Raw genomic sequence first — 144,179 nt, 5'->3', positions numbered from 1 at the left:
GTGACATGATTGAAGTGCTTAAAATTCTGAATGGAATTAGTACAGTGGATCAAGACTTGTATTTTAAAATGAGTTCATCAAGAACACGGGGACACAGTTGGAAACTTGTTAAGGGTAAATTTCACACAAATATTTTTAAAGTTTTTCTTTACACAAAGAACGATAGACACTTGTAATAAGCTACCAAGTAGTGTGGTGGACAGTAAGATGTGAGGGACTTTCAAAACTCGACTTGATGTTTTCTTGGAGGAAACAAGTGGATAGGACTGGCGAGCTTTGTTGGGCTGAATGGCCTGTTCTCGTCTAGATTGTTCTAATGTTCATGTCTGCCCAACATCACAGTACGATAAGGGCAAAAGGAACACATTATTTGAAAATTGGGTCTCTTTGAAATCACGTGTTTATTTATTTTTCCATGGTCATGATATACAGTACATGACACCTTTGTATGTATGTATGCATATGTACTGTATATATTTTACTTTTTTAATTTCCTTTCAGATTGATCCAGTAACTGGAATGATAATGAACATAACAGATCTCAAGAAGTGCATTGAGGTAAACTGCTTTAATTGAGTTCTGAACAATAATGTATTCAGTAGCACTAAGAGAACACGGCAGCAGAACCGAAAAAAAATCGATCCTTACAGATACTTTCGGCCAGTGTAAAATGACGCCTCTTTACTTAAGTGGAGTCTCTCAATCACTTTATTGCATGTTTCAGGTTAGCGAAGTGTAAGAATGCAGCAGTCCTCTTTATAAATGAACACCTTTCCGTTTTTTTTTTTCTCGTGTAATGGTACACTCCCATTAAGTGTCTTGTTGCTGTGTTTTTGGTTTTTTTTTTTGTGTTAAATATTACATCTGAGTGAGAAAAATCTAAGTTCATATTCACATTAATGAAAACCTGGAAAGTTTGAGCCGTACTTGACGAAAAAAAAAAAAAAGGAGCCAACAGTGCATGGCAGGGTAATAAGTACTAATATTATCACCTCACAGAGCTTGGGGGGGCATATCCAGTTCTAGGGTTTAGAGCTTGTAATGCGGAGTTTTCTAGTTCCTCTTAGTTCATAAGCATTTTACTTTCCCTCATCTGTCCAAAAACATATATTGACTTCAGTTGTGTGTTATGTTTTTTGTGTTTGTGTTTTATGTGCACCCTGCAATGGTCAGGTACATTTCTGGGGTGCTAATGCTTATGGGGTCATTTGTAGTAAATTATGTCATAGTATGAGAGCCAAAGCTCATTCTAGTAATTAATGTGTCACCATGATTTTACTCAAGTCAGCGTTAAAAAGATGTTTTCCACAATATCTGGTGCACAATGGCCACTGGGAAGGTCTACAGGATGACATTACTTACTGTCTTTGTTCACTCCTATTGTAAGGAATTAAGCTGATGTTTTAAACAAAATGGATAACAGCCTGTGTTACATTATATGACGTGTGTGTAGGTATATATATATTTATATTATGACGGTCGAAACGCCCATTGGGGGAGAGGACATGTCAACAGCAGTACCTCCCCTGGGACACGTCCCCCCCCGGGTTGCATCAGGGCTTGGAGGTTAGAAGCTCAACTCTGCTGCGGCCAATAGCCGCTGACCAGAGGCTCCTGGACAGCTTCGGACCCTTGGCATGCAGCATTTCCGCCACACCCGGAAGTGCTGCCGGAAGTTGATCGGGGAGTACCTGGAGCTCTTCCGGGTGCAGTATAAAAGAGGCCGCCTCACTCCTGTCGGGAGGCAGAGGACAGAGCCTGCAGGAGAGGAGTGGGGGCAGCAGGAAAAGACAAAAGAAAAGCAGGGTGAAGGACTCGGCTTTGTTGGGGATTTGGGCACCATGTGTGCTGTGCAGGAAAAATTAATAATAAACGTGTGTGTTCTTGGACTTGTGTGCCTGTCTGGGTCAGGCTGATCTTCATACATACATACATACATATATACTGTATATAAAATGTGTGTGTGCAGGGATTATAGACTAATGTCTATAAAAAACTACAAATCTTGTAGGTTTAAATCCTATCCAAGCCTTAGTGTGCTGTGGAAAATATCGACTTAAAAATGGGTGTTGCTGCAAATTCTACTGTAGGGATTGTACCAAGCCTACCTTTGAACTTGCTGATTTACTGTTATTTTTTTGTTTTTATTTTTTTGTAAGATGGCTGTAATGAAACCACTAGATCATAAAAACCTTGATAAGGATGTCCCGTATTTTGCAAATGTTGTAAGGTATGTGCACTTTTTGTACTTTAAAAGTAAGTTTAGCAAATTAGGGATTAAACAAAATGGAAGCCAGAAACCATCTTTGAACAGAAACCATGCTACCTGAGATAATAAAACTGTGATACAAGCGTATACAATGCTTTATGAGTTCACCAGTGCTGTATAATGGGAAAGGATGTGAAAAATGTAGCATTGCCTATTCCTCTCGTTAGTTATCCAGTTGTATGCTCAAAGCATGAAAAACACCTGCTTTTTTTTTTTCTAAACTATTGTTAAGTAGTTACTTCTGGAACACTCCTCACGAAACGTGAACTAAAGCCTCATGGGACTGACTTTGAACTGAAGATCTCCCTGCCTCTCCCTCTCATTCGTTTGTGGAGAGTCCTGTCCTCACTTTAATAAAAAGTGTTCCCGTTGGGCTTTTAGTTTACTATTTGGGATGTGTGCAGACTGTGCTGGAAGTAACTGTTTGACAATATTTTAGTAAAAAAACGCTTGTGTTTGGCAGTTTGCGAGTATAGAACTGGATATCTCACCTCCCAGTGTTCCACTCCATCTGAACTTGTGTGGTGCTGAGGTGTCAACCTGTTGCATGGCTACACTCGGGTCCTAATCTGGATCCTGAGTTGGTTTGTCGTGTGGTGAGTGCGGTATTCATTTTTTTCTGACTGTAATGAATTTATTTTGCTTTTTTAACAGCACAGCTGAAAATATAGCCGTGTTCATCTGGGATAGCTTACAGAAGTTGATGGAACCAAATCTGCTGTATGAAGTGAAGGTCTTTGAAACTGATAAAAACATTGCCTTTTACAGAGGAGAGTGAGGCAACATGGTAAACATAACTTGTACGCTCACGCAATTCCTGTCATGTCAACTGTAGATGTAGGCATGGAGCTGAAATTGGCCTTTTTTTAAACCTCCTCATTCTTTATTTTCTCAGGATCTGTTCTTTCTTGAATGGGATATTGGGTAGCGTTTATTCTGAACAAATAAAATAATAAAATGTTGACAGAGAAATAAGACACTAAACCAAGCCAAAGCTAGATGGTAAATGTTTAGTAGATGCTCAATTGTTTGTCAGATTAAGACCCTGAAACCACTGCATTTGTCTAATTGGTATTTGCATTCTCTTTAGGCTTATATACTATAAGTGAATGGGTGTTTTAAATATATTAATCATTTTTTTCCTTTAAAAACTACAATATGTGTATTGTTGCAAAGAATGTTTTGGCTTGGAGTTGATGGCCAGTTTTAAGATGGCAGTTACAGAGCTCTGTGATCATACACACATTCAGCAAGTCTCACGGGTTTCTCCAAAGTGAAACGGGGCAATGGTAAAAAATCTATTTAATTTAAAAATAAAATGGCAAGAAAAAGCAAATTGGCTGCATAAGTGACAGCTCACCTTAATGAAATAAACCAGTCAGTTGCGGAGCAGTGGTTGAGATTTTTTAACTTCAAGAGACGCGTGTGCAATGTGCTGGAATTCTGACTTGTGTGTTTCTGTCACATCGGTGGGCTATTTAAAAAGTAAACAGTGATTACAGATCAAATCGTTAATTCAACAACTTGCATGAACAGACGTTCAAGTGTACTTTGAAACACGGTGTGTAAGTAATAGCCTATAGGGGATAAGGTGGAAATTGCAGATGAAAAATGCTGCTCTGTCATGAATATAATCAAAACACCATCCAACGCACAATTGGTACAACCAGCGATAATCGCATGCTAGTGGGGAAGTTGTTTGTGACCAAGTGAGAGAACTGGGGGGTGAACAGTACAAGACCACCCGGGGTCCGACAACCCATCCAAAGCAGCAGGTGTTTTCATTCTGCCACTCACTTTCTGTTCAGCCTTTTCTTTGTGTGTCCTGACCAATACACCTCTGTATGTATTTTGACCTCCTTGGTGTCATTTGAGTGCAGGGGGAAATTCAGAAGGGTCCATTCCTTCCCATTTTAAATTAATGGAACCAGTTATAACCGAACTGGAATTGACATGATGGCGCTGTGACTAGCACTGCCATCTGGGTTTGAATTCTGCAGCTGGTTTGTACCTGCATTAGTGTTTGTGTCTCCTCCTTGTGGCTGTGTGAGGTGATTCCAAATTTGTCTTGTGTGTGTCTGTGAGTGAGTTGGCCCTGACACCTCATTTAGGGCTGATTCCTGCCTCTGCTCCATGACTCCTAATTTTAAGCGGTGATATTAAAAAAAGGTATTGTTTGCTAAAGTGGCATTGGTATGATTAGTGGACCATGTGGTTGAATTTTAAATGGCTGTATAAAGGTTTACCTACAGTATATTTATTGATTAAAAAAAAAGTATTTCCAAATTATGAGCAATTCTCTTCATTTTGGTACTTCCGTATTTAAAAAGTGTCGGGTGATTTAGGTTTGGCATTATTTATGCTCAGTTTTTCTGAAAGCTTTTGCAGACAGGAAAAAAATAATTATACGTATTTAAAAAAATAAATGTGTGGGATGAGACACCAAAAAAAAATGACCGTTTAGCACGTAGTTAGCCGTATGATGCAAGTGGCTCTGGATTTGCACGGCAGCACCTGAAGTGTATTTACATACTGTAAGTCGGTCAGTCATTGTCTAACCCGCTTAGTCCTGGACAGGGTCATGGGGGGTGGCAGAGCCTATCCCAGCTAGCACAGGGCACAAGGCCATCGCAGGGTTTACACAAGTTATACACCAGTGTATTAACGTGAAGAGTAAGAAGCGCGGTGTAGGAGGTTCAATTGGTGTGACACCATTTCTGCCGCTTAACCATCAGCAATGTGAGTGCCGATTTCCAAGACCGATACATTTGTCCCTTCATCCAAGTGGTGGAGAGGTGCATCGCTCGGTGTGAGGTACCACCATGAACTCTGTCATGGCCGGGTGCTCTCGTATTCCTCCCACATCCCTTAAGATGTGACCGTTAGGTGGTCTGGTGCCTTGTTGTTAGGGTGCCGTCTAGCACTGGGTAGCTGCTTTGTGCACAGTGCTGTCTGAATACGCACTACTATGTAATGTTTTCATAATACTGGAGTAACAGTTTTATGTTTAGTTTTTATTATTTTATTTTGTTGTAACAATTCTGTTATTGATTGGGGAAAAAGTGGACAACCAAATGTGTAAAGAACAAACATTAAAAAGTGCAAATATCTAAATGATGGCAAAGAATTTTAAAAACAGATGAATCATAACAGAAACAAGCTTTCCTAAAAATGATTTAGTAAATGCTTGATACATCTGTTAAAATATTCACCCATCCACTTGCTGAATATTGTAACCCACTCTTAGATATGCCCCAATGCACCCAGGTCTCCACCTCTCACCCACACGCGAGACCCACAGCCGTAGATGCAGGCAGACATTAATTTCAGAGGGGATGAGAAAGTACGTCAATTATAATTTTGTTTCTGATTAGTCAGTTGGCACTGTCATAAAATGTAAACGGAGAGGACTGAAACACAAAAGTCCTGCGCTACACCAGTGCCTGCTGGCACACTGCAAGGAGGTAAAAGAACACAAGACCTGCCGAAGCGAGGAAAAGAACAGGGGGATTTTCAACAAACCACCATGTTGAAATGCATGTTTGACAATACTCCTGTGCTACTCTGCTCACCAAGAGAATCCAGTAATCCACAGCTGTCCTATATGCCACAAATCTGGACATCACACAAAGATTAGACTGAAAGATTAAACTTTTTGTTGTTAAATATGATCGGGCGTGTTGTGCCTTAAGTGAGTCATTTCATCTGGCTTGTAAATTCTGCATTAAAGCAGGCAGAGATTAGCCATTCAGATTCTGCTCTTGTCACCCAACATTTAAAGTGACGTGTGCTGCCAGTCGTCAGACACGGTCCAGGATACAAGATGAGCTAATTAAAGTGTTAGCTTAAGCTGAGCTGCACAATATTATCAGTGTCGCTTCTTGGCACTCGGCATACAACTGCAGATTACAATGGGTATCTTGCGGTGGTCAAGCTGCCGATCCTCTTAACAACATTCTTAATTATCCCACCGTTTTACGCACCATTGTTTTGGCGGAAAACATTTTCAGTTCTTTGCAGTTTCCTGAACACCAGGAAACATTTGTGCTGAAGGGCTGTGGAAGTACACCAGCAGACGAGGACAAGCAGCATAATAGAGCGGTGGTAAAGTGTGTCCTGTCAAGACAATCAGGGTGACCGAGTGTGATGATCTGCGCCAGTCTGTAGAGGTGTATCCAGTCTCTGTCCTAGGGGACCCCCAGTAGCTGCAGGCCACTCCTATTTCTCTCTAATTCATTTCATTGTGTAATTAGCTGCTTTTTTTTTTCTTATTCTGCGTTTAAGAAAGAGCAGTACTGTGTGCTTCATAATCTTAAGAAACTTTCAAATATTGTGCCATCGTTTTAAGTCCTTCTCTCTATTTTGTTGTTTTACACAACTTACTATGTGACGTCTACTGTCCACTTTCAGGGTGATGATTGACCTCCAAGGTTATTCCTCTTTTTATTTAATTTTATTGTAGAATCAACACTTGGCAGTGGCCAGCAGGGCGGCCATGCGGCGCATGCGTATGGGCACCATTTTCATTCCCTTCCCTCTTCTGTCACTTCCCCTACCTCTTCATTTCTTAAATCATTCTTGAGGCAGATTGAAGGGCACGTAGTGAGTTTTCTTTTATTTTTCACTTAAGTAATTGCAACACAAACGACTTAATCAGTTTTAACGCAAAAAGATGCCGACGAAAGAAGAGAAGAAGCGGGCCACTAGGGTGGAGAAAAGAGATGCTGCTCAGAAATCAGCAAGCGCCTCAACCTATGAGCAAACAAATGGTAAACGTACAGAGACAGAAAGACGAGGAAAACTATGAATGCTCAAGTCAAGTGTTTGCGCCATTACTGGTATGCGAATATTGCAGTTTTGCTTAAAGTTCTGCAATATCCATTTTTTTATATTAGAATGGGGTTAAGGTTGACTTAATTTTTCAATAGGCAAAATGTGTCAGTCCATTAAACCCAGTAAGAAACATAAATCCATCCTACTTAAAAATTAGTATTTATTAAAATGAAGTATCTGCACGGTTTGCTCAGTAAAGGAAGGGGTCTTCAGGCCTAGTCCTAGCCCAGTTGTGGCTACAGGTTTTCATCCAAACCAATCTCTTCTTTTTACCGGGCCCCACCATTAATTAATCAAGCTGCCCTTTCCAGTTTCTATGTCGTCACTCCATTAATTACGAAATTCCTAAGCTAAGTCATTACTGGATGAAGAAATCCTTTATGCGTGTTAGACAGGGATGAATTTAGCCGTTTAATTTTTTTCTTCTTTGTTGTTCATGTTGTGCAAGTCGTAATTGTCTAATAATGCCAAATTTTCCTCTGGGGATAAATAAAGTTCTGTCTGTCTATTATATAGTGCCTTACATATCTGTCTATAAGTAAACAAGAAGGTAACACTGAAGTAGCTTCCATCCTTTAGCATTCCGTGATATTTGCTCCTGTGTCCGCTCCACTGATCATGAACTGGCAGTATTTGGCTACAGTTAGGAGAGCAAACACCACAGAAAAAGGCAAATTGAAAGAAAATAAAGCAGAGTTAAACATTTAAAGTTATGGCTGAGAATGTATTAATAAAAGTAAACCTCACACTGCTGCCTTTTTCTGGATGCAAAATGAGAAAAGGAAAAAACGGCCAGGTAATTAAACAATAGGATTCATTAAAGGTAAAAAAAAAAAAAAAGTCACTGGTTTTGATATCAGTTGGGATGACAACCTGCAACCAGTGGAGGACCCCAGCACTAGACATGAAAGCCCCTGAGTTAAGGTACACAATGCGCACTTCAGCACGGCACGTCATAATTCGTCATATTCTCTGAAATAAGCCATATATTAATTACTAGCTGTCCCCCGCGGCTCTGTCCATGTAGTAGTGAAACAGAACAGTGAGAAGGGTACCACCCGACTCCCCACTCCTGATGTCATGCTTCACCCTCCCCTCGCTCCGTGGATTAGTGTGACTATGTCGCTCCCGCAAGCGAACTATGATTCTTAGCAAGATGAGAAAAGTCGCAAAATCAACAGGAATGTTCAAGCAAATTTTAGAGAAAAACACAATCTGAAGTCAGTGGTGCCCACACTTTTTTGGCTTGCAAGCTACTTTTAAAATGACCAGGTCGAAATGATCTACCTACATTAAAAATGCTATATATATATATATATATATATATATATATATATATATATATATATACACACACACACACACATAACATTCGAAGTCTGAATCACAATCTGATTGTATGGGTGGCGAGAAGCAGATCATAGAATGTTACATAGTTAACTGTCAAATAATGTAAAGAGTACACTACACGTGTTTTGCCCTATTTTGGGCTCATCAGGCGTACACACTCCATTGCACCCCTCATCGGGGATTGAACCTCGGACGTCAGATAAAAGCATTTCGATTGTGACATTGTGAGAAAAAAAATCCTCTTCCAGTTCCACATCCAGCCCATACCCTCCCCAAACCATTTTTTTTTTTATAATCCTTTCTTTAGTCGATATAAATTGGAAGGCTAACTAGATCACAGCCGGAGTTTTGCAGTAGCTCGCGTGTTTGATCGTGCATGCGGGATGACCAGTGTATCAGAAGAAAAGAGATCTCAGACTGGCCTCCTGTATGTTAATCAAGTGGCAAATGCCACAGGGAGGATATATGATAGACTAACATTTAAATTATTTTGTTTTGAATGCAACACGCGATGTACCTGCACTCCCTTTGCTATCTACCGGTCGATCGCGATCGACGCATTGGGCACCCCTGCGTTAAGTGGTTCTTTCATGAAAAGTGGACAGACAGATATTATATATATATATATATATAGATATATATATAGATCTAGATATATATATATAGATATAGATATATATATATAGATATAGATATAGATAATGCTTCACATTAAAACTCATTTGAATATATTAATTGATGTTTAGTATTTTTATGGTTACATATAAGTCACTAGAGAATTAATGTGCTGTTTTCACAATAAACTGTTTATTCCCCTTCTATACACCAGATAAAGCTTACTACTCAATATTGATAGAAGATTTGCGTTTTTTTAATCTTTTTTTTTTTTTAATTAATCCGTTTTCTTTTTCTTTCATTTGTGGAGCTTTGGCCAATCAGGAAAGGGGAGCAAGGAAAGCTCTTGCAGAAAGTGGGTGAACATGGCAGCCAGGGGGTTAGTAAACTGTAGCTGCGTCTCTGCAGAAGTACCATCTACTGTAAGGGAATGCATAACAACAGAAAATCCTCCCGATACATGTTGTTAGTTTATCCTGACTGTAAGTAGTGCAGCTTTCTCTTTTCTTTGTCTCCCTCCTCAACTTCATACCTCATGAGGGCCATGTGCACTATCTGCTGCAGCAGCATATCACCATGAGCTACGGCCATTTTATTCACATGCATTATTCACTGGCCTAGAGCACTGCACACATTTACAAATTTCTTATGATTGAAATACAAAGTAAATCTCTGTGCAGTGTGGGGTGGTATGCCGTGTTCAAACCCTGGCGAGGCCACTGGACTTTGCATGTTTTCCCTGTGAGATGTTAGGCTGATTGGTAATGTCAGTTTAGAGAGGCTGAAGGCAAATTTTCGGCGCCCATCTTGTGTCCCATTCATACAGAACAGAATTTAAATAAGTGGGTTTGGAAAAGGAATTAAAGGACAAATTGTTGTTTTGTATTTTGGAAAATTGTAAACAGTAAAGAAAAATTGACAGAATGATAATGAAATGATGTCCATCTATTTTCAAATCTGCTTAATTTAGTGTGGGGTAGAAGGAGCCAAAGACTCTGCATTGTAGTGCCGGTATATTTCTGGATATTTTCTCTCATCTCTGTGGTTTCATCTGGGAGTCCCCCGAGACAAACCAGTTAGACACAGAGAGAATATATAAACTACACTCGGACACAACTAGGGTGGGATTTTAGGCCAGTGTTTGGGGGCCATTAGACTGCAGTGCTTACCACTGCATCAGCAATTCCACTTTAGCTCAGTTAATTTATGTACATGAACACTAATGTGTGTAGCTGAAAAGGGTAAAAAGCACCTTTGTGGTCTTTTAGATTCAGGACTGTAATTTAGATGCTGGAGGTCTTGCCATAAAAAAAAAATACCACAAAATGAGCCAAAACTATTACACAAAAAATAAAGAAGAGAGGGGCTTGTGAGAGGAAACCTGAATTAGCCTGCAATAAAACAGCAGAGCAGTCACTCGGGGGTATTGAGTAACGAGTGGTGACTTCTGGCTGTCTGAAAGCCCCTCCTGGCCAACGGTCTCCTCCAAGTCACGCTGAAGGGCTCCTCTGGACTCTTTCAGACGTTGCCCTTTGCCGTCTCCTGTCTTATTAAAGCCCCATTGTTTGACGACCTCTTTTATTTTGTGGCATTGTTTCTTCGGATAATTGATTTGGCATTTTCACGTCAACTTTAGTGCTTTATAATTAAGGCTGATTATGCTAAGGGAACAGCTAAGCGCACGGTCACAGGGCTACATGAATATGGGCAATTTGGATGGCGCCACTCCAGAGCAATTCAGCAGGCACTGTTTGGAAGTTCCAGGACCCCCACTTGTGTGCCACTTTAGCCTTGAGGCTAAATGCCTTCCTTTGTCACTCAGCCTTTTAAATTCAACTGTTGGCTTTTTGATTGTATTCAGTTCAAAGGGAACATTTTGTGTGCTTTGCTTAAATGAAAGCAATTATGAGCGACATCCATTCACTCGTTTACTGAACTTGCTTAAGTCTCGTTCAAGGCCGTGGGAAACAAAAGCCTATCCAGGCAGCATGAGGCACATGGCAGGAACCTGAATGGGACAGCACATCCATTACAAGGCAATTATTAAGTGCACGTTGGGAAGAGCTGTTCTGTGACGGCTGTTGTTGTGTACCGCTGTTATTAATTATGATATTAGTGAGAAATGTAATTATACACAATATGTAGATGTTCACTTGTACAGTTACACACTCCTCAGACTGTCATGAATGACTAGTAAGCAATAATTGAAATGAAATATGTAATGAAATTGAATATAACTTTACTCAAAATTCTAAGTCATCAGTTCCATCTAAATTGCATTTTCCTTTGTCTCCCCCAATTCAAAACTATTTTGAAATTCTCTCCACTGATATTGTTATGAGGTAATTCACATAATGAAGTCGGAAGTTTTAAAATAAAAGTTCATTCGGGTAAGGAGCACCAAACAGAATGCTAATCTTATATATAAATGTCTACGTGTGTGTGTGTGTGTGTGTGTGTCCGTCTGTCTCTCTGGGCCTGCAAGTGAGAGGTGAAGTCGGGATAAGGGCTCCGCCTCCGAGGAAACAAATGTGCTTAGCTGCTAATACAGAAGTGAGGCGAACACATCGACAAAACGGTATCCCTTTTATTTTTCCTCCCGCCCCATTACACAAGCAAGGGGAGCACGTCAGCAAAACGAATCCTTAGAAGAAAGACAAAGTCGCTTAGCAGCAAAGATTTACACAATGGTATTCCTTTTACTTTTCCTCCCACCACTAATACACAAACGATGTCAGCACATTGGCAAAACGAAACCTTCGAAGAAAGTCACTCGCTTAGCTGCTGATACAGAAGTGAGGCGAGCACATCGGCAAAACTAATCCTCCTAGGAGAGAGACACCCAGAGTTGTTCCTTTCAGTTACGTGACATCTCTACATTTCAATTTTTTTTCTGACGATTTCAAGTTTCTAGGTCCCGGGCATTTTATAGCAAGAGCTTACACAGCTAGTCTTAAATATAAATGTCTACGCGTGGAAGTGTGTGTGTGTGTGTGTGTCTGTCTGTCCGGCCTGGAAGTGCAAAAGCTACAGCATGACGCTCAAAGAAAGCAACTCTGTCTCCAAAGTGAAACTGCCGAGAAAAGAAAAATTGGCTTAGCCGCTGATACACAACCGATGCGATTGATTGATTGAAGTGCCGGTATCCTGTGCTTACATAGCTTGCCATAGTAATAATAATACATTTTATTTATGAAGAGCATTTCCCATGAGAAATTTGACAAACGAGAGGATACCATTCGGTCCGTCGAGCCACCTTTGTTTAGCTAACAGCTGATGTTTCAAGGTCAGGTTGTTCTGTTCACTCATTGTGACACGAGAGGGGTGACATATTGTGTGTGGTTTAGCAGAGGCAAATAAGAATTTCACTGTAGCCTGTACATGGGACAGTACTTATCCATATAAGTTGTACGGAGATAAAAAGACAAAGGAGAAGGTTTGGGGGTGGGAGGATCCACCCTGTATATTGTCACAATCACAAAAATAAAGTGAGTGTTCATCGAAGACTGACTTGGTATGAAGTATGAAGCTCTGGCTTCATAGAAGAGGCGGGATTTGGCGGAAGTGAGGTCTACAGGGGGTGTGGTCTGGCAAAGGAAGTGGGTGGAGCTTCAGTTGGCATTCCCTTCTGGAGAAAAGGCGTTCGTGCAGTTCATTGACACCCTCGACTCTGCATCTTACCCCCAGTTAAGGCCTTAGACTGTGTGTGTGTGTGTGACACAGTTTATACTTTGTAATTTATCATTCTACTTTATTCACGTTTACTTTACTCCATGCATTTTGATGATACTCTTCTAGAGAGGTGCTAAAAGAGTCCATGGTAATGACCAGGCACCTCATCCAGACATCGTTCCTGCCTTATCCCCCATACTATCAGGACAGGCCCTGACCCCCACACCCGTGAGCTGGTTTCTGTAGAACGTCATGATAAGAACGGAGTTTACTGTTCATGTTTAGTTCCCGGCTTACACCTGATAAAATAGGTTGATGGGACGCCATTTAAGAATGCTGTGCCTGGAGGATTGGCTCTTTAGCATTTGGAATTTGGTTTGATCACCGCGGCTCCTTGATCTGCTATGCATCTGTGTAATGGGAGAGCACGACGAGTGCTGATGTGACCAGACTGTGCTGGGTGGGCTACGAGTATCCAACAGTGCACTTCATATTGTATGTTTTGTCAAGTTTATGTCTCTTAAGCGGTGATTAGAGTCTCGGGCACACACTCTGCTGTTTTGCCTCGTTTCACAAACAGTTTACACTTTATGGCATTAGAGAGAATTACGGTGATTAAAAACCGTCAGTCTGTGAATGAATTAATAGACCCAAGGCTCAGCCCTTGTTGTTAATATTATTATTCGAAGCATAACTATAATCAACATTTGTTTATGTGCAAGTATTTATAGCTGGTTATGTTTCTGTTCATTTATTACCTTAGTTATCTGTCTTTTGTGCTTTATATACTGTACTGCCTTTATTTGCTATTAATCTCTTACAGGATTTAGTGCTGTTCCCTATCTCTGTCTGTCTGCCTACTGCATAGCTTCTGTTCTATCTCTCATATAGTGCCTTTCATATCTAGCAATCAATTATATAGTGCCTACTCTATCTATCCTTTCGATTGCTTCTAGGATAAAGTTATGATTAACCTTTTAAAATATCATATTAATAATTATGATTATAAATAATTATAAATATAAGATTGTGGGTTCGCTTCCTGGTTCCTCCCTGTGTGGATAGCGCTTTGAGTACTGAGAAAAGCACTATATAAATGTAATAAATTATTATTATTATTTATTCTTTATTATATGCTGTATATTGTCATACATAGATTACACAGGTAGGCTTGCGTCCGCACTGGGATATATGGTTCCTTACTTTGCCTGTAAGACTTTTTATAATGGAAGGAGACTGCCTCCCAGGGCCAGGTGTTACCCCATCACAACAGGTGGCATGGTCCCTCTGTTGAATCTCCCATGTGCAAACCTGCAGGGCAGCATGGGAGTTGTAGTCCTGATTGGCAGCCCTGGTGAATTTCCCAAGAGCCACCAGGTTGAGCAACAGGGGAGGATTGTTCTGTCTGACAAAGAAGTGCTTCCTGGGTGCAGTGTAGTGTCACCAGAAGTACTCCCGGGTCCAGGAAATGAAGCACCCTCATCTGTCTCTCCCAGACAAGTTGGAACTTAGGAAAAGGAGAAGGATAATGCTCGTCTGGGAAGGAGTGGAGGAAAAACCAACAGCACCATTACAAGGTATTAAAACATGAAATTCTGTCTGGGGTTTTGAGGTCTGAGAAGCCCACTACTTGCCACAGCTAAATCATTGTACATTTGTATTTTATGATGTTATAAGTTGTTATGCTTTTTGACTAAATACAAGTTGAATGTTGACATCCATTTGTCACTTCATAAACAGACAGTGCACCTCTTTATATTAGGGTGTCAGGGTCGCTTCTCGCCGTCATCGCCCCAGACCATCATCTGCTTGGTGCTTCTCCCAGTGGAGATTTAGGGTTGATTCTTAGCCCAACCTTACTGGCCCATGTATCCTGTTCAGGCTGCCATTGTCCCGTGTGAACAGTATGTGCTGTCTGTCTGTCTATCTATCTGTTTAATCCTGCCAACTATGCTAAAATCTTACTCTCTCTGTGTCTCTGTCAGATTCAAGTAGTGAACCAGTGCTTGTGGACAGTTCAGTATCGGGTATTCTGGCTTTGATTCTCACTCCTTTGCCTCAACTCAGTTTTCGTTTTTGTGTTTTGGCAGTTTAACAGGTCAAAGTAGTTTTTCTGCAGTTGAAGGCAGTTAAGCTGATGCTTCTGCTCTTAGATGCTATCTGAATAGTCCACCATTTATCACACACATACATATTCATAGTCACATGCGTGCGCATGGGAGGCAGCTTAAGGGATTCAGATGACGGTATTTAACTACACCTGTCAGTCTCAGCATTAAAAGCACTGACAGATGAAGTAAATAGCGCCATTTGTCTCATTCCAATGGCTCTTGTCGAAGGGTGCCATTATTTAAGCAACAAGTGGACAATCAGTTCTTGAAGGTGTTGTTTCAGTAGCATGAAAAATGAGAAAGCCTAAGGATGAGTGTGACGTTGACCAGGGCAAGATTGTGATGGCGTGATGATTGGGTCAGAGCTTCTCCAAAGAAGATTGTCAGATTTTATGCAGTGATTAGTACTTAACCAAAATTGGTCCAAGGAAGGACAGCCAGTGAACTGGTGACAGGGTCATGGGTGTCCAAAGGGGGGTGAAAGTTAGCCGTCTGGTCCGATCCCACAACTTAATGCTGACCCTGAGGGAAAGGTGTCAGAACTCGCAGTCCATCGCAGACCGGTCAGAGTGCTCATGCTGACACCTGGCCACTGCCAAAAGCATCTGCAATGGGCACAAGAGCGTCAGAGCTGGACCATGGACCAGTAGAAGAAGGTGGCCTGGTCTGATGAATCACATTTTCTGTTAGATTATGTGGCTGGCCGGGTGCTTGTGAGATTGAGATTGGCAGTAGGATGGGGAGAAGGCAAGATGGTGGAGGTCACGTGGTGCTCTGGACAGTGTGCTGCTGGGCAGCCGTGGGCATTCATGCATCACCTACCGGAAGATTCCTGCGGACCACCTACATCTCTTCATGACAACCGTGGTGTTCCCGGATGGCAGTGGCCTTCTACGGCCAGAATGGTTTGAGGAATGTGACCAGGAGTTCAAGGTGTTGGATTGAGATCTGGGAAATTTTGATGTCAAATGGATTCGCTTCCCGGGTCCTCCCTGCGTGGAGTTTGCATGTTCTCCCCGTGTCTGCGTGGGTTTCCTCCCACAGTCCAAAGACATGCAGGTTAGGTGCATTGGTGGTCCTAAATTGTCTCTAGTGTGTGCTTGGTGTGTGGGTGTGCCCTGCGGTGGGCTGACGCCCTGCCTGGGGTTTGTTTCCTGCCTTGCACCCTGTGCTGGCTGGGATTGACTCCAGCAGACCCCTGTGACCCTGCAGTTAGGATATAGCGGGTTGGATGATGGATGTGCTGGTAAAAACAACAAGTCTGATCCATGGAGGCCTCACCTCGCAACTTACAGCACTTCAAGGATGAAGGTACCGCAGGACACCTCGAGAGCAGTCCATGCCTTGACACCTTTAGACGGGTAGTTTTAATGCTTTGGCTGGTAGGTGACACACACACACATATCCATTAAAGGGCACACTGGGTCACTCCACTGCCTGGCATGTTTGCCCACATGCCCACTCTTTGCCATACTGAGTACATTTAGAGTCGCTATTAAGTCTGACTTTGGGGTGACAGTGGTAAATGGGGCTCAAAGCTGCTCTGCCTTATTGTCAGGACTTGTGTGTGTTTGGGGGTACATGTACACACAGGCCCCCCTTCCCCCGCCGGGGTCTGCACTTACAATTGTGAAGTGAGCGGTGGTGGCTTGACCTCCATTGTGCTTCATTCCACTTCAGCTCGGTGGCCCCCATGTGCTGTGCTGTCCTTTCCTGTTCTTCAATGACAAGCTCCCAAGTGTCCCCTTTATTTAACAAACCACCTTCCTGTCACTTATCAAGCTGATCTGCCACCGCCTTGGCCTTTTTGATAATGTGGCTGTGTTCTGTGCCGATGTGCCCACCCTTCACATCCTGAACACCCCCCCCCCATATGAATAGGTGTGCTCTTTAAATGCACAGGCTCAAAACAGGTGTCGTCCTTGGCAGAGAGGTGTTAATTTATTGCTGGGATCTTCTGACGCACAATCTAACACGAGCATAAATCTTAGAAAGGATCAAATTCCAGCAGGAGCCGTCACTGGGCTGAAATGAATGAAATGTTTAGGGAAGTCGACACGGGGTGACGGTGCAGCCAAACATCTTTGAGCAAAACATCTGATGCCGTCTCCCCGCTAGCGTGATTTCCTGGCGCCCCTCTGACTTGGGAGTCTCCTGCTGTGGACGGTGGTGCCATATGTGTGGCCTGTGCCGCTTGGTTTATCAATACGGCGAGTTGCTTGAGGTTTAATAACGCACGTGTGAGATGAATGTGAGGAATACGGGACACTGCAGGTTTGCCCCTTCTCCGAGTTCACACCATGATGCCCACAGAGATGTGGCCAAGTAGTTCAGTTGGTGTTTGGACCAAAGCTTAGAAGGGGCAAGAAAGTTCTAGAAGGATGGAGCTTTTTCGTCGCTATGCAAGGGTTAACAAGTCCTGTTGCTTATCATTTCACGGCGCTAATTGTAATGCCATCCCCCTGGCAGGGTGTTGGAAACATGGTGCCTGTCATTACCCACAGACGCGCACACACAAAGGAACCATTCACACCGAAATATGGCCGGATGCCAGAAACCCACCCTGACAAACCTGCCGCCGTGCGTGGAAGCTGTCATGGGTAGTCATCAAGGCGCCAGCCGAGCCGCTGCTGCTTTGCTCCTCTGTCTTCTCTGCGTCAATTTGTTTTTTTGTGTTGCATCAGTTAGCAATCACTTGCCTAATGTTTTACGTGCCAGGTGGCACCTGCTGCCCCGCTGGATTGTCCTCCTCTGAGTCACCCCCTTTGTGCTTCCTGGAGTACGTTGGGCATATGACAGGTGCTACATAAATGAGAAGACTTATTGAGGTACTAGCTGGCCGTTGTTTCGTAGCCCGCAGGTCACGAGTGTGCGGTGCAGAGCAGCTCTTGGGGCCAATCCATGGAGACTCGCAAGGCCAAACTAATTTTGGTGGTGTGGGGCACAAGGCAGGGACCCCCTGGATGAGGTGCCAATACACCATGGTACCTACACACCCACACCCACCCATACAGGACACATGTGGACCTGCATGTCTTTAAGAGATGTGAGAGGATATGGAAAGAACATGCAAGTGTATCAAATGCTCTGGTTTACTGTGCTAGATCAACACGGTTCAGAGAAGAGATCGAGGGACAGGGGCTTGAGGGAGATGAGAAATAATCGTCATCGTCCGGGGTCAGCCAACGAGAACAGGACAAACTCCTAGACTAGAATGTCTGCCCATGGAGTCGACTTTGGGTTAATTGACCTCAAAATGTTAATCATAGGTGGTGCCAGCCTGTTGCTAAGTTCTATGCCCTGTGGAAATTCTGCCATCTGTTGAAATGACAAATGCAATGCATATGTCTCTGTTTTATGGCATTTGGTATGAAATTGGTAAAAGCAGCGCTAATATTTGTGATGTGTCCTCTGTTGAAATAACAAATGCAATGCATATTAGAAATATTTGAGATGCGCCGTCTTTTGGAGTTTCACACACGCCCCGTCCATTTTGCAATGCACGATGGGATTTGTAGTTTCGTTTTTCCAGGTAAAAGATGATTTTCTACTCCAGACTGTGCGATATCTTCTTCTTCTTTCTTACTATATAAAAGCGGTCGGGATTGTCCTTCCGTCCCGGGAGTGGAGAGCGTAGCGGTATTCCGCTTATCACAGACTTACTACTTGCAGCTTGCGGTACGAAGCGACATGATGTGAGCAGAGTTCTGGTGCTCCCGTCGTTACCTTGCTTTTGTGCGCGATGCGCTGGAAAAATAGACAAAATGATGTCTCTGGAAATAATTCATGTTGATGGAGTACAAATGCCTCACCGCGTAGTAAATATCAGGGGGGTTCAAAAGGGCGACCTCAATATAGAAAAAAAGTTGAAATTTCATCCCAAAAATAACAAACTACGAGTATTAAAGTAATACCGCTCAAATGCAATATAACCAAATTTAATGAGTTTGTATAAAATATCAAATTGATGTACATATTGAATTGCCTTAAGAAGTGGCCAACTTAAAAGTCGGTTGCCTTAAAAGGCGGGTCAGCCTAGTTTGGTATAAGATTGGCAAAAGAAGTGGTAATATTTGTGATGTGCCATCTGTTGGAATGATAAACACAAGGCATGTTATTACTACAAATGTTTGTGATATGCATTGCACATGTCATTCCAACAGATGGCGCATGTCTCAGTTATATGGCATTTGGTATAAAATTGGCTAAAGCAGTGCTAATATTTGTGATATGCCATCTGTTGGAGTGACAAACACAATGCATTTTATTATTACAGATGTTTGTGATGTGCCATTTGTTGGAATGACATGCAATGCATAGGTCTCTGTTGTATGGCATTTGATATAAGATTTGTAATATTTGTGATGTGCCATCTGTTGGAATTGTATGTAATACACCTGTTTCTGTTAATATCCTTTTTGGAATGGTATTTTTAAAAGCAGTCCTAATATTTGTGATATGCATATCTGGGATGTACCATCTGTTGGAATGACAAATGCAGTGCACACATCTCTGTTATATGCCATTTGATTTAAGAGTTGTAACAGCAGCGCTAGTGTTTGTTATGCGCCTGCTGTTGGAATGACAGAGACATCATGGGTACTGGGCAGACAAACAGACACTTCACCTTTTATTAAGGTGGATTATGTCTTTTGTTAATATGGTATTTGTGTGTTCATTGTTCTGTTCCCTTTTTGTATTGTTTTCTTAGTATACATATTAGTGTTATTTAAAAAGAGAACTTGAAGGGGCGGGGCCACTGTGCTCACATCAGGACTATCTAAGAATCGACGGCCATTACAATGGCTGCTACAGCATTGCATTTTGCCTCTTGTTATGTTTGCCATAAATCTTTGAGTGACGGTGGTGAGCAATAGAAGAAGCATCCATAGATACTAAAAGATTGTAATTGAGGGTCCATTCTGTCTGATGTCAAATCCGCAATCAAAACCGGGGGTCTGTTAATACCAACAAAGAGCACAAACCACAACCTGGCAGAGATTTAGCTTGAATCGCCCACAGAGGTGCTTCATTGTGTGGGTCAGGCCACCATCCTGACTGCCCAGCAGGTGGAGCTTCCCGATAGGGGGTGTCTGGGGAACTTCCCAAATCAGTTGGCTGCACCAGAGGCGTCCCGTTAACTTTGTCTTTTCTGTTTGTGATGTATGTTCTCTCTTCACTGTTTTGACGTTTGCAAGTCTTTTTCTGTTGATCATCGTCAGGAAAGCCAAGCGAGCTTCACAGTGGAGATGGAGTGTCATGTGATACTCAAACATGAAAACCTTCGAGGGGGTGACGCCTCTTCATTGGCGCTGTAGGTATGAGCTTGGAGCTTTGTGTCTGACAAAGGAGTGGCGTGCCATCCTGGACTGCATCTTGATTTGCGTCCGGTGCTGCCAGGGTGGGCTCCAGCCTTGAACTTGGCATTTCGAGGGTTTGTAAAATGGATTCTGGGTGGTCTATGTCAGCCCAGAGGTCCACAGAGGTGACCAGCCTGTCATTGTATCGTCACACTGGCAAAGTGAGGCCGGCTGACCAGAGGTGGGCTCCTCACTTCTTATTGCCACCATCCTTGGCCATTTTGTGTTCTTTCTCTATCTAAATGCGTTTTTCGCTCTTTTGTCAAATCCGTCCTGCTCTCCAGACCAACTGTGACAGCAAGTGGATTTGTTGGCATTATCCCCGTCTCATCCGTAGAGTAAAGGCTTCACTCGTCACCTCTTGTTTTTATAATGTAATGCTTCCCTAAAAGCCATGAATGGAGTCTTTAAGTCCGGGCCCCCACCTCGGCCCCCCATTTAAATTCCTGCGTGTCAGCGGATGATGAATAACCTCACCTTTTTAAGGACCTGTCAGCTCTGCCAGCAGCGGTCGTACAGGAGGTTAGCAGTGCTCTATATAGCGCCTTTCCTTATTCTAAGGTCAGCACTTTAGACAGATAGATAGATAGACAGATACTTTATTAATCCCAAGGGGAAATTCAAACACTCCAGCAGCAGTATACTGATACAAAAAACAATATTAAATTAAAGAGTGATAACAATGCATGTAAAAGCAGACAATAACTTGGAGTCATGTTAGCATTTACTCCCCCGGGTGGAATTGAAGAGTCACATAGTGTGGGGGAGGAACGATCTCCTCAGTCTGTCAGTGGAGCAGGACGGTGACAAAAGTCTGTCACTGAAGCTACTCCTCTGCCTGGAGATGACACTGTTAAGTGGATGCAGTTGATTCTTCATGATTGACAGGAGTTTGCTTAGTGCCCGTCGCTCTGCCACAGATGTTAAACTGTCCAACTTTACTCCTACAATGGAGCCTGCCTTCTTAACAAGTTTGTCCAGGCGTGAGGCGTCTTTCATCTTTATGCTGCCTCCCCAGCACACCACCGCGTAGAAGAGGGCACTCGCCACAACCGTCTGGTAGAACATCTGCAGCATCTTACTGCCGATGTTGAAGGACGCCAACCTTCTAAGAAAGTATAGGCCCAAAATGATTGTTTTCTGTATTTCCATAATGAAACCACTTCCGGGTGGAGTGAGCCACTCAGGATGACACAAGGACTTGATGATGTGTAGTAAATCTTGGTCATGTTATATAGTGCCTTTACACAGTCAATATTAATAACAATGATAATACATTTTAACTATATTATAGTGCCTCTCCCAAGCTGAAGGCACTTATCCAGTGGCATGTTACACGTATTTGTGTACTGGAGGTATTTCTGAGTAAAGTGATCGACTGGATGTCTCACTAGGGGGTTAAGTGGTGAGTTTATAGGGCCTTTCCTTAGTGAACAGTAGCCTAAGGCACTTTGCAGACACAATACTATTGATTTTTGTATTTCTGTAATCTAACTACTGTCAGGTGGAGCAGCCCACTCGGGGTCACACTAGGAGTTCATGCCATGTCTTGTCAATTTATATAGTGCTGGACATCCGGAACATTCCAAAGCTGACCTCGACTCCAATTGGTTAAAGCGGTCACGATACACCTGGATGCAAGCAGCAGGCCAGGCCCATCTCTGAACTATGGGGTAGGTAGATATGGTAGACAGGAAAGGCACTATATAACAGACAGACAGATGCGAAATGGTCCTGTGCTGTTTACACGCTCTAGCGTTGATTTTGTGTTTTTGTATTGCACTTAGTGCAGGGTGAAGTGACCAACCAGAGGTCATACAGGGAGGGGGTTAGTGTTGGCTTTTTATAGTGCCTTTCCTTAGTGAAGGCTCATTGTTGTTTCTGTATTTCCAGAACAGACATGCTGCCAGATGGAGCGACCCACACAGGGTGACACAAGGACATGGTGATGTTTTAGTAAATCTTGTCATGTTTTATATAGCGCCTTTACACCGTCAACATTAATAACAATGATAATACATTTTAATTATATAGCACCTTTCCCATTCTCAAGGTGCTTATCCTATAACATGTTAAACGCACAGAGAGACCTCGCCTCTGTATTTCTGGGTAAAGTGACCGATCAAAGGTCATACAAATGGGTTAGTGTTGGTTGGGAATAAACTGGCGACTTTGAGATTTTTTTTTTTCTTTGCATATAGCGCCTTCCCGTAATGAAACCCATCCCAAGAAAGGTCTATGGTGGTGGCTTTCATAAACCCTGCAATTTAACTTTCCCAGTTACTCGCAGGGAGTCGATGCTGGAGACTCAATATGGGACACTCCATTTGCAGTTCCACGCGGTGGCCACCTGGGGGAGCAGCACTGCATGAAAGGTTTGGGTTTTTATACCGTGAAGAGCGGCCCTTCCGGTGCGTGACAGGCGCCCTGTGAAGGCCTCCATTTGTTAGTCAGGAGTACCGGCAGGTCGGGTGGCTCGTTCGGGGTCACACCTGGCATCAATGGAAAGACATTCTAAAGATGAGCGCATTAGGGTCCCAGGGTGAAGCTAAAGTGGCCCCCACATCAGTGTGTGTGTGTGTGAATGGGGCTTGAGGGACTGAATGGTTTTGTCTTGTTGGTCAGACTGTTTGAAGTTGTGATGGGCTGGCTCCTGCCTGGCACCTGATGCTGTCGGTGTAGCCTCCTGCCCCAGAACTCAATTAAAGAAGGTTGAGAATGGAATAGGATGTTATGTTAGTTCAGTGCCTCAGCCACAAGGGGCAGCACTCTGTGAATTTGTATGGAGTTTTACCTAAATGGGCAGAGCTTCTCGGTAGCTGGGGATGTGCAGTGACTTGGGCTCACATTTTGCCAATTTCTTGACTGTGTGAAGTTTGCATGTTCTCCCAGTGCCTGTGTGGTTCAAGCAAACTGTGTAAGGCAAACAAACAGACGAACGTGTGAGTTGAGGAGAGGACTGACAGATTGAGGCGGCCGGTCAGCTGCTTCCTTGTCATTTCCAATGACTCTGTGTCATGATGCCTCTAAACTGGCTTGGCACCAGTTGGTGTGTGTGACCTGAGGCAGACTGGTGAACCTTTCTGCCTAGCACCAACTGTTATCAGCATAGATCTCCTGTCCATGCCAACACAGAAAACAAGTGTGGCTCAGTGGGAGAGTGATGGGAAAGATGTGGAGAGACGCGAGTGTGTTATTGGGGCAGTTTATCCCATCCCAGTGAGGTTAAGGGGCAACTCTGCATTAGTCTGGTGCACCTTGTGGTGCCCACAGTTGCCAGTGTAGATGTTAGCTGGCAGTGTCTCCAGCCAACACAGAAAATGGAGGAAGACTCGCAGAATAAATAGGTAGAGTGGCACGGTGGTTAATGATACTGCCTCCCAGCCCAAGAGACATGGGTTCAAATTCTGCCCATTCTTTGTCCTGTGTGGGGGTTTATACTTGGGTACTCTCCCGATGACTTCACATCAGCATGGTCTGAGGGGTTGTGCCCTGTAATGAGCTGGCAACCTTTTCTAGTTATGATGTGCCCCAAATTGTGAGGACATATTTCTGCCTAAAGAGGAGGACTGCACAGGAAAATGAAATGGCAGAAAAAAAGGCACAGTAATACCATTGGTGGTCTGTAGGGGGAGTCTCAGACCCCCGCCTCCTCCCCCAAATTCCAGTTGTAACCGCACAGTTTACATAAATCTTTTGTATTCTTCTGCTCCCTTTAAACAGGCTTTGTTACCCCAATATTGTTAAGTTCAGTACAGTTCACTAACCCCTTCTGTCTTTGTTTTTCCAGGTGAGCTTCATCTTCCTCCACCCGACCGAGGATGCTGATGGTCTTCTTTTAGAGCCCGTGAGCAGGTCCGGTCAGTCAGCAGTGTATCCTGGAAGCATCTTCAGCTTGGATGATTGAGCTCCCTCTAGTGGTCCCCGACAGGGCTGCACACTTTGACTACAATTCCAAATTTTGGTCACACTGCTACCCGGAGCACAGGAGGAACAGCAGCAGGCAGTCCACCAATGCCCCTCCATTACGTCAGCGTGCTGCCAACTGCCCCAGCTGGGTCACCAGTCCATCCATGGCTTCCTCCCCACATTTCATCCCACAAAGGATCACAACTCCCAGGCAGGTCAGTGTTTGTGTGGACTTTGCATGTTCTCCCTGTGCTTGTGTGGGTTTACCTGGGTGCCACCATTGCAGCAGGCATCTGGCAGTATAACTGGTAGAATGTGAGTGCCAGTGGGTGATGTCTCGGCATCCCTTCCAGGGTTGGTTACCACATTGTTCTGCTCCAGCAACCCCAAGTGAGAAACTGAATGGATGGATGGGCAGGTGACGTATGTGTAGAAGTTTTGCAGGAGAAAGCTGAAGGGAAATGTCGGGAGACGCTCGACCTCCACTCCTCGATAAGCTGAGTTCTTATCTGGGACTTTAAAGGTGGAATGCAGCACATCTGTAAACGGACAGTGATTTATGTTTACTGGCAAAGGCTTGAAAGTGCAGCAGCTTTACTGTACTCTGATCCTCAATTCTCTTGGCTCTCAGGTTTTGTCAAAATGAAGAAAGCATTTGCTCTGAGTGTGGGCGAGATGAGGCGACGAGGAACTCGCAGGACCCCGCAACACACAGCCCATGTTCAAGAAGATCAGCAAGAAACGCGAATCTCAGGTTAGATGGACCCTTTAATATACTGAGAGCAGAATCAGGGTAACATGCGTGACAGCGCCCTCCAGTGGGTACTGTGTGAGTGGGCAATAGCAGTACCCTGACTCTCTGGTCCAAAGTCCTCAAAGTGAAATTATTGACAAATAAAGTACTGACACACTGATGGATCCTAACAGTGGCACAGATGTCGTAGGGGAGATTCATGCCACGTGTGCCTCTTGTTTTCTGATAGGGTGCCATTTTTGAAATATTAAGAATAGGAAAAGCTAACCTAAAACGTTGAATTCTGATACACAGTGTAACAGTGTCAGCTGGGCCGACACTCGTGGACACCATGTGAGGACGTATCAAAAATAAATTAACGGCAAGTCCACATGCACAGTGGCTCCTGCTTCCAGCCCACGTGTCACTGAAGGGGAGTTCTGGACCCCTGCCACCCTGAATTGCATTGTGCAGCTTTGAGAATGTTTGGTTATGCTATGTTATGTTATATTACTACTTACTGCGCTATTTATGTGTCTATCTATCTATTATATAGTGCCTTTCATATCTATCTATAGTATATAGTACCTATCACATTTATATATATATATTATATAGTGCCTTTCATATCTATCTATATTTTATAGTGCCTATTACATCTATATTATATAGTGCCTTTCACATCTGTAGTATATAGTGCCTTTCACATCTTTCTATACACTCACCTAAAGGATTATTAGGAACACCTGTTCAATTTCTCATTAATGCAATTATCTGATCAACCAATCACATGGCAGTTGCTTCAATGCATTTAGGGGTGTGGTCCTGGTCAAGACAATCTCCTGAACTCCAAGCTGAATGTCAGAATGGCAAAGAAAGGGGATTTAAGCAATTTGGAGCGTGGCATGGTTGTTGGTGCCAGACGGGCCGGTCTGAGTATTTCACAATCTGCTCAGTTACTGGGATTTTCACGCACAACCATTTCTAGGGTTTACAAAGAATGGTGTGAAAAGGGAAAAACATCCAGTATGCCACAGTCCTGTGGGCGAAAATGCCTTGTTGATGCTAGAGGTCAGAGGAGAATGAATGGGCCGACTGATTCAAGCTGATAGAAGAGCAACTTTGACTGAAATAACCACTCGTTACAACTGAGGTATGCAGCAAAGCATTTGTGAAGCCACAACACGCACAACCTTGAGGCGGATGGGCTACAACAGCAGAAGACCCCACCGGGTACCACTCATCTCCACTACAAATAGGAAAAAGAGGCTACAATTTGCACGAGCTCACCAAAATTGGACAGTTGAAGACTGGAAAAATGCCTGGTCTGATGAGTCTCGATTTCTCTTGAGACATTCAAATGGTAGAGTCAGAATTTGGCGTAAACAGAATGAGAACATGGATCCATCATGCCTTGTTACCACTGTGCAGGCTGGTGGTGGTGGTGGTGTAATGGTGTGGGGGATGTTTTCTTGGCACACTTTAGGCCCCTTAGTGCCAATTGGGCATCGGCTACCTGAGCATTGTTTCTGACCATGTCCATCCCTTCATGACCACCATGTACCCATCCTCTGATGGCTACTTCCAGCAGGATAATGCACCATGTCACAAAGCTCGAATCATTTCAAATTGGTTTCTTGAACATGACAATGAGTTCACTGTACTAAAATGGCCCCCACAGTCACCAGATCTCAACCCAATAGATCATCTTTGGGATGTGGTGGAACGGGAGCTTCGTGCCCTGGATGTGCATCCCACAAATCTCCATCAACTGCAAGATGCTATCCTATCAATATGGGCCAACATTTGTAAAGAATGCTTTCAGCACCTTGTTGAATCAATGCCACGTAGAATTAAGGCAGTTCTGAAGGCGAAATAGGGTCAAACACCGTATTAGTATGGTGGTCCTAATAATCCTTTAGGTGAGTGTATTATATAGTGCCTTTCACATCTATCTAGAGTATATAATGCCGTTCATATCTATGTTAGATAGTGCCTTTCACATCTATCTATATTATATAGTGCCTATCATATCTGTCTATTATATAGTGCCTTTCACATCTATCTTACATTTACTTACTTGACTCACGCCTTTATCGAAGGTTTGCGGTGCACTTGTCTTTTGTTTTTCCAATTGAAGCACAGGCAGGTGAAGTGACCTGCTCGGGGTCGCACGGTTTCAGGATTTGAACCCAAAGCCTTAGCCACGACAAGGAGTTGTAGTCATCTTAGGCTAAGGTGCGAGACGCAGAACTGAAGTGTGTAAAGTAGAAGGAGGAGTTGCTGCCTCCTGCTGGTAAAGCACAAGCGATTGTGGGTGTTCAGTCAAACTGTCTGATTTTCCCTTACCCACGTAAATCATACAGAGAATCAAACCAGCGTGTCTGTGTAAGAGGGGAGTGTGGCCCCCTGGTAGTGAAGGAGTTCAACAACAAAGAGGTCATGCGGACATTGGCTGCTGGTTCAATGCCTTCAGTTGACTGGAGCGTGTCACGTAACGTGACGACTGTCCTTCACGCTTGACATCTGCAGGTCCCTTTGGATGAGGTCCATGGGCTCTATTTAAGAAGCGAGTGCCTTATGATGCAGTGACGTATTTCTGACCATCACAGTCCGCCGTTTTCTTCGTTTTAGTACTTTGGACGTTTTGAAGTTGAGGTGTGGTCGTTTAATGAGGCACATTTTTCCTGAAAGCATCCTTCTTAAGCTCTCTGTGTCAATAAAGGTGGTGCCCATAGACTGGCGATGTCCAAAGATTAAAGAGTGTGGAAGTGGATGTTGCACAATACATAAGTGTGTTTGCATGCTTTCAGAGTGGGAGTAAGCACAGGGGGCACTAAAATCGAGAGAACCCATGGGGAGCGTGAAGTAAAGCCCTAAGCCTGAATGGAGTAAAAACAGAGTGGCATTTTACATGGCGCTATATATATTGTAGGACCAACACCACCAATGGTCTACCTAAGCATCACGTCACGTCCATTTTCTGTTGAGGACCCCAGAGTATTGGGTTGGTCTGCAAGTAAAGATAAAAAAATGGATGAGCTAGAAGGAAGGAACTGAGGGTGGGCAGTTTGAAGACAGTAGGTTGCAGGTTCATATGCTAGACCTCCATAATTTAATTCAGGGCAAATCATCTGGCGGTCCTTCACATGTAAGAAAGTGTGCCATTAGTGCCATTTAATCAGACTTTTCTGATATGCTGTTACTATAATTAAACACCCTCGGACCTGCTAATCTGTTCCCAGTCATAGGAGGTGGGCCTATGTTAGGGTAGGACGTGATGCCAGCCCTTCGCAGATGAACATAACACATTTTATTTACAGGGCACCTCTTCTGTGCAGATCCAGAGTAGAACTGTTGACATACTGTGACAATGGGCATTGCTATGTGCCACCCAACGGGCATCAAAATCTAATACTTATATGAAATGCAAAGGGGTGGGATGACCACACAGATGTAACACAGTCACCAACCCCAGTGGGGTCTGCTTCCTTACTATAAGGTGGCGTGCCTCATCCACTTGCCCACCATCCCCAAAAGCTCCAAAGGGGTCTTCTCCTTCCCACTTCCTAGTCTCTGGCCAACTCCCCCCAACTCCAAGCTCAATGGACCACTGACACACAGCAGCTTTTGAAGCCCACTTCAGGGTGACTTCCATGTGACAGTCCCGTTTTTTCCCAGATGGCTGTAATTGAAGGGTTAGACACCTTGGTGGATCTGACACTACAGGGCAGCACCCCGCAGACTGAAATAACTCAGACATGTGCCCAATACCCCAAAACACAATGGCACTCCTCATTAGAACCCAAGGGCCTCATCCAAAGAGACCTGCGGATGTCAAATGTGAAGGACAGTCGTCACATGTTAAGTGACACGCTCCCGTCAACTGAAGGTGTTGAACCAGCAGCCAATGTCCGCATAACCTCTTTGTTGTTGAACTCCTTCACCACCAGGGGGAACCCTTGACTGCCATTTCACTTTTCCGGTACCTCTCTGTGCCCATGCAATATGGCATCCTCTAGTAGTCTTCTCCCTCACACTGGCACTCGGACTCAGATTTTTAAATGCAGATGCTGCCCTATTATAAGCACAAGGACACGCAGTCAGAGGTGAGAATCAAACCAAGGTTGGCCCCCACACCACTAACCTGCACCATGCTGCTGTTCAGATCCATCACATGATGACGTCTAGAGGGCCAATGTCCACACCTCAAAGATGGCGGAGGACTCCATAGCACCAGGAGCATGTCGATGTCGTCCGAGAGAGAATATGCAGACTTCACGTAAGGGTAGGATTTGAACCTTTTACTCTGCAGCTGTCAAGTAACAGAACTAATGACTGTGCCACCCAGCCAGGAAAGCCTTGACTGGATGCTGGACTTTTGTATCTGATGCTGGCAGAACATCATCGGTTGTTGAATTTATTGGGCAGCTCCACTAGGGGGCGCATATTTAGACATAAGTGTCAGAAGGGACATGAACACTGGCACCAGAGGGGGCGTCACTGCTCACAGGACACATAAGCAAAGGCTCTCCAATGCACTAAAGTCCACAGTGAATGTGACCGAACCCCAGATGCATCACCTGCTCTGCCAGCTAGTCAGTCCAAATCAATCATGGTAAGTCCTAAGCCATACGGCAGGTCTTTTTTGTGACACCTGCAGGTTCTCCTTGTGACATTGTCTGTTCATTAGGTTTGACTGGCATCTCTGATTAGACCCAGTGTGAAGGAATGAATGTGCCCTGTTGTGGACTGGCATCCCACTCCAGAATGGATTCCAGTCTTGTGCTCATTGCTGTCTATTTAATAGAGCATTAGGTACTGGACAGTAAAAAAAACTCTGCGTCCCCCCGTGTACCCCCAGAGTGATGTTGCCATGCTACGTGACATGGCAGGTAATGAATGAGCAGGCTAACGGCCGTGACCAGGGAGCGTGAAGTTATCTTATAACTGGTGGGCTGCGCTCCTCTCTGGCAGGCCACCCAGGGCTGTTTGCAGGGGCCGTGCCAGTAGTTTATTTACCAGTCGAGGGTTAATCTTTGCAGCTGCGCCGCAACGGTGGGAGGCTTTTCTCTTTCTTTTGTGCCTGCGTTTTTTCATTGTCAGGTCCCACCCCCTATCCCGCAGCTCGCTCTCTTGCTCGCTCTCTCTCTCTCACGGAGAGGGTCAGGTAACAGGGCCACTCCTGAGGGGAGCCGCTCCTGGCACGATGAGGGTCGCGCTTCTCTAAGGATGGAGAAGAAGGTTTGCTTGATCCAGACAGACTTTCACCAGTACCGTCCTGCCATCAGCATCCAAAGTAGCCCCCTGGCACACGTAAGAGAGCCGCCTTTTTTGTGTTTTTTTTTTTTTTTCTTTTTTAACCGTGTGCCGATTCCCACTCCTCCATGTGGCGCTTGTTGACGACTGGGACACTGGCAGGCTCACTGAATGGAGAAATGGGGAGGTCCGTTCACGTGAGCTGTCAGCTGTGTGCTCTGCTCTGGAATGTGAGTGGTAATCATCCAGGTACACCTGGAGCGCTGGGGTGAAGGTGGCGCCTCCTGGGGCCGGGCTCCTGACCCCTCGGCCACCTTTGGATTTTTTAATGACTTCTCCTGCTTCATTAGGGTGGCTTGAAGCCACCTTTCCCATGTCTCATTTTGCTTTCTGTTTCGCTGTCCGGTGGCTTGTTGAATCTGAGCAAGGGGGGATGGCAGCTCCTGGGCACTCTGGTTAATGGATGGGTGCTGTATGGCTCGAGGGGCTCAGTTTGTGGTGTCCTTCAGAAGATGCTCATTCTCGTTAGAAGGCTGTTTTTTTTATTGCTTTTGAGGTAATTGGAGCCCTCAGTCCCGAAATGGGATGTTCTAGAGCTTGGATGTTGAATCAAATGTTGTTGGGCGTTACACGTTCATTAAAAAAATGGTTTTGAATTGGAGACCTTCAGCTGGTTATTTAATCTTATAGAGAAAAAAGGTCTGATGCCTGGTTCAGTTGGCACTTGTAGTGGCTTCTGTGTGGAGTTTTTGTGTTCTCCTTCTGCATATATAGGCTTTCTCATAAGACGTCCTGTCAGACTGGGGCATCGTGTGTCAGTGTGGGTACCTGGTATGTGCAGAATAATCTTGGGAGGGGTTTACAGCCAATCAATCTTGTATATAGCACTTTACACAGTCAGTACTATTGAAGTGACTCCCCAATATCTACATAAAGAACGTTGTTTTTAAAAGTCCTATGTAAACGTATCTATCTATCTAATCCTGCCTACTATACCAAAATATATCTATCGATCCATCCTGCCAACTATGCTGTCTGTCTATCTATCTATCTACCTACCTATCCTGCCAATTATACTATCTATCTATCGATTCATCCTGCCAACTATGCTGTCTATCTACGTATCCTGCCAAATATGCTAGCTGTCTATCTATTCTGCCAACTATGCTATCTCTCCATCCTGACAACTGTGCCAGCCATCTATCTATCCATCCTGCCAACTATGCTAGCTGTCTGTCTATCTATCCTGCCAACTACGCTAAATCCTATCTATCTATCTATCCATCCTATCTATCTATCCATCCTATCCATCTATCTATCTATCTATCTATCTATCTATCTATCTATCTATCTATCTATCTATCTATCCATCCTCATTCATTTCACTCTGTGTTTTCCTTCAAGTGTCACTCAGCTTTTTCACACACCACTCGGTCAACAACATGGCTGCATAAAATGTTGGCAGTGGTCCGAGTTGGAGCCACTCGTGTAAAACGGGTTTAGGATTTGACAGAAAAAAAAGTGCTTTTCTAAGTCCAAACCTGCAGATCGCCGCGATTTTCCTGGCTGAGCCTCTTGACACACTAATCCGCAACCTCAACGGGGGTTTAAACCGGGATTACCAAATCCCATTCAGAAAAGAAAATATTTGTGCGGTGTGCGCAAAGCCCACCTGATTCCCTTGAAATGTCAGAGTTTGAAGGAGGCGTCCTGGAGCAGGTCAGCGTGATTGGCGCTCGGCGTTGAAGCGTCAGCCTTGTGAATGGCTGCTGAGTAAATCACAGGTGTAAGCACAAACAGAAAACGGCAGAGCTGCATTGGAGGTCTCCTTTGAAATGAGATTGTTTTCTGTTGTGGGCTCTTTGACGTCTGTCAGTCAGGGACAATGGAGGAGGTGACGGGCAGGTAAATGGTGTGATATGTGAAGACTTAACACTTAGGACGTAAGAAACTTCTCAAACGAGAGGAGATCATCGATTCCACCAGGCTCGTGTGTCTAGCTGAGCTGCTCAGATCCTCCTTAAGGTTGTGAAGGTTTCTGCCTCAACTCCATCACTTGGTTGATTCCCACAACTCCTTGAGTAAAGAAGTGCTTCTTGGCTTGAGTCCCAGATGTGCTTTCTGTAGTCTCCAGTAGGTGTCCTCGAGTCCACAACTCACCAGTAAGCTCACACGTTTCTGCTGGATCGATCTTCTTTATCGACAGGTTTGGGAGTCCTGGATTAGACCCCCACACAGTCTCCTCACCTCAAGACCCCACAGCTTTCCCTCTGTGAGCCTGTCACAGTAGGACCTGCCCTTGGCTTCCATGATGTACTCGGGTTGTTCTCTTCTTCTTCTGTTGTTTTTGGTGACCAGAGGTGCACGCAGGACTCCAGTGGCCCAGTGCTATTTAAGTGGCCTGGTGGTCAGCGGTCAGGGTTCAAACCCAGCCTGGTCGTTATCTCTTTCGCCCCATCCATTTTTTCTTTCTTTATTTAGAAACACAGTTGTCACAGGTGAGCACCTCTGAGATTATGTAAAAATACGACTGACAAGTGACTAATGTGACACGACTTCATAATGGATGCGCTCACCACTTTCCCAGTGCACCTCAGGTTAGACCAGTTGAGCCCCGCCAGTTGAGATTCACACACTTATTGGGTTTACAGACAAGCAGCTTCAAACACTCAGGTTGACATCAGTAGGATGCCGTCGATTCGAAGTCCTTCGCGATGAAGACGAGTTCTTGGACTCGCAGAGCTCTGCCTTTTTGTTTTGCGGAATTGTTCTTTGGAATGCGCCGTGAACTTATACTTAGCAGCAAGAAAGTATGTGACAGGCTGTCACTAAACACTGTCATTTGTGAAGGACACCTGAGCCGACAGGCTTTGGCATGTTGCTCGAAATCTGAATTGCTTGCTGTTGAGCTTCACTCCTGTGAGCTGAGGGGCTTCTGTGCGTCTCCATTGACTGGTTTGGACGAAAGACAGAAAAACAGCTAAGCTGCCCGACAGCCTCTGGATGGGCAACACTTTTAATGAAACTTTCTTCATCCATCCATACTGCTCATCCCCCTTCAGGGTCATAGGGACAATACAATACAATTTATTTTTATAAAGGTGGGCCGCCATGGGCTTTAACAGGCCCTGCCTTTTGACAGTCCCCCCAGCCTTGAAAAACGGGTCAATACAATAAAATACACAGAACACAAGTCATCCTCAATACAATAGAAGTATGACAAGTACTGAGCAGTGTTCAACAGGAGATGACATCTCATAATACAATTTGGAGACCTCGGCCATCAAGCTGCCTCCTCCTATTGGCCATTCCACAGCTGAGTCAGCGCTGGGCCAGCCAATCCAATGACAGGACCCCTCTACCCGACAATTCAGAGATGACGAGAGCCAATCCTGGCAGGACTGGGCAGAGGGTGGGCACCAGCAGTGCAGACCAGGCCAATTTATAGCTTTCTTTTTTTCTCTTCTACGTCATGCCACGCTGCAGGCATGTGCCCAAATGCTGCTTGGTGGTGTGCATGGCACCTGAGAAAAGCAAATGATCCATTAATTTCCTGTTGTACGTTGTATAGGGAAGAAATTGTGGTGAGCGAGTCTTAGTGGAGTGTCAATGAATCAACTGCGAGCAGCAAATGATCTTTGGTGGAGCCGGGTGCTGAAATGAAAGCCCCCCACACAGTAAAATAATTTTGGACACCAACCGGGGTGTCCTGTTTATTGTTCGAAGACGCACAAAAAAAAAAAAAAAATAATGAAACAAAAGGTGACGCCCATTGGCGTGGATGCTGCTCATTATGTGGGTTCCCACTTACAGAAATGAGGTCATCGAGGTGGCAGAGCTTCATCCGGCGGGTTGCTGGTGCCAGTAATGACACCTCAGGATTTTAGGCAGGCTGAACCGAAAGGGGAGGAGTCAGTTGGCTTCACTGGGCAGCTTCTCAGCACTGTGTGGGGAAAGGAGGTGATGACCGTGTTAATGACAGCGCACCCTCCCACCCCGGCAGGTTATTACATACCCTCATCAGAGCCTCCAAAGCGCACGCGTGGCAATGGAAAGGATTACGTCGCCGGAGACGTTGGTACGTTAGACCCGTTGAACGTAACAAGGCACAAGAAAGAGAGTGTTTCCTGTACTCATTCAATGCTCAGCCAATGTTAGCCGATACTTTTTTACCTCATTTTGTTCTCGACGGTTGTGCGTGAATATGAAAGATGCCCACCCTCTTGACAAGCCCCCCTTTATCGGGACTGCCCACTTTTTTTTACTGCCATTATCAATGTCTTTTTCAGCCCACCATTATGTTCCCTTAGCTCTCACCAGCTCCCTCTCTTTCCTTGAGGTGGGTGGCGTGCCAACTCGTGCCCGACTCCGGTCCTTTCCGGCTCGGATTGCTGACCAGTTTATGGGTAACTTTAAATCAAACCGCAGACCCCTCTCGCTGATGGAGACCACATTTTGCAGGCATGTAGTGTGGTGCAGTCCTTAAGGCTTTGGGGTTCAAATCCCACCACTGACCCTCTGAGCAAGTCACTTCACCCGCGTGAGCTCCAATTGGCAAACCAAAGAGAGATGTTACCAATTTTATCCAAAGTGACTTTTGAGATACGCGCGTTGGCCAAATAAATGAAGGGAAATGTCTTCAGCTCATAACTCTGGGTAGTGTAGATTATGGAGGGGCTGCTATCGGACCCTCTACTTGTGACAAATTACATTAAACAGACTAGTCTGAGGCACAGGTCAGCCACCCGCCCTGATGTTCTTTGAGGGGGTCACCCTTGTGTGCCCATTTGCAAAGCGCCAGGCTGGAGCCCACGCTGTGAGGGTCTCCATGCCGTGTGTGTGGCTGAACACTTCTAGCTGGCCTTGCAAGTGAAGCATTTCACCCTCTTTTTGTTTTTTTTTTTTAAAGAGTACTGTAGGTGGGCAGACTTTTTGCGATGACATCTTGCCTGAAGAATTCAGTCATTAACGGGAAATGCCAACGCACTAAGACTTTAATTGAATTTTGGAGCTCGACGGCGTGACAAAAATTCCACAGGTGTAAAGCCTGCCAGTCAGCTGGAGCGAAACAGAGCGGCCAGAAAGTTTCCAGCGTCGTCACCTCCTCCTCCTCCTGCTCCTCCTGCTCACCGGGGACCTCGGATCACCGATGACTGGAGGCCCAGAAATAAAACGCCTGTCCCTGACGGTGCAGCTGCGTGACCTCCGCTTTCCTTTACTGTCATCTGAACTTTGGATGAACGGCCCGAGTCAGAACATCAGTTTCAAACGAGGCGTAGCAGCGTTTTTGTGCCAAGCTTTACGTCACGTCTAATTATAAGCGAAGCGGAGTGGGTTTATGCACTGAGCGGGAAAGTTCATTCACATCCATCCATCGACTTTGCCAGCAGTTGAGGGACAGCTGAGGCCTGTCATTGCAGGCTTGGGTACAAAGGGGCAGCCAGCCAGCCCGTCACACAGCAGCACAGACGGCACCCATGACAGTAGTTGACCCAGAGAGTTCCTGGGACTGTGAGGCGCCAGCACCGTCCACTAAACTCGCTCCTACTGGGATTTACCAGGTAGCTTGGACCCTAAAATGAAAGCGAGGTCAGAAAAAGGGATGGAACGTGTCATCCGCTACTCGGTCTCAGCGTTGTTTTGAGGTGCGTTCCCATAAAACGTCGAAGTCGCCTCCTGACGTCAGGATGACTGTGCTATTGTGAACGGGGCACGCTGACATTTTAGACATTTCGATAAAACTCCCGTCCTTGTCTGACTTAGAACAAAGAAACTTGGGAGGTGGCAAGGATCAGGGACACCGGGGGGACGAGACAGAGGTGAGGGAAAGCTACACGGGGCAAAGTCCAGAGATGTCCTTTGTGAAAACCTGCTCTGCCGAAGGTGACAATACAGGAGTGGCCCATCCGGGGCTTGAACGTCTTCTGTCCACTGAAGGCCTCCAGAGGGTCTGCACAGAAGATCCCCCAAATCCAGGCGTGTGAAGCTTGTTGCAACCAAACCCACTATGAAGAATTTAGAATTGCCAGTGCACCTAACCTGCATGTCTTTGGACTGTGGGAGGAAACCAGAGTACCCGGGGAGAACACGCAAACTCCACGCAGGGAGGACCCGGGAAGCGAACCCGTGTCTCCTAACTGCGAGGCAGTAGCGCTACCCACTGCGCCACCGTGCCGCTCGTTGCAACCAAACCCAAAGTGGAAAACATCTTCGCCGTCACGTCGCATTCAAAGGTCACGACCTCAGGGGACACGCCCCTAACAGTACAGGTAACAACGATTGTGAAAAACAAAATAAAATGCATCAAAATAGAAAATAGCAGAAGAGGAAATGAAAATCGTAATCCACGACCTCAAAAGTCCCCCAGCAAGTGTTAGATCTTTGAAGCTTTTGACCAGAAAATGACTAAGAGCAGAAAGCAAACCGCAAGGCCTTATCCCTCCAGCCTCAGGTATTCCAATGACGGCTCTCATCAGGACCACGAAGATGGCCAACCAAACCTTAAACTCCTGGTCTGTTGTAACCGCTCATCAGTCGGGACTTGGGGAGGTCTTTGACTTTTTTTGACCTTCTGCTGTTAATTTTGTTGCTTATTTCAGTTTGTGGGATCGTCGGTTGAGAATGTCACCAGACTCGCCGAATAGAGTCGGGGTCTCGATCCACACACCTAACCTAGGAGGGTAAAGTAGTAGTAAGGATTAAAGCTCTCGGGACGGCTCCTCGGGCCTGTACGGCTGCACACACGCACTCTGCTTCTTTGTTTTTATAGCCATCCTGCTTTCTCCATTAAGCCTCTGATTGAATTTACAGGAAGCCTCCACGAGCCCCTCGCTGTCACTCAGTCCTCCGTCACTGCACTGGGCCTTCGTCTTCTTCACACTTGTCTGAAATAAACAAACGCCAGCTGCCAGGGGGTTGTCCTCCAGCACCCAATAATGTTAGGCAGGTGTCACCTCATCCTATGGGAGGTCATCAGACCCTTCTATTAGGATTGGGCAAGCCTGCCACACTGAGTAGCGCCTCCTGCAGTTGGCAGTGTCGGAGCGGTTTTACTGATGCTGGACCACTCGTCTACTTCGACATGATGGGATTTGGGTTTACTTAATATGAGGGACTGGATGGTAGACAATATTGCACCATGTTGGCACTGGACAAGACTAGGACCTGCTGAAGACTGTAGAAGGTAGGCCGGGACCACCAGGGCTAGATCAAGCCAGTTAGAAAGAGAGCGGCCATGAAGGACTGTAAGTGGGGCTCCTCCAAAGCAGGAGGTGACAGCAAATGGGAATGGGAACTGGGGAGACCCTGCTGTCCCACAGAGAGATGGGAAGTCAGGAAGAACTGGGTTTGGGGGGGGGGATCGGCAAACTTGAGTAATGGGTTTGAAGCAGGCCCCCTTTTACAAGTGTCAGGATGAGATATGGGGGACCGCATTTCCTCCTCTTACGTTCTTGTTTAGAGAAAGGTGGGGGGGCAGCTTGGGTGGTGCTGTGTAGGCCATACGGCTGGAGGAAGGCACTCAGAACGTTAACAAGAAGGGACCCACGTAGAAGAAGTTCAAGTCTGATGGCTGTCAGGAGTGTCTGAGCCTTGAGCAACAGAAGGAGGTGGCGTGTGATGAATGAGCGGGGGGATCAGTCAAAATGTCAGTGAGAAGAGACAGGGAGAAAGTGCTGGGTAGTCTCCAGCTTTTATAAATGTCTTGAGTAAAGTCCTGTGCAGTTCCTGTCATGTGGACCGTAAGCAAGGCATTTGAATCTGGGGGTTCATTTAGTTCAAAACCCAAAGTCCATTATTTAATCACGTCCTGTCACAGCACATTTTTGTGTTGGGTTTCTGTTTTAGCCGTCTCCATGGAGATATTTCCCAAAATTCCACACATGCGCTCATTTGTGATGTCACTTTTGTGACGTTGCAAAGGTCACAATGAAAAGGTCCAACTTTATTTATTTCTTAGACTCCTGGGTACCAAAACACAGACTGAAATGAGCTTTGTAGGGTTCTGAGTCTCTTTCTGTGTCTGTATTGTAAAATGACAGAAGGAACACCAATAAAGAGTTGGGGTACCACCTTGGTAACCCCAAAGTAATCTGGTAGTTTCCAACCAATCAAACATGCAGTTAGTTGTGTGGATGTCTTTACAGACTTGAGTCGAAACAGAACTGAAGAAGGTAACTGGTCTGCCGGTTTGTGAAGGAAGGGACAGGTCCAGGAGGACGGACACTGGATATGGCATCAGTGTTGGTATCTATCGTGACAGGGGACGCTGTCGTCCCCTTGAACCTTCAGATCAGACACTAGATAAAAGTCCAGCTCTTGACTTTATTAAAGCAATAGAGTGCACAAAGCACCCTCCACTCCACTATATTCATAAATAATAACAAATCCACAATACAATAAACAATCCTCCACTCTCCCGGGCACGTTGTCCCCTACCACCCGACTCAGCTCGCCCGTCTGGGATCTCTCGCAGTCTCTTATAGTTCTTGACCCGGAAGTGCTTCTGAACCCTCAGTCCGTGACTTCCTAGCAGTTCCGAGTCAGATCAAAACTCTTTTTTCATCCCGGAAGTACGTCATTTCCTCTGTCGCTGTCCCTAAGATGTACTTCCGGGTTATAGGGAAAATAATCATCTCTGAGCCTCCCTGCAGCGTCTCCTGGCGGCCCCGACGTTGTCCAGCAGGGCTGTGTACTAAAACTACATAGTCCATGATGCCCTGCTGGAATTCGGGGCATCTCCATGTCGCAGGGAGGGCTCCCTCTGGCGGCCTGGGGGCATTGGCCATAGTCCACAGCATCTATCTATCATATAGTGCCTTTCACGTCTGTTTGTGTCTACTCAATATTCTTCTAATCAGTTGTCTAATTCACACAATCCCAAGGCCTCCTGCCCCGTTCTCGGCCCATTACCATGTCCCCTGTTTTTTTTTTTTTAATTTTTAAAACCACTTTTTCAATGAAACTTTCCAGATTTGGTCGATTTTGTTTTTTTAGTTTTTGTTTCAGTTCGATTACCACCCCCATACCACCACCACCACCATTTCTAATGCAGGCAGGTTGGCACATGTGAAGCTCTGGGACATTGAACTTGAGAAGTTAACGATTTACTTTGCACGTTTACGCACGGCCGATGTTGTGAGTGGCGACTCGGCTCAAAGTGACGGGCCCGGCCCGCAGTCCTCTCCTTCACACCGGTTTGCCAAATGCATTTTTTGGGGTCTGAGAGTGCAGACAGGCCTTGCTTGCTGGTGCTATCACGACACCCACCGGTCAGCCGTGCCCACTCTTATAACAGCTAATAGGAGCTGAAATTGGAAGCCACCTTTGTCTTTTCGTCCAGCGCCTTTTCTGGGCGCGGTGGAGGTCTGTTCACAGCTGTGTCAGTAGACCCCGTTTCTAAATGTGATTAGCGTGTGGTAACAATGACTGCTTGTTATGAAGGTGACGACACCATCTTGGGATTCTCAAGGCAGGCCAGGATGAAGAGGGCTAAGAGCTTGAGGGTTACAGCTGGGGGCTGTGAGGTGTGATGGTTAAGGCTTTGGATATCAAACCCTGAGGTTCTGGGTGGGCCCGGCCCCAATCCCACTCCTGACACCACCGTGTGACCCTGAGCAAGTCACTTCACCTGCCTGTGTGCTCCAGTTGGACAAGCCAAAGAAGTGAAATGTTGTAAGTCACCCTGAGTAAGACGTCACCTGAAGAAGTAAATGTTACTTTTAGATGAATTACTGCCTGGTACCAGTAGGTGGCAGCAGGATGGCAACTGAACACGTGGCCTGTACGGTACGGTATTTCAGATTTGGCCTGCAGCACCTAATATACTGCAAAAGGGAGAAAAACCGGAACAGAGCGTCATATGAGTGCACGATGGGGTCCATGATATCCCCTATTCCTAGTGAGGCATTCATTCTGGTCGGGGATTCTGCAGACAAAGCGCTTGACACCCTCGGTGACGTACTGTTAAGCGGAGAAGAAACTAATTCTCGACGTGTTCGTTGTCCTGTCGTTTGCTCAAAACGCCTACATCTCATTTAATCCTTCCAAAAATCTTGTTAGATTAAAACTTTTGGAAAAAGCCGATTAGCAAAAGGAAAGATGCTGGTGACATCGCGCAGGAGGGACACACACCTGTATGAAAGAAGTTGTTCAAAATGTACGAATCGCTCGCCACAAATTGATGACGGTGCTCTCCAAGTTTCTGGAATTTGTCATCTACCTTTTTTCCCCGTTTAGGGAATGAGGAATTTTTCCTACTTTTTGCCTCTTTTGTTTTTTTTTTTTTAGTGACCCGGTTTTGCTCCTTGCTTGTTTTTTGACTTTTCACCATCTTTCCTCTCGGGGTCTTTGTGGATGCCCCAATTTCCTTCTCATCTTTCATGGTATCTTTCATGCCGAAGAAGCACAGGGTGTGACATCATCAGTGTGCTCCTTTAAAAGATGGCGGTGTTCTCGGTTTAAGGCATTGATGTTCTGGGAAATCCTAAACTGGGCTTCTTCTCCAGCACATCAGAAAAACAAAAGAGATGATTTTCGTTGGCTCTCGACCGCAATTTGTTTTCTGGTCGTGGAGTTTGGTTTGAGTTCTTCATGACGTTGATTTTCCAGACTGCTATTTTACAATTCCACTTTCTGCCGTTCCATTCACCTGCTAATCTGTCTGGACATGTCTCAGTCCAATGTGAACCTAAAAGTACCCACCTTGGTCCCCCAAAGACCCCCAAATTGGATTATAGGGCTTTAGACAACGGCTGGAATAAGTTCATTTATCAGGCGCTCTCCTCCTTCGGCCGGCCACTCGCTCACCCCCCCGATTTGGGCTCCTCTCTTAACCGACATCTCATTTAAAGGCCGATATTCCCGAAGAGCAAACCCAAGGAGGCGGACGGCAGGCGTACTCACGCACTGCGGCTCGGCATCCATCCACTTCACCTGCTCGGCGGACCCCAACAGCCCATCACTCTTCCTGACCCTAATAAAAATGCTAGGAGACGTTTTAAGTGCGTTTTCAGATTTATAATAAAATTTCCAGAAAATTACTTCCATTCCACCTATAGAGACATTCAAACCTTTTGGCTCGGATTCAACTCTCGACAGCAGGAGATCCTTTCCTTTTTTTTATTTGGATCATATGGAAAGAATTTTCGGCATTTTAAATATTGCTGATTGATGGCCAACAGATTTTTTTGTACAAATATTTTCTCCTTTGTAAGGGGAAAAAAAAGGGGGGGGGAGCCTTGTTATCTCCTGATTGAAGGGCTGTCATGAGCGGCCCCTTGAGCTGTCAGTTCTGAGGCTGAATATTTGAATTAAAGCAAAGAAAGCCGTCTCTACACCGAGCTGTCAGGAAGGAATAAAAAATAAACCTTTAGTGTCTGAGTACATAAAGAAATCATCATAAACACTGTGAGATCCGGAAAATGACCCCGGGGATGCTGCTCCGGACTTTTATGGCAGTGATGCCCCCTAGTTGGGGCTTAAGGCACCGACTGAACTGGAAAACTCACGACTGCTGTTTGAATCCCGGTGTGACTTCCTTTACGTTCGTATGAAGATGACGGTGCCATCTGTACCTGTAAAGTCGGCCACTGAACAGAGCTGATGAACATGAGTGTGTCGCTTCACCTGCCAGCACCCCTCACACTGTCAAAACGTGGAACGATTAGAGCTGTAATTATGGAAAGGCTCTATATAAAAATATTGTTGGGTGTCGATCATTCGTTCACATTGCTTATCTGACTCATTGGCTACAGCCAGAAATGACACAAAGTGTCTGATTTGACCACCTGTTACAGCTTTTAGAGTGTGTTTATTCACTTCTTTTGTTATTTGCCTTCATTTTATTTCTGCAAACACACCATAATGGTACAATTATAATATTAAGAACTAGCTGTGCTACCCGTCTAAGATGGGTTGAAATCCAAGTAATTGACATAGACCTCGGTGTCCACATTTGCAGTGCACCTTCTACTGGAATGTATTTTGTAGCACATATAGTAATAAAATGCACTGCATTTGCCATTCCACCAGATGGTGCATCATGAACATTTGTAGTAATGTAGATATTTGTGATGCGCCATCTGTTGGAATGACAGACGCAATGTGTTTATCTCTGTTATGTGCCATTTGGATTAGTAAACGCAGTGCTAATATTTATGATGCACCATCTGTTGGAATGGAGAATGCAATGTATTTATCTCTTTTTTTGTGACATTTAGGCACTTAAAAGCAGTGTTAATGATTGTGATGCGCCATCTGTTGGAATGACAAATGCAATTCGTATATCTCTGTTATATGCCATTTGTATTTGTAAAAGCAGTGTTCATGTTTGTGGTACGAAATCTGTTGGACTGGTAAGTGCAATGCAAATGTAGTATCTCTATTATGTGCCATTTGGATAGTAAAAACACAGTGCTAATATTTATGATGTGCCATCTGCTGGAATGACAAGTGCAATCGATTTTATTACTACGAATATTTGTGATGCACCATCTGTTAGAATGGAAAATTCAATGCCTATGTCGCTGTTGACATTTGGATTAGTAAAAGCAGTGCTGAAGTTTATGATGCACCATCTGTTGGAATGACACATGCAATGCATAAATCTCTGTTTTGTGACATTTAGGTATGTAAAAGCAGTGTTAATGTTTGTGATGCGCCATCTGCTGGAATGACAAACTCAATTCGTGTATCTGTTATATGCCATTAGGATTCGTGAAAGCAGTGTTGATGTTTGTGATGCACCATCTGTTGAAATGACAAATGCAATGCATAGATCTCTGTTCTGTGACACTTGGGTACAGAGAAGTAATGTTAATGTTTGTGCTGTGCCATCTGCTGGAATGACAAATGCAATATATTTTATTACTGCAAATGTTTGTAATGTGCCATCTGTTAGAATGACAGAGACCCAGCCACTCGGACGCTTTTATTATAGTGGACAATAGACTCAGCTATTGATATTGTTATCCATCCATCCATGCCAATCCAAATTGCTGATAACACTGCTGCCTTACATTAAGGAGATTGGGGTTTGAGTCCTGGATGCTTCCTGTGTGGAGTTTTTATGTTCTCCGTGTCCAGGTGAGAACCCCAAGTGTCCATAGATGTGCAGGTTAGGTGGATTGGTATGTTCACCTTACTGTGGCCTCGCTTTCAAAATGGATGGATGGATGGATAGATAACATTATCAACAGTTGGCTTCTTTATGTCTACCTTCAGCAGACATTTTCTCGTTTTTTATGGTTTGTTAGGCAACCAACTCAACAAATTCTTAGACATTTTGACATTTAAGAAATGAATTTTGGGTGTCATTGAATTAATTAACCAGTCAGTCAAACCCCCTCAACATATAGCCCCCCTATCCCCCTGGTGTTGATGCTGTATATGATAATGTCACCTTCTTTTAGAGGTCACTCTGAATGCAGACACTTGGGGAGGACTCTTTCCATGAAATTTCTATAGGAAAGTGGGCTTCAACTTTTTAAATTGGTGGAGAAACACCACAAGTGCTGTAGTTGAACTTTTTAATGGTGGAATTTACATTTTCATCCCAGTGCGAGCTGCCAGTTCTCCTAAGGCTTTGAGATGTGAGAAATGATCCGAGACCCCCAAGTAAAAGACACATAAAGGGAGTGGCGAAGTGAGACGCTTACCTGCCCGTTTGGATGGCAGGCGGAGAAATGATGGCAGCCCTCGCTAATCAAGGAGAGGCATCTTAATAGAATGCCATGCTATTTCTTCACACAACTGTTTAGGACAAAGACGCCAAATGGAGAAAACGATCCTGGTCAAGTTGACAAGAACCAAAGCCACAGGGCTCTCCACCCTCAAAGATGAATGGTCTCTTTTACGGGACTCTTCATTCTAAAGCCACCTTAAAGGAAGCCTAGCCGCCGCTGCTATAATCCAACTGCAAATTTTTAGACCCCCTGATATAAAAGTATGATAAAGAATCTCGGAAAAGTGTTCACCCAAACTTGAAATGGAAATTGATTCAGGATGTTCCTCAAAGCCGAGGGACTTGTCTGTCATTGTGAAGCATCTCCTATGCAGTCCGGGCTGCGTCAGGGCTCTGGTTTTTGGGAGCACCGGGAGGCCTCATTCGGGGGGGCAGCAGCGGACTAGACGAGTGTGGCTGACGGAGGTCTTTTTTTTTTTTTTTCTTTCACCCACACAGGTTAAACCTCTACCGCACTGCTTCGAAACCGACATGAGAGAGAAAGAAGAGTCGCGAAAAGCCATGCAGCAGAACGAGCAGCTCGGACAGAGAACCGCGGAGTTTGAGGAGAACAACGCCGTGCTCGAGCAGCACCGAAAGCAAGTGGGCGTTCGATTACGAGCGGTGAGTGTCCCGCCCGCCGTCTGTAACGGAACGCGAAAGTGACTGAGGTGCGATTGGGTGAGCTAGAGAGAGAGAGCGTGCACGTCAGGCATCCGCGTTTACGAGAGCCGTGCGCATGGAGCTGAAATGGTGCTCGTGTGCGCGCGTGTCACAGCGGCTCGCCGCTCACCTTCTCCTCCTCCTCCTCCTCCTACCTGCCAGGTGAGACTGTTACTTTGGACCCCGTTGATGGCCATGTTTTAAGAGGAACCCACCTTGCGGCGCGCGGTCGGCATCGGCTGTGTGTTTTGACCTAAGCCCACATATTCGTGACGCAGCTCATCCTGCACAACACGGCGCCGCAGGTCCGCACTGTTGCTCAACAAGTCCAAAGGCGAGCCGAGTGTTTTACTATAGACAAGCAGGTGTCACAAGCGCATGCGCATAAACAGAGCCGATCAATCCATTAGGCGACACTGGCAATCGCCTAGGGAGTCGTCATCTGAGGGGCGCCATTTATGAAAGTTAAGGACACCGAGGGGGACCCCATCACAGTCGAACTCTGATGATTCAGAGTGGGCGCTGCCCTCCCCAAAAGTAAAAGTGCGCACGCCCGTTAAAGCACGTCATTTGTGCTATTGAGGGTCCCTCAGCACATGCAGGGTTAAATGTACAGTAGAGACCCACAACGCCTGTCCGGTTCTTGTCACTTGATTGCATGTGTTTAAAGGCTTTGCCTATAGTTGCCACTAGATGACCGGAGCATGCCTGTGCAAGATGACAGTGACTGCAGTAGGAAATGTCATGTCATTGTCTAACCTGGGCAGGGTCGCTGATGGAGGGCTGGAGCCAGAGCCTAACCCGGCAAGCACAGAACACAAGGCAGGAACAATCCCTGGACTGGATGCTAGATTAAAGAATATCTCTATGAAATAATGTAGGACTACCACCTGGGACCAAGATGTGCCCTGTGAGGAAACCATCGCAGTCCTGGCACATAAAATGGCTGGAGCGCTTAGTACCAGTTCTGACGGTGCTGGTGGTCTGAGAGAGAGAGACCCTAACCCTTTAACAACATTGGTATGGTGACAGTGACTGAGTTTTATGACTTTAATTATTTCAGAGGCTATCCAGATTGTGAGATGGGGAATTGTTCTTGGCTTAGGGGGTGCTATAATATCACAAAGATTAGGCCAGTGTGAACAAAGGAAGGGCTTTGTGTGAGGTTAAGTGTCACGCTGCGGGAGCTCTGTGAATGGCGCAGTGCCTTTTGGGGGTCTCGCAGAACACTCCTTATGGCACCAACAGGCAGCATGAGGCATATATATTAACAAATAGGCAGGATGAGACAGACTGGTGCTCTTCCAGAGCAGATTTCTGCAAATGTAAACCCTGATAGATAGGGAGAGGGAGAGAGAGAGATATGAAAGGCATAATATAATATACAGTAGATGTTCAAGGCACTATATACATGATAAATTGATATGAAAGGCACTATATAAATGCTAGATTCATATGAAAAGCATTACAGTATATATGATGGACATGAAAGACACTATATAATAGATAGATACGAAAGGCACTATATAATGATAGATTGATGTGAAAGGCATAATATAGGTATGCAAGGCACTTTATAAATGATAGAAGGATTGTTGGATAGATATGAAAGGCACTATATCATAGATTGATAGAGAGAAAGTCGATTATTTCGCCTTTAGAGAAGTTCCAGACATAACACCGCAGAGCAGGCAGACGAGAATTACAAAGATGAAGAAGAAACTTTGGACTTGAGAGGGCAGTGAGAGCGAGCCGCTACAAAGAGAGCCAGTGTGTGAGTAGTGGCGATGTGGAGACGTCCCGCACTCACAACGTTGTGCCCTGTTTTTTTTTTTTTTTTGGTGCCACTAAACCCCACAACGTGCCCTCACTGAATGCCCCCCAGCACCTGGCAGGTCCTCATACGTACCATAATTTCAGTGCGCCGTCTCCTTTTCCACGTGGTGTGTGCCACTTTAATGAAAACACTGATGGGGGTCCGAAGCCGCCGGCTTGGTTTCATAAAGTCCTCTGCGGATGATGGAGAAGCACTTTGGAATTCTCCCAAGTAACACAAAGAAGGGGAGGTGAGGCTTTAACTGCTGATCCGTTTCGTTGACGCTTGTGTTACTTTTGTTTTATTTCTGTATTAAGCAAAAAAAAAAAAAAAAGAATAATAAAAATCTGCCCAGATGTGTGTAGCTTTGACCTCATAAATCCCTTCCTAAACCCTCCGCATTGTTCGTGCCCCCGTCTAGATGATTATCCCAGTGGTTACTACAAGCTCACCTGGCAAAAGATTTAATTTTCTAATAACTCCCGGGGTGAAGGAGCAAAACCAAACGTCTCTGCTGGTCGTGGCCTCCTGAAAGCCCCTCTAGCTGGGGACCTGCAATCTGTTTTGTTCATTGAAGTTGATGCGTTGCTTTAGGGCTCCGTCACGGGGCTTCTTTATCCTTTCTTTTCTGTGCTTTTACCTTTGAGTCGCTTTGGATTTTAGCCATCTGAGGGTGGCAGGGTGGTGCAGTGATTAGCCTCCTGGATGCTGACTTTGAATCCTGAGCTCCGCATGAGTGTGTGTGTTGGCACAGGGATGGAGTGGCATCTTGTCCTGGGCTGTCACTCTCCACATCTGTGGAATGTCTGAGGTGACCCCATTAGGGATGAAGATTGTAAGACATTTTGGCAGGGCGATGTCTCCGCTCCTGCTGTCCTTCTTTTATGGTCTCCTGGCGTGCCCAGATGTTACCCTCCAACCCGGCCACGATACGTGTCTGTCCTTCGTGAGACTTACAAGTTGTAGCTGTCTCGCAATGTCGATATCACATAACACAGCATGTTAGCCAATGAAAAAGCGGCTACCATGCCGGACCCCCCCAACAATGAATGAGGGGAAAGGCTGGGCCTCAGATCAAAGTGCATTAAGGTTTAGCTCATGTTTTCTGGAAGTGATTTATTTAACAATAGTTTAGTAAAACGACACAAGTTTGGGACGTTAAGAGCACGGAATTGTGTGGAACACGAGGAACATGAGATTTGGTTTTTTTTTGGTTCATGGATGTTTCAATGTTGTTTGCTGTTATCCAACGTTGGTCATCATAAACTTGTGTTCTGTCAGAAATTCTGTGATCTGCATGAGAACAGGAGATTCAAACAGCATGGGGCGAGTCTTCCTTTATCATGGAGGCCTGCGCAGTGTAGAGCGGTGCGCACACGGGAACTGCTGACGCGCCTGCGGTCTCCTTATCTGAGGCCCAAAGGGTGGCAATCAGTGCAGTCTGTTGTGACTGGAGGGGGGCGCTGTGGAGTCGACCCCAGACCTAAAATATGTCAAGAAGACCAGACATCGTGCAGAGGAATGAAGTTTATTACAGCAAAGTCCACACAGACACCGGGACAGTGAGCTGCACAGGACGTTCACTCACAGGCCAGGCCACACCACGGGGACACTACAGGTGATCAACTCTGCAGGTCCCGATGAGTCAACAACAGCAGTTATTTTGTATTTCTAAGCACATTTTCATGCAAAACATGGAGCTCAGAAAACTTTATACACTAAGAAGTAAAAAAAAAAAAAGAATTACAAAGCATAAATAACAACAACAGTGACATTTATTTCTGTAACATGTAGTAGTTATGGAAAGACTGACAAAGGGTAAATAATTAATTACAATGAAATACAAAAAAAATAATTCATGAAATAAATACAAACCCACATAATACATGTAAGTAATAGAAAAGAGAAAGTCCTTAAATCCACATTAATAAAAGGATGAGTGTTCCTGTGTCTGTCTGTGAGTCTGTAAAAAAAATGCATTGCATTTGTCATTCCAACAAATGGCGTATCACAAGCATTTGTTGTTTTTAGCATCACATACATAACACTGCCTTTTCAAATCCTATGCCAAATGGCATTTAACAGAAACATGCATTGCATTTGTTCTTCCAACAGATGGCATATCAGTAACATTTATAGTAATAAAAAAGCATTACATATATCGTTCCAACAGATGGCGCATAACTGACATCTATAGTAGTAAAATGCATTGCATGTTGTTCTAACAGATGGTGCATTGCAGACATTTATAGTAATAAAATGCATTACATATGTCATTCCAACAGATGGTGCATCCCAAACATTTGTAGTTTTTAGCATCACACACATAACACTGCCTTTTCAAATCCTATGCCAAATGGCATTTAACAGAAACATGCCTTGCATTTGTTAATCCAACAGATGGCATATCAGTAACATTTATAGTAATAAAATACATTTCATATATCATTCCTACAGATGGTGCATCAAACATTTGTCGTGATAATGTCATTCCAACAGGTGGAGCATCACACACATTAACACTGCTTTTTCAAAACCCATACCAAATGGCATATAATAGAGACATGCATTGCATTTGTCATTTCAACAGGTGGTGCTTCACAAAAATTTGAAGTAATTAAATGCACTATTTTTTATTCCAACAGATGGCGCATCACAAACATTAAGATTGCTTTTACGAATACTATACCAAAGGGCATATAACAAAGACATCTGCATTGTATTTGTCATTTTAACAAATGGTGTCTCACAATCATTTGTAGCAATACATTTCATCAAACGTTTGCGATGTACCATCTGTTGGAATGACCAATGCAACATGTTATTACGACAGGCATTGCAAAATGCATTCCAATAGATGGCCTGTTATAACTTGTTAACGCTGAAGTCTACGTCGATTGGTCAAATTTCAATCTGTCTTAGTGAATACATAAAACAATAAAACAACAAACAGTTAAAAATGACAGATAAACAAGTAAGCAACAGAACTGGACACACTATGCTGATTCTTCATATCACAGTGTATGTCGTGCACATTTGAAGTGATGACGTGTCTGATGCCTTCCTATTTAAGCCCAAAAGGTGCCAATGAATGCAGTGTGCTGTGACTGGAGGGGGCGCTCTTGTGCTGACCCCAATGTACAGAAGAATGAGGTTTCAATAAAATGGAAAAATGAAGACATGGAAGGCAGCAGGTAAATACTCGGTGACAAAAACTAATCCAACACCTCTGGACCTGTAGTAAGCCCCCAAGCCCCCCCAGGTCTGGCCCCCTTTCCTACCTTGATTGTTCTCCTGCTTGCTCCTTCCCTCCCCTTCCTTATGGACTTTTTTTGCTCACCCCTCAACCCCCCAGTTCTGAGGGCCGCACCCTCGGTCAAAGCGGAGGCTGGCACTGCCGACTTCACCTCCATGGAGGCTTTTGCTTACCTCCTTCCTATCATCGAGGTGCAAGTTGTCAGTTGTGGTGAGTGCCATGTGGGGAGGCATCTGGCCGTGCAGTCGTATGCGCGCCGTCCGCTGGGCTGCCTTCACTCCCCTGGTGTTTTGACTAGCGCCGATGTTTAGGAATGAAAGCTGTAGATAAAGTGGTGGCTGTCACGTCGGAACTGAAACAGCGTCAGAATTCATGTTCAAGTCCAGGCCTGAACACTTCGGTGCATTGAGATCTGCCCATCCAGGCCGAGGTGGGCTGTTTCACGTGTGCAGGTCCCGACATCTACAATAATGGACCATCCTCCGCAAAACTCGTATGGATGCACAATCTCTTGACGTGGAAAACTGGGGGCGTGCAGTAGGAAATGGGCTCAGCAGGGCACTCTGCCCATCGATGGACGGCCCTTTGTCCCGGACCCCCTGAGGTCTCTTCTTTCTTCAGGGTATTGTAGGTGCCATGACTGTGACCCGTCCTGAAGGCGTCTTTTGAACACAAACGCTCTCTTACAGTTTAAAGATGGTGAAGGTCACACAGCCGCTGTTTTACTTCATCCAATGGCTAACTCATCTGTCTGGCCGTCTACGGGCCCAACACACCAATGACATTTGTCTAAGTTTCCTCCTTTCATCCACACTACCCATGAAAACAAACACTTTTGAAAAAACCAGTGTGGCGCCCCAGGGTGGGCGGCTAAAAATGAAGATTTCTGAATACAGTGGCGCTCTCTGATTGGTCAGCTTATGCTGACTCTGTGGCTGTTCTCTGATTGGATCTTGCTCATTGCAATGTGTCATTCAATGATTGGTTATCCTTCCTGGAAGAAAAATACAAAACGCATTCCAACATAGCGGGTGGAGAAGAGCGGCTTAACGGTATGCATAGAAGTTGCCTTTTATGAAATCGTGGTCACAAATACTCGCACTGCACAACTGAGTGGCCAGTCGTATATGTGCTGTGACCTGGGGGGATCAGACCAAAGGTGTCAGAAGAAAGGCTGGCATGACAAGTCGGCAAAACTGTTTAATTGAATAACAAATGAAAACGGCTGGTGCCCTCGGTGCTTAAATTACAGGGGGCCTCTCAGCAGCCACTTCACTGGGATCTTCCTTCACCGTCCAAAATGAATGCTTCTTTCTGGGGACGGCCCATATGTATGGTGTCTCGGACAGGAGGGATGGAGCCTACTATGGATGCTGAGGGTGAGGTGAGGGACCCTCCTCGGAAGTCTTCTAAGAACTGTGGCGGAGATGAGAAGACAGCAGTGCCCCCTCTTGTCCCGAGGTGGTATTGCTTACCTTCTCAGAGCCTGGAAGGTGGTCCCCAGGCGCACATGCGTGACAGACTGCTCAAGCACGTTCGATCTGACTGACATGCCACAGCATAGGTGCTCAGACTGTAAGTGTACAGCATGATCTATCTATCTATCAAATATTTAGGCCATTTCATATCTATATATTATATAGTGCCTTTCATATCTACTATCTATCTATCTATCTATCCATCATATAGTACCTTTCACATCTGTCTGTCTGTTATATAGTGCTTTTCATATCTATTCATTATGTAGTGCCTTTCATCCATCTATCATATAGTGCCTTTCATATCTATCTACAGTCATGGCTGAAATTATCGGCACCCCTGGAATTTTCCCAGAAAATTGTTGCAATTCCAAATGTTTTGGTATACACATGTTTATTTCCTTTAGATAGATAGATAGATAGATACTTTATTAATCCCAAGGGGAAATTCACATAATCCAGCAGCAGTATACTGATACAAAAAAACAATATTAAATTAAATAGTAATAAAAATGAAAAGAATTAAAATAAAATTAATGTTCACATTTACTCCCCCGGGTGGAATTGAAGAGTCGCATAGTGTGGGGGAGGAACGATCTCCTCAGTCTGTCAGTGGAGCAGGACGGTGACAAAAGTCTTTCACTGAAGCTACTCCTCTGCCTGGAGATGATCCTGTTCAGTGACTGCAGTGGATTCTTCATGATTGACAGGAGTTTGCTTAGTGCCCGTCGCTCTGCCACAGATGTTAAACTGTCCAACTTTAATCCTACAATAGAACCTGCCTTCTTAACAAGTTTGTCCAGGCGTGAGGCGTCTTTCATCTTTATGCTGCCACACCAGCGCGTAGAAGAGGGCACTCGCCACAACCGTCTGGTAGAACATCTGCAGCATCTTACTGCTGATGTTGAAGGATGCCAACCTTCTCAGAAAGTATAGTCAGCTTTGACCTTTCTTACATAGAGCATCAGTATTGGCAGTCCAGTCCAATTTGTCATCCAGCTGCACTCCCAGATATTTAAAGGTCTGCACCCTCTGCACAGTCACCTCTGATGATCACGGAGTCCATGAGGGGCCTGGGCCTCCTAAAATCCACCACCAGCTCCTTGGTCTTGCTGGTGTTAAAGGTGTAAGTGGTTTGAGTCGCACCATTTAACAAAGTCTTTGATTAACTTTCTGTACTCCTCCTCCTGCCCACACCTGATGCAGCCCACCATAGCAGTGTCATCAGCGAACTTTTGCACGCGGCAGGACTCCGAGTCATATTGGAAGTCTGATGTATATAGATTGAACAGGACCGGAGAAAGTTCAGGTGCCCCTGTATTGCTGCACACAATGTCAGACCTGCAGTTCCCAAGACGCACATACTGAGGTCTGTCTGTAAGATAGTCCACGATCCATGCCACCAGGTGTGAATCTACTCCCATCTCAGTCAGCTTGTTCCTGAGGAGCAGAGGTTGGATGGTGTTGAAGGCACTAGAGAAGTCCAAAAACATAATTCTTACAGCACCACTGCCTCTGTCCAAATGGGAGAGGGATCGGTGTAGCATATAGATGATGGCATCCTCCGCTCCCACCTTCTCCTGGTATGCGAACTGCAGAGGGTCGAGGGCGTGGCGGACCTGTGGCCTCAGGTGGTGAAGCAGCAGCCGCTCCATGGTCTTCATCACATGTGACGTCAGAGCGACAGGCCAGAAGTCATTCAGCTCACTAGGACGTGATACCTTTGGGACTGGGGTGATACAAGATGTTTTCCAAAGCCTCGGGACTCTCCCCTGTTCCAGGCTCAGGTTGAAGATGCGCTGTAGAGGACTCCCCAGCTCCAACGCACAGGCCTTCAGCAGTTATGTGCATTGGAACAACACAAAAAAACAGAGAAAAAAAGCTAAATCTGACATCATGTCACACAGAAATCAAAAACCGGGATGGACAAAATTATTGGCACCCTCAACTTAATATTTGGTTGCACGCCCTTTGGAAAAAATAACTGAAATCAAGCGCTTGCTATAACCATCAACAAGCTTGTTAGACCTCTCAACTGGAATTTCCGACCCCTCTTCGTTTGCAAACTGCTCAAGGTCTGTGAGATTTGAAGGGCGCCTTCTCCCAACAGCAATTTTGAGATCTCCCCATAAGTGTTCAACCGGATTTAGATCCGGACTCACTGCTGGCCACTTCGGAACTCTCCAGCACTTTGTCTTCAACCATTTCTGGGTGCTTTCAGAGGTATGTTTGGGGTCTTTGTCCTGCTGGAATACCCACGACCTCTGACGCAGACCCAGCTTTCTGACACTGGGCCCTGCATTGCGCCCCAATATCTGTTGGTAGTCTTCAGATTTCATGATGCCTTGCACACAGTCAAGGCATCCCCAAAACATCTTAGAACCGCCACCATGTTGGACTGTAGGCACTGTGTTCTTCTTCTTTTCGTAGGTCTCATTTCGTTTTTTTGTAAAGAATAGAATGATGAGCTTTACCAAAAAGCTCTACCTTGGTCTCATCTGTCCACAAGACGTTTGCCCAGAAGAATTTTGGCTTCCTCAAGTACATTTTGGCAAACTCCAGTCTGGCTTTTTTATGTTTCTGTGTCAGCAGTGGGGTCCTCCTGGTTCTCCTGCCATAGCATTTCATTTCGTTCAGATGTCGATGGATAGTTCGAGCTGGCACTGTTGCACCCCGAGTCTGCAGAACAGCTTGAATATTCGGACTATCCTTCGTCTTTTATTAATTTTTCTCTTCCGTCCACGTCCAGGGAGATTATCTGCAGTGCCATGTGTCGTGGACTTCCTGATTATGTTGCGCACAGTGGACAAAAGAACATGAAGATCTCTGGAGATGGGCTTGTAGCCTTGAGATTGGTGATATTTTTCCACAATTTTTGTTCTCGAGTTCTCAGACAACTCTCTGCTCTTCTTTCTGTTCTTCATGCTTAGTGTGGCCCACTCAGGTACACAACACAAAGGTTAAGTCAACTTTTCTCCATTTTAACTGGCTTCAGGTGTGATTGCCATATTGCCGGCACCAGTTTCTTGCCACAGGTGAGTTCAAACGAGCGTCATATGCTTGAAATAAAATGATTTACCCACAATTTGGAAAAGGTGCCAATAATTTTGTCCATCCCGGTTTTTGAGTTCTGTGCGACATGATGTCAGATTTGGCTTTTTTTCTGTTTTTTTGTGTTGTTCCAATGCACATAAAGGAAATAAACGTGTGGATACCAAAACATTTGGAATTGCAACAATTTTCTGGGAGAAATGGTGCATTTTCTAGGAAAATTCCAGGGGTGCCGATTAATTTTGGCCATGATTGTATCTATTTATTATATAGCGCCTTTCATATCTATCTATCCATCCATCATATAGTACCTTTCACATCTGTCTATTGTATAGTGCCTTTCATATCTATCTATCTATTATGTAGTGCCTTTCATCCATCTGTCCATCCATCCATCCATAATATAGTACCTTTCACATCTATTATACTGTATAATGTTTTTCATATCTATCCATTATGTAGTGCCTCTCATATCTATATATCTATTTATTATAGAATGCTTTTCATATCTATCTGTCCATCCATCCATTATATAGTACCTTTCACATCTGTCTATTATATAGTGCCTTTCATACCTATATCTATTTATCTGTCTATTATATAATGCCTTTAATATCTAGCAGTCTGTCTGTTAAATGGTATAAAAGGATTCTTATCATAACTCATTTACCCCGATGTTCCCAGAAACAGCACTTGTAGGTGGGCTCTGGAGAAGAGGACTCTTTGGCATGTAACGTGCTGTGCTGCTGAGTAATGACAAATGTGCTCTCCAATGTGTCACATGAGTGACAAACCTGTAAAGCAACAGTGCAACTCAAAGAAGGCGGACTCTGAGTTCTCCATCCTTAGTCAAGATATAAAATACAATGATATTCTGTCAACCTCCGGTTTCCGACCAGATTCTCCTTTCAGCCCATTTACTCAGTTTGTCACCAGTTAAGGCCACTAAAGGCCCAGGCATCTTTTGCCTGAATTTTAACTCACTTGCACTCTTTTTTTTTTTTTTAATGGTTTCTTTCTCTGCTTTTTACTGGCCGTCCGCTAACAATGAGTGGACAGATGACCATCTCACTCAGGCTATCAGACTCGGTGTTTGGCTCCGGCCAGTGTCTCGATTAGTTGCCGTTTCCTAATTCCATGGCCTCTTGCTGCTTTTGTCCCGATGTTCTTCTTGAAGAATTTATTTTAAGGTACCATCTGGGATCTGCTGTCCTAATTCCTTAAACAACTTTAAACCCTTCAGTTGCGTCCCCTTTTAATCTCGCTTTGCTTAACCTGAGAAGGGTCAACTCCCCCAGTCCCCTCTTCATAGCTGAGACCCCCTCAGTCAGCTGAGTCACCCCTGTCTGGACTTCCTCCAGCGATACTTTGTCCCTTTTGTAATATGGAGACCATCACTGAATACAGCAGTCCAGATGAGGCATGACTAGTGTTGTATATAACTTGAGCACGTCAGGCGCTATATAACCCAACCACCTATTAGAGTTCCTAATTGCTTCTGTCCACTGCCTGGATGAACTCACTAAGACTCCACGGTCCTCCTCATAAGGAGTTCATTTCAAGTTCCAGACCACCCAATGTGTATTCAGAACCACCAGTTTCACTCCTGACATGTAATCCGTATCATTTACTGACATTAAATGTCACCTGCTCAGACCAGTGTGCTGTCCATCTGCCTGATGGCACCCAGTCCTGAGCTGGATTCAGCAGATTTGAGGACACAAAGTGACCTTACACAGGTGGGACACCTTGCCTTCTATTAAGACGGTGTCCACCATCTGGAATAGTTAGTTAATGCGTGTGGGCTAAACCATTACCTAAAACAACAGTAGGAGGACTAAGGTGGGAGCCTTAAACTGCTGGGGAGCACCGAGCGTGGCTCTCACTCTTTCCACTTCGTCAAAGCAGATGGGACTTGGGGTATAAAACACCTAAGTACAGGTGCACGTGGTATAAATTCTGCACATTTTGCCCAATTCATAGGGACGCCATCGCACTAAAGATGGATTTTTGGGCTCCCAACCTCTTCACGGAAACATTTTAAGGAATTCGCCGACTTTGAAACCCTACGCGCTCATTCGTTTATTTAAGAAGTCGTTTTCGATTCCCAAACTCAACGCTCGTCCCCGATTCTGTGCATAGCAAGGCGTGGGGTCTGAAGGAGAGAAAGGCGCAGCGCAGCGCTCCCGTCACACCACACCTGAGACGACGGCGAACACCTGCGCTCCGCAGAAGAGGAGGAGGAAGAAGAAGGAGGCCGAGTCGCCGTCAGAGCTCACGAGCGCCCCCACCGGCCTGTGGCGCCACGACAAATGCTGCGCTTACGGAGATCGCGGTCCCTGTCGGACGGTTCGGAGGCGGACCCGCGTCTGCTGGAGCCTGAACCGGAGCCCGAGGAGCTGGATTGGGACAACTTTAGCATGACCCTCGAGGAGCGGCTCGACGGAGTACGTATATATATACCTATATATATATATACCTGCCGTCCGCATGTGTATGTATGGTGCTGGAATGAATGAGCAGGCAGACATCAAGGACTCGAGTCTGCGCTTGTCACGCCGTGGCGGTGCGCTCAGTGAGCAGCGGCACCGGCACAGGTGCCCCGAGGTGAAGCTCGTCGGTTTCCGTTCCGCGCGTGGACTGCATGGAAGAGCCGCGTTAAGTCGTCCCCCTCGACAAGGCGCATGCGCCGCAGGGAAAACGACGTCTAGTCGTGGAAATTAAAAACGGCCGCGCTGCACTCGAGAGCGTAAAAACACGATCGACTTGCCGAAGGAACGACTCGGAGGTAAGAAGCGCGTGAGTTGGGCAGGAGCGTTAGACTCACTGGTTCCGTTTATTTTTAAGGCATTACTGATAATTTCGTGGAAACGTCATTTACGAGATTCACACGAGAACATTTGCTTGCGGAGAGGACATCATGAAGGGTCGCTTTGTACTTCTTATTTCTTCGCCTTTTTTTTTTTTTCTTCTCTTTTGCTTATTTCCACAGGTGCCGTTTAAACTGCGAAGGCGCGCGTTGCCTTCAGCCCGCTGTTGGCCGTTTTTAAATTTCTCCGTTAATTGGTGGCGGGTTAAGAAAAACAAAACGCAATCAAGATTTTAAATAGCAGTTATTTGAAATTTAATTAAGCAATTGGGAAATCTGAACCCCGAAAAGCAAGTGGAGCGAAGTTCTGCTAAAAATGTTCCAACAGGGGCAGCAAGGTGGCGCAGTGGTGAGATTTGGGGGGTTCATCTTCATGCGTGGAGTTTGCGAGTTTTCTCCGTGTGCATATGGGGTTCCTGCCACAGCCCAAACACATGCGTGTTACATGATTTGGTGGTGCTAAATTGGGCCCTATGTGTGTGCCTGTATGTGTGAGTTGCCCCTGCGATGTTACGCCTTAAGCCTGACGCTCCAGAGTCCCCTAATCATCCCACAGCCCCTAGGCTGGATTAAGTACAATACAATTTATTTTTGTAGAGCCCAAAATCACACAAGGAATGCCGCAATGGGCTTTCACAGGAGGTGCCTCTTGCCAGCCCCACAGCCTTGACTTTCAAAGAAGACAAGAAAAAACTCCCAAAAAACCCTTATAGGGAAAAAAAAATGGAAGACCAGGCAGGTTGGGCGTGCAGTGGGTGTCAAAAAGAAAGGGGGTCAATACAATACACAGAACAGAACAAATCCTCAATACAGTATAAAAATAAAAATTTACAAGTACGGAGCAGAATTTAACAGTAGATGATATCCCATAATATGATTTGGATTTGTTCAGAGTCATCGAGACCTCAGCCATCAAGCTGCCTCACACAATTGGCCATTCCACAGCTGAGTCAGCCAATCTGATGAAAGGACCCCTCTACCCCACGATTTTTGTGATCCTCCATCAGGGATGACTTAACCTTAGGTAGGCACAACAACTTGGCGGGTGGGCATTGGCACGAGTGCCACATTTGAGTACAGAGAAGAGAAACAGAATAGGTGAGGGTTAGTATCAAATTCTAACTATCATGTTACTTATGCTTTAGTGCTGATGACTGACAACGGAGACGCAGTCTGTACAGTAAATCAGCAGCTCTAGTCAGGGTGTGCTAAACTGAAATGGTGAGTCTTCAGCCGGGGTTTGAAAGCTGAGCCTGAAGGGGCATCACTTATAGTAGCAGGCAGACCACCCCACAGTTTAGGGGCCTTGTAACTAAAAGTTCGACCTCCCACTGTTATTTTATTAATTATTGGTAATAGATTAGAAAAGGATATGGCGTGTTCCATCAGGGTCAGTGAGTTAGCACAGTGTGGTGGCACTGCTGCCTCGCAGTAAGCAAATCAGGGTTCACCTCCCTACATGGAGTTTGCGTGTTCTCCCCGTGTCCACCAGGGGTTCTTCCCACATTCCATAGACATGCAGGTTATGTGGACTGCAGATGATCAACTGCCCCGTGGTCGACTGGCACCCTGTCCGGGTGTTTTTCCTGCCTTGTGCCCTGTGCTTGCTCAGGTGGGCTCAAGCCATGTCTACCCCAGCTCAGACCAAAGTGGCTTTTGGAAATATGTGGATGGATTGACGCTCTAATAAATGGCTCCTAATTAAGAAGTTAGCAGGAATGAAAATCGATGTGACGCTACAGGAACTGAGCCTTCTTTGCAGCTGGCACTAACTGGCATTCTCCATGATGTGATCACCCCTTAGTCCATCCATCCATCTTTGAGCCCCCCCTTAACCAGAGATGGGGCACACCCACTACACCCTCAGCAATAGAGGTTCTGAAACGGCACTTTACTAGCTGCTGTGAAAAAAAAGAAAAAGGGTCCCAGAAAGACCCTAAATCCTGAGGAGAGTTCTTTGCCTATGAAGTCGGTTCTTTGGGCTTTATGGTTCCAGATATGAGGACAAACATGAATATGTCACGCATCGCAGGCCAGGACCACCCAAACTCGATTGCCGTTCCTGTATGCAGGGAGACCCCAGGGGTGTTTCACAAATCTCATCTCATCTGTTCATGGCTGTTTATGTCTTTGGATCCATAACGGGTACCACAAGGGTTCTCCCTGAAGCCCCGGTGTGGATGGTCCTTTAGGGATCCTGAGAAACCCCCCCAATTGGCATCACTTCATACACCAAACTTGTTCTGAGAAAATCACTCGTAAAACGAGAGACGACGAATCCCCCCAGGGGCTTTCCATCTTCTGTCTCTTTTGATTTCTGGCCGTGATGGAGTCTAATAAAGTGTTCGTGACACGAGTTCACAGTTCAAAGACGTGTAGGTCAGGTGAACTGGCCCCGCTGTGTGTGTGTGTGATGGAGTGGTGGTCTGGGAGTCCTGGTTTGTTCCCGCCTTGAACCCAGTACTTGCTGGGGTGGGCTCCAGCTTCCTCGTGACCCTGCCCTGGGTTAGGAGATGGATGGATGGATGGATCTCTCTGATATGACATGTGACAGAAACATCCTGAATGCTCAATCAGGATGACGTCTGTAAAACGTCTGAACAAATGTGCTGTGGCGGTCCCTGGGGTGGTCTCGGCGTGCTCAATGAGTTACCTGAGGCTGTGTGTGTTGTCAGTTTTTCGTCTTTTGAAATTTTATACGCAGGAGGAGACCAGTCAACCATCCAGAGTGTGTGTCTGAAACACTTCAGCTCTACCACATTAGCACAGCACGTGAATGGGAAAGCTGGAGACCCCCATCCCGTATAGCACTCGTCGTTCTGTCTACCTATTTCCTTTAATGATTCTGTCCATTGGGAAGTTTTTGTACTTAAGGGTCTTGAATACGACTTTTGTTTTTTCTCTTGATCACGATGACAAACTTTAGCATTGCAGCTTTAGCGTTATGTCACAACGCCATCTCTGTTTTGTCACAGGCGTCGTCATTTCTGAACATCCACTTTGGTAGTCACCACACCCTGGCAAATCAATTCAACTTTATTGTCGTTGTACACGTGTATTACACAAAGTGCAAGACACGGGCAGACAATAAAATCCAAAGTGATTGGAGGGGGACACGTGTGACGTCACTGGAGTGACTGCATGAAGTCCAGCGTGTGCATTTCTAGACCATCCGAGATTGCGGATCACGCTTGTGAAATACTTCCTGGTGTTACGATGGGTAGTGTTTTATACTTTTTTTTTTTTTGACCATCCCTGTTTAGATTTCAGCAATCTGTATGTCTGATTAGGGGGCTTTGAATATAATGTTAGGTTTTGCAGTTGAAGCCCATTGTCTTTACGGTGTTTTGCTGCTGTGCCACCTTTGTTTCTCTATGGGTGCCGTCTAGTGCCTCCATGATGACATTACCCATCATTCCCCAGACTGCACTGCGACTGGTCAGCTTGGCCATTTCCAGGATATCCAGATGTTATCCTCGACTTTCCGGTTTAAAATTCCTTTTGCTTCAGTTCCAGGTTTTCGATTTTGGACAGCGTTTCTAGTTTGGGCAAAAGTCAGGGGTTTGGACCTTAACTACGTTGTCCCCACTTCTGCGCCCCTGTCCTCTTACAGTTTGGCTCAATAGATTTGATTTTCAGTTAGCGATTTTAAAGGACAGTGACCGAGCGTCCTGACTTTTGGCATTTGACGTGCCCTCGTTTCTTGCCCACGTCCTGTTTGGAAGTGTAAAACTCTGCGGGGACGTCGTAGCGTAATCTGACGTCCTCGGGCGACGAGCTCCACAACTGCATTCGTCGAGTGTGATGTCCTCTCCTTCTAGACTCTGCAGAATGTGACATCGGTGTAAAGGTGGGCTCGGCTGTGCCTTGTAAGTTGTTTGATGCCCCCCTCCAGGGTTGAGTTCTGCTGTGCTCCTCTTGTTGCTAACATGCGACCCTAAGAACTGGATGAGTGGATTACAAATGGGAGATTTCCTTGACCACATTTCCTTACTGTAGTAGAGAAAGGAGGCCATTTTGGAGATAAAGCGCCCAGCCCCAAAATAAGCAGGATGTCACTAATTGAAGGTGAGGAATGAGGTGCGAATGAGACACTCTTAGGCATTTTAAGGGAGAAGAAGCTCCATCCAGCCATTTGACAAATTTAAGGGACATATGGAGCTGGAGGGTAGCCCAGCATCATCATCATCATCATCAAAGCCACCAGTCAACCCTGGACAAGAGGTCAGTCCATCACAAGAGAGACTCTTCACAAATCCACCGCCAGAATGAATTGAAGAGTCGGATTGCAAGTGCAAAGAGCAGCAATGAGGTCTCTTCACGGGGCTGACTTTCCATGATAGGATTAGAAGCCCAGCTGTTTGGGAGAACCTCGGGGTAGAGTGGCCTGTCCGGCAGCTGAAGAGGAGCCAGCTGAGGTAGTCTGGCCAGGTCTTAAGGATGCCCCCCATAGAAGTGCTCTGGGCACATCCCTCTGGATGGAGACCCTGCAGCAGACTCCGGATACGCCAAAGAGATTAACATCTCTCGGCTGGCTTGGAAATGTCTGGGAATTCCCCAGGAAGAGTTGGAATCTGTAACTGGGGCTGAGGATTCTGGGTTGACCTGCTGCCCCTGCGACCCACCCCAGGAGATGAGCGGGTGGGGAAGATGAGAGCGATGGTCTCCATAGACGAATGTCCCCTGTAATAAAAGGAGTGTGGAATGCCACCCCCGTATACTTGAAAATAAGCAAGAAAAAAAAAACACGTCTTTACAGACACGAGTGCAAAGCGGAGCTGAACCCTAGTAGGATGGTGGCGGATTGAGATTGTGATGGACAGGAAGAGGCGGGGAATCTTGTGAGGGTGCGGAACTGGGAAAATGATGTCAGCATGAGGCAGAAGTGACATCATTGGATGGTGGGCTGAGGCGGGGGTCTGCAGAGGGAATATCACTGGGCAGTGCCAACCCCTGGCTCAGCTGACAAACGTTAATTTTTTGAGCCCGTCTCCTATGGCCCCCGTGTGTGACACTCTTTTTATTGTTTTTTCTTAGTCATTGTTGCACCGGGTAGAGCAACTTCATTCAAAAATGATTCATTTTGGGGTTGCGTATTCCTTTATAATTTCACTCTTGGATCCTGAAGTGCTTGTGCCCGCTCCTGCTGTTTCAGTGCACAGCGGGTTTTCTTAGGGGGTATGAGCCATTCCAAGGTCAAGTCTAATCTTCATAGAGATGAATAATTTCGCTTCACCGTCCTCTGTGCCCCCAACTGTCAGCCTGATCAGTACCCCGCAGTGCAGGGGGCGCACTTGACCATCTGGGGTGGGCGGCCCGCTCTCTGCAGGAAAGACCTAAAGGCCCCTGTGTGTTGTCTTTGATGAGCGTAGAATGAATTGGGGTTGCTGGGATTTTTTGGGGTGTGGTCCGCCATTACTGATATGGTTTACCCTCCCCCACCCAGTTCGTAAAGCCCGTCCCCTCCATTGTGTCTTTAACAGTTTTTTGTTCTCTTTTGGCTCAGGTAGAAGTCTTTATTTTTCCTGTGACTGTACCTGCCCAAATCCAGATGGTCAGGCCATGTGTGTCACTTGGGTTTGAGGGCGGGTGGTTTAGTCATGTCTGGTGGCCACCAGCCAGGCAAATGAAAGAGAAAGAAAAGAAAGAACCAACAAAGTGTTTGGACGGTTTGGAAACGCACTTTCAGGGCCTGTGAAGCCAACCCAGGCACATTTATGGAAAAGTATGCACTCGGATACTTGGGAGATGATCCCAGTGTCTTTGAATGCCTTTTAAAGATCTGCTCCAGTTATTATGGGGTGGGCTGTCAGACTGGAAGTGCAGACAGTTATCATTTTAGTGAATTGACTGGATCACTGAGTGAATGCGAGCCTTTTGCCTTTGCGCTGCTTTCTTTCAGGATTTGGAGGACCTGCCTTCATTCTGGCAGACCCCACGTCTTGATGTTTTATTGTTTACGCGCATCAGGATCATCGGATAAACAGGGCAGGAATGGATCCAAAATTGGCGAATTAAGTGTGGACAGATAAGGCATGGAAAGCCTGGGGGAGCCGAACCAAAGTCCTCAGTCGTCCTTGTCTTTGCCCCCGCAGGAGCAGGAAGGCCCCCTGGAGACGGAGCAGCACTGCAAACAGCTGGCGAAGGTGAACCGGGACCTGGAGTCGCAGGTGGCAGACCTGAGCAGTCGCCTGCAGGAGGAGGAGAGCTGCACGGCCGAGCTGGCGGCTCACAAAAGACGGCTGGAGAAGGAGTGCTGCACCCTGGAGAAGGACGTCGAGGAGCTGGAGGCGACCCTGACTGCGGTGGAGAAAGAGAAGCAGGTGAGTCCAGCCGTTAGGGTACCGGGCGGGGTGTGTGGAGGGGCCGCCACCGGGACTGGCATTGGAGAAAATGGCAGGAGGCTTCACTGGATTAGAAGACACTGCTGCCCCGTGTCTGCATTGCAGGTGGGGTGTTTGACTAAACGTGATACTCCAGACCACATGTGGGCTGATTCACTGACCCGGGTTGGGGGGGCGCCATGTATTCCAGGGTCCACTCACGCACACCCACGCTGTTAACCGAGTGAGAGTGGCAAGCGGAGTCAGAGAGCCCGGGGTTCCATAGTGAAGCGTTTCCTGTACATTTTCTGGCATAGCTTGCCTGCAGCCGTGGCACTTTATAATGGAGGCTAATGGGGCATCACCCGGCTTTGTCATACATCCTGGGGTTAGTGTGGCTCAAGTGTGCCCCCTGCAGTCCACACCACGTCGGAGCGCGCTGTGACCGGCTAATGAATGAGTTGAGTGAACGGGTGACGAGTCTAAACGGCAGACGGGTGTTTGATTGGGCCGAGGAAACAAAACGACAAGCGGGCGGCGGTTCAGTCAGTCACTCGTCTGCACGCGTTTAACAGTTTTGTCAGCAGAAAATCTGAGTTTTATGAGCTGGATTTGCTGAAACCTGCAAGCAGATACGGTCGAGGAGTCCCTGCCAAATTGTTTGAGGACAAAAACATAAAAAAAGCCACCGTCTGGATTCAAATTACTAGTCTTTGTGCCGCGCGCAGACCGCTACAGGAATGGAAGTCTGATGTCAGTGCAGACGCCGTGTTTCTTTCAGGCTCCTGTCACTTTCTATCAGTTACTTGAAGTGTTTTGGAAAGCTTTATTGTATTTTTTTTTTCTTTTAGACCTACTCCTAATCTTATTAACTGAAATCGTATCCCATCCAAAAATGATCTTTTTTGCCTGCTACTTACACTGTGCTGTTTGTTGTAGTAGTAGTAGGAATACAAATAATGATAATAATACATTTCAGTGCATTTTCCATCTCGTTGCTATGGCTCTGTTATATGACATTTGATAGGAGGCTCCTAAGTGCAGTACTGAGGTTTGTGACGCGCCATCTGTTGGAATGAAGAATGCAATGCATTTTCCATCTCGTCGTTTTGGCTGTTTTATATGACATCTATATTAATAAAAGGCAAAGCCCTCACTCACTCACACGTCACTAATTCTCCAACTTCCCGTGTAGGTAGAAGGCTGAAATTTGGCAGGCTTATTCCTTACAGCTTCCTTACATTACTTACAGTTAGGCAGGTTTCATTTCGAAACTTCTACACATGACAATCATAACGGTCCATAACAGTCGACAACGTCCGCCATGTTGAACTTTCTTATTTATGGCCCCCTCTTCACGAAATTTGGTAGACGGCTTCCCTGCGCTAACCGAAACCAATGTACGTACTTATTTCGGTGGTAAGACGTGGTGGTAAGTTCGGCCGCCATATTGAACTTTTCAACGGTCTTTGTTACTTATGGGCCCATCTTCAAGAAATTTGGTACGCAGGTTCCCAACGCTAACTGAATCCTACTTACGTACATATTTACGTCCATAGCCTGCAGCTCGGTCACCGTGTGAGGCGGCGTTGAGTCCCCCATCTCAACACCTCCCACGTTGTTGGCTGCCTGCCTATATAAGGCTGTCTGTCGCTCCGGTCTCTACATTCCCTTCCTTGCTTCACCACAGGATTCACGTCTCCTTGCTGATAACTACAGCCTTTTTATTTAATCCACGGCTTCTCCGCTGTTTTATTGTTCGTTTATTATGATTATTGTTCAGGTCCCCATTTCCTTTATCATTCCAGCCCCCATTAACATGTCTATCGAGGTGATCACCATCGATCAAAGAACTGTCACTTACCGAGTGGTTTCCATGCCCAGAGATGGCGCCTGCCTTTTCCATTCTCTGTGTTACATATTGCACGGCCATATCAGGCTCACTCTTGATATCCATTGTGTCTTATGTATTGAATGACTGGACAGGTTCAAGGTGTGGACTGATGACGTACAGGAGATAATTAGACTACACAGGAGCACTAGAAGAGTCAAATGCTTAAGCCCTTCACCTGTGGATCTGCATGTGAGTTGATTGCTGCTGCTGAATTGTTCAGTTGTCGCTTTCAAGTGTACCGAAATGGCCAAATATTTTACACCTTTGGACAACCGCCAATGCCTCTTAAACATCTTAGATTCACAGGTGACGATTTGAGTAGTGGACACTTTGATGTTTATGAATGTTTAAACTCTCAAAAGCTGGATTATCGATGAAACTGGTTGTATACTTACAAGGCTTGACAGATGCCAAATGTCACTTCAATACAAGTCCTACAAATACTGTCGTCATTGAAACAAACCATGAAACTCAAACCGATTATGACAGCAGCAATCCAAGCTGTGAGATCTGAGACAAGATTACTGTTCACATGGCCGACTGTATGTTACATGCTCAAGAGTAAGCTCAGCGCACAGCTTGGTCAGATTACAACCGGAGGGCCGAACTCACAACGTGGTATACAAAGAGATCCTTAACAAATAATTATTGGGATATTTTCCCTCAGTTTAAAAAGGTTTAATTTTCTTCTTAATAAAAATTTTAAGGCAGTACTTCGCTGCTGCGAAGCGTGGGTATTTTGCTAGTCTATATATATAATTCACTAAGGGCACGCAAGACTCATGCAAGACAGAGAGCCACGCCCGCCAACTCTAACAGAGTCCCGCCTGCCATCTGTAAGACCATGAAATACCATGGGATACGCATGACAGAGCCCCGCCCGTCAACTCTAACCCTCCTCCCGCATCATGGGATACGCATGACAGAGCCCCGCCCGTCAACTCTAACCCTCCTCCCGCATCATGGGATACGCACGACAGAGCCCCGCCCACCAACTCTAACCCTCCTCCCGCGTCCACCGTCACTCTTGAGTCATGCGCACTGCTTGCTCATGGGCCCGCCCCCAACACGTCACCAAACACATCCTCACTCGCTTTGGTCTGTGCTACAGTCCACATGCATCTGTGAGCCACGTTGACTGTTCACGTTGATAATTATGTGGCGTATGCTACGCGGCGGGTTGGCTAGTTTCATATAAGATGACACGCAAACTGTTGGAATGAAAAATGCAATACATTCTATTACAACATAGATGTGCACTGTAAAGTTAGATTTCAATCCATCTTAGATGGGTGTGTATATGCTGTATATATGCTTTGGTTTCCCCCCACAGCTCAAAGACCTCCATGTTAGGTGAACTGGAGTTTCTATCTGGGCCCTAAGTGTGATGGACTGGCACCCTGTCTACATGTTGTTCCTGCTTTGCCCCCAAAGGTGCCAGCTGCCCTGAAACCCTGCCCTGGATAAGCGGGTTAACTTAATGGATGGACGGCTGGGTACACTATGCCTTTACCTTAATATTTATGAGCTTTACAAATGCACAGACAGGACTAGATTTAACAGGCCCCATGAAAAGGGTTCAATGGAAAACGAAGGAGAGCAGATGACCAAGGGTCACCAGAATTCAGTAACTGGAGAATCGCCCGTTACGTGCAGTAACAACCCAAGAGTTACTATAGTAGTTCGAAATTTAGAAGAAGAGAAGCTCTGTGAAAAGCTCGATTGTGATTCCCAACAGGATCACCTTATAAATCACAAGTTGCAGATTCCCGCCTTAGGTTGGCTGCTGTCGAGTATACAGAAAATACTGCAGATGTGAGACCTTTAAACTTTGCTTGTGAACGCCGCTTTTCACCAAACCCTGATAGTAGCAAGTGGGCTGCTCTAAGGGGGGATGTTCGTGACATGAAACAGAAGAGAGGCAAAGAACTCCCCCTACGCGAGGCTAAACTCCTCAGCCCACCTCTCCCACTGCACCCTTTCAAAGCCCATCTGCACTGCAATGGCTGCCAAGGGTCGCGGACCTGCAGTTGTTTTAAATCAAAGCCCCCAAAATGACGTCTCCAGTGGGCGTGCAGCACAACAGGGGGCTTTACTTTCCCGAATGTTAAGGTCAGTGATCTGATCACACCGAGTAAGCGCGCAGGGGATGTGGGCCTGAGTAGAAGGGGGCTTTTGCTTTACGCATATCTCCTCCATTCCTGTCTGTATTGTCACCGGTGTCTCTGTGATCGTCCTAAATAAGGTCACATTGGACCGTCTTCTCCTCTTCAGTCCCCATTCAGTCCCACTTTCGTGCGCCGGTCTTTTATAGTTCCGCATGCATTTTGGCCATATAGTAGAGTTAAAGACCCCAATAGAGTCTGGCTGGTGGACTTCCAGTGCCAGACCCCTCTGTGGTTGCGGACCCCCAATGCAGGGCCCTGCGATGTGTGGGTGGGTGCAGGAATGACCGTTCCACTAAGCAAGAAAATTTGGGGCACTTATCGGGTCACCCCATTAATTATCTGAAGACAGTAAAGGACAAAACAAGAAACGCTCTTCGGCGAGCGCCTCCCGTTACGTGGGGTATCCAGGTTAAACAAATGACGTTTGCTGGGCTGGTTAGCTAAGGTCACAGTGCTGGCGGAGCTCCATCCGGTGGGTCGCTCGCTCGTGCCAGTAATGATGCCCAGGTTTTTTTGGTGGCCCGACCACAAGGGGCCCTCACAGTACTGTGGAAAAGGAGATGGTAGTGTTTGTTGTCAGTAGTGTCCCATGGAGTGAGCCTGTGAGGCGGTCCTCTGACGCACCTGCGTTAGTGACAGATGTCATCCTGGGACCTGTGACTGGAGGTGTGAAGCTATGTGTCTTGGCACGGGTAGGCTATCTTAAAAAGATATGCCATTTAGTGCTGTGTTTCTCGACCCACGTTTGCTCGTGTTTGGTGGTGGGTCGCGGTGGGTTGTGAGATGTCACTGTTCCCTCAATCATGCTCGATATCTCAAAGTTAAGACAATCTCACTCGATTCCCTGGCACTCTGATGTTTGAGCTGGAATCCTCCCCCCCAGATCTGATGACCGCGCTCAGTTCAGCACTTGGCGAGTTGCATTGGTAGAGGTGGGCCACGACACCAGAAAGGTTGAGAAACGCTGAGTCAGTGGGTCCCTAAAGTTCTGGTTAAGGGGTTCAACATAGTGGGGCTTCTAAAACTCTAGGGGGTCAGCTCTGGTTTAATGGGTCAACATAGTGGGGCCCCTCAAACTCTAGGGGGTCAACATAGTGGGGCCCCTCAGACACTAGGGGTCAACATAGTGGGGCCCCTCAAACTCTAGGGTGTCAACATAGTGGGGCCCCTCAAACTCTGGTTTAGGGGTCAACATAGTAGGGCCCCTCAAACTCTGCATGCTGTATGCGTACATGTAAAGTCGAATATGGATGCTGAGGCTGAAGAAGTAAAGTGTGGCTGCGTTTGGCTCGTGAAGCTCTAAGCGCTTGAACTCCGTTAAGAAAACCAGTGGTGCCCATCAGAGCAGAGGAAACACCCGTGTGCTTGTGAGGTTTGTCAGGCGATGACGAGGGGCACTGTGTGGTCCGGTTGTTCTACTCGCCCGAGGGTGGCGAAGCGTCGAGTCACAAGTTCCGCGGGACGTGTGACAATTGTGACCATTTACACCTGAGGGGTCTAGCTCATGTCCTGTGTACAATTTCACATGGAAGGCATTCCTTCTGGGAACTGAGTGCCGCCTGGCGTTTACCAAATCCCCCCCGATAATCAACTTCATTATGGGAAAGTGTCCGATTGTTGGTTTGTGCTTTGGTGAAATGTGTACGAGAGCAAAGACCCCTTTTTCCTTCTGGTGGGCTTTGTGCTCCTTTCTCATGTGCTGTTCCGGCTCTCCATTTGTGCTTGCAGTGCTCCGAAGTCAACGTGCGGAAGCTGTCGGAGGAGCTGTCTCGACGGGACCAGGCCTTCACCGCGCTGCAGCAAGAAAAGGAGCACCTGGAGGACCTCAATCTGGTTAGTGAGACTAAAAAAAACGAAAAGTTGAAGAGCAAACAAAGCCTTGGGTTAGGCAGTGTGGGTGGTCCTGGCGTAAGTTAGACGCGCCAAGGAGAAACGTGCAAGGGGAGATGGCGTTACGAGATAGTTGAGGTCTCGGTACACAGCCGGAGGGTGCATGAAGGTTGACTGCAGACTCTTCAAAGCTGTGCTCTTCTCCAGAGGGCATGGACTTCTGCCAGCGGGGCTGGATAGAGAAGCACCAGGATGGGGTGGGGTGGGGTCAGGGGGGCACAAATGCAAAGGAAACGGTCCGGAAAATGATTTGAAAACTGAGCTGCACCAGTCAAGTCAAGCGTGGATGTGAGGTGTGCTGGGTGTCCAGATGAAAAAGTAGCTGGGAATGGAGGGCCGAATGAGCTGGGACCCCGAAAAGATGCCCCGTTTAACCCTTCTGCTGCTTTAACTGGCCATAGCGCTGCCATCCTTCACTTCAAGATTCACGTTCTACCCTCCCGAAACAAAAGTCAGACGTTTCTCCTTCAGAATTTCCCCAGCTGGAGATTTAGTGGTGTTGCGTGCCTACATTACAGAAGAAGATGATATGATGATGATGATGCAAAGATCTGTAACATTCATACCCAAAAATAATGCACTTTGAAGGTCACTCGTATCTCCTAATGCTATAAATGTGGCAGGAATAAAATAATTATGAAAATATCGACAAGCAATATGTCATGTTATACGTCTCTGACGTAGCACAAAAAACGAGATTCATTTTCTCTGCTTTTTTAAATGAGCGTCCATATCCATTATTGAAGACCCCTGGCCCACATATCGTGTTGAAGGGCAGATCTCACTCTTGTCAGAATGCATATTGTTAGGGAAAGAAATGAAAAATTGTGTCCAAATTACACCAACAATAGCTGCAGGATTCAAAGATGCCAATATTTATCTATATATATATATATATGTATGTATAGTGGCGGGAGGCCGGGTCCCATGCCAGGCCGGGGCGCCCCTTCTACTTATGTTCCGGGGGAACAGCCATAGGCTCCTCAGTATCCCCCCCAGGATGCTTGGTGGCAGCCTCCCTGGCTGACGATGGTGCCTCAGATTTCCGCATGGTTCCATGGGAGAAGGTGTTCTCCACAACCCTGCGGGGATCTGGGGTAACCGCCAGGGCGTGCTGCAGGGATCCCGGAGCCAGCATGGACACCTCTACAGCCCCGCCCGGAAATCCAGTTAACAACAGGTGATCAAGCACCTGGGGCACTTCCAGGTGGGCAATAAAAAGGACCAGTATCCACCACTTGGGGCCAGAAACGGGAGGAAGAGGACGAGGTGGCCTGGGAGGAGTGGTGGTGCCAAAGTGGAGAGTCATGTTGTTGAGATCAAGCGCTTTTGGGACTGTGTTGTGGCTGGAGGGATTACGGGGGAGACGTGCCCTCCAGCTGAAGATAATAAAGTCTGTGTTGTATTTTTACACGTGCCTCTGGGTCAGTCTGTGCTGGGTCAACCCCCCCCACCGCGAGAGGGCAGCCGCTCTGGTCTGCATGGGGGCCATGGGAATGGAGCTGTGAAGCTCAACTCTGTTGGGGACCGGGGCCACCACCAGGGGGCACCCAAATGATTATGGAACCCTAAATGGCTGCACTTCCGCCACACCAGGAAGTGCCGCCGAAAGATCGTCACAGAGCACCTGGAGCACATCTGGGTACTGCATAAAAGGGGCCACCTCACTCCAGTAGATGAGCAGGAGTCGGGAGGAGGAAGACGGAGCTTGTGGGGAGAGGAGTAGAGGTGGCAGAAGGAGTCAAGGAGAGAGAAAGAAGGGACTGAGTTGGCTGATTAAGGCATTGTGGTGTTGTCGTCTATAATATACGTGTGTGTTTTGGACATTCACTGTCTGTCTGACTGTCTGTGTCCAGGGGCTGTCTTTCTCTATCTATCTATCTATCATTATATAGTGTCTTTCAGATCTATCTATCTATCTATCTATCTATCTATCTATCTATCTATCTATCTATCTATCTATCTATCTATCTATCATTATATAGTGTCTTTCAGATCTATCTATCTATCTATCTATCTATCTATCATTATATAGTGTCTTTCAGATCTATCTATCTATCTATCTATCTATCTATCTATCTATCTATCTATCTATCCATCCGTCTGTCTGTCTGTCTGTCTGTCTAACTGCTCAAAAAGATGAAAGGAACTCTTTTTAATCCGAGTATAGCATCAAGTCAATGAAACCTCTGGGCTGTTGATCTGGTCAGTTAAGTAGCAGAGGGGCTTGTTCATCAGTTTCAGCTGCTTTGGTGCCCTAGAGGGGCAACAATGAGATGACCCCCAAAACAGGAGTGAATGGTTTAACAGGTGGAGCGAGGCCACGGACATTTTTCCCTCCTCATCGGTTTTGTCACTCGTTTTGCATTTGGCTACGCTCAGTGTCGCTACTGGACCCTACAGAGCTGGCACAGGTAGTCCAGCCTCTCCAGGATGGCAGGCACATCAATATGTGCCATTACCAAAAGGTTTGCTGCGTCTTCCAGCACAGTCTCAGGTGCATGGAGGAGATTCCAGGACACAGACCGGCAGTTCCTCTAGGAGATCTGGACAGGGCCCCTCGTAGAAGGTCCTTAACCCATCAGTAGATCCCACCGGTACCTGCTGCTTTGGGCAAAGAGGAACAGAATGAGCACTGGCAGAGCCTACAAAATGACCTCCAGCAGGCAGGCAGGCAGGCAGGCAGGCCAATGGTGTGAATGTCTGTGACCAAACAATCAGAAACAGACTTCATGAGGGTGGTCTGAGGGCCCAACGTCCTGTAGTGGGCACTGTGGAGCTTGAATGGCATTTGCCATAGAATGAAAACCCATTAGCACAGAGGTTGTTATATATTAAAGCTGGCAGTGTGGCTTTCAGTGCACACAGCTGTGCTGTCCTTGTGAAGTGTCCCGGCGTGACGACTCTGCACAGACTAACAAAGCCTCTTGTTGTGAGGATTTCAAAATAAGCGGCTGGGGGTACACAGCGTGTCGATTCCTGTTCTCTCGCTCGAAGGGTCTTGTTTTTTTTTTTTAAAAACTATGATTAATATGAATTTGTTTGAGTCCATCCCATCGACTACAAGAATGTCACACAGGGGCTGCAGAGCCTGAGGCAGCACGTCCGTTCCTCATCACCTGGTGTTTGCGAAATAATGCAAGGTGAAGGCCCAAAGGCCCTCTGGGTGCGGCGATTGACGCCATTTTCTTGTCTTTAACAAGTCGCATGGCTGCCGTCTTCACTGTCTCTCTTTATCTTCCTGTCCTTGATTTAGGTGGAAGCTGACGAGACCGAGCCTAGTGTCCAGGTACTGCATGAACGTCACCTCCTCGCCGCCATCTTGCACTGAAAGCTAAGGCTGATTCACAAGCACCCGCTCCGCTGTGTTTGGGGTCCCGCTGAGCCACCGCCACCCCACGTATTCAGGCCAAATGGTCGCCTTTTTTATGGTGTGTGTGTGTTTATTTTTAGAACAAATTCTGTTCTTGAAAACCCACGCGCAGATGTTCTGGGGCCTGCACGCCTTTTTCTGCATAGCTCTGCTTTTTGCTAAGAAATCGCTTGAATTGTAAAAGATGAAATTTAAAGCCGTGCAGAAATGTCAGATACGACGTGCACTGCAAGAAATAACAGACGAGGTAAGAAAATCAGCATATGGTGAACTCCGGAAAAATGAGTGTGAAGTGACTTTGATTCGACTGTCGCGAGATGGCAGTGGAACCCCTTAACAGGAAGCCAAGGCGGGAGGGAGGGGCGGCGGGTTCAGGGGATGGCAACCCGGAAGTAACGTCCGTCATCGTCCCGTTGCTGACCATCAGATCTGCTGGAGAGAAGGGAGCAGAAGCATTAGACAACGGCGCCACCCCTTGACTCGGAGTGGTATTGCCATTCGACGAGCACCGAAGGGGGTCTCCCCAACACACGTGTCACATCATGTCAATGTGAAGGAACGGCATGGCAGTTAAAAAAAAAAGGGAGTGGTCACCCCTCGTATGCTCAGATATGGGGATCGATATTTGAGGAGTAAACCGTAAGACAATGATTAGAGTTTTATATGATGGACATTAAAGAACCATAAAGCGCAAATCAAATGAAATTAATAACAAATTGAGCAATTATTAGAAAAGTAAAGTTGAATAAATCAAACTCTGCAGCTGCAGGAATAAAAGGTAAAGTGCCGGTTAACGGAAATAGCCCATAAATTGATAGAAATTGATGTTTTGCACACACACACACACACACAAAAATGGTATTTTGGGACTCGGGGAGGTCTAAAACATCGAGATTCATCAACATTTTGAAATCAAATTTTTGGACGATTCCAACACTTTCCCTGTACAGCAAGACAAGGATTATATTTTTATATGATGCACTTCAAAGAACTGTCAACCGCAAATCAAATTACTTTTCGAATTATTTTTCAATATATTATGAAAGTTGAACAAATTGAACTTTGCAGCTGCGCGAATAAAAGGTAAAGTGCCACTTCTGGTTAACGGAACTAGGCCAAAAGTTGACAGTGTCGCAGGTGGCTGGGTGTGGTCACCAATCAGCCACCTACTTAAGGAGCCGCCGCCCTGCAATCAAGGCTGGAGTCGGGTGAGGAGGAGGAGGACGAGGTCGTGGCAGAGGAGGCGAGGAGAGGCCCCAGTGTTTTGTGTGTGAAGAAGGTGGCTATTGAGAGCCTAGACTTGGGGGGTTTGGTGGCGGTGCACTTGACTATTTGTAAATAGTGTAAATAAACGTGTGGTGATGGCTGAACCGGTGTCGGCCTGTGTGTGTCCGGGCCGCCTGATTTCACAACAGAAATTGACGTTTTGTACTTAATTTGGTTGACCCAAGTGAAAGCGTACTCAGGTTATCGTGTTTATACACACACAGACGGACAGACACACAGACAGAGTTCCAGAAATGGTATTTCTGACTCAGGGAGGTCTAAAACATCGAGATTCATCAAAATCTCGAAATCCAATTTTTGGGCGATTACAATACTTTCCCTGTACTGCAAGACAAGGATTCTATTTTTATATGATGTTCTTTAAAGAACCGCCAACAATAAATCAAATCAAATTGATAAGATATTGAACAATTATTAGAGAAGTAAAGTTGAATAAAACGGACTCTGCAGCTGCGTGAATAAAGCATTTGCCACAATAATTTTATTTTGGTGAACAATTCCGATAAATGACCACTTTCAGTTAGCAGAAGTGGGTTACAAGTTGCAAGAGACTTTAGTGACGTGTACGATGTTATACTTATGCGCAAAATTTTGTTTATGTAAAGCAAAACGTTCTCAAAGATGTACGTATGGATTACCCTTTGAACGTCAAATGGAAAATTGCAATTATCTCGAAAACCGGTCGTTTTTCGAAAAAATGCAAAGTGACAAATAATAACTTAGAATGTGGTGCTTTACTGTAAGATGATGTGAAATGATTCAATTGTTAATATTTTTGGGGAAACGTTTCAGGTAAAGTACCTCTTCTGGTTAGTGGAAATAACTCGAAAGTTGATGGAAATTGATGTTTTTGTACCGAATACTTGTATGCCAAATTTGTTTGACCGACGTGAATACGCACTCAAGATACCGTGTTCACACACACACACACACAGACACAGACAGACAGACAGACAGAACTCCAGTGGTATTTTCAGACTCAGGGGGGTCTAAAATGTCGACATTCATCAAAATCTTGAGGTTGAATTTTTGGACGATTCCAATCCTTGTACTTCGTATACGAGAAAGTAAACAGTGACAAGCAAGTCAATTCTTTCTCCACCCGTTCCATAAAGGGCATTATTAGTGGTCTTGTTTGGGGGCTACACAGAAGTACCCTGGTTGGCTTACATTCAGAGCCAAATGCTGTTTCTGCGTGTTACCAGCCAAACCCAATTGTTGTACAAACTAGTTTAGATGAGGCCAAGCCAGTTTGACCGAAGTGCAATACGATGAATCGATTTGGCCCAGTAAGGTGTGATTGCAGGCCAGACTAGTTCAGACTGGGACAAATGAGCTTGACCTGAGAGCTCCACGTGATTTCGGGATAATCGAGTTCAGACTTGGGTTCATGCCATCCACTTTGGCAAACTGGTTTGGCCTGTAACGTATATATATATGTATCTATTGTGGCAGACGGCTGGGGCTTTTGCCCAACTGGGACACCTTGAGGATGGAAGGACCAGGAGAGAGACAACACCTCCCCCGGGACAAGAGCGGGCAACCCCCCTGGTTTGCATCGGGGGGCCACGGGATTGGAGCTTGGAAGCCTGCTGGGGTCTGTGACCTCTACCAGGGGGCACCTGGACAATTGTGGAGCCCTGAATGGCAGCACATCCGCCACACTTGGGAGTGCTGTCAGAAGAAGACCCGGGGACACCTGGGGTAATTCTGGGTGCCCATGCAGCATTTCCGCCACACCCGGGAGTGCTAATGGGAGCGTACCTGGAGCACTTCTGGGTGCCGTTTAAAAGAAGCCGCCACACTCCATTCAGGAAGCCAGAGTTGGAAGGTGTGGAGGAGAAAAAGAGAAGAAAGAAAGAAAAGGAGAAGAATTGTGTTGGGTATTGCGCTTGTGCCCGGGACTGTCAGTTAGTGTAGTCGGCAGGATTGACGGGAACAGACTCGGGCCCCCATTGCCTTCCAGAGAGAAGAAAATGTTTGAGACAAATGCTCAAGAACGTGACACCTCACAGTCAAGTCTACGTCGGCCACGTTTCCCTACAAGGTTTTTATTGGGAGTTTTTCCTTGTCTTCTCAGAGAGTCAAGGCTGGGGGGCTGTCAAAAGGCAGGGCCTGTTAAAGCCCATTGCGGCACTTCCTGTGTGATTTTGGGCTATACAAAAATAAACTGTATTGTATTGTATTGTATTGTATTGTTTGTAGAAAATGACAAAGCGATGATTACATGCGTATCAAGTATGGCTTACGGGTCTAGTCTGTAATTCACAGCAAAGAATCTGACCAAAAGCGAGGAAGAGTGTTGCGGCTGCTTGTTGTGCTAGGCAGGGAGTGGAGGGGCTGTCGGCTCCAGCGATGAGTATGGCGAGCTGCTCCAGGGACTACCAGTCACACTTCACACGCAGACTCGACTCGAGCGGCTCTTTCATGCCGTGCAAGCGCAGATGTCTGAGGAGATGGCTTGCCAAACATCAGGGGGATGTACAGATTGGCAAGATTTATTACCCCATTAGAAACGTCTCCTTAGAAGGTTAGCGTCTGCTAGGAGGGAGTTGGTGTCGCGCTGCCAGTGATTAACGGTTACAGTAATCTGCACGCTTGGGCAATGGCCTGCCAAAGCGAGAGGGCCTGTTGATTTCAGCGCACCGCTGCCACTGGTAGCGCTGTGGCCGTCGGCGTATTGAGTTGTTAAAGCTGGCGGTAACGTAAACTTGAGGGGATTTCACGTTTTGGAGTCTGATTGAGTTGGCACAAGAGATCAGAGAGATGGCGGGGAACGTGTTGGGAACTCCTGCTTTGAATATCATTGGCTACCCTAATTTGGTATTTCAAAAAACGAGGTGTCGTCTGCCGTGAGTGAGACGAGAGGCGAGATGAAATGTTGGGGTGCCATCAGAACAATACGTCTGCTCAAATTCACAGGCACGTGACATGCAAAATTTGGACTTTTGGCAGCAATGAAAAGGCTCTAGAGAGTGGTCTGGCTTCAGGGGCGGAGCTCCGTAGCACTGGGGGTTTGTAGGTTCACGCTTCAAATGAGAAGCCCCCTTCTTTTGAAAGCTCATGGACCGGGCAGGGTGGGGTCAGTTGTCCCCTTCTGTGGGTGTAAAAAGAGACTAAAGAGTTGGCAAATGTGCCCTCTGGGGTCCCGGGGTGGTAGGGCTTACCTCCCTCCCCCTCCCTCTCTCTCTCTTTCTCTCTCTCTCTCCTCTTAACCACCAGGTAAATCGAAAAGTACACAGTAGACACCTTTGCAATGGCTTATGGGTAGTGTGAACACGCATGCCGCCGCCCTCTACTATTAGTCTTGTGGAAGCCGAGGTCGAGTGGACGCCCCGCTGTGGGGTTGCGCTGTTGTTGTTGCACAGTGAGGGAGGGAGACCTGATGAAATTCGTCAAAGTGTGTCGACGTGAAAGCACAAAAGGGCCGAAAGGCTCAAGGTGGGAAGAACAAGCGTAACCGATGACTCTCCAGCTGGTCTGCCGTCAACATCGTGCACACGAGACCGCGCGGACACGGCGAATGCCCTCATCAGGGAAGGCGGACAGATTATGTGGTCCGCTGTTGCCTCACATTTGGATTATCGACTATGGGTCTGCACGTGCCATGGTGCGGGACGACTTGGGGTACCCAAACGGCTCACTGATGGGCACAAGTATAACAGTGTTTTGGAGGGTCCGTCACTGTGAGCCTGAAAGCAAGAGGCATAGCATGCACTGGAAACAAAATGCCCGTCTTGTCCAGTTCAGATGGCAGCCCCTCCCCCAAGACCATCATGGTGTGACCCCCCTTTAGGGATGTGAAGGCTCCCATTCTGGTGCCTTTTCAGGAACACAGACAGTTAGTGACCAGTGCGACATTCTGTGCGGTGCTTAAGAGAGAGAAACTGAAACCTGTGATTCGCAGCCAAAGATGAAGAAGGCATACCACCCACAACCTTCCCGCCATCCGACGACAACGCATGTCCCCTCGCATTGGCCGTTTGAAGGACTTCCACCTTCGAGCCTCCCTGAGACGTCTGAGAATGTCAGTTCACTGATGGGCCTTTTGGCAACTGCTGCGGTGGGTTCTGTCCACTTAAGATCATTGGTGTGATGGTAGCCCCCCAGAGCTGTTGACTCTTTCCATAGCCCCCCACCCTCCCACCTTTTCAGTAGGGCTGTGATCCATCCGGTGCTTCCTGAAGTCAGTGGTCACCTCTTTAGTCTTGCTGGCGTTCAGAGAGAGGTGACAGGAGCCTCACATGTATCACGTGGCAATGGCGGTGGAGCAGTTGGCCAACTTTGTGACATTATTGGTGCTCCATTGTTAGCGTCCCCCGTACTGAGGGTTTGTCCCCTTTGCTCGTCTCTCTGTCACTTACATTCCAACACATTTAACTGTTGTTTTGGTTTCTTTGAGTTTGGGGACGACTTGGGAGCGTCCTGACAGTCCACAGTCGGCTCCTGAAATGTGTGCCTTTGGCTGTTGGCGCTTGGCGTCGTTATTCGAATTCTGCGCCAACGCTAAATGGCAGTAAATTTTTTTTTTTTTTAAGTATAATCATAAAAGATGATTTGTTAGTGCAATGTAGTTATCTTCAGGCAAAATAAATCTTCAGTGTCTCCATTTCGGGATTTAGCATTCTGTGTGGGCAGCCAGCAGCCCTGACAGAATTTGTTCAGCCCCCAAGCAGAGAGCGCTGGTCTCCGGTTCTTTGGATTCAGCCATTTTGTTGGAATACCAACCTGTAACCAATGACGAGCTTGAGCCCACCAAGAACCCGGACAAATAAAGAGTCGGCACCGGAGAGTCATACCTCTGAGGACTTTGGTCCAACACTTGAGCTCCACCTGTCTAGGTGGGTTCATCACGGGGGCTCGGATTTCCTCACTTTAGAGCAGTCTGGACGAGAACAGGCCCTATGAAGCTCCCCCATTCTATCCACTTAATTCCCCCTCAAGGTCCCTCAGGTCACTAACTGTGGTTCTCCTCCTAACGTTTGTGTGAAATTTCTCCTGAACGAGTCCCCAGCAGTGTCCCCCGTTGAACCCCCTCGGTCCACTGGACTTGTTCCCTTCGGAATTTTCAATCAGGTCTCCTCCAGCGTTCCAAAGACGTTGAGCTGATTTGTGTCTCTTAATTAGCCTGGTGGGATTGAGTCGTCTGATTCCTTTTACATGCGGCTCACTCGATTCCTCAACAGCATCTCATCATTTCAGTTTTGGTTCAAGCATTTCGAGGAGAGCGCGCCGTACGTCCAACTTCACGTCAAATTCGTATCAACCACATGTCAACTTCAACCCTACATCAACTGCACGTCAACTTCATGTCAACTGCATGTCAACTGATGCAACGCTTACGTTATTTCAGTTTGGAGATGCGGTCTGTGAAAGCCCCCTTGAGCTTTACTGTATGTGGGCTCAGTTTTTAACTACAATGTGCTGTAAAATGCTGTTAACAACTCGTAGTGAACTCTCAGGTGTTCCCTTTGTGTATTCTGTGTGTCTACATTCTCCTGTACAGCACACAAGTCCCAATAAATTCCAGAAGCCCTTCTCCAAATGGCCCCTAGAGGGGGCTGTCCCCCTCAATCCCCAGCCGCTCTAATATCCGACTGCAGAGCCGCAGCGCCACACGTCACCACAGGTCTTCACCGGCAGGTCCGTCCCACAAGTCGAGGTGACGGGTGTCGTGTGTCAGCCAGGGTGAGGCTGCACTTCAGATTCGTGTTTGGTGTCGTCTTTGGTCATTTTTGTTTGTATGTGTTAAATTTTATTTGTCATCGCTTACGTTTAGTTTCCAATGGCTTGGCTCTATCCCATTTGGGGGATGGGGGGTCCCCCAGGCAGCACTGCCCTTTGCCCTGTGAATTGGATAGTCTCCCACCATTCCTAGTGGTTCTGTCTTCTGTTTGTTTTGTTCAGTCCTGGTGTTAACAATTCTCAAAGTTCTCCACCTCTCCCCTTTGTCCCAATGCACTGCCAAACACCCGGCCTGAGGTGCAGAAGGGGACAGGACTGTTCCCTCACTTCCATGTTGGTTGCGTGTGGTGGGCGCCGGGCGTGTGCAGTCAGTTAAAGTTACCAGCGGTCTGCGGCTCCACCACCTGAAAGCTTTTGTTCTCTTTAGGCCTTGCAAGCCAAACTGTTGTGTATTCTGGGATGGAGTCCCAGTGTTCCAGTGGTGACTTCCCTGACGTCCAGTTGTCACCCGTAAAGGACCTGACAAGGCGATGAGGTCTTGGGCAACACTATCGACTCGCCGGTGGTCCCGTCCCACTTTACCTCAAGCTCACCGAATGTCCTCATTGTCGGTGGCCAGCGATATTCCAACATCGTTTTCCCCTCCGGTGCTTTCAGTGCTCCGTGTTCTTCAGAAGTCGGTGCTGACGTGTAAACCTTTTTTTTTGTTGTTGTTGTAAATTGTGGCCTGTCTGCCGTGAAGCCATCCTGAGTTAGCGGCGTTTGATGCGGCTCTGTAGATTTTTTTAGAAGCACTTCCAGATTTTATGGCAGAATAAATCTTGCTGCAGATTCATGATGAGTGGTTGTGTCCGGACTTGTGGGAATGCTCTTGGATTTCCTGCTGGGAGTCTGGTGAATCCTGCTGGAAGACTTCCAGATCCCTGTAGGACTTTCCAGCTGTTTTTATTAGACGAGGAGTTCCTTGGGGTGGGGGCTCTGCTCCAGTCCTGACACCTTGAACTCAAATTACCGGGGGTCTCGGTGCTTTTCTTCATGGCCTTGTAAGCGACCAGGCCAAAGCAAACCTTTCGATGTCTGCTGAGTTTTATTTCATAATCAGCTTAACCTCACCCTGGTGTTGTGAAGCCATAATCTTCTCTGCCATTCACATGTCCACAGGCCCACAGGGACCCCCTTTGGCTTTTAGAGGGTCTTTCTCCTATGGTCAACGCTTGTAGATATCGCATCAGTGTCCCACGCTGACCTGATGTGTCAAAGTTGGATGTCCGGTGGGTAGACCTGGCACATATGTGCCCATGCAGTGGTCCCAAAATCCATTGAGTCTCTTGTCATTGAACGTATGCATTAATGCCACTCCAGAAGAGGGTCTGAAAAAGACGTGAAATGTGGACTTTTCTGGAATATTTGGATTGTTTCACCGGTGACGAGTACAGCTAAATAAAGAGTGACGCTCATGTCTGTGGATATTCCACCTGGCACTGCCAATTTGGGGCGCCACTGTCCTCTTCTGAAGCTCCTGGGAATCCTTGTGACGAGTGCAGTCTAGCTTGGTCCATCCCACTAAATCGGCCTGTGTTTCGTTGATGGGCTGCCGCCGGTGGGCCGCGAGTTCCCATTCTTTATAATGCTAGCTGGTTGTGGTGGGTCACCAAAGGGGTCACGGCGGGTTGCCTGTGCAATTGGCATTGCCACCTGATAGATTTACACTCCCTGGTCTGGCGATCTTCTTCGATTCACTGATGATTGTCTTGGATTCGGGAGGAGACACACTTATATCTCCACCGGAGTTGCTCCCTTGGCTGGGGTTCAGATTCATGATTTATGTCGTCTTTCTTCATTTCAGATTCCTCTGTATGTGTTCATTTGATTTGTGCTCACATGCTGTTGATTGTGTTTAGGTTTCAAAGCCTCGTGATGTTCCGTGGGTCGTGCACTGGGTGGCGGCGCGTTTGGCCTAAGCGATTGCCGTTGCCAGGTGATAGATTTCTGCTCTTAGAATCATCTTAGATTCACCAATGGGAGATCCCCAACCTCAACCTCATTCTCATGGGGTGTAAACAGACTTGCATGTGAAACATTGGATCGCAACATCTGTACGTTGTCATTCCAATACAGTAGATGGCGCATCCCAAATGTTTGAAGTAATGCATTTGTGATGCTCCATCTGTTGGAATGAAAAATGCAACGTATTTTATTACTACAAATGTTTTGTGATGCCCCGTCTGTTGGAATGACAGATAAAGAGCAACCGGACAGACACTCTTAACGTGGATTAAAAAATAAATAAAAAAGCATTTTCAAACACATAGAGGATAAAGAAGAGAAATATAAAATAAAATCAGTGCGTGGTATACCATATGTAGTGCATTTAAAGGATAACAAAAGGCATTTTTTTTTTTTTTTGCAGCATGCACTTGAGGACCTGCAAGCAGAAGAAGAAAAAGTGAACTCGCTAACCAAGGAGAAGGCAAAACTCCAGCTGGAAATCGAGGAGGTGAGATGAGGCCCTGTGGCTTGTAACGAATTGAGCCAATGGGAGACCCTGTGTCATTTTCGGGAACTCTTTCATCCTTTGATCTAACCGAAGAATAGAAAGTCCTCGTGTAAAAATGTATGCGGTGCCATTCAAACCGCTTTGTCTTAGCAATAAACCCGGACTGGAGTCTGAGTGGCTGCTGTTGGGGTTTGGGGGAGGGGGTCTGTGACGTCCCCTAGTGGCCACGGGGGTCCTGTTCACCTACAGCACTTTACTGCACTTTCTCATTAGTGGATTTGTGTGGCAGTCAGTAATGGGAGCCCCCAGGAGAAATTCTTGTGAGTGTTTGCTGTTTTGCCCATACGGGTACCTTAACCCAGGGATTTATTGGAGGGTGAATATCCCAGGAAGGTTGCCTCCTCCTGGCTGGTTTAGGATCCTTGATCTAATCTTTTTGGGATTGCAGTGTATCCAATTGTGGTACAGACCACTCAGCCTATTTGTTGGCCAGGTAAGGAAACCCACACAAGAATCCTAAGAAATCTGACAAATGAGAAAAGATCATTCCGTCCATCGAGCTCGTTGGTTTAGCTAATAGCCAAGCTGCCCCAATGTCTCATCCACATCCTCCTTCAAATCTCCTCCAGTTCTTCTTAAACAAGTCCCAGCCGGGATGCCAGCCCATGCCTGGCATCCATTAAGAGGTATATGGGCAGTTCTCTCACTGGCACAACACTGAGCCGTTAACGAGAAAGCTGTCGGTCCACTCGCTGCCACAGCCCACCACATGACATAAAGTGGATGGCGACCATTCTGTTTGGAACAGGAAGTCCTCGTGCAAAATTGTATGTCGTGCCATTCAGACCACGTGTTTTATTAACAATAAACCTGGACTGGAGTCTGAGTGGCTGCTCTTGGGCTTTGGGGGGTCTGTGACGTCCCCTAGTGGCCACAGGGGTCCTGTTCACCTACAGCACATACTGCACTTTCTCATTAGTGGGTTTGTATGGCAGTCAGTAATGGGAGCCCCCAGGTGAAATTCTTGCGAGTGTTTACTGTTTTGCCTGATTTTAATTTCCCCTCCGCCACTCAGGCCCAGCATTCATTACCGGCGTCGTTTAGATTTCCGCACGTACAACTTGCACACTTTTAGTGAGAGATTGCTTTTTTTTCTTGGCATAACAACTGGAAGGAATGGACTGTCTGAACCCATTATTCACTTCTTTGATCTGACAAGCTGATGTTTCACTGCCCTGAAATGCTTGGCAGCAGTCATCGCCTCCTAAACATGCAATCTGTGATCGCCGTAGAGCCGTCCACGTCGCTGTAGCAGCTCCTCATTTACGTAACGTCTTGAAGCGGCTGCTGAAAATCAGGCTCATTTGGCTCAAAGTCACCCCCCAAGCCCCCCCCCAAAAGCTGACAGTAAGGTTAGCCGGAGGTTTTTTTGTTTTATTTTTAGAGATGAAGAAAGTCACCCAAAACCAATCAACAGGCCGGCGATGACGGACCACTAGGTGTCAGCTCGTCACTTGAGGTGACGCACCACGGGCGCTGTTGGCACTGAAAGGTGTGACTGCGGCCCCCGTTATGTGGTCACTTTATCAAAGGAATCCCAGACAGGCCGTTCATGGTGGAGATTACGATCAACCGTCGTACACACACACACACACACACATGCATGACGGGCCCTCCCAGCTTAAAGGATGACTTCAGAATTTTTCAAGTTACTTCTTCATAAACATGGCTTGTGTGCGTTTGCCACGTGAAGTGGCCTTCTAAATTAAGGCCGTTATGGCGGAGTCACGTCAGAAAGACGGGTGTTGAAAGCAGGAAATGAGGCCGCAAAAAACAAAATGAGGAAGACGGAGAAAGAGGGAGACGATCAGAGAGTGACCACTCCGAAATGCGAAACAAAGCCGAAGTTAAAAAAAAAGACGCCCCCGAGAATTCGTTAGCTGGAAAACAGAATTGTGAAGCGCGATAAGAGTCAAAGGTCACGTCTGTGTTGATGTGCCCTGGCTGCAAAAGGGTGGAATAACCAGGAGATGTTCACGAGTCAGAGCCCCAAACTGAACTGATGACATGTGGCAAAGATGGCGGCTTTAATGGTCTGGATAGGAAGTGACGTCATCGCGGAGGGTAGAACCAGAAGTGACATCATTACGGGTGTTAGAACCGGAAAGGGACATCATCATGGAAAGTGGAAGCAGAAGTGCTGTCATCACGGGCACCACAGCCAGAAGTGGCGTCATCGTGGAGGGTGGAGCCGGAAAGTGACGTCATCGTGGAGATTGGAAATGGAAGTGACGTCATCACAAGAATGGTCTGCAGAGGATTGAGAGAAACAGTCAGTGCACCTCCCATGTGCATATGTGTGACAGCGATGGCCAATGATGTCACACGTCACACTGCCCAAGGGGTCCCCCCATGGCTCCTAGCTGCAGCAGTGTGCTTGCCAATGCAGTACCTGTGAGGTCAGCCACGTAATGCCTCAACGTCACGAAACGCCCATCGCACTGCATGATTAGGGTTGTTGTCTGACTCAAAGGGCGCTTCGTGATGACGTTGTGGGCTGCAGTTGGACTCGACTCTCTAGCTGGCGTCTAAAAAACGGCAATGAAAATGGGGCGGAGCTCAACAAAGAGCTAAACAGTGGCAGACGCAAAGCCGTAATTAACGTTTAATCGCAGCACAAATGCATTCTATAAATTTAAACAAGTATCTTGCCCGCTCTGGTGCTTTAAAATGGAGGTTATGGGGCATGGAGAAAAAGCTTAAAAACTTGAACAAAACGGCCATTTTTCAAGCAAAGGCAGCTGTCGAGTCCTGATCCGCTCCTTTCACGTTTCTGACACATTTTTGTGAAAAACAAAAGGGATGAGGAATTATCATTTGATGGCATATTCCCAGTGCTATGTATCGCGTGGTAAAGATTCATTTTCTCTTCACTTGAGCGACTTCTCATGTGAATATGGAAGTTGATCCAAACAGAACTAACCAAGGGGTGCGAAAAGTTTACTGTGATTTGGTCTTTTGAGAGAAAACCGCGCCCTGCGGAGTGGAAAGGTTACAGTGGAGGAAGACTTGAGGGGTGCATTTGAACTCGTAATTTACAAACACCGACTCGGAAAACGAGCCCAGAGCTCAGAATTAATCTCGGTGCCTGGGCTCTCTAGTCAATTGTGAGGTCAATCCAAGATGGCGACTGAACACCGCAAACAGGAAGTGCAGACACGCTTTGTAGGTTTAGTTTGTTTATTAGAAGAATTTACTTTAAACGAATCCCCTCAGTCCATAATGCTGAATATCGAGGAGGTAAACGTTAATACTGTAAGCGGCGGACTCATCGATGTTCGCACATTGCGCTTCATGCAGCTTTTTTAATTGTAGGTTCCAAGCTGAAAATCATATTACTTATCATAATCTTTTTTTTTTTTTTGACAGGACAGCACATTCCTTACTCCTTTCTTGCTCATGTGGGATATAAAACTATAAGTTAGGGTTAGGGCTACAGAGAAAGAAATACTGTCCCCTGGAGGACAGAAATGCATGGGCACGCTTATCTGCGAGAATCGAAACTTTATTAACTCTGCCTCAACAGTTTATCCAAGGAAAAAGGAGCCTTTAAAATACTGTAAAAAAATCCTTAAACATTGCACAAAAACCTCTTAAAATATATTTGTAAATCTTACTTTAAGCAAAACTGTACAACATTTGCATAAATAAATAAATATCTAAAACTGCAAAATTAAGACAGTTAAAAGCAATTTTTTCTAAAACTAATTCTGAGGTTTTAAAAAGCAATAATACAAGGATAAAATAATATATAGGGTGGTCCAGATCTAACATGCAATTTTCATTACGCTATAACTTATTAAGTTTATTGCATAGAAAATCACAAAAAATTCTTTTTGTTGCCGATAGATGGCAGCACCTGCCCTGCATTCCAAAGTGGCGGGGAGACGTTTGTCAGTCGAGCAGCGGGTGCGATGTGTTCGCCTTTTCATAATTGCGTAATTAGATCTGGACCACCCTGTATATATAAAAAAGTACGTTTTAAAAACCACGCTTATATTAAATTAAAAAGTGTACTAAAAAGTAAAAAAATAGGTCTCGGAAAATAAAAGTGTGATAAAAGTATATTTTATGTAAATATTCAACTTTTTTAGTCTTGTGTTTGTTTTAGTATACTTGTGTAATTAATATAATACTTCTATCTGTCACTAGCGCCATCTGTTGGTGAAATCTTGAACTGTTCTTCATATGAAAACTCATCCATCCATTTTCTAACCCGCTGAATCCGAACACAGGGTCACGGGGGTCTGCTGGAGCCAATCCCAGCCAACACAAGGCACAAGGCAGGAACCAATCCTGGGCAGGGTGCCAACCGACCGCACGACACACACACACATACCAAGCACACTCTAGGGCCAATTTAGAATCGCCAATCCACCTAACCTGCATGTCTTTGGACTGTGGGAGGAAACCCACGCAGACACGGGATGAACATGCAAAACTCCACGCAGGGAGGACCCGGGAAGCGAACCCTTAAGGGTCTCCTAACTGCGAGGCAGCAGCGCTACCACTGCGCCACCGTGCCGCCCTCATATGAAAATTTCATTTCTCAATTAACATGGATTAATTGATCAATTAGTGAAACTGATTCTTGGTTCACGTATTGTCATTGGAAGCGAGTAAGTCTGCAAAATCTCAAGTCATTTGGACAATAGCAAGTATGTTAAATATCGATTGCAAGATTTCTACCAGACAACCAACAGGTGAAATTAATATAAAGCCTGGTAAAAATCTCTAAAATTCAAAAGTAATTTTGCGGGTTATTAGAGAAACCTTAGTGTATGTATCAGTGTGTCTCTGAAACACCAGCTTTGATGGGGGTCTCCCTGTTTGCTTTCCCACTTGAGGTCACAAATGACACAATGGCGACCTCTGTCTTCCCAATGCAGGATAAGAGATGCGCGATAGCGTACGGCTGCTCTTCTAAAATGTCCGAATCTCGCAGTATTGGTGCGTCTTTTGTTCATAAATGACGTGTCTAAACCATTTTAGAATGTCTGTGTAATCGCAAGATATGGAGCGATAGTCGACAGCAGTCTTGGCTTGAAAAATGGATGTATGTTTTGAAGCTTTTTTTCCGTGCCCCGTAGCCTCCAATGTAATGGTGCCAGTGCTTTGGGGAACGTTGGAGAGTTTTCATGGAGCGCCACATCACTCTTCATTGCCGCCACATCAGACTCATGGGGGTCCCCCGTTCTCTCTTCTTTGCCTGAAGGTTGTGTAGTGGGAATGCAACACACAGGAGTGGCGGGGACCACAGGCGGCGCAGGGCCAGCGCCCAACAGGAACTCCTCGGCTGCTGAAGACAGAACGTCTCTAGTTGGGATTAAAGCATTTGCTGCGTAACTGAAGTGTTTTTGTTTTTTTTTAAACTTACTACTAATTTAATTTAGTGGATTTTTTCCTTCTCAGTTGGATTACCTGTTGCAGCAGGAGAAAAGGCAGCGGTCAGAGCTGGACAAAGCCAAGAAGAAGTTGGAAGGGGACACCAAGATGACCATCGAAAATCTGAGCGAAATGGAGAGATTGAAGATGGACCTGGAGGATGTCATCAAGAAGTAAGTTGTGTATTCTTACGGGTGGGAGGCAGCTTGTAAAGACCCTCAGCCAGACTCTCAGAGTTGAAATACAGCTTAATAAGGCTGTAGCCATTGAATCTTAAACTGGAGGCACAGCTGCCAGCCACACAAATGACAGTTGCCTGGACTTCAGCATGTCATTTGTCCGTCCGTCCGTCCATTTGCTGCTTTGCCGATTTTCTCAGGTACGGTGCAACACAAATAGCGAGGGCCAGGACAAGCAGCAGGGGCCTATCCAGGAAAAACTGCCAGGCCATTGTGTGGAATGCCAGCATATCCACACTGGGAACCCAATACAGCGCACAGGGCTGGATGATAGAGTGGACTGGTGGGGTTTGACTTCACTATCAATGCCCGCTTCCGGACCTCAATACCAAAATGGCTCTGAAGCAAATAACACAGAACGTCAAAAGGGTCTTACTCCTTATGGGGTGCACCATCGCCCTGTGCTACGCATGGCCTCCCTAGTGGTAGCATAAAGTGGGCGTCAAAGCAGTAAGCAACGTTAAGTCTCGGTAATCTGTGAAGTCTCGTCACGGTTATGAAGCCTTTGGTTTCAACTCCAAATCCCACCTGTCCTACTCCACGCCTTTGTGCCACCCTAAGCACCACTTCCCTCAAGAAGCGTAAAGTTTGTGTCAAAGCAATAAGGGGTCGGCTGTGAAGTCTCAGTCGCATCGAACCCTGCCTTTTCGTGAAGTCCCCACAGTGTCTAAGCACTTTTTCTAGCACCATTCTCCTGTACCAAGTGCATTGAGGGCTTGGAGCGTTTGGTTGAGTGGAAGGTTGACAGTTACTTCCTGTAATGAAAACTCCCAAGATGCTGGTACCGTACCATTGTAAAGGGTGGGATTTTCAGTATCCCACACAACACAAGAGTGTATGCTGATACGCTCACCTCCTTTCACTCCAAGCAGGCCAATTTGTGGTGGCCAGATAATCTAATATGGACATTTTGGGAATGTGGGAGGAGCCTGAAGTACATAGAGACACGTGGAGATGCCACCATGCAGAAAATGAGGCAGAAATGTCTCGTAAAAAAGCCAAAAGGATTTGCCCAAAAAGGCAATCGAAGAAATCCCAATTTATGATCCACAAACAGTAACCCCGCCCAAAAAAGCAGTAAATCCAACAAGAAAAACAGCCATACTTGTAAAACCTAAAAGACTCGTAGAAATTGCAGTGAACAACTGGCTGGGCTGATGTCAGGGAGACCCCGCCTCCTATGGTTCATCCAGTACTGGTGATGTCAGAGAGGTCCCGCTTCCTGGGGCTTGGCTGACACTGGTGATGTCAGGGAGACCCCAGCTCTTGGAGCTCAGCCAGCACTGGTGATGTCAGCGAGACTCCATCTCCTATGGCTCAGCCGGTGAGACCCCGCCTACTATGGTTCAGCTAGTACTGGTGATGTCAGGGAGGCACCACCTCCTGTGGCTCAGGTAGCACTGGTGATATCAAGGAGACCCCGCCTCCTATGGCTCATCCAGTACTGGTGATGTCAGGGAGGCACCGCCTCCTGTGGCTCAGCTAGCACTGGTGATATCAAGGAGACCCCGCCTCCTATGGCTCATCCAGTACTGGTGATGTCAGGGAGACCCCGCCTCCTATGGCTCATCCAGTACTGGTGATGTCAGGGAGACCACGCCTCCTGGGTCTCAGCCGGCGTTGGTGATGTCAGGGAGGCACCACCTCCTGGGGCTCCACCCATAGAACACATAGAATGGCAGTGTGCAGATATGAAAAATAATCAAACACGTACACTCCTGGTGACGCATAACACCATCAGATTTTGCTGCCTTCACACACAGTAGTGGAAATAAATGTGGATGGCATAAAATTAGCATAGAAAAATAAAATGTTATATAACAGGAGTTCACGTATACGTTGTAAAATTAACAATAGTTTAAATGATTGTAATTGTTACTCACATTTGTAAACTGATCTCCCCATACATTGACGCGGGTCTAGTTAGAGGACTTGGGAAATTCACAGATGTCACTGAAATTGGCAGAATCACCGAGTAAGCAGGTTAGAGAACAAGGAGAGGAACCGGACTCGTGAAAATCTGACAGCAGCCCTCACTGTCACGCCATTTCCAAAGGACACTGGAGGTTCTACATGTCACTCTTCCTTCAATTTCTACAGGAAGGACTTGGAGATGACCACCATCAGCGACAAGCTGGAGGAAGAGGAGTCACAAAACCTGAATGTCCAGAAGAAAAACAAGGAGCTCCAGGTAAGGGAGATGACGTAGGAGTTAGAGTGTGAGCCACTGTATTGACGTCAGCTTTTCAAACTGTTTGGCTCAGGTGGTCCCCAAGGGGCGCTGGCCGTGTTGTCACGAAGCGACTGAGCGAGAGCTGCAGTTTGGGCTTGAAGCCGCCATATTTTGTACTTGTTGCGTGGCATTTGCCCTGCTGGGATGCCCCTGTGATGGAAGGACCGGGGGAAGAGGGGCATATTCAGGGCAGTACCTCCCCCGGAACACGAGATGGCAACCCCCCTGGCTCACAGCGGAGCCACGAGTTTGGAGCTTTGAAACTCAACCTTGCTGGGGCCTTTGGCCACCACCATGGGGTTCCTGGACAGTTCCTGAGCCCTGGGTTGCAGCCGGAAGAAGATCTGGGATCACCTAGAGCACTTCCGGGTGCCCTCTAAAAGGGTGCCGCCTCACTCCATTCAAGGAGCCTGAGTTGGGTGGACGAAGACTATGTTCTGGAGAAGCAGTGGAGGTGGAAGGACTGTGGCATGGGCTGGTGCTGGACTGTGTGGCAAAGTCGTGTCCTGCCTGTCTGTGTCAGGGACAGGGTGACTCTGCGTGGTGTGGTGGACAGCAGGCCCTGCAGAACTCCACTTGATGTTAATAAGTGGACAGGACTGGTGAGCTTTGTGGGGCCGAATGGCCTGTTCTCATCCGGATTCTTTAGAATATTCTCTGAAACGCTGCATGGGTCAGAGTTGACTTAAATCTACGCACGTACCCCCCAGCCACGTGTTATTTTGTTAATCCTGACATTTGCTTGAGAAGCTGCATACACACAGGAACCCCCTGTCCCTCGAAAAAGCTTTATAAGTGAGGCCCTTGGGTGCTCCAAAGGTCCTGACGAGCTGCTTAGGTGACGAATGAAATTGTGTCCTGTGATTGGCGTGTGCAGGGAGTTAGCCATTGTTTGGCCAGGACTGTCTGCCCCTTTGCAAGAATTAAAACACCAGTCGTGACTGAGCAGGTGACAAAGCCCTGAGAGCTTTAGGTGATGAGGGGTGATGAAGGTGATACTTTCTTACGAGATCCACTTTAATTTTAAGAATAGTTTATGGCACCTTTAGTTCATAGTTGGCGTGTGCTTTGTCAGAATGCGTGACATTGATTGTTGGTACCTGCAGAGGATCATAAGAGGACGTCAAGTAAAAGCCCACACTATGTGCAATGCCACTCCGCTCGGCCAACGCAGACCACATGGGCTTGGGCACTCATGGTCTCTCCTCGTGTGAAGAATGGCTCAGGTGATGGCGGGCAGCTTCAGGATGGGTATCTTGATCTGCTTTTCTTGTCCACGTCCACTAGTGGTGAGCGGGTATTAATGCCACTGGCCGTTGTGTTTGAATACAACATGCCGCTCAGCCCTCCGTGAATGAATGCGCCCCTTTGTCCTGTTTTGTTCCCAGTCACTGCTGGCTTGAAAGCTGATCTGTGTATCAGTGTAAGCCCCCGCCCCTTTTTCCTCTGATTTATAAAAGGAGGCTTTCACTTTGGGTCATTTTGAACTGTTGTGGAAAAACAGGCTGGATGTGTTCAGTGGCGGATCAGTAACAACTGTGATAACGACAGTTTATGAAAAGTGAACACGAGGGTCGCAGGTGCCGCTTTTTGTCCCACCCAGTCTTTTATTTGGAGACGGACTCTGCCTTGGACTCTGAGGGGGGACATCTTGACGCGTCTTCTGTCCCTTCAGGTCCTTCATTTTGTCGTTTATTATTTCTGTGTTAATTTGAAACTTTGCATTTTTCATGTATTTTAACTCCATGTATCGGGATGCCCCTCAGCTGAATTAGGCAGGTCTGAGCATTGTAAACCCCAAGGAGCCCACAGTCACCACAGTGGGGTGCCAGCCGGGTGACCCCAATTAATGAAAGGAGCTCAATGGTATTATGGCCTGCAACAGAATTGGCCAATCCGAGCTTTTGAACCCAGTGCATGGGTTGGCCTCCAGTGGGCGGAACCTTCTCTTGGCCCTGGGGGCGGAGTCAGGCATTGAGGTTCTTCTCAGTACTGCAGATGGAAGAGAGAAAGAGAGAGAGAATGGTAAGCGACAGCGCCTCCTCCTGGTCTGGGGTGGAAATGGCTTACCTTAATGAAGCCCTGATGGTGGTCCCCAGGCGCACATGCGTGACAGCATTTCACGTGGAACTTCCATGTATGCATACAGGGCACCTTACATGTGTCCATACTTTTCCTTTCCTTAGTCCATTTTGAGGGATTACGCAGACAAACACAGTAGATGAACTTGAGGCCGGGCTCAGGGATGTCCGGTTACAAAAGGAAAAATTTGAGGTGCCAACCGGGTTGTCCCAATTTTGATGTCCAATATTTCAAAGCAGAAGGGACACACACTCTGGCATATTTGCCCTTTGGGTTTCAGGGCTGACAACAAAACAAAAGGCATTGGCTTTTTAGCCACACTCTTGAGCCCCGTCCGGTGGGCAGCTCTTACCTAAGCCAAGCTGGGGCTTTTATGGAGGATAAACCAGAAGGGACGGAGTCAGATACCCTCACTAGGCAGGAGGAGATGACAGTGTGAGTGATGGCACCCCCTCTTGTCCCGGTGGGTTATTACACACCTCGACTGAGCTTGTGAGGAGATCCTCTGACGTGCATGCATGACAGTACTATCATCATCATCGTCATCATCACCGCTGTCTTTTTCCAGACTTTGCCACGTTGGCCGGTTGCCCTCCAAGACTTTTTTCTACACTCTCCAGTGTGTAAAATGGACGTACAGTATTTAGTAAGTGTAGTGGGCTGTAATGTAAAATGCCAGTGCGGGCAAGATGCTTTTTAAAATTTATAGGAAGTGCTTGTGGCCTCTAGGGGGTGCCACTGAGCCCCTAAACCCCCCAGACTCCATTGCACCACCACCATCCCAGTTGAGCTAAAGTGTTGAAACAATCCCTTCATACCAGGCGGCTCTTGTTCAAAATACAGTGCATCTCCTCTTCATCTTTTCTCTTCCTCCGTTCCTGACTCCATCTCCCCTGAGTCAAGTGGAGGGCCCTCTTTTCACTCCGGACCCCAGAGTACTTCCAGTGCTTGTATATATTGCTGTCAGAAACCAAGACCACCACTGTCTTTGTGTCATTTCTGTCCCAAGAGCTCCCCCTGGTGGCCCCCCACAAAACCCAACAGGGCAGGCCCATGTTACCACAGCTATCATGCTGCCGTCCATACCGGGGGCTTGCCAGTTGACGTGCTGCCACCCAGTGTATGGGAGTGGGTGAGGGGGTGCCACCGTTCTGACCTTCCTGGTTGCCGAGTCCACCTCGGGTGTCACTCGCTGGTTGTTAAGATGCCAGTCCCGCTGTAGCCGCCATGACGTCCTTCCATGGAGAGGAGGAGAAGTCGCTCCGTCCCTGGCCCTCCATTATTGAGGCCTCCTGGCCAGGTCAGGGAGTGGGAGGCCAGTTCGTCCGTCACGCACTTAACATTACAACTCATATGGCAAATGCTTATGTAGCACATTTGTGAAGGAATAACTTGGACCCAAAAAATACCAAATTTAATTACGACGATTATCTGGTAGCCTTTTTATTGAAAGCAATCGAGAGAAAAACGCAAAATGGCGCAAGAGCATCTCGGATGACAGGTGTGTTCAGACCCAACGTAAATGTCGTAAACACCACTGAAGTGGGGCCTGCTGTCGAAATCACAGGAACAAAACGTGACGGGAGCCCATGGACAGGTCACACGCCATCTCCAAAGACCCCCCCAGCCACGCTCCCCCCCACCCCACCCTCATTGCAGCCCTGCCTGGCGACTTGTTGTAACAGCACGCAGATGTCGTCCTACTGAGCACATCTGTTTCATACAAGCGGAGCTCTTTGTCAACAAACCCTGATGGCTGTGAGTAACGTACAGGTAGAAGAAAGTCTGGGGGTGGCGAGTATAAAATTTAATTACACGTCTTCTGGAGCGGGTACCTTATCTAGGCATGCGATCGGGCCGCAAGAACAAACGCCGTCTGACATGAATGTGCTCATTGGGCCCGCTTGACAGGGCCCCTCTGTTATGTCTTATGATTAAAGACTTAATTCTTTTGCTCTAGAGATAATAATAATCCGAATGAGAAATGGGACAGCGTCAAAGCCCAAGAAGGCGGCCAGGGGAGCAAAGCGGGCGCGGCTCAGCTGGCTTCCTCATTTTGCTTTTCGCTTGTTGTGAACGGCTTACCTGTTTTTTTTTGTTTTTTTCATCTGGCCCCGTGGCTCAGTTTGTGGGACTCGGGTTTGAACCTGAGCGCAGTCACAAGCATGGACTTTGAATGTCTTTGTCCTGGTACTGCCATGTCCTCCCATGGGTTACGCTGCTTGGCATCTTTTGAGTGAGCGGATTGTTACTTTGTGCCTAATGCTGTTGGAGCAGCATGCTGGTGCCACGTAACTCTCTATTTAAAATCATTGACCTCTGTGTGTGTGTACACTCACAGGGCAAATGACTGGCAGCCCCTGTACACCTGCCAATCCATGCAGTGATCTGATCAGATGCATACAATCCTGCCAATGCAGGTCAGGAGCTTCAGTTCATGTCCATAGCAAGCATCAGAATGGGGGAAACAGTGGGATGACTGTTGGTGCCAGACAGGCTGAATGGAGAGTTTCTGTAACCGCTGAAAAGTATTGCATTTATCATTCCAACAGATGGCACATTGCAAACATTTGTATTCAAGCATTATAAAAGCGCACCATCCATTGTAATGCAGGTAGTTATAATATGCATGAATACAAATGTTTGTGGTGTGCCACCTGTTGGAATGATAAATTCAAAGCTTTTTTTTTCCCTTTACAGTATGTATTTCAGATTACATCAAGGCAGCAAACATCCTTGGAAAGGGCTCTGTCATGCACACATTTTGATGACAAATGTAATTAATTACAGTTCCCATTGCTAAAGATCTCATAAAAATTGCGTAAGCAAATGGCCTATCTTGTATGTAATGTTTCTCTAGGAAATACTTAAGATATATAAAGGAGTAGCTGTGCTGCACGTCTAAGACAGGTTGACATCATGATAGTCAACATGGACCTCAGTGGTAGAATTTGCAGTGTGCCATCTATTGGAATGTTTTTGTAATGCATGTAGTAATCAAATGCATTGCCTTTGTCTTTTCAGCAGGTGGCGCATCATGAACATTTGTAATAAAATGCAGAAGTACAAATGTTTGTGATGTACCATCTATTGGCGTGGCAAATGCCTCCCAAACTTTCTCTGTTATGTGCCTTTTGGCATAGAATTTGTGAAACAAGTGTTAATGTTGTGATGCGGCATTTCTTAGAATGGCAAAATGCTAGGCATCTCTGTTATATACCATTTGGTTTGGGATTTGTGAAAGCAATTTTAATGTTCATGATGTGCCATCTGTTGGAATGACAAATGCAATGCACTTTTTTACTAAAATTGTTTGTGATTCTCCACCTGTTTAAATGACAAATTCAGCTCTTATGTACACGTTGTATCTGTTATATGCCATTTGGTATGGGACTCATGAAAGCAATATTAATGTTTGTGATGCTCCATCTGTTGGAATGACAAATGCAATTCACCATCATTTTGGAATGACAGAGCCACACAGATCCACAGAGCGACACGCAGTCATCAGTCTTTTTATTAAGGTGGCTGATTCTTGGTCTGCCCTTTATTATACCGCCAGAGGTTTACGGTTACCCGCTCCTTGTCGGGGCCTTAGCTGATGGTATTTGGGGATTTACAGCCAGTTTCCCATTATGAGGGCCAGCAGGAGCCCCCCAGATGCCAGCAAGTAAGACTTGTGACCTTGCCGCATTAAGTGTGCCTCTGCTGGGTGCACCAGTCAGGATACTGGCCGGCTCCCCGCATCACAAGACGTTTATGTTTTGTCTCCCAGCATTCAGCTCAGGTTTGGTCTACGCCAGCCTGACATTCCACGCGTTGTTGTTTTTTTTTTTTACATCTTTGGCCGCCCTCTTTAGCTGTATGATTGGTGACTTTAATTCACCGTGCTTATCGAAGGACAAGTGACTGCACCCTTTAATAAACTGATGTCCCCTTGCAGTGTCGGCTCCCGTCTTGCGCTTTTAGCGTCGGGGCGGATTTTTCAGAAACGGAGGCAGAAAGAAATGTTTTGGCCGACTCTTTAGCTGTTCACCTTTCTTATCCCACTTTCCTCCAATTCTGAGGGGTCTGCCCATTCAGTCGTTCAAGCTGGGCTGTTGTCTGTACTTGTAAGAGGAGACTTGACAGGGAAGGAGGAGGATTTGGGGGACTGGGGATTTTTTTTCCTTTGGTGATGTTTTTGTAAAGTGCCCATGCGACGTCCTGTTGGCCTCGGAGGGGTCTGCAATATCTGATTTCAGTTGTCTGGATGCTGTGCTGCGCTGCACTGCGGTGAGATGGCTGTGCTCTCTGCGGAAATCCTTCAGTGGCACGTAAGTGGAATTTCGAGGCCGAGCGCCGTTTCTGGTGGTCTTAGTTGTCCGTTTCAGGGTCGGCCGCTTTTCATGTTTTTGTAGTGGGCTTTGAAAGCCGGAGAATGGTGGGAGCTGCGGTGTGATAAATGGAGAAGCTGATTTTGCCGTGCAGGTAAACTTAGGCATTGTGTGTTGGGGGGGCTGCCACAGAACCTATGGGACACCCGGCAAGTGCAAAGCTCAGCAACCGAGTAACTCGAACCAGTCAAGGCAAAGCCATGTCAGGTATTTCAATTATAGCCCTCGTTTATGGTGGCGTTCTTTTAATTTCATTCCTTCTCTTAATGATTGCGCCTTTGAAAAGCCCAGGAATGTTGGCAGGTTGCACTCAATTAACGTGGAAAGCAGGAGAGCATAAGGAAAAAAAAATGAAAAGGCATGACACATCGTGCCAGGAATTCTGACAGCCTTCAGCTCAACTGACAAGTAAGGTGGTTGGGGAGGTTTCAAAGAAGGAGCTGTGCCCGCCTGCCCGCTGCCAGGCTGCGGGCTCACTTTGAGAAAGGACTGAAGCAGACGTGTATATGCTGTAACTGAGTGAACAGACCGAGGGTGATGGAGAGAAGTTGAGGTGCCAGGTGGGCAAGTGAATGCTAACGAAAATAAAAAAAAAAAAAAAAAGGTTAGTGGGCACTGGGCACTCGACTATGACAACATTTCAGTCTTTGCCACATTTGCATACAAAGGATGTTGGAGAAGTCGTCACATGCAAAAAGTAAAACATTTAAATTTAGAGAAGAATAATAAGGAATAGAAAAGGAATGTGGAAAATGAATACACAAGACACACTTGTATGATTGAGGGGAAAAAAAAACCTTCAGTTACGGAATTTATAGTCATGTGAAGACGTTTGGGACCCCCTCTCGGCCCACATAATAATTGACTCTCCTTTCAACATAAAAGATAACAGTGGTATGTCTTTCATTTCCTAGGAACATCAGAGTACTGCAGTGTTTTCTGAACAAAATTTTTAGTGACGCAGTATTTAGTCGTATGAAATGAAATCAAATGTGAAAACCCGCCTGTGTAGAAATGTGGGTCCCCTTGTCATTGTGCTGATTTGAATGCCTGTCACTGCTCAATGCTGATTACTTGTTTGGATGAGCTTGTTAAGCCTTGAACTTCGTAGACAGGAGTGTCCAGTCATGAGTGGTCAAAGGTATTTAAGGTGGTCAATCACAAGTTGTGCTTCCTTCCCTTTGCCTCTCCTCTGAAGAGCGACAGACAGCATGGGATCCTCACAGCAACTCTCCAAAGATCTGAATATAAAGATTGTTGAGTCTCCTGGTTTAGGGGAAGGCTACAAAAAGCCATCTCAGAGGTTTAAACTGTAAGGGATGGAATCAGGAAATGGAAGGCCACAGGCACAGTTGCTGTTAAAACAACCCAGCAGGTCTGGCAGGCCAAGAAAAATCCAGGAGCGGCATATGAAGAGGCAGGATTGTGAGAATGGCTACAGACAACCCACAGATCACCTCCAAAGACCTGCGAGAACATCTGGCTGCAGATGGTGTATCTGTACATCGTTCTACAATTCAGCACATCTGTATGGCAGGGTGATGAGAAAGAAGTCCTTTCTGCACTCACAACTCAAACAGAGTCGCTTGTTGTATCAAATGCTCATTTAGACGAGTCAGATTCATTAAGAACAAAGTGCTTTGGAGTGATGAGACAAAAATGGAGTTATTTGGTCAGAACAAAAATATGCTTTGTATGGCAGAAGAAGAACACCGCATTCCAAGAAAAACACCTGCTACCTCCTGTCACATTTGGTGGAGGTCCCATCATACTGTGGGGCTGTGTGTCCAGTTCAGGGACTGGGGCCCTCGTTAAAGTCGAGGGTCAGATGAATTCAACCCAATATCAACCAGTTCTTCAGGATAATGTTCAAGCATCAGTCACAAAGTTGAAGTTACTTAAGCAGGGGTTGGATATTCCAAGAAGACAATGACCCAAAACACAGTTGGAAATCTACAAAGGCATTCATGCAGAGGGAGAAGTCCAATGTTCTGGAATGGCCGTCACAGTCCCCTCACTTGAATATCATCGACAATCTATGGGATGATTTGAAGCAGGCTGTCCATCACATTGAACTGAACTGGAGAGATTTTGTATGAAGAATGGGGTCAGAAATACCAACATCCAGAATCCAGACACTCATCATAGGCTACAGGAGGACAGCGTCGAGAGCAGGGGTGTCAAACTCCAGGCCTGGAGGGCCGCAGTGGCTGCAGGTTTTCATTCTGACCTTTTTCCTAATTATTGACCAGTTTTTGCTTTTAATTAACTCCTTTTCCCTTTGTTTTAATGGCCCTGTTTTTAAGGATTCAGTCCTCTGAATTGATTTGTTTCTTTATTCACTGGCAGCCAAACAGAAATGAGGTGTGAAACGAGCTGATTCTTGCTGTTATTTAATTTTGTGGTTTGTTGCTGCTCTCATTCTGCCACAGCAGACATTTCCAAAACTGTTTGATTTTCTGTCCGTCAAACGTTTTGGTGACCTGAGAGATCAGCCTTACTGAGACCTTCACTTTTCTTTATTTTCAGATATTGTGTGACGGGCACAGGTGAGCTGGTCATGTGGCAGCTTGTTTTGTGTCTCATTATTGTTGGGCAGCTAATTAAAGAAAAAGAGACAACTAAGGGGCCTGAGTCAAGTTAATTAAAACTAAAACAAAAGAAGTTAATTAGCAGCAAAAGCTGGTCACTTATGAAGAAGATGGTTAGAATGAAAACCTGCAGCCACTGCGGCCCTCCAGGCCTGGAGTTCAACACCTGTGGTCGAGAGGCTCAAAGGAGCAAAAGGAGGCTCAGCTAAGTATTGATGCCATATCTCTGTTGGGTGCCCACATTTATGCACCTGTCTAATTTTGTTATGATGCATATTTCATATTTTCTGTTAATCCAATAAACTTAATGTCACTGCTGAAATCCTACTGTGTCCATAAGGCATGTTGTATATTAATAGGAAGTTGCTACTTTGAAAGCTCAGCCAATGAGAAACAAAAATCCAAAGAATTAAGAGGAGTTCCCAAACTTCTTCATATGACTGTAAGTTTCTAAATGACAGTCCAGTGATGAGGTCACATGTCCCGGGTGGGTAAGAAAAACAAAATCTGCAAGGGTTCAGGAACAGAAGACCATCCGGCAAGCCCCACAACAAACACTGGGTATTCTGACAAGTTCTTGTTCTCGTCTTTCTTTTTTTTTGGTTCTTATCAGTTTTCACCTTCAAGGATTCGTCAAAGCGGGTCTTGTGACAGGTTCGGGGGGTGGGGGGGGGGTTGCTCTCCATTTTCATTTTGAAATCACAGGACTTTGATCAGGTGGATGGAAGATTAATAAGGAATTACAGATTCACGGAGTGATAACTCAGTGTGGGTATTGAAACTATGAAAAAGATAAAAAGAAAAGTCGACTTTTAGGGGTTTCTTAAAACGCTCCGCAGTGTCTGCCTGGCGTAGCTCTTAGCGGTACTCCGGAGTTTACGTGGATAACAGCAAATGGCCGCCGCACTGCTTCTCTTGGAATTCTAACCAGGCCACCATTAGAAGATCTAAGGCTATGAATTAGAGTGTAGGATGGGGGGGACAGGCCCTCCAAAAGAGAGGAAGGGGGCAGGCGATCTAAGGCTTCGTACATTGTGGTAACTGGGGGGCGCACCTGCCACCCTGACCCGACACAGAGTAAAGAGACACCAGTTCTGCCCGTTTATTTAGGGAAAGGAATCCAGAGCAGCCTCCAGGGACTGATACCCACAGTCACAAGTACTATACTAACACTGTCGCTTTCCTCCAGACCCTCGCTGCCCCCTTCCTCCTCCTCACCTCATAGGTGGGCTTCATCCTTCTCTTCCCGATTCAGGCTCTCTTCTCATGTAGCTGGCACCTTTTAAGGGAGAACTCCAGGTGGTTTGTTAGGGAGGTGTAGCGGAAGCCCAAAGTAGGGCTCTGCAGCTCCCCCTGGTGGCATCTTGGGTACCCAACAGGGCTGAGCCGACCAATACCATGTCCCATATGGCCCTGTGGGACACCAAGGGGCCGTTACACCCCAGGGGCACTGCCAAATAGCAGTTTGGGGGAGATCGCGCCCCTCATAAGAAATCATCTTCCCCTGTCCATACAGTATGGAGGCATTCCGGTCGGGTAATGACACCGGCCTCCATCTGTCACAGCACCTTTACTAGTGTTTTAAAGTCAGTTGTAAAGGACACAGGTAACCAGTGTAGTGGTGCCAAGACTGGCGTGATGTGCTTGGATTTCAGTTTTTTGAGTGAAGATTCTTGCTGCAACATTCAGAACTTGGTAAAATAAAGACACAAACACCGTCAAAGGTTTTTGGTGAATTGGGGACTAGTGGTGCCCTCCCATATACCGTAGCACAATAAAAAAGAGAAATGATGTCTTCACAGACAAAAGTTCGAAACAGAACTGGCAAAAATAAAATGGAGGCTACAGTATATATAAAGCTGGCTGCAGGAAGTGAGGTTGGGGTGAAAGGCATTCTGGAACCGGAAGTGATGTCGGGAAGAGGTGGGGTCTTGAGAGTAGGGGCCGGAAAGTGATGTCGTTATTGTGTAGATTCTTCAGTTGTTCTGCAGGGGGAGAGGAGAAGGAGTTAGAGGGCGGTGCCAACCCCTGGTCTGGCAGGTAACTGCGTCGATTTGAGCCTGTAACCTGTCTCCCAAACGCATGTGTTGTGTGACACACCGCCTGAGGTCTTTCTGCGGTAGTCCAGTCAGCAGTACGTTACAGTCAGCCAGCTAAACAAAAGCGTGAAGTCGTTTCTCAAAATGCTGCTGTGTAATTAGAGGCTTCACTGTTGCAATGTTCTTTAAATGGAAAAATGCGGTCCTAGTAGTCTGGTTAATACGTGTTATAAAATTTAGGTCAAGATTACACCTAAACGTTTTAGTACTAAGGGGTTACGTTTCCTTCTATAGGGTGGTCCAGATCTAATTATGCAATTTTCATTACGCTATAACTTAAGTTTATTACATAGCTAATCACCCGAAAAAAATCCTGAACCATAGAGAAATGTGCGAACTGACGACATGAAGAATCGTCTTTGCGCCGAACTGGAATCGTCGCCACATAAATCAAAGTCATCCAGACGATGTGGATCTGCATAATTAGATCTGGACCACCCTGTAGTACCCTCGCTATTTACATTTCACTATTTAGATTTCAGATTTTTTCTTATTTACCTGGAGGACGTTACGACTCCCCCATTCAGAAATCCAAGACGGACGGAGTCGGAGCGCCAGGAATATCAGGGTCATCAGAACAGAATTGAAGGCTTTTTATTGTCACTGCACAGACATACACCAAAATCTGGATAACACATTGTACACCTGTGCAGTGACAATAAAACGTCTTATTTGATGACGCAGCCCCTCTCGATGCTCTGATCCGATGTCTGTCTTGTGTTTCTGAATGGAGGGGTCGTAATTTCTTCAATTTAAATAAGGAAAAAAAGCACAATAGGTAAGTAAAGCTGTACGTCACCTGTATGGCTGTGGTGGTCCACCTTGTGTTCTGAGGTCATCTGGACTAATGGGATCGGGCTGACTGAAAAGGTCCTGGTGGGACCCCATAAACAATATCATGGACCTCCAAACCACTTAGGCTTTCCAGTCTATAGTATGGCACTTCAGCGGGGGCCGTGTCTCTGTCAGGGCCCTGGCCCAGACTGCACACCATCCGGCCATTTTTATGGCATCCAGGGTGGAAGGGGCGGAGCCTTCTCTTGGCATTGTGGGTGGAGCTTAGGTGCCTTTCCTTGACGTCTTCCCAGAACTGTGGTGGAGAGAGAAGTGATCGGTATCAACGTCCCTTGTCGTCCGTAGGTGGCAGTGCCGTTTCAGGGCCCAGCAGGGGGGTCTCCAGGCTTAACACAGGTTTACGCTGTCCTGTGGGTCTAGTTCATTGGCATGGGGGGCAGAAGGTGCCCCCTCACGCATGTCCTATTATAATAATGAGATTTTAAACATGTGAACGTGGGGCTTTGACAAGGGTAACGCTGTGTTGTTTCACGGGGGCCCAGAATGAATCGTTCGCCCCTTTCCAGCCAAGTGCTCTGGGCCCTTTGCTAACGTCACATCAGGTCCTAAAATGTAAAGTATGAAACCTCCACTTTGATTGACAGGGTCGGGTCCACACTAGCAGGCCGTGCCCACTCTTGAGAGCCCACTGTTCTCTCCACCTGCTGCTTACTCTGCTTTGTTCGAGCAGTGTGCTCTGTTGAAACGATTTCAAGTGGCACATAAGCTCTTAAAACTGAAAGTCGAGTGTCCCTTATCTGCTGGCAAACAGCACCTTTGATCCCCTCCTGCTCTTTTCTTTCTTTTTGTTCTTTTTCTTTTCTACAGCCCTTTGGATGCCTCTGGCTTTCCGGGTTCTGCCCACAGCTCCTTTTATGTGCCTCCGTGTTACACCCACCTGATGCCTACACACCTTGCTCACTGTTTGCTTTTGTGAGTTGCTTTTGGGGGTCTCAAATCACCCGGACCACACTTTAGTCCCTAGGCTGTGGTGCTTGACGATGGCAGTTTGCTCACTCTCGCCACCCGAGACGTTGATTTCATTTGCAGGGCAGGTGTACCCAATAAAGTGGCCACTTTGTCTTGAATTAGGGGTTCAATCAAAAATTCTGTTTTTTTTTTATTTAGGAGTGAGTGTCTGGTGAAAACAAATCCACTTGGCCATTACTCGAGAAAATGGCACCCTGACCACCATAACACCATGCCAATGAGGCAGCCATGTTTGCTAGCGTGAAAGGTTACCAAGTAAATTGACATTGCATTATGCCAAGTCTGACTTTTCAATTCTGAGTCAGTGGAGGGTGCCACTGTTCCCAGTCATGGAGTGGCTGCCTGCCTACCTGGGCCTGAACTGCTTGCTGCTGTTGGCACAGGCTGGCAATTTGGCATTTTTATGAGGGTACCTCAGAAAGTCAAGGCAATTTGAAAATTACGTGGTGACCACAAAGGATAGGTGCAGACGGCGTACAGCTGTTTCGCCTCGGCCTGTGGGGAGTTCGGATACGCACAGCACGATGCTCCACCATTAGTCTAGTTGAAACCGAGGTTAAATGACTATGTACAACGTGCCATAGTGAGACGTACGAGGAAAGAATGAAACCTGCTGAGATTCACCAAAGGTGGTTGGCTTAGTATGGAAGTAAAAACCAATGGGACTCCATTGAGAGGTTGTGAAGGGGGGAGAGAAGTTAATGGTGGATAAGAACGAGTGTAAATGACAAAGCTCGATCGGGTCGACCATCCTCATCACGCACACGAGTCCACATCGACGGGACGAGTGCCACCGAAACATGTTGACTTGTGCAGACCAGTGAGCTAATTGGGTACCCACCTTGTGCAAACATTATGGTACCCCAAGTCTCTGTGGGCAGAGACGATGAAGAAACGGGACGAGTCCCAAGGTGATGGTTGTCAAACCAAACCAGTAAGAGTTACGTCATAACTCAAGCCTTGTGAAAGCTGCTGACATTCACCAAAACACGTTGGCTTGTGCAGATCAGTGAGCTGACTGGGTACCCACCTTGCGCAAACGTTACGGTACCTCAAGTCAGCCTGCACTACGACACTTGCAGATCTGCAGCAGTGGACCACGTAATCCGTTGGTCTTCTCTGATTCGCCATGTCGATTTGTGGCTTGTGTGCCTGAGGTGGATGGTTGACCAGGTGGAGCTTTGTCAGTTCCACATGTTCTTCCTGCCTCAGACTTTCCTGAACTTTTCGTTGAGTTCTTTTCACTTGCGTATCGAGCCCAACATCCTTTGGTGAATCGGAGCAGGTTTCACTCCTTCTGCTCTCGTAAGTCTCACTACAGCATGTTGGTCAACAGTGGTGCCATCCTGTGTGTTTGTGTGACCTTGGCACCACGTGGCGCATCTTCAAATTACCCATCAGCCACTGTGAAGGTCTTGTATTGCGTCAGCTTAATTTAATATTCAACTTGCCTTGAGTGGTTGAGTTGCCGCCTTAACGTACCTCCTGACTCTGTGGACAGCATGCGGAGCCAGACTGTTAGGAGAGACACGATGAAGAAACGGGGCAAGTCCCGAGGTGATGGTTGTCACTCATGCCTCTTGAAACCTGCAGACGTTCACCGAAACACGTTGGTTTGTGCTGATCAGTGAGCTGATTGGGTGCCCACCTTGTGTAAATGTTATGGCACCCCAAGTCGGCCTGCACCCTGACACGTGCAGATCCATAGCAGTAGACCACGTAATCCTTCGGTCTCTGATTCGCCATGTCGATGTGGGGCTTGTTCGCCTGATGTGGATAGTTGACCCAGGTGGAGCTTTGTCGGTTCCATGTGTTCTACCCAAGACCTTCGTGAACTTTTCGTTGAGTTCTTTTCACTTGCGTATTGAGCCCAACATCCTTTGGTAAATCAAAGCAGGTTTCACTCCCTCTGCCTAAAAAATGTCACTAAACGGCACGTTGGTCAGCAGTGGTGCCATCAACACGTGTTCACTTGACCTTGGCAACGACAAGACTGACGGCAGAGCACCATGCGGCACATCTTTGAATTACTCATAAGCCATTGCAAAGGTCTTGTATTGCGTCAGCTTAATTTAATCTTCAGCTTGCCTTGAGTGGTTGAGTTGCCACCCTAACATATCTCCTGACTCTGTGGGCAGCATGCGTAGCCAATCTGTTAGGGGAGACACAAAAAAGAAACGCGGTGAGTCCCGAGGTGATGGTTGTCAAACCAAACCAGTAAGAGTTATGTCGTAATTTCTGTGAAGAGAAACTCTGAATAGATTTCAGTATTACTTACCTCAACATTAAAGACAAATGTTTGAAACAATATGCCATTAACAAAGCCGGTGAGCAGACGGGGGGTTGGAGGGGGCACTATCGTCACCACAGAAAGTCGCTTGACCTGCTGGTGCTCATAGATAGAAAGATATATGAACAGAATGTAAAAATGGCAGAAAATGATACGTGTGGTGCAAGGCGCTATATAAAGTCACCATCACGGGCTCCTTGTGTCACCCTGAGCGAGTTGCTTTACGTCGCTGTGTTCACATTTTAGGACTGGTGACACAACTGCCCTGTGGAAAGGTGCTATATAGCATTTTAAAGTCATTTGGTTTGTGTTGTGTTTGCCTCATCTCACCTGCTAATGGTGTAAAGGTAGGACTACCTGACACACTGGATGACCCAGCATGTCCTGTCAGCGCCGAAATGCCAGTAGGATTCCTGTCTCATCTTGTCCCATTATGTCATTCCATTAGATGCACTGAAGTTGGCTGGAGGGTCTCGGTGCCCCCTAAACAGATTTAGTTTTACTGCAAGCTCATTGTAGTTTTTTTTTTTTCTTACATGTCTCATTTTATTTACCAAGGTGGTCCTGAGCGGTTTCATTACAAAGAGACGAGATGGGACAGTCTTGTAAGTGACATGGAGGGACATTTCATCAGTTTGTGACCAGGGAATGAATGTTTTAACCTCCCAACGCATGAATCAAAGTGTCCGCCACTTAAGTAACGAGGGAGGACCTGGAAATCCCCAAGTGAGCCGCTCGAGATCTTTCACTTCATTCACGCCTGGAGCTTAACCCGCCTGTGTTTTCTGTCATCGTAGGTGCGGATTGAAGAGCTGGAGGAGGAGCTGGAAGCCGAGCGAGCCATAAGGGCCAAGGTATGTGATGGAAGTGACAGGATAAACAGGCCGACCTGGGCACAGCTGGAATGCTTTTGTTTTCCCTAATCCCCCATTTAGGGGCAGAACACTGGAGAGCGCCACTCAAAGAATGCTTTTGGCCTTACTTAAGTGCCTCTGCCGTAGGCTCTAAAGGAGGGGATTGCGGGGCGGGGGACATGTAGCCGAGTCAAATTCCGGCCAGCTTGACCCTTTGAGTGCTGGGGAAGGCCATCGAGAGCAGGGTGACCTACATGAGCAGGCTGGTGCTGTAAAGGAAGCAAATCCAGATCCCCAAGCTCATTCCAAAGCCACCCATGACAAGTTTCTGACCTTCAGCCTTGGAGTTGGGGGGGGTAATGGAGATTTGTCATTGCTTTGGATTCTCTTGGGGCCTCCTTTATAAAGCTTGTGTACGAAACAAAAAGAGCCCCAAAACGTGCGCCCATGCAGCGTCCCACGCAAACATCATGAGAGGGGTATGTGGGTAGGATTACGTCAACTCTGACCCCTCTGTAGGCAACGTTTAGCAGAAAGTGGGAAATGATGACCCCCCCCCACCAAGTAGGGCAAAGCAGTTAAATGACAACTCACGTGTATGATGACATGTCACTGGGCTGTTATTGTAATGTGACAAACCTGTGACACCTCCAGTGTGATGACCGTGACACACAAGTCTGTATTTTAGTTCCCTTTTAAGAGGGCCGCATATTCACACCAGATAACTGTTTTTTTTGGTCTTTCGTCAGTTTATATTGGCTACCTTGTCACCGGGTCAGGTATACCTCGGCTTAGCTTCACTCCGTCATGTCCGCCATTAAGCAACCTGTGGGCACAATGCTCAGTTCTTGTGTGTTGTGGGTGCAGCTTCTTAAAACATAGCAAGTGTTTGCCAACCTAAGAAGGCAAAGTGGTGCAGCAGCCGCAACAATCGGAACACTTTTACTGCAATTAGGGCACCCAGCGGGAATGAAGAGGCTTTTGTTAACCGTGGGCAGCGACATTCCAGTAACGCACAGGTCATCCCAGATGTGACTGACACACGTCGTCTCTCGGTGGTCCGGGTCAGCTTGTGAGTCATTTGTTTTGACTAGTAGTCTTGGCAGGCTGTGGTGACCGGCTGAGCCCTCCATGGTGCTTCATATGGCCTGCACCAATCACATCATCACCTGTCTACCCGCTCTCGGACCCCAGAGCGTAGAGGAGAGGTGCTGTAATGCTATGCGTGATCATGTGCCCTAATTTGGGGAGTGCAGCCTGATATGCTTGAATGCAGGGGGGCGGGGTCTGGAAGCGTCAGGTGGGAGGCGGCTCTTATCAGCCAATGAAGTTGTGCAGTGTCGTGATTGATTGGTGTATAAGGTTGATTAGCATGCTGTGAGTGCGGAGTCTGCACGTTTATAAACGATAAATCGCGTAGCGGTGTGCGCACGCCAGGTTGTATACATTTTTTTTTTTTGGCCCGTTCGTGTTTTTCCTGTTTATTTTGGTCAACACGTATTATCACATAGACATTTATAAATGAGGCGGCAGGTGATCCGGACGCATTTCTGTGCACTTCAGCTTCTTTTCTGTCCGTTCTGTCTTTGTTTTAGTTGCTTGGGAGATGCCAAGCTCGGAGTGCCATCGGATTTCTGGAAGACGAGCCCACTTAGTGGCCAAGCGGTTGACGGCATGTCAGTGTTAAGTCACTCGTGTGCCTCACCCGGCCGTGCTAAGAGGAGAGGAATGCGGCGATAACTTCATTGTACCTGCCAGGTGTCCTTCTGGTATGGAGGGCTGCTCGATGAAGTTAGGTGGGCTTTGTTACAGCAGTGTGTGGGTCCAGCGTTTTGTGTGCTTTCATTCCCTCTGAAATCCGCAGCAGAGCATCTGTGTTCACTCGACTAATGGCAGAGCGCTGCGCCCAGCGCCACCTTAACATCTGGGCACACTGGGCACTGGCTGGGGTCTTCAGGAGCACAGGAGCTCACAATGTTTCTGATGCCTTTGTTTGCTTCTGTTTTGCTGTCACAACAGGGACCCTAGCGTGCTGCTTTACCCTGGGGAGCCTATGATGGTGTTAAGATGGCCCTGCCCTGTGTGTGTTCAAAGGACCCATAAGCCATTGTGATTGTGGTGTACTGTGTCCGCTTCTGTCCTTAATAGTTACCACATACATTGTCAAATTGCCTTTACCTTTTGATTTAACACAACCCAACCCCTGTGTACGAAAGCCAGAAATCAGTGACAAGGACTTAGCTATGACGTCTTTTGTTTTAATGTTCAAGAAATTATTCGCGGATTGTCATTTGCTTCTTTTCCTGACACATTTTGGTGTCCCCTAAGGACATCCTTGAGTGGATTTGGAGTCGTTCGACGTGGTTTCTGATTCCAGGTCTGTGCTGCCGCCTCCTTGTTTTACAATCCCAAAGCTTGGATGTGAGGAAAGGCTCCCCTCTAGTGGCCATGGTGGGGCAGTGCATGCCTTTTTTTGTAAAGGTGGAGGATTTTTTGAAGTGTTCAGCTCTCTGTTGTCTCCGCATCGCTGAAGATGAAAATGTGGCACAAGCCCCTTTATAAGACATAAAAGTGTGTCTTCTCGGAATCTCCTCATACACTGTAGACTATAAGACCAAAAAATAAAAAAAAGAAATAAGTGATGATTCATTCATTCGTTCATTCATTCATTTATTACCCACCCACTTATCTGAGCCCGGGGAGTCTTAGCAGTGAGGCTCACAACATCAACAACAATTTATTTCTTGCATAGCCCAAAATCACCCATGGGCTGCCTCAATGGGCTTCGACAGCCCCCCAGCCTTAACTCACTTCACTCCCTTGTAGCCAAAAAAAAAAAAAGGAAGAAAACTTGGGGAGGGAAAAAACACCACACGTCCGTCCCCATCCCCCAACTTGCACTGTGGGATCCCAAGCTGGTACTCCGTTGCCTTTGTGTCACCCATCATGCTTAACATGTCCTGATTTTGCGTCTTTTTCTTCCTAACAGGTGGAGAAGCAGCGCTCAGACCTCAGCAGGGAGCTCGACGACCTCACCGACAGGCTGGAGGAGGCCGGTGGTGCGACCGCTTCGCAGGTTTGAATTTGATCCTTTTGTCTCATCAAGCAGACGCCTCGTAGGCAAAGTGCAACAAGAGGACCGCAAACAAGAATCCATTTTGATCACTCACAGCTGACACGTTTGGGTGACCACACGCCATTTCTTTGTTGTTCTCTTTTTTGCAAACCCACTTACTGTAACGCCGGGCCTGGAGCCTCTCCGGACAGCACTGAGCTCAATGAATTGAGTTTACCCCGACTAGAACACCAGCCGGGCCCACCCGCTCATAAAGAGCTCAATGGCCTTTTCTCCATCGTTAGAATCAAAGCATCCAAAGAAAACCCGCGTTGATGTGCCAACTTCACACCGATGACCAGACGTTCAAAACACAGTGCCACATCACCGTGTGACATGATGGGGTCCATACGTGATCAGAATGAAACACTACTGGCCATCCACTGTAGTGTGAATCAAAGCAAACGGCCAACGGACAAAACGTGACTGAACACTGAAAGGCAACCTCCAGACTTTGAAGCAGTAGTGAGTTTCAGAGGAGCCTCTGTGTGCTTTGAATTATTTGGTGCGTATTCCACCCAGCACGTGCGCACCATGTCGTCATGTAACCTAACAGCCCATAATATAAAATGTTATGTTAGATCAAAAAACATTTTAAGAGTCTGGAGGCCAAAACACCGAGAGCAGCTCATGGGCAGGGGGCAGGTGAGGGCAGAGTCATTACAAACCAAAGAGCCAATCAGAATCACCGTTAGATCAAAGAACCAACCAGAATCGCTGTTAGACTCGAGAGCCAATCAGAATCACCGTTAGACCAAAGAGCCGATCAGAATCACCGTTAGATCAAAGAACCAACCAGAATTGCTGTTAGACTCGAGAGCCAATCAGAATCGCCGTTACACCAAAGAGCCAATCAGAATTGAGTGCGACCAAAACGGCTAGGTTAATTCTTTTTCATTATTTGTTTCTGAAACATAATCCTTATTTTAAAAAGTTCAGAAAGAAAGTTAGAATGGTTGTCGTGCACATTTGTGGGTGTGTGTAGTAATGGTGGGTGGATTTGGGTACAGGCAACATGGTGGCACAGGGTGGGCGCCCTCACCAAAAAATTAAGGCTGGTAATCACTAATGGACTGAGCCGGTCAGTCCATTAATTAAGGGATGTGCTTTCCGTAAAGTCCGCTTTATGTACGCAAAGGGATGGAATTAAGCAACTGAACTAGACACCAAAGGGGGGCCCCGGACCCCCTGGTCATCAAAGTCTAGTAATGCTGTTTGGGCAGGATTTATGAAATTTAAGGGGTGTGTGCTCTGCTCCGTAAAGCCCAAGTTATGTTCACAGTGGGGTGCCAGTTACACAACTGAAGGGGGCACACTCTGAACAACGAGGGGGACACAGCCCCCTGGTCGTCATAGTCTAGTAATGCTGCTTGGACGCCGTTTATGAAAGCTGAGGGGTTGCATGTTTGGTAGATTCTGCGGTTTGTACACAGATGGCCACTGTTTATGGAAATGAGGGGGACCCCCCAGTTGGTCATCAAAGTCTAATTCTGACTGGCCGTTATGAGCAATGAGGGGTGGCAGTTATGCATCTGTGGGGGGACCCGCCATGCCCTCCCGGTCCACGAAGTCTAGTAATGCAAGGGGTGCCATTTATGAAAGCTAAGGGGTTGTAGTTTCTGTAAATTCTCCAGTTTGTACACAGAGGGGTGCCATTATATAAATGAAGGGGCACTCACTCCGGACACCAAAGAAGAGACCACCCTATTGGTCGTCAAAGTCTAATTGTGATTACCTGTTGTGAACGCCAAGGGGCCCCAATTAAGCAACAGAAGGGGCACGTGCTCCGAACGTCGCTTTGGTCGTTGATGTCTAGTTCTACTGTCTGCTCGCCATCATGCATTGGGTGCTCTTAATGAAAGCTAAGGGACACGTGCTCTGTATGTACACAGAGGGGTGGCGTTAATAAAAGTGACGCAGGTTTCTCTTTGTCTGACCGCAGAAACCTCAACAGCGGCGCCATCCCGCAGCGGAGCATCTGTATTCATTTGGCCTTGGCTTCAATTACACTAACGTGGCCTGCATGTCTCAAGTACCCATAAGCCATCACCAAGGCGTTGTGTTGCGTCCGCTTCCGCCCGTTGCGGTTATCGCGTCATTTTCAAATTGCCCAGAGTTTTTGGTATCCCCTTATATTTCTGTCACCCGTCATTTATAATATGCAGCCCGTGACTTTGTGAATTGTCGTGCATACGTAACCTAACGTTCACGCACACGGGGCATGCTGACACCCTTGTTTAATTCAAACAAAAAGGAAGCAAAAGCAACAGGTGCTTGGCGGCGCTGAAACCTCAAGAAAATATGAACAATCACCTCAAGGTCGCCCTCTAGTGGCGTAACAATGAACTGGTCAGCTTTTGGAGGGGCTCAAGTCTCTCGGCAGCTCAGTGCCACCTACCTGGGACACCTTCCTTTGTACAGTCTGTACCCGGGAGTGGGCGGGGCTTCTCAGGCTTCATTAGCCTCAGTGGGTGCTGTCGCAATGGAAAGGAGACCAGACAATTAGCAGCAGCGCCCACTCTTGTTCTGGGGTGGTAGTGCATAACTCAGATGAGCCAGGAAGGCGATCCTCTGGCATGCATGCGTGCCCAGTTAAATGTGTGAATGTCCAGTCTCCTCAATGGCTGCAGGGGTGAATGGGGTGAGTCACGTCTGAAGTTGGTATCGGTCCATGCAGATGCGTTTAACAGATCCTGGCCGTGTTTCTCTGTAACTCCAGGTGGAAATGAACAAGAAGCGCGAGACGGAGCTTCTGAGGCTGCGGCGCCAGCTGGAAGACGCGTCCCTTCAATCCGAGGCCGTGGCTGCAGCGCTGCGCAAAAAACACGCGGATGCCCTGGTGGAGATGACGGAGCAGTACGAGAGCCTGCAGCGGGTGCGCGCCAAGCTGGAGAAGGACAAGCAGAACACGAAGCTGGAAATCGAGGACCTGGCAGCTACTTTGGAAAATCTGCAGAAATCCAAGGTATTCCAGACGTGCCGACCTCCACCTGCACTTCAGAAGGGGTCACCCATCTACAGATAAGTGTGTTCAGGCCTTGCCACTGCTTGGATGGGAAACCATCTTAGTCAAAGCTCGGGTTGGTGCTGGAAGAAGGTGTGGTGAGGCCAGCAAGGAGCGCTCGACCTGTGGTCTGAGTGTGGATGCCAGTGCCTCAGGGCAGTGACGGGGCACTGTACTACAAAAATGGCACCGTCCTTTAGACAAGACCTAAAGCCGAGGGCCTAACTGTCTGTACTCAGTAGGGTAGGGTGTACGTCAATGTCCTGGCTAAATTGCCCACCATGGCCCCTAATCATCCCCCATCTCTCTCAGCTCTTCACCACCTTGTAGCTAATGTTGGCTGAGCCTACTGGAAGATGGCAGCAAAATGGCCGTCATCTCATCATCTGGGTGGCTGCTGTACATTGGTGGTGGTTGAAAAAAGTGCTTTGAGTCGTGAGAAAGGTGCTATATAAATACAATGATGACTTCTTCCTCTCCCTGTGACATGGGGGGTGGAATTGCAGGCCTCTTTTTGTTGAATCTGAGGTGCCAAGATGGTTAGATACATGTGTGGGTGTTAACAGGGGCAAAAGTGCAGATTGTGCTGTTTGCTTCTTCCTTGGCTTTTTGATCCAAAGTGTTCCTTTATGAGGCGACTCCACCCATGAAATTGTGGGACCCTTTTGCAGACCCCCTCCCCCCCAGAATTTACTTAAGTGTTTGGGTACTCGCACTGTCCTGATGGCCCAATTGGTTGAGGAGATGAGAACATTTTCTAAGGTGCTGTTCCCAAGTGAGTGGTTGAACCTCCAGCTATGAAAGTCAGTGCCAACGCCAATATCCACCATTGTCTGCGGCAAACGCCAGTCCCTTAGCATTTCTTTCCCATCTGAGGCCCGCTGTGTAAGCCCAAGTGGCTTCCAGTTTTAGGAGGTGCTTTTTAAATACCAACTGGCAGGTTTCCAGTGCCATTTTTGTGCCAACTTGCCTTTTTTAATGGTTGTTCTTTACTTCCTGCCTTATCCTAAGTTGCTTTCTATGATCTCTCGCCATCGTTGCATCGTTATGTATACCCTGTGATTGCTTCATTTTTTTTTAACTGTGCCAGTCTTGACCGCTGATGGGGTGCTGACATTTCATCTTTAGTGACAAGGAGAAGAAGACGACTCCTGTTGGCGCGGGTGCAGTGGGCCGACACACGTCCTTTTCTCTTCTATTTCCCCCCAATGAGTGTTCTGTTCCGCTGAAGGCCACTCTTTTTGTCCTCGCAGGTTTTGGGTGACCTACAGATACATAAATTGGAGACCTTGCTGGCCGAGTCCAATTCCAGGAACGAGGAGCTCCAGAAGGCCCTTTCAGAAGTGAACTTGGCCAAAACCAGGCTGACAGGTAAATAAGTGCAGAGGCTGAAAGATCAGAATAGAGGGGGGCCGTTTTGCATTCAGACACAGGGTATGCTGAAACCCACACCTGACAGTGTGCCCCAATGCATTTAGCATACTGGGTCAAGGTCCTCCAGGGAGCAGCCATTGGGTGGATTTTAACATTCTGCTGGTCTTCTGTTCTGAATGATTTGGTTTCCTATCCTGGTGTTTATTGAGATACGCTTGCTGTTCAGAAGTTTGGGGTCAACCACAAATGTTGATGTTTTTGACAGAAACTCGTATCTTGTATTATCAAGGTGCCATTACATTGATTTCACAATACAGCCACCTCCTTCAGTGTTCTAATGTCATCTCTCTTATCTTCTCCTTAATTAGTGCTGTTGACCTGCCAACTGCTTATTAGAGAAACCTCCGACATTGTATTAGCACAGCTGACGCCTGTCATTCTGTTCACTTGGGTTGTAAGACTCTGGCACTTCTGCAGTTCAGTTCTGGGTTCAAAAACAAAATGGCTTTCTCAGAAAACATGTCAGTCTGCTGTATTTATCTATTTATTGATTTATTTTTTTGCAGAATGAAGGTTACCCCATGTGCCATGTCCGATTTGTTAGTATGTAACATTTCCCCAGGTGATGCTTTAGATATATAAAGTACTCGCTGTGCCAGCCATCTCAGACGGGTTGAAATCTAAGCAGTCAACGCAGACCTCAGCCTTAATGTTTGCAGTGCATCATCGTTTGGAATGTGGTTTGCAATGCATGTAGTAATGAACTGCATTGCACTTGTATTTCCAACAGATGGCGCATCACAAGCATTTGCAATGATAAAAGGCATTGCTGCAAATGTTTATAATATGCCATCTGTTGGGATGACAAATGCAGTGCTTTTATCTCCTTTTCGTGCCCTTTGATGTGGGTTTTATAAAAGTAGTGTTAACGTTTGTGATGTGCTGCCTGTTGAAATGACAAATGCAATGCATATGTCTCTGTTTTTTGCCATTAAGTATGGGTTTCACAAAAGCAGTGATAATGTTTGGGATGTGCCATCTGTTGGAATGATAAATACAATACAGTTTTATTACTACAAATGTTTATGATGCGCCATCTGTTGGAATGAAAAACGCAATGCATATATCTCTGTTATATGCCATTTGGTATGGGATTCGTAAAAGCAGTGTTAATGTTTATGTTGTGCCTTCTGTTGGAATGACAAATGCAATGCATTTTTTCCATACAAGGGTTTTTTTGGGAGTTTTTCCTTGTCTTCTTACAGATTCATGGCTTGGGGGCTGTCAAGAGACAGGGCCTGTTAAAGCCCATTGCAGGACCTCTTGTTTGATTTTGGGCTATACAAAAATAAATTGTATTGTAATGCATATATCTCTGTTATATGCCATTTGGTATGGGATTCATAAAAGCAGTGTTCATTGTTTGATGCTCCATCTGTTGGAATGACAAATGTAATGCATATGTCTCTGTTATGTGCCATATGGTACAGGTTTCATAAAAGCAGTGTTACTATGTGTGATGCGCCATCTGTTAGAATGACAGAGATGTAGCAAATGGACGGAGACAGAGAAACACAGTCACTTGTCCTTTTATGAAGGTGGATGAGTAAGTGCTCTCTATAGCGCCTCGTAAAACTGCTCGCTTCAAAAGGCATGAGAGGTAGAGCCCTCTGGTGGCTGTTGTATTAAACTGAGGTTCTGAAGGTGGTCTTCTGCCGCATTTGTTCACCTCAACAATTACATTTTATTTAAAGGTTAGTTTCATTGTAGAGGCGTCTTTTGCCTTTTTTATTCATCCTAAAGTATTCCTTTTCCATCTGGTGAGGGTGTCCTGTTGTCTCTTTTATGGTGGTCTTGCTTTGACAGGTTCTAATATAAGACCAAGTCTCACTGGTGCGGGTTTGTCCTTCCTGATGTGTCCGTTCTTGAGTCCATGATGGGACTTCATGGTTTGTGGAGCGAGGCCTCGATTACCAGTTTCCTCCTCTTTCTTCCTTATTTAAAAGTTCATTTTATTGAACATCAGCAGCACGGCCCCCCCAGTGCAACAAATAAAGCTCTGCTTTGACCATTTAAGGTGAAAATAATGACCTGAGTCGACAGTTGGAAGAAATTGAAAACCGGGCCTGCCAAAGCATGCGAACAAAGACCCTGCTGGGGGCTCAGAATGAAGATCTGAAGAAGCTGCTGGAAGAAGAAATTAAAGTAAGAGCTAAGCCGGCCGGTGCTGGGGTGGGTGGGGGTCTCTGTGTTTGTCATCATCCTGTAAATTCTGTAATGGGGGAATTGTAGAATTAATTATACAGTTATTTCTGAATCTGCAGATGTGTGTAGTTTTGAGACCCCGTTGTCCCGCTTGATCCAACGTTTTCTTTTGCCCCAACAGCCCGAGGAATTTTAACCCACAAGTGTGACATTACTCCTGATGGTAGGCCACGCTCACCACACTGCCTCCATGCTGGTCTATATGCCACTCTGTGAATCTTTAATGGTTATATTAGTAGTAACAATAAGAGTGGGCTTCTCTCTTACACCTCCTTGTTTGGGAGCCAAACCCTAAAAAGATTTCAACACACAAGGAGGGGATAATCACAGGGAGAAAGGAGAACAATAACGTGCAACACCAGCCGTGCCATCACATTTGCCTCCTTAATTGCTGGTTTGGTCACCCACCACTGGTTCTACTCCTCTCCCATTTTTCATTCTCCTCTTCCTTCCCGTATACAGTCGTTTGTCTCAAAACTTCTCAAATTCTCAATTAATTAAATGTGAGTTGAAACAACAAGTGATGCCAAGTTCAAAGCCACCTCCATATGCTGCCCTCTTGTGGCTCCTGATGGCACTTGATTAACATCTTGGCCTATTTGCCCACCAGCTTACTGGATGTTCATGCTGGGACCCTATGGGCTCACATAAAACATGCTGGTCGTTGGTGAGACGTCATTGATCCCTGGGTGCCATGTTACAGCCCCAGTTACATGCTGTGTCGCTGTCGGTGGTCTTCTCGTTTCTCTGTGGGCTCGTCCATGTTACGTTAATCGGCCTTTGTGTTGCAGAGTGTGGCAGCGCCACTCGGTCGGCTGTGAGCTGGGATGGCTTCTGCAGTGCCTGTGCTGAAATGAGCAGATTATGAAATGCAGTGAATGAGAGGACCACCCTCAGTCCTAATTGGGCTGCACTTTTTTTTTTTTAGATTAGATAAACTTTTTAATCCCAGAAACATAAAGAACAAGAATACAGACGCACAGGACAGACAATCAATCAATCAATCAATAAAAATAAACTTGTTGAGAACATCAGGTGGAAGAATTGAATTGCCTAATAGCAGTGGGCAGAAAAGACCCCCAGAGGCTCTACTTAGCCCACCGTAATGGTGGAATGAGCCTGTGGCTAAAGAGAGAATTTTTTTTGATGGCATCCAAGTTTGCCACCCTCCCGTTTTCTACAACAGTTTCCAGAGCGTCCAGGGTTGACCCCGGTTGTGGTGCCGGCTTTCCTGATGACTTCATTCAGGCCTTGGACTTCTTTTGAGCTCACATTACTCCCCCAGGAGACCCCCGCATAGAACACCACACTGGCCACTATGGACACTGGTAGAACATCTCCAGCTGCTCACTGCACACATCAGCAGCCCCGAGGCTCCTTGGCATGTGCTGCCTGCTCTGGCCTGTCTTGTCCGGTGCCACCGTGATGTTAGACTGCCCGTGTTTTGCTGGTACTTATTTGTCTGTGTCAGTTTCACGTCATCACCCCTGGAGGGTGACCGGTCTCGGAGACTCCTTGGCATGCTGGAGGTCTGTCACCAGTTCCTTTGTGTTGCTGACATTGTTCTCCCCACACCACAAGACAAACCTTCCTGTACTCTGCTTCATCTCCATTATTAATGAGCCTGTGGTGGGCGAGTCATCTGAGAACATCTGTGGATGGGATGTGTACTGGAAGTCTGTTATGTAGAGGGGGAGACCGGACGGTCCCCTGAGGTGCTCCAGTGCCACACAGCACCATTTGTGACACGCAGGCCCCCAGCCTCACAAGCTGCTCTCTGGTGGTCAGGTAGATCGTATTCCAGGAGACTGAGGGGGGCAATCTTTGAGCTTTTTGCCCAGTAAATGAAGCAGAATGGTGTTAAAGGCGGAGAGTGGGGTGGGAGTCAACTCTGTGGAGCATGGAGATGAGAGCCTCCTCCACACCTGCATGTGTCCAGATGTTCTCAAACCCAGGGGGGGCCATAGCTGTTTGAGGACCAGCCACTCAAAGGTCTTAATGAGTGTATTAAAGTAAGGGCAGCTGGTCTGGGGGTCCACTGGAATGCCCTTTAAAACAACAGCAAACCTTTGCCCCCCTTCATAACGTCAAGACCAGGTGGGTCACCCGTTGTGTGGTCTTTGTTTTCTCCACAGGCGAGGGCCGCACTCGGAAACAGCTTTGCGACCATGAAACACGACTGTGAGCTTCTGAAGGAGCAGCTGGAAGAGGAGCAAGAGGGCAAACTGGAGCTACAGAGGCTGGTGTCCAAGCTCAACAGTGATGTGACCCACTGGCGGAGCCGCTACGAGGCGGACGCGATTCAGCGCACGGACGAGTTGGAGGAGGCCAAGTGAGTGGCGTGGCAGGCAATTCCTAGCAGAGATTTTCCCAAAGCCTCGAGAAATTCAGTCGTTTCAAATTCAATCTCCGTCCCAATGCGAAAAAACGTATTCGTATATAAGTCCATAAATATCCGTGCCACACACACATGGGCGACGTACTGAGGGAAAGCTGAAAACAATTCAGAGGTAAGACACTATTGACAAAATTCCTACTTTGATTTTCAGGAAAAAGTTGTCATCGAGACTCCAGGAGGCAGAAGAGGCGGTTGACGTCGCTCAGGCCAAGTGTTCAAGTTTGGAAAAAACGAAGCAGCGGCTGCAGGGAGAGGTGGAGGATCTGTGCATCGATCTGGAGAAGGTCAGTGGACCCACAGCTCAGTCAGCCAAGCTGTGCTGAACAGACGTCAAGCTGGCAGCCTGGTAGAGATTTTACATGAGGCAAGAATTGTAAGGGGTTTTGAAAGGTGATGTGCAGAAGTTCGCTTGACAAGTGAGAAGAGTCTACTCTGTGCCCACAGACGGCCATTGTGGCTGGATGACGGACAACAACCTCTGGACAAAATGGAATGGACGAACAGAACCTAGAGATCAGAAGCAGTTCCATCCCCAGTACTTTAGGAGGCAATGGTCTGCAGCTTGGACACCACCTGCAGGGGTTCATGGGAACTGGAGTCCAAAAGTGCAGCCCCATTAGGGTTTGGTTACAATAAAAAATATTTTTTGCAGGTCCCTACCAAGCAAATAGCTGGAAAACCTGCTGACTACGCCAATTGTGACTAATAGGGGGCGCCTGGAAGCCCCCGGATCACAACAATGTCCAACACAGTCACAGGTGTAAATAATGGATTTTTAATCCACCAAACACCCTAAAGTACCGTGACGCCGAACCAATAATCTTACAAACGACGAGTCTTTTCCTCTTTTTCCTCCTCCAGTTAAGCGTTGCCTGCCGACTCCTCGAGGTACGGCAACAGACTCCTTTTTATACTGGACCCGGAATGGCTTCCAGTGACCCAACGTGACTTGTGGGAAGTACTTCTGAGCTGTTTGGGAACCAGCGCAGTCCTCCCCCAAAAGGGCTGTACTTCCAGACTCCAGTTCCCATGAACCCTTGCGGGTGTCCTAGCAGACCACTGGCAATTAATGTATGGGGGATGGAACTGCTCCTGGCCTCCGGTGTTTGCTCATCCCTTCCCTGGCACCTACCATTTTGTCCAGAGGTCATGCCATCGTCCATCCGGGATGCCCATCTGTCCTCAGTTGCACTCGTAACATCCATCAGTCTTCATCTCCACCTGTGGCCTGATGCCACGTGGAGTGCTCTGCGTTCCTATACGTCCAATTCATGTTAAGTTGAATATATTTTAATTGAAGCTCACTCAAGGAATACAATTGAAGTTTTCCAAGTCAAAGTTATTTCTTCACAAACTTGTTATTTCTGTATTTGCCACACAAAATTGTGTTCTAAAGTTAAGAGCTTTCTATCAATTAAAACAAATGTCTTACGTGCCCTGGTGTTTTAGATTGGAGGCAACGGGGCACGGAGGAAAAGCTTAGCAGCGTACCAACCACGTCACACTACCTCTGACAATTGACATCTTCCTAATTTCATTTCTTCTGTTCATTTCAAAGAAGACAAAAGTTGCTGTGAGTTCATTATTTTCATTTTATGAAGTTAATTTTTTTCCCCTTCCGTCCTTCCCTGCAAGGCAAACGCTTCTGCCACCTCCTTGGACAAGAAGCAGCGGCTGATGGAGAAGCAGCTGGCCGACTGGCGGCAGAAGTGCGAGGACGTCCTGGTGGAGCTGGATGGCTGTCAGAAGGAATGCCGGCAACTGGCCACTGACCTGTTTAAAGTCAAAACGGCCTACGAAGAGGCAGTTGAGCAAATGGAGATGCTGAAGAGGGAGAACAAGACACTGCAAGGTGAGGGGGGCCCGGCTGTTTTCATTGGGACTTGAAAGGGGGTCTGTGATGAGGCAGCAACCAAATGACACGTGGATCCATTTGTGATTGGAGCCTTAATGGTGGTTTATTACCAAGAGTGTACGGCGTGTGTTACTGTGAAACTCCCCAGGTGTGTTCGTGAGGGTCATCTACGTCCACACTTGGAGATTAACACACACACATGGAGAGCTTATCTGGGCAAAGTCTCGGGTGATGCCAGTCACTCTCCAGTATTCCACATTGGACCTCCTTCACTGAAGTACGTTGTGATAAAGAATACCAGAAGACATGACTAAGGTTTGGGGCGCCCACCCCTATAATGTGTCCTGGCTGTTAAAGTTGAAATTGATGAACAGAGCTGTTCACAAGACAAGTCTAAGATGGACCTGATCAAAGCCAAGAAAGATGGCGGCTTTAAAGGCCAGCTCAGGAAGTGACATCATCTTTAGGGCTGGGACCGGAAGTGACGTCATCGAGGGTGCTGGAACCTGGCGGGATTTCCCAGGAATAGTCTGCAAGTAACTGAGAAAGACAGACCGCACACTCCGCCACCCCCTGGTCAGTGGTGGTAATACAATTACTCAGGCCTTCTAGCTGCCTCCTAATCGCACGTGTGTGACAACGTATAAGAGTGATGCCAAACGCTTGGCGCTCCTTGTGCCCTACACAGGGGCTCGCTGTCACCCGCACTGACAAACGTAGCCCCAATATAAGTTTAAACTTCAGGGCTCCCCTGGGAGTGGATGTTGCCCTGGGTGGTGTTTCGATTTAGCGATCGCCGTTACTCGGGGGTGATGCTCTCTGACGTCCACACGTGTCTTGATCGATGTCATTGCCTTCATCACCACTCTCGGTCCCACGGACAAAGCCATATTTATAATAAAGGACGTGTGATGTTGCACACAATTGATAGGCTGGCGGTCTTTATGATTTGATCAACGTACCGCTTTCCTTTCCCAGGTGATAGACCAATGGAAACTGGTTAAGTTGGAAGTGGAAGGGGCTTCTCGCACTAGTGAATCGTTGCCCATGGACCTGTTGCTTGAGTCTCACAGCAGGTGCTTCATGGCTCTGCTAGACCTTGTACTTCAAGGTCTTTGTTCTCCCCCTGACGCCTCTCCTTTGCCCCCTTATCAATACCCCCCCAAGTGCAGAATCACCCGAGAATGTGAACAAGTGACGTGACCTGCTGTTACATTTCTAGTCGGGGTGTTTACATGGTGAAGGTCACAGGTGACAGGCCTGGTCCTTGTGGTGCTGCAGTGTTCCTCACACACGACACTGTAGTTGGCCGGTCAGGTGGTCCATCATGCAGGGCTGTTGCTCCAATTAGATGATTCTTATTTATGTATTTGTCATCTCATTTCAGAGGAAATCACGGATTTAACAGACCAGCTTGGCGAAGGAGGGAAAAGTGTGCACGAGCTTCAGAAATCCAAGAAGAAGCTAGAGATGGAAAAGGAGGAACTGCAGGGGGCACTTGAGGAGTCGGAGGCAGCTCTCGAGGTACGATGTGGTGGTCTGAGTCTCTGACTGACACATCTTATGAAACCCACGGCCACGAGCTGTAGAGAAGAGCAACGTCTTCCAGTTGTTTTGGTTTTACCTTAAACCTTGGGAAGAATCGGAAAACGGTGTCAGATAGCCAGGGTGAGAATGGAAAGGCCGCTGTGGTCCGAGTCTCCTGCGGTTCTATGTGTGCCGCTGACTTGGCTTTGCTGGGACCCTCACTGTAGGAGGTGATAGTTACTCGTTAGAATGAAGATGTTAGCTTTGTGGGAGGCTGGTGTTCCTGTGGTGCTGCTGATGCTGGGTGAGACGTATTAACGGAGTGAGTGTGAGTTTAAGAGTGTGTTAGCTGTAAGACGAGGGCACCAACCTCTTCAGCCCACTTCATAGTCACAAGAACATGAGGAGCAACTCAATTCCTGGCTTATCCTGCTCTTCTTCCTCATTACGTCTTTCTTGTTCTCCAGTCCCCACCCCGTGCTACTCTTGTTACTGCTCACTCGTGCCCACCAGTGCCCATCTCATATTCATTTTACCAGTTCGCTTCATTACAACCCACACCATACTGTCTCCCCATCTCCCCCCAACTGGCCCACACCTTATGATCTTTTTCTTCTCATTGTCCTGCACGTCCACCATTTGTGCCCACTCTGTCCTCCTATTCGCCTTCTCAGTCCTCAAGCACAAGTTAATGCCCACCGTGTGCTTTTATTGTCATCGTCTTCATCACCCTTGGCATCAGTACCCCACCTTGTAATTCTTCTTTGATGCTCCCACACTTTTATTAATGCCCACCGTGTGCTCATTTTCTGTTTTCCCGTTCCCACCTATGCGTTTGGACCCCTTTACGTGCAGTTCCATCCCCTCTGTGCATCACTTGCTCCTCTTTCTCTTCTTAGTTCCCATTCCTTGTAGATCTTGTGGTCGAGTGAGACACGACAAGTCCAAGTGGGAAATGTTGAGGTGCCAAGCCAGTCGCCCCGTTTAATCAAACGTAAAGTCGAGCGAAATAAAAGGGTCGTCGGGCTTGACGATAAAGGGTCCTTGTAGACGCAATATAGGAGCTCCGTTCACAGAGTGACTTCTCCTTCCAGTGACCCTGTGAGTTATAGTTTTTTGGGGTGGAAGGGGCGGAGTCAGTTCTTGGCACTGTGGAGGGAGTGGAAAAGGGCATGATTAGCGCCAGCGCCCACAGCAGTCCCAGCGTGGTATTACGTACCTCAGACGAGCCCTGTAGGCGTCAGCGTGACATTCTCCAGGCTGTGCCCACTCTTATGGTCGTTTTCCTTTTTATTCTGTTTGATCTTCCTCAGCTGTGTTTTTTTTTTTTGCTCTTCCTCCCCATCATCTCATTCTAGCCCATCGTTAACTTTTAGACTGACTTTTCATCCTCTTTCTTCATCAGCACCATCCTCATCTTCCTCATTTGTGTATGCCATGTATTGCTTGTCTTCATCCTCTTGCTCCATTGCAGCCCCTTATCCTGAACCCTTCCTCTGCTTCCTGTCCTCTTCATCCTCTGCCCATCCTCTTACCCACTGGTGTCCCGTTTTCTCAGGGTCTTTGTTTTGCTACCCGTCCCCCCTCACCTCGGCCCACCACGCTCTCTTCACTCGCAGATTAGTTCAGTTAGTAAACAAAAGTCAGCCATGTGTTGTTCAGATCAGCCGTTTTTAATCGCTTGTAATTGTAGCTAAAGCAGCCATAATGAGGCCGGCTAACCTTTGGTGGCTGTGCAGCTCAGGCTTGGTGAGGTCACTGAGGGATCGTCTCAGCTTATGAGATTAGCCGGACCGCCCCCTTTGGCAGTCATAGACTTTACTACGAGCGGTTTGGCCCGTGTTTGTGTTTGTTCACCGTGTCCAGGGTTTATTCCTGCCTTGCACCCTGTGCATGCTGGGATAGGCTACAACACCCCGCTCCACACCCCTGGTCTGGATTAGGCAGGTTAGAACATGACATGACGTGACAAGACATGACGTTTAACTCAGCTCCACAAAGCGGTCCATCTTGAGATGCAGTCTTGTTTTTGAAAAATTAATGAAATGCGCAAGAGACGTAAATGTTGCCATCGTTATCGTCGTTCACTTTTTAACACATGAATGAATTTTCCTGGACGTGTTATCTTTGACAATATTTCACCAAAAATAAGCAAGTTCAGAATGTTATGAGTGTTGGAATGCCTAACAGCATTTGGATTATGCAACACAAAGTGATTTGAAATTTGTAAGAAACTTTTTATCTGTTGCTTTCTGTTGTTCAAGATGGACCCTCGTTGAAGCCCACTGTATCCACACCGCCGCCCACCTGCAGCTAAGCATGTTCAGGCCCCACCGGTACTTCATCTTAGGAAAAGCTTGGGTTGCTGCTGGATGAGGTGTTGGCGAGGCCAATAGGGGGCGCTCACCCTGTGATCGGAGTGTGTGTCCCACTGCAGTAATGGGGGGAAGGGGGACTGTGCCACTAAAAATGGCGGCGTCCTTCAGATGAGACGTAAAACTGAGGTCCGGACTCTCTGTGCTCATTAAACATCCGTGGGCGTCTTTCGTAAAGAGCAGGGTGTACTTCAATGTCCTGACTAAATTGCCCATCGTGACCCCTAATCACCCCCAGTCTCAAACTGGCTACCAGTCTCTCTCAGCTCTTCACCACCTAATAGCTAATGTGTGGTGGGCTTACACTGAGTGTGGTGACGGGGACACAGGGCTGAAAATACGGTGCCATCCTTCAGATGAGACGTAAAACCGAGGTCTGGACTCTCTTTGGTCATCAACACCCCTTGGGTGTCTTTCGAAAGTGTAGGGTTTATCCCGTTGTCCCACCACAACCATTAATGCCCCCCTAATCATCCCCTGCCCTTCTCCCTCACACCCTCATCACCTAATAGCTCATGTGTGGTGAGCGACTCTCACAAAATGGCTGCCGCTGCATCGCATTGCTGGTGGCTCCCCACCGTCTGCGTAAAGCGCTTTGAGTAGTGAGAAAGGCACTATATAAATGTAAAGAATGATGAGGATTATTATTATTATTACAAATTCTAAATCTCCATGCCCCATGGAAAGTTAAGTTTCTCCTTAACAGTGCGGGTTGAGTAGCAGATTTAAAAATGTGTTCAGCATATCATATGAGTGAAGTCACATTTGGCCCACCAAGGCACTCAAGCCCCTACTCGTCCTGCAAATGGTGGGCCCACTCATCCAGAGAAGAGTGGGATATCCTCTCCAGGTTGGGCATGAGGTGCTGCCTTAAGCGGAGGAGTTTTAAGCCTCTCTGGGGGTCTGGGAGATCAGCAGGCGGATAAGAGTAGCATCTGCAGTCACCTGGACGTTGCACCAGCCAGTCATGGTGAAAGGGGAACACAGCCAACGGGTGAAGGTCTCGATCTGCTGTACGTTTGTACTGTCACCTCTGGTCACGAGCCGTTGGTGTTGACTGAAAGACCTGAGACCACCCGTACACGCAGCAGAAATGGGCTTCCTTCAGCCGGGTGTCCAGGCCCAGCCTTAGAGACGGGGTGAGGAGCATAGACATTGAGGTGGAGCTCAAAGTAAAGCCGCATCAGAAGGAGCCAGTTGAGGTGATTTGGGCATCAGATCAGGATGCCACCCCTGGTGCAATGGTTCAGGCACATCCAACTGGGAGGAGACCCGCAGGGCAGACCCAGGACCTCATCGATAGATGATATCTCTCAAACTGGTCTGTGTCCACCCCCCACTCAGGGGAGTTGGAGAAGGTCTTTTGGAAAAGGGACATCAGGGCAATGCCAGCATTGAGTGTTTGCTTCAAGGTCACCCAGGAACTGAGCCAGCAGCCCCGTCCCACAGCCCACCAAATGCAGGCCTGGTTGATGGGGGCTCTCAGGGACCCACCGTCGGGTTCCGGCCCGTGGTCTTCTTTAATTGCACTTTTATCTGCTTAGCGTGGAGCTGATTGTAAGTCTGCTTTGCCTCAGCTGTTGATCTTGTTAGCTTTAAATGTCGTATGGCGGATTAGAAACTCGTCTCAGCAAACCCTGAAGTGTGACTGCTGCCGTTCAGGGCAGGCGTGAATAGTAAAACACTAATAAATTAGCACCGGAACACCAACGCGTACAAAATAAAGGAGTCCTATTGGAGGGAGTTACACACCTCCGCATGCCCCATGGTGTCGAGTGAGTCGAGTGCTGAGGCGTCACATCGATTGAACGTTCAGACGCATCTTTGTGTTTTGGAGGGTGGACTAACCCACTCAGGTATGGGCAGAACATGCAAACGCCACATTGTCCTGGAATGGAGCGAAGCGATGCTGAGGGTCTGAGGTGGTGCTGTGACTTGCACCGTGTCACACAGGCCGAGTGACGTGGCTGTGACTTTGCTGTCTGAAGATGCTGGCTTCGTTCTCCGTGTGTGTGTTCACCCGGGGACCGTTGACTTCAGCTGTAACAAGGTGAACATTCTGAACGAGGCAAACAAGAGTAAGGACTCCAGCGGCCCATGATGCTCTGCAAAGCCAACATATGACATTGCAGAGCTGGACCAGCCATGAGCAGGACTTTCACTAACGCCTAATGTAGGGTCAACGGCAACCTACTTCGGGCATGTGTGACATCTCGACCAGACTGAAACCAGCCATCCACCTTAAGTACCCTTTAAAAAAATAAACAAAGGAAAAATAAAAGAGAAGGAAAGAAAAGCTTGCAGTGTTTACATTTAAGAGGTACATGAGCTGACCGTAATGAGAACATTGTGAGTACTGCCACCAGATATACACTTTAACACCAGCGCCACATGGCTAATTATACATGCAAATTATGTAGTGCCTATCTAATTACCTATTATATAGTGCCTTTCAGATCTATCTGTTATGTAGTGCCTTTTATATCTAATTATCTGTTATATAGTGCCCTTTACATCTATCTATCTATCTATCTATCTATCTATCTATCTATCTATCTATCTATCTATCTATCTATCCTGCCTACTATACCAAATTCTATCTATCTATCTATCTATCTATTATATAGTGCCTTTCACACATATCTATCTATCTATCTATCTATCTATCTATCTATCTATCTATCTATCTATCTATCTAATCTGCTGTAACAAGAGGGTTGTTCATGTTCTGTTTTTACAATAAGTTGCTTACTTAACTTTTCCGGTCCTCAAGTGCTGATGAAAGGTCATACTAACTCTTTCAGGGCTGATGTCGACTTTTATCAAAATTCAGGAGTAGTGGACAGTAATCGGCTGTAAACTGCAACACAACTCACCCTTACATTTTAGTTTGACTCTCTTTGCTAGAAGGAGAGTTACATAGCTTTGTTGGTTTAACCTCAATTCCCTACGCGTGCTTTAGTAGTGAAGAGCAAACAACCTCTAAAATGGCACCGACATCTGGCGAGAGACTAAAGCAAATGTGCAAAGCAAAATACTCCATGGACGTTTTACGTTATTTCATTGAATAGGAACTTATTGTCGGTCTCCGAGTTGGAAGCAAGTGATCTGGAGGTGGATATGAAAAACAAAGTGAGGTAGCAGCATCATCTGATCGGTCCCCAGCTGATCGTGGTGCTGAACACTTTCAGGTAGCTGATGCATCTATAGCAGTGTTTGCCTGGGAGGACCACCACTTACGATGACAAGAGGTACAAACCATATTGCGTCACACTGCAACCGCCAACACCGCCTACCTGCTGTGCAAAGACAGGCAGGCAGCTGGCCCACTGTGCATTCCTGTTGACCATCATGGTGCCCCCCTGCAATCACTGCTGCCGGAGATGTCGGACATGTGCCAACAACAGCCATAGCACATAGCAACCGACGTTTTAAGTTGACTTATGTGTGAAACTTTTGCTTTTTGGAAAAATATTCAGCCCTCAAAGAGCTAAGTGAATGACGAGGGAGTGAAGACGCCTGAGATTCTGTGCAATGTCATGAAGTGTTACATGAAGTGTAACGCAGTGGTCAGTGGGTTTGGAGTGTAAATTAAATCAAAAGGTTGTCCCGCAGGAAGCTGGTCTTCACTCTGAAAGGTGATTTAGAATGCAGGTCTCATTGTCGTCTGTTTCGTGATGTGTGCACATTTTGTGTCTAAAAGGAGATTTCATTTCCCCGCATTGCAGGCCGAGGAGACCAAAGTAGTGCGCCTGCAGCTGGAACTGACACAGGCCAAGGCGGACGTTGACCGCAGGATCCAAGAGAAGGAAGAAGAGTTTGAAGCTACGAGGTACACCCATCTGCTTAGCAGTGAAGGAAACATTTGGTGCAGAGGTTTTCACCAGAGCTGGGGTCTCCTGGGAGGCTGCAGAGGCATTCTAACTCTTTTCTCACTTTGCACTTCGCTGCTAATGAACCCTTTTGCCTTAATTTTAATTAAGATAGAAGGTAGTAAGTAGTTGATAATGTGGGGAGCTTAGATGGATCAGCCCCAAATAAAACATATGGTGGCAAACCAGTCACCCACTGGAGATGAGAAACAGACTGGAGCCAACCTGAAGTGCAGCGAGTGAATGGCTCTTTGTTAATATGTCCTTATAATTTCTCACCAGCTTTGCTACCCATCTATGATGAGTTGAAGTCTTAAGTAACCCACCTGGACCTCCGGGTACACCATGCATTGCACGTGTCGGTGTTAAATGCCATTTGGTATGGGATTCGTAAAAGCAGTGTTCATGTTTGTGCTGCACCTTCTGTAGGAAAGACAAATGCAATGCATTTTATTACCATAAAAAATGGTTGTGATGTGCCATCTGTTGGAATGACAGAGACACAGCAGCTGGATGGACACACAGACACTTGTCCTTTTATTAAGGTGGAGTGGCTATCGTGCTGCAGGCTTTGGTACGTCTGTCTTGGTCTTCCTTCCCCTTTGAAGTGAATTCCACTCTCAAAGACATGGCCGCTTAGTAAGGGCATTTCCTGCCATGTAACCCTGGCTGCAGTCAAAAGAACACGGGGACACTCTGAGGGTGAATTTCACACAAACGTATGGAGGTTAATCTTCACACAGAGAGCCACAGAGCGCACCTGGGATGCGCGACCAAGCAGTGTGATGGACAGGAGGATCTCAGGGAGTTAGTCCAGTGGATCGAGGCCGTGACTTAAACAACACGGGACACAGCTGGAAACTTGCTAAGAGTGAATTTCACACAAACACTGCCAAGTTATTCATCACACAGACACGTGGAAGGAGTGACCAGGTAGTGTGGTAGACAGGAGGACTTTAGGGAAGAATGATGTTTCCCTGCAGCCCACCGCCACTCAACTCGAGAGAACATTGTAGCCCTCTGCTGTGTCAGTTGGACGAGTCTTTGAACTCATCCTGTGCTGGTTTGTCCTGCAGAGAGGGCTGAGGAGGTGCCGTGTAACCACTGAGGTTCATTTCTACTGTAGGGTGACAAAGCCAGGCCTACTCACAAGAGACCGGGGCCGTGGCGGGGAATTACAGCAGCGGATGGAGCGTTTTGTGTCCTCAGACAGAGTCAGATTAGCGCAGCCACCATGTCAAGGATTTGTAACAACGCAGGATTTGATGGAAAGACTGGATTCATTAGAGCAGAGAGTTGAGTGAAATGTTCGGCTTGGGCGCTGAGCTGTGACGACCTGTCTGGCGGGTGGCTTTTGGATCATCGCGTGACATGTGTAATCATTGCAAAAAAAATTTAACTATTGAAGTGGCAGCATGAGGGCTGTTTAAACGTGCGGTTGTGGGTTTCCTTCATTGAACCTCGTCCAGCACTCTTTGTGGAGCAGCTGAGGAGAAATCACATTTACTTCTTTTGTCTTAATTTATTGTGGGGTGGCTCGTTCTTTGTTGTGTCTGACACTCATGTGCAGTGGCGACGGTTTTGCTGTAGCATTTGGTTTATCGCCCAAATGGAAAAATTGTGCATCTGACTTCACCAGTAGTGCTGATCGGGAGATTCAGCGACGCATTTTCGCTGTGAATGTGCTGTATTTGCTCGGTGGCGCTGTTCACTGGATATTCTCCTTTAAATTCGCAGTGCAGCCGGCAGAGATTCATTTTTTCCCCAGCGCCCATGATGCTCTGCAAAGCCAACATATGACATTGCAGAGCTGGAGCAGCCATGAGCAGGACTTTCACTAACGCCTAATGTAGGGTCAACGGCAACCTACTTCGGGCATGTGTGACATCTCGACCAGACCGGTACTCCAGCCATCCACCTTAAGTACCCTTTAAAAAATAAACAAAGGAAAAATAAAAGAAAAGGAAAGAAAAGCTTACAGTGTTTACATTTAAGAGGTACATGAGCTGACCGTAATGAGAACATTGTGAGTACTGCCACCAGATATACACTTTAACACCAGCGCCACATGGCTAATTATACATGCAAATTATGTAGTGCCTATCTAATTACCTATTATATAGTGCCTTTCAGATCTATCTGTTATGTAGTGCCTTTTATATCTAATTATCTATTATATAGTGCCTTTCACAAATATCTATCTATCTATCTAGCTATCTATCCTGCCTACTATATCAAATTCTATCTATCTATCTATCTATCTAAACCTGCCTACTATACCAAATTCTATCTATCTATTATATAGTGCCTTTCACACATATCTATCTATCTATCTATCTAATCTGCTGTAACAAGAGGGTTGTTCATGTTCTGTTTTACAATAAGTTGCTTACTTAACTTTTCCGTCCTCAAGTGCTGATGAAAGGTCATACTAACTCTTTCAGGGCTGATGTCGACTTTTATCAAAATTCAGGAGTAGTGGACGGTAATCAGCTGTAAACTGCAATAAAACTCACCCTTACATTTTAGTTTGACTCTCTTTGCTAGAAGGAGAGTTACATAGCTTTGTTGGTTTAACCTCAATTCCCTACGCGTGCTTTAGTAGTGAAGAGCAAACAACCTCTAAAATGGCACCGACATCTGGCGAGAGACTAAAGCAAATGTGCAAAGCAAAATACTCCATGGACGTTTTACGTTATTTCATTGAATAGGACTGACTCGTCGATCTCCGAGTTGGAAGCAAGTGATCTGGAGGTGGATATGAAAAACAAAGTGAGGTAGCAGCATCATCTGATCGGTCCCCAGCTGATCGTGGTGCTGAACACTTTCAGGTAGCTGATGCATCTATAGCAGTGTTTGCCTGGGAGGACCACCACTTACGATGACAAGAGGTACAAACCATATTGCGTCACACTGCAACCGCCAACACCGCCTACCTGCTGTGCAAAGACAGGCAGGCAGCTGGCCCACTGTGCATTCCTGTTGACCATCATGGTGCCCCCTGCAATCACTGCTGCCGGAAATGTTCGGACATGTGCCAACAACAGCCATAGCACATAGCAACCGACGTTTTAAGTTGACTTATGTGTGAAACTTTTGCTTTTTGGAAAAATATTCAGCCCTCAAAGAGCTAAGTGAATGACGAGGGAGTGAAGACGCCTGAGATTCTGTGCAATGTCATGAAGTGTTACATGAAGTGTAACGCAGTGGTCAGTGGGTTTGGAGTGTAAATTAAATCAAAAGGTTGTCCCGCAGGAAGCTGGTCTTCACTCTGAAAGGTGATTTAGAATGCAGGTCTCATTGTCGTCTGTTTCGTGATGTGTGCACATTTTGTGTCTAAAAGGAGATTTCATTTCCCCGCATTGCAGGCCGAGGAGACCAAAGTAGTGCGCCTGCAGCTGGAACTGACACAGGCCAAGGCGGACGTTGACCGCAGGATCCAAGAGAAGGAAGAAGAGTTTGAAGCTACGAGGTACACCCATCTGCTTAGCAGTGAAGGAAACATTTGGTGCAGAGGTTTTCACCAGAGCTGGGGGTCTCCTGGGAGGCTGCAGAGGCATTCTAACTCTTTTCTCACTTTGCACTTCGCTGCTAATGAACCCTTTTGCCTTAATTTTAATTAAGATAGAAGGTAGTAAGTAGTTGATAATGTGGGGAGCTTAGATGGATCAGCCCCAAATAAAACATATGGTGGCAAACCAGTCACCCACTGGAGATGAGAAACAGACTGGAGCCAACCTGAAGTGCAGCGAGTGAATGGCTCTTTGTTAATATGTCCTTATAATTTCTCACCAGCTTTGCTACCCATCTATGATGAGTTGAAGTCTTAAGTAACCCACCTGGACCTCCGGGTACACCATGCATTGCACGTGTCGGTGTTAAATGCCATTTGGTATGGGATTCGTAAAAGCAGTGTTCATGTTTGTGCTGCACCTTCTGTAGGAAAGACAAATGCAATGCATTTTATTACCATAAAAAATGGTTGTGATGTGCCATCTGTTGGAATGACAGAGACACAGCAGCTGGATGGACACACAGACACTTGTCCTTTTATTAAGGTGGAGTGGCTATCGTGCTGCAGGCTTTGGTACGTCTGTCTTGGTCTTCCTTCCCCTTTGAAGTGAATTCCACTCTCAAAGACATGGCCGCTTAGTAAGGGCATTTCCTGCCATGTAACCCTGGCTGAGTTTTGGTCTCCGAGTGCTAGATGTGTATGTGCAGTAAGCAAGTGCCAGTGCCACACCACCTTAATTAAACGGATGCTTTGGTGGTGACCTCAGCTAACACTGTTCAGAGTTTAAGTGCCCACCGAGGTGTGTAAGACGAGATTCCCTCCCTGGGGTTTAGCTGCAGTGACAGCAAAGCTTAGCCCTTCAAACATAAATGGGTCTAACGCAGGTGGCACAGTGGTTAGGGTTTGGGCAAGTAAAGGGCTCTGCATGGTCAAATCTGAATGAATGACTCGAACCCTAACCCTCATCGCTTTCTTTCTGCTGACGTTTTCCTCTTTTTTTCTCCCTCACGCCTTCAGCCAACTGCCGTCCTTCTGGTGAGTCTCTTCTGACCGCGTCATCTTTGTGTGTGTCCTTCGGTGTCCTGTCTTGAGTGGCCGCACAGAACGGCTATGGCTGTCACACACTTGGTGCAAATGAAACCCTCTCGTGTGGTGGCAGAACCTCATTGGTGACAAAATGACATGCAAGCCAACAGGTGAACTGTGTCAGAATGAGTGACATCTGAGTGTGGGATGTTTCGTTTATCACGTCACAGTTTAAAAACGCATCAGTCAAATGATCAGCGGCTTTTCACTACGCCTCGCGGTTTTCATGTCAGTTTAAAACGCTGCATGGCTTCCTCAGTTTGTGTCCGTAGATTGTGTGTCGTAACTAAAAGTGCTGCACATGTTGGCACGTTACGCTTACCGGCTGCTCTGAGACGGCACTTTAACTGTGCCAAAGCTAAATGTCATTAAATGATCAGTCCGTGTCAAGAGGCGGGGCCAGGGGGCGTCGGCAGTTGTGCTAAGAGGCCTAAACACTTGTGTCTTCTGGCGGCCTGCATACTCTTCATCAGTGAGGATGCTGGCTTGGGGCTCACCGCAGAAGTTTCCTCTTATGTTAAGTTGTTTTATAAACACTAAATAAAATAAGCCGTGCAGTTATGTTTGCAAGGCGTGGGGTGTCAAAGGTTTTAACTAAATACTGGATATAGCGTCATCAAGCTTGGTTTCTTCATCGCTTCCTCTTCATACCCTCGCTCCACCCTGGAGCTCCAAGTAGGTGGAGCCAAATTAATGGACACTCTTATTGCATTAGTTGAGTCAGTCGAGCCTCCCACAATCCTGATGTTAACCACAGTGTAGACAGGTCTGCAGTTAGCCTGGCGACCATTGCAGTCAACTCCTCCTACTTGGACTGCCCCCCCCTTATTGCAGTTAGCTCCTCCTACTTGCAATGCCCCCCCATTGGAGTCAACTCCTCCCACTTGGACTGCCCCCATTGGAGTCAACTCCTCCCACTTGGACTGCCCCCCATTGGAGTCAACTCCTCCCACTTGGAATGCGCCTCCCCATTCCCCATTGGAGTCAACTCCTCCTACTTGGAGACTCCAGGGTACAGAGATGCATTGTATCCTCTCCTTCTACCCCCAGCTGTTGACACCCCCTTCCTCACTTTTGATGCTGATTGGTCGTTTGATTACGTTTAGTGCTGGTGCGTTTAACACGTGGTGTCGAAATGCAATCCCCTCGAGTCTCCGCTAAGAAGAATGCAATGTGTTTTCTTTGCTTTTACGTAGGAGACATGATCCTTGGGCATAAATGAAAATGCAGTCTGCTTTTGTATTTCATTTTTAATTGATAAGAAAATTGGGTGGCGTAGTGAAGAGCATTGAAATCATTTGGTGGATTTGTTTTTAATTATGACAAGATTAAAGCGGGCCGGAATCCGATGCTCCTGTGCATATGCACTACCTTCTCAATTTAGTGAACATTTTGGATTGTTTTTGATTTTGACACAAATACTCCTCTGTAGAGTTCTGGTGCTCCGCAGCAGTGTGGCTAAATGCTGCCCCCTACTGGACTCTTTGTTTTTCTGCTGATAAGGGAAAGAGCAACAAAAGTTGAAATATTCCCGAATGGAAATGGAAGAGGAAGAGGAGGGTAAATCTGACTTGTCGTGTCAGAAATCACCTCCTGAACGCCTGAAAAACTCAGAATTACAACTCGGAAAATTCTGAAAGTTTCTCAGATTGTCTGAGTGGTGACGCCACGCTGACCTTTCACCTCAGTCAGTTGTCTGAATTAAAACACGTCACCTGGTCTTCCCGGAATGCCGTATTGTGGTCAGCATGTATTTGGAAGAAAAGTGACTTGTATTCAGTGGCTTTATTGTTGTTCTTTATTTCCATATAAAAATGTCGCTTATCTTTAATGGCCTTTTTCTTGGCAGACCAGGTAACAAATCAACTGTGATCCCCGAATGGGAATGTGGGAATGTGACACGTCCCAGCTCCGAACAGTCCGAGAGAGCGTGAGCGCAGAATCCGTCTCCAAGTTAAAAGCTCACGTGGGGGCTTCCTGGCCGAGTCCCCTGAAACGTCTAGTATGGCTAAGGGTCTTTGAGCGGGTCTGCTGCTTGCCATGGCTGCCTACAGCTGTGACTCTTCTAATAAAATGTCGGAAGCCCAAGTGCACATAGAAGAGCCGTAAGCTGGGATGCCATGCAGTTTTACTGGTGAGGGTCTCGGCACTATGAGAGCCCCCTCTGGAGGGGCACTGCATTTTGATAACACCTTTGTACCTTTTGTGTCATTCACTGTTGGCTCGTCAAGTGTAGGTGTGCACGTAGTTATCGTGGTACCCTGTCGCTCATAAACGTGTGTGGGGGTTACTGAATATTGGTGAGGGGGCCGAGGTGGTCCTTGAAGATAGGACCCATCCAGGACTGTAGCCAGAGGTGGAAAAAATAATGCCAACTCCCCATCTCCTTCAGCATCCCTGCTTTGTAAATTACAGGTTTGGCATGGAGTGAGTGGGCTCATAGGGTGCACGGAGGGGCTGTTTACAGCATTCAGGGGGTAACTGATTTGTCATTTCTAGAAAGAACCACCAAAGAGCCCTGGACTCTGCCCACGCTAGCCTAGACGTGGAGGTCAAAGGACGCACCGAGGCGGTCCGAATTCGCAAGAAGTTGGAAGGGGACATCAATGAGCTCGAGCTGCAGCTGGACCTCGCCAATAAAAATAATGGTGAGCTACTGAAGACCACCAAGAAGATGCAGCAGCAGATTAAGGTAACCGTGCCACCCCACTTTTAAAACAGACACCGGCTTCTGGTGTACTTTTTTTTTCATGTGCCCTGTTAGCAGTTAACACAGGGTGGGGGGCTCCTTTAAATACTAAACCTGACCTGTCCATCTTCTGCATCCCTGCGCTGGACCTTCTACTCAGTACTGAGGTTGGCTACACTTCTTACCCCCCAAGCCTTTGCTCTTTGTGCTCCACTTTTCATTTTTGAGCCCCTCGCTTTTATCTCTAGTAGAGTGACAGCCCCCCCAGAGGCTCTTTGACTGTAGCCTCATCATCTTCATTATCATCATCAAACATCCATTGTCAGACCTGCTTAGTCCGGGTCAGGATAGCCGAGATATGAGCTGCCGTCCTCCTGTCTTTACACACGGCCTATGGCATCCTTTATATCGGCAAGTGCAATGCGGGGGTCTTCTTTATTCCCCTAACCCTGAGTCGCTGTGTATTTCTGACAGGACATGCAGACGCAGATAGAAGAGGAGGCCCGACAGCAAGAGGAGCTACGGGAGCAGTACGGTCTGATGGAGCGCCGCTGTGGGCTTCTCACCACCGAAATCGAGGAGATCAGAGCGGGTTTGGATGCAGCTGAGCGGTCCCGCAAGATGCTTGAGCAAGAAATGATTGAGACCACCGAAAAGAGCAATGAAATGAATAGCCAGGTAAGAGAAGGCAAACACGAGATGTACCATTAGTGTTGGGGGGGCCGCTGAAGACGGCGTTTTCAGTCACGGATGGTCCGCTAGTTGAGTGTGTAGTGATTGGCGCGGTGCTGTGAACCACTAAAGTCTACGGGCTGAAGCTCTTGGGACTAAAAGCGGTGGTCTGGGCCTCGTCTCCCTCCTCCATTGTGATGGACTCTTTGCTTCTTAAAGTTCCAGGCGGTCACCAGCGTAAAGCGGAAGTTGGAAGCGGACCTTCAGCAGATGAGCACCGAGCATGAGGAGCTTCTAGGGGAGCTGCGGGTGTCTGAGGAGAAGGCCAAGAAGGCTGTGGCTGAGGTATGTGCTGCTGCTGCCCCGCCCAAGGTGCCAGCCTCCACAGATGGCATCCTCTTGGTGTTTAGTGGCTCATTTCACAAGCTGTGGCTGGCGCAAATGATTTTGGAAAGATCTGGGAATGTCGATGTTGTGTGAGAAACCGGCGGGCGGTTTGTTGACCTGCAGGCCCAACGCGCACATCGGTAACAATCAGAAATCGGGTGAGGTCGCCCCTCGACTGTCTCGTATACTCAGGATATTTGAGGAGGAAACCGCAAGACAAGGATTCTGTTTTTATATTACGTATCCAATCACATTAATAATAATGCATTGAACAATTATTAGAGACTGCAGCTGTGTGAATAAAACATTTGCTGTGAAAATTTGATTTTGGCAAACAATTCCGGTAAATGACCACCTTCGGTAAGCGGAAGTGGGTCGCAAGTTGCGAGAGACTTTAGTTTAACGCGTATAATCGTAACACTTGGACGCAAAATTTCCGTTTACGTAAAGCAAAACGTTCTCAAAGACGTACGTATGGATTACCCTTTGAACGTCAAACGGAAAATTGCGATTATCTCGAATAAACGGTCCTTTTTCGAAGAAATGCAAAGGGACAAAAAAATGCTTAGAAGTTGGTGCTTTACCATAATGTGATGTGAAATGATTGAATTGTTAATATTTTTGGGGAAACGTTTCGGGTAAAGTCCCACTTCCTGTTAACGGAAAGAGCTCAGAAATGGGTAGAAATTGATATTTTTGTACTGAATACTTGTATGTAAAATTTGGTTGACCGAAGTGAAAGCAAACTCAAGTTATCGTGTTGACAGACAGACAGAATGCCAAAAATGTTATTTTTGCACTCCGGGTGGTCTAAAACATCGAGATTCATCAAAATCTCGAAATCGAATTTTTGCCAGTCGTTTCTCGTATACAAAAGTATAAGGAAAGTAAAAAATGACCGCTTGAAAGCTTCCCGCGTGCAGGGGTCTTTGGCTTAACCCCCTTAGCTATTCTAACCTCACCGCCATTGGTCGTAGGCTGTGCGGATATCAGAAGAGCTGCGCCATGAACAAGACCACACTCTGCACCTGGAGAGGGTCAAGAAAGGGCTGGAGGCGCAGGTCAAGGAGCTGAATGTCAGGCTGGAGGAGGCCGAGCAGTCCGCTTTGAAGGGGGGCAAGAAGACGATTCAGAAACTCGAAGGACGGGTAAGTAGAGGTGGGGGGCACATCCCTCACAACGACAGTACATTTGGAGATTCAAAGGGCAGACCTGACTAGGGTGTACCCCGATATCCAGGCTAGACTGCTCACCACGGCCTGGTCATTCTGTCCCCCTAATCATCCCCAGTCTCTGATTGGCTGTCTCTCTCTCGCCCTTTTGCCATCTAACAGCTCACGTGTGGTGAGCAGAGTGGCGCAGTAATGGCTGCCATCACATCATCCAGGTGGGTGCTACGCTTTAGTGGTGGTTTGAAGTGGCTCCCCACTCACTGAAGCACTTTTGAGTAGTGAGAAGGGCGCTATATATATTGTTAAACGTGATGGTGGTCCTCCAGCAGCTGGCACCACACCACCACGGTGGCATTCCTGTCGACTCTCACTTGAGCTCTGTGTTCCTGAACTGAAGCTCAAAGGTGGGCCTCCATTGTCTTAAGTTACTTTATTGTGGTAGCCCACCCCATTTCCTAGGTGCAGTTATAAGCTCCATCTTTTTGGGGGCTCCCATTCCGCTTGGCGTCGTCATCCCTGCCAGGCTCAGCGCAATAAAATGGCCTTGTTGTTGTCCTTGGCAGGTGAAGGAGCTCGAGGTGGAGTTGGATGCAGAACAGAAGCGGCACGCAGAGAGCGTGAAGACCCTCCGCAAGAACGAGCGCCGTCTCAAGGAGCTGGTCTTCCAGGCGGAGGAAGACCAGAAGAACCAACACCGCATGCAGGAGCTGGTGGAGAGGCTGCAGAACAAGCTGAAGGCCTACAAGAGACAAGTGGAGGAAGCTGTACGTAGCGCGCCGTTCAGACCCCTGAACCCTAACTCGTGTGCTGCCCCTCCTTTTGATTTTCTGTCATTCTGAAAAATTCTCTGATCAGGTCCCAGCTTGGTCTGAGCCTGGCATTGGTTCCACTTCCTGGGCCACTCCTCACAGTGTTAGACCTTCATGGGTTATTTCTGGTATTTTTGAGTTTAAAGGCTTTGCTGTCGTTTCTGCCAGGCACTCGTTTAGTTACGTCAAGTTGTATTCGGCCATTTTGTAGAAAGCCACACCTTCCCGAGTGACTCCAACTTGTGGCCAGTCAGGCTGAGGTCCAAACGTCAAACAAAAGCCTTCAGCTTTATCCAACATGTCCGCTTTGAATGTTAGAGAACTGCTCGTCACCAAGACGCATCTTATAACCTCGTGTGTGTGTGTGTGTCTGCACATTCGTACATGCAAGGCATCCAACAGATGGCGTTTCCAGCCTTTTGGCTCCTCGGGAAGCCGTAGTGACGATGATGATGACAGTGTGGTCTGGTGATTTCCAGACTAGCAAGTAGAATCAGCTGCAAGGAGGAGCCCAGCAATAGACAGGGACACAGCAGGAGGCATGCTGGGAAACTGGCGACAGTTACGGGTAGCCGCGGATCGTTTAACTCACATGAAGACTTTAGCTTGACTTGGCATTGACAAATGTCAGCGGCTTGCTGTACTGTACGTGATGCGTGACACAGACGTCCTCTAAGGCGCGTTGTTCATCTAAATAGGCAGATGGTGACAGCATTTAGGTGACGAGTCGCACGGTTTTACAGCTGGAAGTAGAAGTGAAGCGTGGCAAATGTGCAGAGCTTGGGAGCTCGTGTCAACTTCCTACGTGTCACACTTCACATTTACTGCCATTACATGTCAGCGTCCACAACTCCGCCTGAGTCCCTCAGTGCTGACTCAACAGATTCAAGATCATCTGCCCGTCCACCACACCTGGCATCACCCGCCAACTTAACCAGCTTGCTCTTTATCTTCCCGTCTAATGCAGGGTTGCTTGGGGTGAGGCCTATGCCAGCACTGCAACCATGGCAGAAAACCACTCTAAGACTGTCTGGTATCATCTGCAAACTTAACCCTTAAACTGCTGCATACTGGGGTAATGTCCCCGGACAGCAAATACTTTTTTTTGCTGCACTTTTTAAAGAAACGTCACAATCCATCAATCCATTATCCAACCCGCTATATCCTAACTACAGGGTCACGGGGGGGTGGGGGGTCTGCTGGCGCCAATCCCAGCCAACACAGGGCACAAGGCAGGAAAAAAACCCCAGGCAGGGTGCAGCCCACCGCGCACACACACCAAGCACACACAAGGGACAATTTAGGATCGCCAATGCACCTAACCTGCATGTCTTTGGACTGTGGGAGGAAACCAGAGCGCAGGTGGGCTTTTGGACTTCTGTCTGTGCTCCGGGCTGATCTTCCTCATCTTTCTTTTAGGAGGAACAAGCCAACGTGAACCTGGTGAAGTATCGCAAGACGGTCCACGAGCTGGACGACGCCGAGGAAAGGGCGGACATCGCCGAGGCGGCACTCACGAAAATCCGAACCAAGAACCGGGCGAGCTTCGGGAAAGGCTACTCTTCGGTAAGAATACGGAACTTTTTTTTTTTTTGGCGGGTGGGGGTATTTGCCCGTGCTCAGATTGATACTGGGCCAGTTTAAAGCCACAGATTACCTTACCTGACACGAAGAGGACCCCTAATCTGTGACCTGGTGAGGCAGCCCGTTGTTACCTGCAGCTGCTCATTGTCAAGAAGAGCCCCCACTCCTGACTTTCCCCCCTTTATCTGTGCAGGGCTACAGCACCCCATTCACCGGCACCATCAGGTCTCCAAGTTCTGCGGGATCCGAAGGTCGAGGTGAAAAACTAATTGGCGATGAAGACACGGCCTCCCTCATCCCTGCGTATCTCAATTCACTGAAGAAGCTGATGATTGACTAGGAGAAAAAAAACAAAATCAAATTAAAGTTCAAATCAAACTGTTCAATAAAACAGCTTGGGGGGCAAAGTGTGACCACCCTGTAGAGCCCACTCTGCCGACCAACCCACATTTGTGTATGCAAACCTCCCACCCGTTTGTTTTCTACTCCCAATGTCTTTTTCTTCCTGTAAAAAATTGTAGGATGGCAGTGCTGATCCCAGGGGGTACAGGATGCCAGTTGGGGGCACATGTTGAGTGATATCTCATTCAGTGTGCCACCCCACTTTGTATATACAAAGACACGGAATTTCAAGGGTCACAGCTAAACCCACCCGCTTTTGCAATGTTAGCTCAGCAGCAGGCAGACGTTGGTGGTCTCGTGACCACCAGTTTATGGTCGAGATCTCGTTGGATGTCTGAGATCGGGGCATTTTTTCAGAATATGCGCTTTATACACAATTTAAGAATCTTTCTGTACACTTTAATGAATTAATTAATTTACTAACATGTTATATGAATTGGGATGAGAGGGGTCTCCACTACTAAGGCAGCTTGGCCAAAGTGAAATATTCAAAATGGTACATACGTCCAAATGAGTTTCAAGAAGACCCTCGGTCCGGTCGTAGACGGCATAAACCGACGACTCCAAAGGGCTCAAATGCCACACAAGGCAAAGGGAAACATTCTGAGGTCCATCAAGTCGGATCAGCGGGGTTAGACAGGGGGCACCGAGGCTTTGGATGCCCGCCGTTGATGATTCCAGTTGTTTAAGCCCAGTGGTCCTGGCCTTTCGTGCACTCGTAAAACCCCCCCGGCTGGCTTATTCTATACATGTCGTAATTCTTGAAATTCGTTGGCCATTTTGAATGTCGGCCCACTGACTTTCAAGCTTCTGCGTCCCCCCCAGTTGAGATGCTGAAATATTCAGATGCCAGCTCTTTCCGTTTGGAACGCAACAAACTGCATAAGGGCCTGGAGAACGGAAATTCCTGAGGTGTTCATTGGAAGCTTTGTCAGCTGCGAGAGCCGCCGAGAAATGAAAGCAAGCAGCAGTTTTCAAGTTTCTCTCAAAATGGTGGTTTGTGGCACTCTGTTATGTGGGTTTAGAATTTGAATAAACTATTAATGAACTCTTCATCTGCCTGTAAAGTGTCACGTGTGTGGGCGTCTTAGGGTCCCATCCCGGGCTCAGCACTGGCGATTGGTACCACGTCGGGGCACGAGGGGGGCGCAGTCACTTACTCCGCCCACAGCTCAAAGATGACACCCAATGAGGCCAACTGACTCCGCCCCTTCTGGTCCAAGGACTGCAAGACCATTAGGTGGTGGCGCGCCCACCTAATTACAGACCACCTCTCTTTGGAGGTCTCACAGTCAAAATTGTGCTTCTGTCTCATTTGCCTTGCTGGCCATCACCATAATTAAAAGGGGTGACCGGGCTGACCCCCCCAACATTTCTTTTGGACTTGGATGTTCATCGCTTGACCGCAGTATGCCAGTGCCCATCCAGAGAGCCCATATTGGGGGGAGGCACGGCCAGTTGTGGACAGGATGTCCATTCGCTGATTGTGGGGCACGCTGCTCATAAGGAGCCCACCTCCATTTGCACATTTTCTTACCCTCGCTTTGTATCTGGCAGAGGATCATGGGAAGGTGGAGGTCATCCTGACAGCCAAATTACGTCAGGTTACTCGTTAATTCAAAAAGTAAAATCGGATTGCGTCACTTTTAACGTGTTAATCTACTGCCCTCCAGCTTGTGCTGCGGCGTTCAGAGATTTGGGGATTTCTGAGGTAGCGAGACGGATTATTTCAGCCAGGAATCACACGAGTGCCGGGACATTTGATTTACGGTGGACGCTTCTACCCGCAGGGCTGCTTCTAATGCCTACGGAGTGAATACGTAGGCGGGTGGGCAGAGCGCAAGACGATCCTTCACAGTAACCCGGCTAAGAGTTTACACGGCCACATCACTGGGTCGTTCGCCAAGACATCGGCCTCCATTTAATTCTCAAAGCGGAGTAAGAGTTTACACGGCGTTTTAGAAATCAGGTTTGTGTGAAGAAAGCTTACTTTTGTGAATTATTAAGAGACCCCCACTTCGGGTCTGAACCAGTGCTGTAAGAAGACCCAAAATGTGGGGGCAACAAACGTCATGACATTTGGGAAAAAAGAGGAGAAGAAGAAGTGCTGTAAAAAACGGAAGTGGAGTTGCACGTCTGCTTACAAAGTCCGCGCCGGTCGTTTATGAACTCTCTGTCACAGTTAAATTCACTTTGTCTGTACACCTTCCGCCCCTAAAAAGAGGGTCCCTGCTCGCTCCTGCTGCTTCTTCTTCAGAGGAGGCGCCCCCTAGAAAACAAGAGAGAGACGGCCTGGCGAGGGTCCAAACTCAACACTCCACAAGTGCACGGCGGGACGAAATGAGCACAGAGAGTGATGGAGTGACCCTCGAATGGATTAGTGGGGGTCTCCCACGCTGGAATAAAGTGCAGGGCTGCTCACTCAAGGAAGCTCCAGGGGGATTCAGTTTTGGAAAGCAACAAAAGCCTACGGTCCAAACCCGTAAAACTAGGGGAAGATGATGAGGTGAACGGCGTGGATTTGCACTTCGGACAAACGCGCGTTCAGCTCTGAAGGTTTAGATTAGCAACACGGAGAACAACGCGCTGATGCGGACCGCCGCAGCCACTCAGGACAGCCTTATTTAAATAGCTTTTATTGTGGAATAATGTAAAACATTCTTTATTAGTCATCAGCTGTCAACATTTACAGTCTTTAAACTCTTAAAAGGTTTTGTTACATACAGAACAAGTCGGCCGTGTTACATGGAGAGCTCACGTGATATTCAGGATATTTACAAGGAGAAGTTCACACACACACAGACAGACACACACACATCCCTTGGTTCAAAATATCAAATAACATTTAAAGAGAAACTAAAAAAAAAAAAAAGGTGTTAGTCAGTAGAAAAATAAGAACATGGCCCGGTGGTCTCTTTGTAGCTCGTTTTCCCACAGTGGTGTCCTTTTATGCCAATGAGGCTGCCATTTTGAAATGCTCCGTCAGACTGAAACGATTTAAAACAAGCTTTATTTATATATATATAATAAATAAGACATCTCCCTTTTTTTGGTGTCTTCCAGACCCCTTCACACAATTAGTCGCCACTTCTGGGGGTAATCGAGGATGAACATTAGAGAGACGACGATTACTTAATCAACTGCGGCGACTCACCGTCAAACATCTGCGACCCGTTCATGTGATATAGAAGAGCAGCTCGTGACGCAACAACGGCGACCCCAACACGTTTAAGAGACTCAATGGGAGCCGATTTCTGTCGGTGTGGGAGGCCCACTCAGCCGGACGCACTCGACGTTAATGGTGGATGTTGTGATGTCGATACTCGTTCAGATTTTTAAAACATGAACAGGGTTTCCAAAACATTTTTTTTTGTCACGACCTAATGTTTTTATGACCTTTTTTTAGTGTCTTCAACACCCATTTGTCTCTGAATGCTCAAATAAGTCGACGATTTTGGGGGTAATTAAGGATAATCGAGGATGATCGACGAAGTGACGCCGATGTCTTAATCAACCCACGGCCACTCACTGTGACCCCATTAAATACAACGGTAACTCATGACGCAGCGGTGGAAACCCGTGACCTCATCCAACACCGTCTAAGCAACGCTGTCTGTCTGTTGGACATCGTTCAGCGTTAACGATGGAAGTTGTGATGTTAAAGATGGGTGCAGAATTCTAATTTAAAACACAAATGATCTCCTTCAGGGTTTCTTAAACGTTTTCGTGTTGTGACCCAATCCTGCCCTTTGCAGGGTCTTTAAAATCGCGTTCCTCATTGGCTGCTCGGAGTAAGATCATCGTTGGGGAGAGGCAGGGTAATCGAGGATGGTCATCGGAGTGATGGCGAGTGCTTAACCAAACCGTGTGATCCGTTAACGTGAAATAGAGTAACTCATGACGTAACAACGGTAACCCGCAACCCCAACTAGCTTAAGAAACTCTGATGTGTTCAATAGAAGACG

General features: G+C 46.8%; 2 protein-coding genes across 4 annotated transcripts in view; both read left to right on the top strand.

Annotated features, from left to right (window-relative positions):
- The window catches only part of pts (6-pyruvoyltetrahydropterin synthase), a 9,221-nt gene extending 4,666 nt beyond the window's left edge, over positions 1 to 4,555 (top strand). Inside the window, exons 4-6 of the mRNA XM_039739678.1 lie at positions 502 to 558; positions 2,160 to 2,230; positions 2,924 to 4,555. Of these exons, the coding sequence (XP_039595612.1) occupies positions 502 to 558; positions 2,160 to 2,230; positions 2,924 to 3,047 (252 nt within the window). The 3' untranslated portion in view covers positions 3,048 to 4,555. The remainder of the gene's footprint in view (positions 1 to 501; positions 559 to 2,159; positions 2,231 to 2,923) is intronic.
- Positions 4,556 to 24,003: 19,448 nt separating this feature from the next.
- LOC120517100 (putative uncharacterized protein MYH16) lies at positions 24,004 to 141,267 on the top strand. 3 transcript variants are annotated; one of them, XM_039739200.1, is made up of 25 exons: positions 24,004 to 24,334; positions 24,751 to 24,873; positions 44,291 to 44,455; positions 63,060 to 63,287; positions 69,078 to 69,182; positions 81,995 to 82,081; positions 87,554 to 87,699; positions 89,866 to 89,956; positions 106,058 to 106,114; positions 109,104 to 109,190; positions 111,949 to 112,194; positions 113,487 to 113,604; positions 115,685 to 115,812; positions 118,008 to 118,204; positions 118,422 to 118,554; positions 119,906 to 120,122; positions 121,513 to 121,649; positions 127,756 to 127,859; positions 134,999 to 135,191; positions 135,663 to 135,866; positions 136,080 to 136,205; positions 137,225 to 137,395; positions 137,983 to 138,183; positions 139,648 to 139,794; positions 140,006 to 141,267. In XM_039739200.1, exons 2-25 carry the CDS (start codon positions 24,838 to 24,840, stop codon positions 140,150 to 140,152), a joined length of 3,471 nt encoding a protein of 1,156 aa, XP_039595134.1. In that variant the 5' UTR covers positions 24,004 to 24,334; positions 24,751 to 24,837; the 3' UTR covers positions 140,153 to 141,267. The 3 variants fall into 3 exon arrangements, with proteins under 3 accessions (XP_039595134.1, XP_039595133.1, XP_039595135.1); XM_039739199.1 differs by lacking the exons at positions 24,004 to 24,334; positions 24,751 to 24,873 and adding an exon at positions 30,004 to 30,168; XM_039739201.1 differs by lacking the exons at positions 24,004 to 24,334; positions 24,751 to 24,873; positions 44,291 to 44,455 and adding an exon at positions 56,308 to 56,542.
- The last annotated feature ends 2,912 nt before the right edge of the window (positions 141,268 to 144,179 follow it).

The sequence above is a fragment of the Polypterus senegalus genome, chromosome 17 (assembly GCF_016835505.1).
Source record: "Polypterus senegalus isolate Bchr_013 chromosome 17, ASM1683550v1, whole genome shotgun sequence".
Lineage (NCBI taxonomy): Eukaryota > Metazoa > Chordata > Cladistia > Polypteriformes > Polypteridae > Polypterus > Polypterus senegalus.
The sequence above is the reverse complement of the archived record's forward strand: the minus strand, read 5'-3'. Positions and strand labels throughout refer to the sequence as shown.

Excerpts from the sequence above, each read along its gene's own strand:
- LOC120517100 (XM_039739199.1), top strand. The coding sequence starts at position 30,085 with ATGGAGAAGAAGGTTTGCTTGATCCAGACAGACTTTCACCAGTACCGT. Across the intron at positions 106,115-109,103 it reads AGCGAGCCATAAGGGCCAAG|GTGGAGAAGCAGCGCTCAGA; the intron begins GTATGTGATGGA and ends TCTTCCTAACAG. Across the intron at positions 121,650-127,755 it reads AGTCGGAGGCAGCTCTCGAG|GCCGAGGAGACCAAAGTAGT; the intron begins GTACGATGTGGT and ends CCCGCATTGCAG.